This window comes from Brienomyrus brachyistius, chromosome 17, assembly GCF_023856365.1.
Source record: "Brienomyrus brachyistius isolate T26 chromosome 17, BBRACH_0.4, whole genome shotgun sequence".
NCBI classification, from domain to species: domain Eukaryota; kingdom Metazoa; phylum Chordata; class Actinopteri; order Osteoglossiformes; family Mormyridae; genus Brienomyrus; species Brienomyrus brachyistius.
This window is the reverse complement of record NC_064549.1, coordinates 711,195-849,240: the sequence shown is the minus strand read 5'-3', so window position 1 is coordinate 849,240 and position 138,046 is coordinate 711,195. Positions and strand designations below refer to the sequence as shown.

At 49.6% G+C, this 138,046-nt stretch overlaps 12 protein-coding genes and 1 non-coding gene across 21 annotated transcripts in view; 10 read left to right on the top strand and 3 right to left on the bottom strand.

The window, feature by feature from the left end:
* The window catches only part of p2ry13 (purinergic receptor P2Y13), an 8,880-nt gene extending 7,399 nt beyond the window's left edge, over positions 1-1,481 (top strand). Inside the window, exon 2 of the mRNA XM_048980396.1 lies at positions 1-1,481. This exon is cut by the window's left edge and continues 315 nt beyond it. Coding sequence (XP_048836353.1) covers positions 1-696 — 696 coding nt within the window. The 3' untranslated portion in view covers positions 697-1,481.
* A 1,392-nt stretch (positions 1,482-2,873) lies between these two features.
* Positions 2,874-6,763, top strand: LOC125711485 (G-protein coupled receptor 87-like). 2 transcript variants are annotated; one of them, XM_048980394.1, is made up of 2 exons: positions 2,874-3,002; positions 4,949-6,763. In XM_048980394.1, exon 2 carries the CDS (start codon positions 4,951-4,953, stop codon positions 5,968-5,970), a length of 1,020 nt encoding a protein of 339 aa, XP_048836351.1. In that variant the 5' UTR covers positions 2,874-3,002; positions 4,949-4,950; the 3' UTR covers positions 5,971-6,763. The 2 variants fall into 2 exon arrangements, with proteins under 2 accessions (XP_048836351.1, XP_048836352.1); XM_048980395.1 differs by lacking the exon at positions 2,874-3,002 and adding an exon at positions 3,009-3,528.
* A 988-nt stretch (positions 6,764-7,751) lies between these two features.
* Positions 7,752-12,683, bottom strand: neu4 (sialidase 4). The gene is made up of 4 exons (XM_048980387.1): positions 11,873-12,683; positions 11,218-11,438; positions 10,478-10,733; positions 7,752-9,774 (listed from the first exon to the last, which is right to left on the bottom strand). The coding sequence occupies exons 2-4, from the start codon at positions 11,416-11,418 to the stop codon at positions 8,975-8,977; spliced, it is 1,257 nt and encodes a 418-aa protein (XP_048836344.1). The 5' UTR covers positions 11,419-11,438; positions 11,873-12,683; the 3' UTR covers positions 7,752-8,974.
* A 78-nt stretch (positions 12,684-12,761) lies between these two features.
* wdr53 (WD repeat domain 53) lies at positions 12,762-15,986 on the top strand. Of its 2 annotated transcripts, XM_048980392.1 has the most exons (4): positions 12,762-12,873; positions 13,759-14,245; positions 15,110-15,301; positions 15,414-15,986. In XM_048980392.1, the coding sequence occupies exons 2-4, from the start codon at positions 13,760-13,762 to the stop codon at positions 15,633-15,635; spliced, it is 900 nt and encodes a 299-aa protein (XP_048836349.1). In that variant the 5' UTR covers positions 12,762-12,873; position 13,759; the 3' UTR covers positions 15,636-15,986. The 2 variants fall into 2 exon arrangements, with proteins under 2 accessions (XP_048836349.1, XP_048836348.1); XM_048980391.1 differs by having other exon boundaries at positions 15,110-15,986.
* A 3,803-nt stretch (positions 15,987-19,789) lies between these two features.
* Positions 19,790-27,469, top strand: LOC125711477 (serotransferrin-1-like). Of its 2 annotated transcripts, none has more exons than XM_048980385.1 (17): positions 19,790-19,941; positions 20,160-20,335; positions 20,445-20,547; positions 20,673-20,864; positions 21,134-21,263; positions 22,202-22,257; positions 22,343-22,506; positions 22,599-22,749; positions 23,348-23,505; positions 24,625-24,721; positions 24,840-24,860; positions 24,951-25,115; positions 25,422-25,557; positions 26,156-26,223; positions 26,349-26,536; positions 26,634-26,823; positions 27,302-27,469. In XM_048980385.1, exons 1-17 carry the CDS (start codon positions 19,902-19,904, stop codon positions 27,343-27,345), a joined length of 2,079 nt encoding a protein of 692 aa, XP_048836342.1. In that variant the 5' UTR covers positions 19,790-19,901; the 3' UTR covers positions 27,346-27,469. The 2 variants fall into 2 exon arrangements, with proteins under 2 accessions (XP_048836342.1, XP_048836341.1); XM_048980384.1 differs by having other exon boundaries at positions 22,596-22,749.
* A 6-nt stretch (positions 27,470-27,475) lies between these two features.
* srprb (SRP receptor subunit beta) lies at positions 27,476-30,159 on the bottom strand. Its single transcript, XM_048980401.1, has 7 exons — positions 29,936-30,159; positions 29,662-29,756; positions 29,375-29,452; positions 29,099-29,181; positions 28,874-29,010; positions 28,723-28,777; positions 27,476-28,631 (listed from the first exon to the last, which is right to left on the bottom strand). Exons 1-7 carry the CDS (start codon positions 30,063-30,065, stop codon positions 28,415-28,417), a joined length of 795 nt encoding a protein of 264 aa, XP_048836358.1. The 5' UTR covers positions 30,066-30,159; the 3' UTR covers positions 27,476-28,414.
* A 566-nt stretch (positions 30,160-30,725) lies between these two features.
* On the top strand, positions 30,726-39,661 carry LOC125711476 (26S proteasome non-ATPase regulatory subunit 2-like). The gene is made up of 21 exons (XM_048980383.1): positions 30,726-30,897; positions 31,344-31,400; positions 31,550-31,714; positions 33,806-33,927; positions 34,295-34,519; positions 34,610-34,768; positions 35,048-35,192; positions 35,292-35,352; positions 35,435-35,581; positions 35,673-35,779; positions 35,861-35,988; positions 36,068-36,155; positions 36,263-36,425; positions 36,634-36,735; positions 36,841-36,986; positions 37,230-37,313; positions 37,399-37,567; positions 38,077-38,171; positions 38,362-38,488; positions 38,578-38,696; positions 38,925-39,661. The coding sequence occupies exons 1-21, from the start codon at positions 30,796-30,798 to the stop codon at positions 39,105-39,107; spliced, it is 2,694 nt and encodes an 897-aa protein (XP_048836340.1). The 5' UTR covers positions 30,726-30,795; the 3' UTR covers positions 39,108-39,661.
* Positions 39,662-45,096: 5,435 nt separating this feature from the next.
* Positions 45,097-58,662, top strand: LOC125711474 (eukaryotic translation initiation factor 4 gamma 1-like). The gene is given in 33 exon segments (XM_048980377.1): positions 45,097-45,212; positions 45,294-45,374; positions 46,045-46,065; positions 46,206-46,227; positions 46,230-46,390; positions 46,704-46,754; positions 46,756-46,804; positions 48,217-48,293; positions 48,295-48,366; positions 49,366-49,455; positions 49,540-49,621; positions 49,712-50,443; positions 50,558-50,643; positions 50,766-50,952; positions 51,044-51,177; positions 51,261-51,377; positions 51,491-51,880; positions 52,070-52,216; positions 52,319-52,555; positions 52,636-52,740; positions 53,616-53,924; positions 54,039-54,153; positions 54,242-54,350; positions 54,441-54,685; positions 54,822-54,943; positions 55,030-55,202; positions 56,196-56,321; positions 56,413-56,494; positions 56,582-56,680; positions 56,791-56,925; positions 57,004-57,085; positions 57,169-57,309; positions 57,393-58,662. Coding segments are annotated over 33 exon segments (4,836 nt in total). The 5' UTR covers positions 45,097-45,137; the 3' UTR covers positions 57,575-58,662.
* On the top strand, positions 51,909-51,985 carry LOC125712447 (small nucleolar RNA SNORD66). Its single transcript, XR_007383314.1, has one exon. It is a non-coding gene; the product is annotated as a small nucleolar RNA SNORD66 (small nucleolar RNA).
* A 120-nt stretch (positions 58,663-58,782) lies between the features above and the next one.
* On the top strand, positions 58,783-66,616 carry alp3 (alkaline phosphatase 3). The gene is made up of 11 exons (XM_048980386.1): positions 58,783-60,086; positions 60,401-60,517; positions 60,613-60,728; positions 61,461-61,635; positions 62,173-62,345; positions 62,443-62,583; positions 62,770-62,839; positions 62,945-63,079; positions 63,513-63,704; positions 64,113-64,229; positions 64,316-66,616. Exons 1-11 carry the CDS (start codon positions 59,978-59,980, stop codon positions 64,588-64,590), a joined length of 1,620 nt encoding a protein of 539 aa, XP_048836343.1. The 5' UTR covers positions 58,783-59,977; the 3' UTR covers positions 64,591-66,616.
* Positions 66,617-68,029: 1,413 nt separating this feature from the next.
* Positions 68,030-81,324, top strand: LOC125711487 (protein FAM131A-like). Of its 3 annotated transcripts, XM_048980398.1 has the most exons (6): positions 69,169-71,574; positions 73,400-73,637; positions 75,247-75,340; positions 75,445-75,627; positions 77,114-77,245; positions 78,633-81,324. In XM_048980398.1, exons 3-6 carry the CDS (start codon positions 75,271-75,273, stop codon positions 79,088-79,090), a joined length of 843 nt encoding a protein of 280 aa, XP_048836355.1. In that variant the 5' UTR covers positions 69,169-71,574; positions 73,400-73,637; positions 75,247-75,270; the 3' UTR covers positions 79,091-81,324. The 3 variants fall into 3 exon arrangements, with proteins under 3 accessions (XP_048836357.1, XP_048836355.1, XP_048836354.1); XM_048980400.1 differs by lacking the exons at positions 69,169-71,574; positions 73,400-73,637 and adding an exon at positions 68,030-68,228; XM_048980397.1 differs by having other exon boundaries at positions 69,169-73,637.
* Positions 81,320-85,174, top strand: LOC125711993 (heat shock protein beta-7-like). The gene is made up of 3 exons (XM_048981566.1): positions 81,320-83,731; positions 84,779-84,876; positions 84,980-85,174. The coding sequence occupies exons 1-3, from the start codon at positions 83,551-83,553 to the stop codon at positions 85,172-85,174; spliced, it is 474 nt and encodes a 157-aa protein (XP_048837523.1). The 5' UTR covers positions 81,320-83,550.
* Positions 85,175-87,104: 1,930 nt separating this feature from the next.
* On the bottom strand, positions 87,105-134,284 carry clcn2c (chloride channel 2c). 4 transcript variants are annotated; one of them, XM_048980381.1, is made up of 25 exons: positions 134,092-134,284; positions 116,282-116,435; positions 113,462-113,506; positions 109,002-109,133; positions 107,413-107,541; positions 107,110-107,243; positions 106,144-106,221; positions 103,724-103,802; positions 103,504-103,629; positions 102,479-102,563; positions 101,193-101,294; positions 100,976-101,060; positions 99,942-100,097; positions 99,117-99,186; positions 98,919-99,029; positions 98,622-98,835; positions 96,100-96,233; positions 95,448-95,620; positions 94,990-95,104; positions 94,837-94,907; positions 94,496-94,558; positions 92,801-92,839; positions 92,168-92,272; positions 91,900-91,986; positions 87,105-90,974 (listed from the first exon to the last, which is right to left on the bottom strand). In XM_048980381.1, exons 2-25 carry the CDS (start codon positions 116,433-116,435, stop codon positions 90,780-90,782), a joined length of 2,682 nt encoding a protein of 893 aa, XP_048836338.1. In that variant the 5' UTR covers positions 134,092-134,284; the 3' UTR covers positions 87,105-90,779. The 4 variants fall into 4 exon arrangements, with proteins under 4 accessions (XP_048836338.1, XP_048836336.1, XP_048836339.1 ...); XM_048980379.1 differs by lacking the exon at positions 134,092-134,284 and adding an exon at positions 125,338-125,612; XM_048980382.1 differs by lacking the exons at positions 94,496-94,558; positions 134,092-134,284 and adding an exon at positions 125,338-125,612.
* Between the last annotated feature and the right edge of the window lie 3,762 nt (positions 134,285-138,046).

The following is a 138,046-nucleotide window of genomic DNA, read 5'->3' as shown; positions in this document are numbered from 1 at the left end:
ATGTACATCAGCATCCTGCTCCTGGGCCTCATCAGCCTGGACCGCTACCTGAAAATTGTGCGACCCTTCGGCAAGTGCGTCATGCAAAGGGCGATCTTTGGCAAAGTTCTGAGCGTGGCCATATGGGTGCTTATACTTTCGCTGGCTCTGCCAAACACCTTGCTGAGTGACCGACCCCCAAAAACGTCCCCAAACCTCAAATGCAGCTCTCTCAAAGGCCAGGCCGGACTTAATTGGCATGAAGGCTACAATTACTTTTGCCAGGCACTGTTCTGGGGCACGCTGGCACTCATGGTACTATGCTACACATTCATCAGCCGGCAGGTATACAAATCGTACGTGAGCTCCCGCAGCCAGTCCGACTCCGCCGTGAAGCGCACCAAGGCGCGGGTCTTTGTGGTAGTAGGCGTGTTCTTCGTGTGCTTTGCGCCCTTCCACTTCACCCGCGTGCCTTACACCCTTGGCCAAACCCGTGCCGCCCACACCTGTGCCGTGCAGCAACACCTGTACGTTACCAAGGAGACCACTCTCTGGCTCTCGGCCACCAACATCTGCCTGGACCCACTCATCTACATCTTTCTGTGTGGAAAGTTCCGCAGAAAGCTGGCTGTTGCCATGAGAGGAAAGTCCACCCTTATGGGTGTGACTGACTCTGCGAGCGAGAGCGTCCCACGTCAGGAGATGTCAGTCATGTAGACAAAAAGTAAAACTTAGTGGACAGCCGGTACCGACATAATACGTCTATATTATGTAACATATGATTATCACCGGGGCGGCATGGTGGTGCAGTGGTTAGCACTGTTGCCTCACACCTCTGGGACCCAGGTTCGAGTCTCCGCCTGGGTCACATGTGTGTGGAGTTTGCATGTTCTCCCCATGTCGTCGTGGGGTTTCCGCCGGGTACTCCGGTTTCCCCCCACAGTCCAAAAACATGCTGAGGCTAATTGGAGTTGCTAAATTGCCCATAGGTGTGCATGTGTGAGTGAATGGTGTGTGAATGTGCCCTGCGATGAGCTGGCCCCCCATCCTGGGTTGTTCCCTGCCTCGTGCCCATTGCTTCCGGGACAGGCTCCGCACCCCCCGCGACCCAGTAGGATAAGCGGCTTGGAAAATGGATGGATGGATGATTATCACCTTCATTGCAGCTACCAACGTCACCATGACCAGCAGAAATATCACATCATCTTCTCTGTTGTCATCACCTTCATTCATCATCACCGTCATGACTGATGACATCCCTTGATACAGGGAAGGACACTCCTTCCCAAACAGATGGAAACTGAGTTGTCGGTATCGTGAGCCTGCGGGTGTCCAAGCTGACTCATTAAATATTCAGATACTGCTCTTACCGAAAATTAAATTGGACATTATCACGTTGGATGAGTTATTTTCTAAACTTGGTTACATTTTTAGTATATTTGTAGCATCCTTTTTATGTGGCATACTATGCAATACAGTTTTATTAAAAGATATGCTTAGGATGACTGTTGTCTTCTTCTTTGCAATGGCAATAATGAGGCATTCAATGTTAATGCTTTGTGCATTGTGTCATCTTGGTAGCAGAATGAAACACTCAAAGGATTATGGGTCTGTGTGAGCCATCTGACAGACAAAAGACATATAATGCTGTATGGAGCCTAAGGCTGTGAATTTAGATCAGATTTCCATGGCCATGACAAACATGCATGTAAACACCAGCTCAATTGCTGGAGAACTAAAGAGCACATTTACAAAACTCTCCCAATTCAACAGGATACATTTTTGGTTCCAGATACTGAAACGTATGGTGAGGAAGCCTGAGTTTAAGTCATTGGCAGATAGGGTGACCGGATGACCCATGTCAGCCCATGTGCTGCTTCAGGTTCTACAAAACTCAAAGGTTCTTGTGCTAATTTGGTTCTTCTTGTGCGTTGACTGGTTTGATTCCTACATTGGAAGATTCATCCAGCAGTTTCAGATTAACATTAGCAACAAACGCATGATTACAGGAGACTGACCAATCAGTACACGGCAAGAACTCAGTACTAAAGTAAAATTTAGATCCTTATAATTGAAATGGCAGTTTACAATCCCTGCCCTAGCTCATAGTGTTATTAGCATGTATCTACATTTGAATAGCAACCCTGCAGACTGCATGTAAGAATTGAACCACTCTGGGCTGCATGGTAGCACAGAGTCATTGTGGATTGCATGTTAGCACAGAGCTAGAGCAGAATAAGGATTGGCATGACATTTCAAGTCTGCACCCACGTACACTCACTTAAATGGACATTTTTACAGTTTTATTACCTTGTGAATAGTCTGTACGCTTTGCAAACTAACTGACAGTAACAAAACGTGTCACGGTAGATGCATGAGATTTGGCAATCCTGCACAGTACATTACCTAGAGACCATTCTCTGTTGTACGATGAAGTGATAGAGCCACAAACAAGATAAAAGTGTGGCGACATTGAAGGAATGTGTATGGAGGGATGTTGATCAAGCGAAAGGATCCTAAAGTAATGAGAGAAAACATGGACAAAAGGAAGTGAATTCAGACCGTCAGTTGCTGCCTCTTCTGTTTTTATTAGAAGCAGAGTAATTTCCACTTGGCATTAAGCAGAAGTGTTGCTTTCTGACTGTCTACTTTCTTGACTGACACGCCAGGAGAGGCGAGGTTCCCCAAGCTTTCGACGAATCAGAAACAGACCCGCTTGGCTTTGGCCCGCAGCACCTAACCGCTAATGTGCGTTTGCCTGCCCACACACGTCTGACAGGTCACTACAGCTAATTAGTTCCCACCCTCTTTCCCAGAAATTAACTTAGAAAATGGGCGTGCTGCTGGAATTCTCAGTTAAAAAAAAAAAACACCCTCAAAGCCTTATTTGGGTCCAGGAAACTACAGGACAGCCCCAAAAGGGACGGCACTGTTGTCTGGAAGCGGATACGGACCCGGAGGACTGTAACAGAGCAACGCGGCCGAGGGGATGATTGCAGCTGGAGAGTAGCGGCAGGGATTAGGTGAGAGACTCATACCTTCATACACATGTTGTAAAAGATGACTATAATTTGCTACACTAACAAAAACAGTGATAAGACCATACATTGTGAATTCGTAGTGAGAGTGTTGTGCTGTGTTAACAGTGGTGAGAAGTGATAATTTGGAATTCTGACAGCTAGCTGACGGAGTCTGTCACGAAAGGTGTGAGTTGGGAATCAGCTGTTGACAATCAGCACCAGGAGGCTGGTACTTTGGGAGCCAAACACTGGACTTCAGGAAGTGTGTCTGTGAAAGCGCTGAATTGGTGTCACGTTTGAAAGTTTTACCAGGAGCAATACTGTCAACAGGGCTGTAGGGCTGTAAGGTAGGGCTGCAGGGCTGTAAGGTAGGGCTGCAGGGCTGTAAGGTAGGCCTGTTTCCTCATTACCCTCATGTCTATCATATAGCTGGCAAATGTGTAAAAAACTCTTTTTTGAACTGGAACAGGCAGCATAACAGGACCTTGAAGCATTCATCGCACATACAAAAAATTCCAGCCAATTAAACGTGAGTCACACCTGCAGCCTGAGGCTTGTTAAGGACTGCTCTTTTCTCCCGTAAGAGAATTGCTACAAGACTTAAGTGGCTTTCAACATTCTCAAAGTATAATGGAGACGAGAACCAGAGTTTATTTTCAAGTCGACTTGTTTTCTGCAGACAGAAAAGTGCGAGGTGTTTAATATTCACTTATTCCTTTATTGCACATCCACTCCCTCGGTTAAACATTGGCTTCTGATAAGAGCTGACAGGCCAAATGCACGGGACGTGTATGAGCAGCAGGAAGTAGCCATTCCTGCAAGGTGCTTCGGAAAAAGCGAGATCAGACACTTCCCATTACATTCCGAGCAGAGAAAGCACTCTCAGCTCAGCACGTCTGAACGTCTGCGCTCTGCTGGTTTATTTTGCACAGTGAAGGACCATCGACACCATGATGAATTCTTGTGGTGATTTTGCTCAAAATGCTGTTTTTACCACAGACAGAGTATTTAGAAATGTAGCTTACATAGTTTTGCCACGGACACAGACGAATCTCAGCAAGGACACGTTTATCTGTGTAAAGACAGGCTGACGATTCCCAGTGAAGGACAAATGCAGATAACAATTAAGAAAAAGCCCAGACTGTGGATAAAATGAGCGTCATCAGACACACTTCCCGTGGAGGATTGTCTGAGTGCCCAGGTCAACTCCATCCATGTGTGAAAATGGATGACACGGCCACCTTGACAAACATTTCAAGTGATTTTCTTATTCTAAGGCACTGTTTCCCAACTTGGTCCTTGGGCCCCCTCAGACGGTTCACATTTTTGCTCCTTCCCAGCTCCCGGTAGCAAAAAAACACGAACTGTCTGCACGTCCCCAGTGACCCGATTGGGAAACACTGACGAAGGCTGCTGCAGCTTGTTGGCATTTCATTTACAAGACTTGTCGTTGATCCACAATATAATCTGAGATTAATGGTTTTGTCATTGCAATCCAGCACCCGCTGTCACAATGGGACTGCTGAGTGAGTCACTGTGTGTGGGTAAAGAACCGTTTTTCCCCAAAAAAGGCCCGTAAGCCAATTTGGCAAATTCCACCCTTGACTGGAATTTGTTGCAAAAACAAAAAGTGATTTTTATAAACAAAGATTATCTGCACATCTGCTGAGGTCCAAACAAGTCCTTTTTTGGACACAGGGGACAGTATTTTCGGGTGTATTAAAATGCGCCGGGCAGGTAGTGCCCTACCTACAGCGTGGGGAGCGATGCGTACCGCACCACAAACATCTGTGCAGCTCCAGAAGGCTCCAGGTCACAACAGCAGTGACTTTCATTGTTTGCCTTTGGACTTTGTCCTTTTTTCTCGTCAGTATTATAACAGCTGTTAGATCTGCACTGCATTTCAAAGAGGGAGTGCCTGACTGCTCTTTGTGCTGCTTGTGCTGTAGACATGTCCTCCAACGCATCAGCGTCCGGCTGTGCGAAGAACGGCACGACCCCCGGGAGCCCTGACATCCTCTTCCCTGTCCTCTATCTGCTGATATTCATGGGGGGTCTACTGCTGAACTGCCTGGCTCTCTGGATCTTCTGCCAGATGGCTAACCGCAGCAGCTTCACGCTGTACCTGAAGAACATCGTGGTGGCCGACCTGCTGATGACGTTCACCTTCCCGCTGCACATCCTCAGCGAGGCGCATATCGGCCCCTGGTGGTTTCCAGCGCTGAATTGCCGCTACTCGGCCGTGCTGTTCTACACATGCATGTATGCCAGCATCCTCTTCCTGGGCCTGGTCAGCCTGGACCGCTACCTGAAGATCGTGCTGCCGTTCGGCAGCTCCTGTCTCTACAGCTACGGCTTCACACAGCTGCTGACGGCGGGCGTGTGGCTCTTTTTGACTGCCGTGTCGCTGCCCAACTCCATCCTCACCAACGTGCCACCCAGCCCAAGTACTGCCCTCTGCTGCATGGAACTGAAGAGCGAGCTGGGCCTGCACTGGCACGCCGCCGTGTCCTACATCAACATCGCCATCTTCACTGCCGTGCTGGTCATGCTGATGACCAGCTACTTGTCCATCTACAGGCACATCCACCGCTCCAACGCTCAGTTCGACAGCTCGGTCAGCAGCCGAGACTTCCGGCCCGGCCAAAACATCACCATGGTCCTGGTGGTGTTCTTTGTGTGCTTTGTGCCCTATCATCTGTGGCGGATCCCCTTCACGCTGAGCCAGGTGAAGCCGGCCTTCAGCCAAGAGGTGGAGCTGGTGCTGAAATATGGGAAGAAGACCACACTCTTCCTGTCCGCATGCAACGTCTGCCTGGACCCTATCATCTACTTCCTCATGTGCAGGTCCTTTACGCGCAAGCTGCGCAGGAAGTTGCGTATCGACCGCGAGGATAATTTCGACAGATCCAGCTCCATCAGCAGGACGCAGGTGCGGCGCTTCCGGGAGTACTCCCCAGCGGTCCAATGAGCAGGGAGCAGGGAGGATGAGAGGGGAGTGGCTCAGTGACTCAGAGACTCCTTGATTTGTGAAAGGAGGCAAGAAGGGGTGGGACATGCATCACTGTCAGCCAGTGACAACACTCCAGACAGACAGAGTGCCTTTAGAGCCCGTCGGAAGCTGGGACTGCAGTGGAACGTGGGACAGCCTGACCTCTGACTTGCCATGAAGATGCATTTTCAGGAAGCACACCTGCATGCATCTGTCTGCTTGAGACTGCTGATTGTTCCATTTCTGCTCCATATAGTAACGGAATAATTATAAAAAATAAACTAGGTATTGCACTTAATATTAGGTACTGCATATGTTTGAAAGCCATACCACTACATGCGATGGAACAACTACAGAAAATGACTTAATAATATCTCTCCAACATCATCACCAAAAATGACAACTGTGTGTATATGTGCTTTATTCGGTACCTTGTGAATTTATTATGTACCTTGTGAATTTATTATGTACCTTGTGAATTTACCTTGTTAAACCCTCTTGACACAGGATTGCGCTGGACTTTCCTCGTGTACTGTGCTTCTTAGTTCATCCTACAGCTTCTCTGTGATCCTGCACTGGATAAACAGGTCACTGGATAAACATACTTACATAATGACTTTAAATCCTGGATGGAGCTAAACAGCAGACAGACAAAACCAAGCACCACATCTGTAGCCATACGCAGCTAAATTTAAGCACTGTAAATGTGAACATATTTCATTTTAGTTTTTTGTTATCCTCTGAAATAAATTAAGAATTTGTTACAGCTGAAGTTAACACTTGATGATACTGTACAACTGTTGCCAAACTTGAATTAATTAAATTATGGACATCACTAGACAATTACAGCATTCTTAGAAAATGAACGGTACTGAATTAAGTTATTGAAGCACTCGGTGAATCTCGTATTAACACAGGTGGTGGAGACGCCTTTCCGAGTTGTTAGTAACGGTACGGGCTTCTTATTTGCTAGGCAGTGCAGTCAGCTCTCCATATCCTCTGGGGCTTGCTTACAGGACCCCCACCCGCGCAGATATCCAGATCTGTGGGTGCTGATGTTCCTTATATTAAATCATGTCATATTTGCATGTAACCCACATCCATCCTCCTGCATTCTCAAAATCATCTCTAGATTACTTATAATACGCAATGTAAATGCTATGTAAATATTTGTTATACTGAATGACAAGAAAACACAGTCTGTACATGTTCAATACAGGTCTAACTACATAGTACAGGTCAGTAACAAGATAACATTGTCTTTCTGTCAACACATACATGGCTTTCATTGAATGACATGATAGAGAAATGCATCAAACAAAACAGAACAGAACAGAACAAGTACAAATAGAAAATGTAATTATAAATTTGAGAAAATTTAATTTCATTTAGCCTCTTTCTCTCTCCGGGAGGGAGGATACAGCTGTCATGCCCACATATCACATCATTTGAGTAGATTCAGCGTTTGTACTCAGCTTGCGGTAATTTTGAGTTTTGCTTTTTGGAGCTGTCTGGTTTTCTTGTATTTTTTTTTTTTAGTATTTTCAGTCTGTGATTGGTTGAATCTGCAGATGCAGAACCTATAGATATGGACGGCCAACTGTACACGTTGGTGTTGGGATCATCTGACTAAGCTAGGACCGAATGCTGTTCTTCATCCAGACAAGCAGATGGCAGCAGAGAATGCTGACCCAGAACTGCTGAAACCTGAATTTAAAACTGCGGGTGAAAACGGATGGAAGACAACGAATGTGGCAATGGTGCGTGTGAGCAGCACAAAATAAGACCCTAAGCTGAAAAAGAGATTTAAAGCTGATTAGCCACCTTACGCAGTGGAAAAAAGGCTATATGTTTCTCTGGGTATTTACAAGAACAAATTTCTAAATACATCAAAATCCCACCTAATATTTTATGTCAAAATAAATATTAGCTTGCATAGTGTATGTCTCCCATACATTGAGTGCACACTGACAGATGCTCTTTGCGATACAAAGCGTGAACCTGTAACTTAGAGATCAATTCATTGTTGACACACCACAACAATGAAATGTATCCTCTGCATTTAACCCATATGTGACATAGCAGGGGGCAGCTAATTCAACACCTGGGGAGCAGTGCTTGGGGGCGGTACCTTGCTCAGGGTACCTTAGTGCTGGTCAGGGATTCAAACCTGCAATCTTTCCATTACAAGTGCACGTCCCTAACCATTAAGCCACCACTACCCACAGTGAGGTACGGCTGCTCCTTGCAATCTAATGAAGATCTGCTGTTATATCCTGCTTATCCCAAGTCCAGCCTTGTCACCCATGCTTAGAAGAGCTGGATGGTGACAGGCTACGCCCTGAGGGCCCAAATCCAGGTAGAGTCATGGCAGGCAGAGAAGATGCTCTCCTCTGGCCTGGCTTTGGTTCTGTCCCGGTGTGAGTGCATGGACCTCATCCTCGCCTTCATATAAGGAAGCAGCATTCTCATGGCGAGAAACATTCTGAGAAAACATGCAGGGCCAGCTCAACCCTTTTTGGGGGCCTAACATATGCTGTGGCAATATTTGATTAACCTAGTTGCAGGCCATCACCTTTCTTCCCATTCTGATCAAATGGGGGCACCCCCTGGTGGCCGCTGGACCCTTGGCAGCCACTTCATTCGCTTATGTTTTCGGCTAGTTCAGTAAACACGTGATTTAGAGGAAGAAAGCAGACACAAGGAGAGCTTAGGGAAAACAAACTCCAGACAGGAGTGGGAATCCGTTCCCCAACTCTACTGCTACTCATCTTCCACGATTGCCTTAATCATGAGTGTGTACAGAAATATATATAAGGAAAAAAATATAGCTACAAAAATATATAAGGACGGTCTGTGGATGCAAACAGAAATAATGGCTATATAAGAACACCATTTTAACATTTTTTATTTGCTTGTAAAATGGTTAAATGTTCCTAGAGGAATGGAGATGTTTTTCGCACTGCCATTCCATAGATGACCACTAGGAGATGCTGCAGAGTCCACACAGCCTGCTCTTACGGCTCCGTGCTGGCTTGTGCTCAGGAATGTTCTCGAAGAGTTCGTGCAGGGTAAAGATGCAGAACGATATCTGATCGTAAGGCGTCAGTGAGCCGCTCTCAAAGAGACAGGCGAACGCACCAGCGAATGGAGATGCTGGTGCGGCTGGTTCCAGATAGGCCAGGTCTGAGTAGGCACTGGGGCCCTGGTATATAACCCAGGGCTGAGACCAGCTGTCAGGGTCACGAGGGAAGGGGCTCAGGTGCACACCCAAGTCCCTTCGCCCACTGGGCCAGGTGGGGTGAGAATATACCACCCAGGTGGGGGTCAAGAAGCTCTGACCATAGCTAGAGGCTTCCTTGGACTTCCTAGGCTGGCCAATAGGTGCTGGGAAGCCCACCACACTACCATGGCAACCGTGTGGAGGTTCTATGAGCTTCTGCACCAGTTGGCTGTCCCGGAAGACAATGCCACCATCCAGGCTGAGGGCTTGAACCCGGAACCCCAACGGACTCCGTGCATTGCAATAGAGCACATTTCCTCCATCCTGCTGGTCCACGGACACCACCTGGCACTCTACACTCTCCAGGGACGACACAGCCTCCCCGCGACACCAGCTATGACCGTGCGTGTCGCTGTGGAGACAGAAGGAGTGGGGTGTGGCCTGACACGCCTGTCCGAAGTGCCAGCGACGGCTGATATGGTAGGCGTATGCGGGCACCAGCAGGCGGCCAGATCTCAGCTGGATCCCATGTCCTGGACCAAGAGCAAAGGTGGCCCAATCTGCCAGAAATGAGAAGACACAGAGAAAGCAGGTGAATGACACCTGCATCGATAGCGCAGAGGACAACAGCAAGCCGATAAGTCGTCAAGAAAACAACACAACCTCTCAAAGTTACAGTCAAGAGAAACCTAATATGATCGTAGTATGGTCTCAGAGATGCTGATACAAAAATACAGACACACATTGTCAAACGTATGTACACAACAGGGCTGGATGGGAAGAAAAATCACATTGTTATGTCAGAAAACAAAAAAGAAAATGTACCCAAAATGAACTGCAGCTAAACGGAACTGAGCTGCCAACAGACATAGACACCAAAAACCATCCATCTCTATGGAATCCAAAACATTTCCATACAGCAGAGGAAGAATGTCTTCCAGTTTTTGTTTGCTTTTGTTCATCTTTGTTAAATTTCCCACAAACACGCCACACTGTCTATGAGTGAGTCCAAAAGGGCGAGAATGATTAGTATTGGCTCAGAAAGTGCGTGCAGAGCTCATGCAAAGGGAACAGCGGTAATCTTTAGAATGTTATCTTAAAAGGGACCCGGGATTAAAATTGGTATGTCTTAGCGTAACTTACTAACAGTCTCGGTCCAGCTATCGCAGGTCTTGCGATCTGAAAAATGCACGAGTAACATGTAATATCGAACCTGCATCACACATGGTGCAGGCCTGGCACACACGTACACGTATGTCGTACCCTTAATGGCGTCTCCAATCACAGCCAAGGTCACATCCATAACGGAGCTCCATGTTTTCCCTCGGTCCTGGCTGGATACACAGCACAGGCGTGTCACGTTCTTCCCCGTGATCAGCTGGAAAGACTCAGACGTATCACCCAGCACAGCGATGAAGAATAGGAAGACGGTGCCGGTGAATCTATCGTAGATGGGACATGGGTTCATTGACCGGTAGCCCTCTAGCTGGGCTGAATCCAGAACCATCATGTCTTCCCACTGGGAAGAAGGAAGAAAATAAAAATGACATCAATACTTATCAAGAGAAAGATTGACTACAACAATTGTGCCCTTGAGAAGTAAAGTTGACTATCCCACTTGTCAGTCAGAAATGAGTTTAGTGTCCAATATTAATTATTGAGGGTCTATCTGTTGTTATCTAAGTCATACCTCTGTGCTACCTATGATATATACCAATTGTAGGTTATAGGCACACTGATTTTTTGAAAAAAGTTCAACTTTGGAGCTCATTTTCTCAAAACTTTGTTTTTGTGGGACAGCCCACTTTACCTCTCAAGGGCACAATTCAAGAGTGAATTTCCAAAACACGCTTCCAACACTCGTTTTCTCAAGAAATTTTCTGTGGACGTAAGTGAGTTTTAGAAATGAAAGAAAGTTCTCCTTTGGATTACATGAGGATTGAGTTTTGGTTCCCTGCACTGGTGTTATACTGAGTGACTGTCAATCAGACAGCGAGTTTCACCTCCACGCTGCTTGGATAGAAGGTTCCCCGGCGTAAGACCAGAAGCTTCGCCTGGGTGTCTTCAGGGGTCACTCGCTGCTCACAGAAGGCAAGGAGGCAGGGGGGGCTGGGTAGGTACAGCAGGGCTGGCACCCTGTAGGTCACCCCGTTCGGTTCCTTCTGGAACAGCACAGTGCGTGCTGGAAAATTCGGGGATCCCATCACCCTCTTCACGAGTCAGTCTATGGAACACGGAAGAGAGAGAGAAGGCAAACAGAGCAATTCATTTATGGCTCATGCAATGTCCGGGCAATATGTATTATGAAACTCTCAGACATTATCCACATTCAGACAAATTAGTTTCAAATTTTATTATCGCACGTGTTTGGAAGAAATTTTTATGCCATAGATGCAGGGTAGGGGACAGAGGCATAGGGGACAACAGGACAAACAACTGCAATTTGTGACAAGGTAGTGCAAGACGAATGATGTAATAGGGATAAAAATTTACAAATTGCTACAGAGGTAGTTCTGTAATACCTCTGTAGTACCTGTAATCTGATAATATGCGTTGGTGGATTATTCACCACAGTGTTGAGTACAAACAGGCTGATGGACAGTTATCATGAAAGCTTTGGAGCACTACATTCACAGAACTAACTCAGGTGTTACTTACAGATGTTGATTGTTTGGGGATTTCCCGAGGCTGCCGTGTGTGTGTTCGTATCCGTGCGCGTGTGTGTAGCCTGCGTGGGCAGCTCCACAGTTTGCAGAGACTTGATTGGCTTTGCCATCCCACTTGGTGGGAGGGGGTGGGATGTGCATTGACCCAGAATTCGCTACACTCATCAGAAGCACAGTGACCGACGGATCAACTGCCATTGTGTGTCCAATAATTAGGGGGAAGCAGGGGGTGGAGAGGGAGACAGGAGAGAAAGGGTAGTATAGAGAATAGGGCAGAGCTGTGTTCTGCTTGAGCTACATCAGCACACTCTAAAAACTGGAAAGCTGCTCTGTAACACAAACTATTGTTGTATTTAAAACCATCTTGTTCGATGTACTGGTCCCAGATCATACATGATACGAGATCCAGTATGTGTTAGTCTTTTACTTTAAATTCAGGAAAGGCACCAGAGGAAGACTATCTACTCCTCAAAAGGTTGACTAACAATTCAAGTAGAAATTCTCATGTTTAAAATAAGCAATATGATGCATCACATTACAGTACGAAATATTACAGTAAGTGGGTTTGCACTATGTGTCGCATTTTTCGCTGAGTGTCTATCTACACTTGTCCTTTGCTGCTACGCAAAACCAAATTCACCCTTCGGGATTAAATTAATAAAGCCAATAAGTCAATTTACCTATGTGATTATTGACTATTGGTCTATTATCAATCCTGTACCTTTATGACTCTGCAAGCCCTCGAGATCTGTGCTTTGAAAGGTTTTAAAACGTAAGTAAAGTTTCCTGTCCATGAAACAAGCTTAATAGTACTGAATATACGGAAAATGAGCGTTCCGGAGCAGCTGCAAGGCCATTCACACGAACAATTCGACTCGAAGTGCAGTCGCGTGATTTAAACGTCATAATAACGCGACGCCGCCGCGATGTTGTGACTTCATCACAACAGCGCGCTGCTGGCTTGTGACGGTTACGGTTCCCACGTGTTATACGGTAAGTTAACGTCTATTTGATATTTTATATTATATTAAATTATGCATATCATGTTGTATAAATCCAAGGTGTGCCTGTATGTATGTTTGTGTGTTTTACCAGACAGTTAATCGCGGCACTCTAGAGATAAACTTACGCAGCTATGGTAAATAAAATGCTGTAAGGAAATAATTCAAGACTCCTTATCTTGATCAAAACTGCAAGTTTTAGCTCGTTTAGCTAAGTAGGTTACGTTTGAATAACTGTCGTAAACTGATTCTTGATGTTTTGTTGGATGGCTGCCATAAAAATACCTTCTTGGCCTGAAGCGTGATATGTAGAGCAAGTTTGTGTATTAGGCTACTTTAATGATTCTGTGTTTGCCATATATAATGTTGTACTGGAAAAGCAGTTAGATGATGGATGAATAGATAACTTGTACTAATTCGTATTGTGTTTCGGTAAAATTCATTGTTACATAAAGTGTTTGTGTGCTAACTTAACTGGCCAATAACAATAACTCGGTAATTGCACGTTTTGAAACGCATTTCCAAATACTTGGAAGATATCCGATTTTAGATTTGCTGACCTGAAAATTTATGCAATTACTGAATACAAGGGATGACACCTCTAAACAAGATAATACAGTGCAGTTAGTATCAGGGTTGCCAACTTTGGTGAACTGGCTGGAATGAAACTTTAATAGTTAATTTTAGGTTTATAATGGAATAATATAGATTTGCCAAAAGATTTCTTGCATGAGTCAGAAAGCGTGAGTGTCACTCCAGGTGCATAAGAGTTGGCAACCTTGTACTGTAATGTTTGAAAGCCCGGTAATCCGAGTTTCAATATCGTAACCCAAATCCTGCGTTTCTTTTGGGTCGGGGTGGCACTGGTGATGATCAGCATGGCGAGACAGTGGGCTGGGGGTCACTCTGGAACTGTGCTCTGCGCGGGTGCCGCGGGGAGACCCGATGGACTCCTGGCTTCTGGAGGTGAAGGCGGCGAGGTGACGATCTGGTCGCAGGACGGAGGACGGCTGAGCACAGTCCGCTTGCAGGGACAGGACGACGTGACCTGCCTGGTGTTCTCGTCCACGTCGCCCGGCGCCCTATACGCATCCCATGGTGGTACTGTCAGCACGCTGGACCCACGGGACCTCAAAGCTCCAGTGTCCGAGCTGCGTGTGGGGGAGGACGAGATCAACGCCCTGTCGCTGAACGACTCCGGCGCTCTGCTGGCGGTGGCCGACGACTCCGGCTCAGTGTGCGTGGTGGATCTGGCGGGGCACCGGATCAGTCGGACGCTGCGTCGGCACACCAACATCTGCTCATCGCTGGCCTTCAGGCCCAACCGGCCCGATAGCCTGGTGTCTGCGGGCCTCGACATGCAGGTGAGACATGGAAGCATGCGGCATCACAGAGGGATTAGTTACCAGTTAATCCCATAGAAAATCAACATCCTACATTATGTCATTATGCTCAGTGTCATTGCCGTGGGTATATCATGTGGGGGGGTGGCTGGCCACAAACGGTCACTACAATAAAGACTAAATTTACACTTGAGCAGCAGTAGAGTTGCCTAGAGCACTGGGGCTGGAAGGAGCTGGTGATTAAATGTCCTTGAGGGTAGTTCTTTGTGCAGAAGGTACATAACGTCTGTTAATGGCTTTTGCTAGTAAACTGTTTGGAGAGGTGCCTTTTTCACCAGCTGGCATTCAGGCGTCTGGGAGCTTGTCACAGGTAGACCCTCATAGCTGGTACCAGTGGCAAGATTTTACGACATAATGGAAGAGTAATGTGGTTGACAGCTCAGTGGGGAGGCCATTCTCCCTAGCTGATCGCTAATAGTTTTGATTTTTGAAGGGTTTGCTAACTGCCTTTGGTCGGTCTCTGCAGAATCATGAAAGAGGAACTGGACATTTTGCCACAGGAACACAATCTGGGTCATGCAGTCGGAACATAGAGATCCAGTTGGCAGATTCTGTGCATGGTGCCCTGAGCTTTTCTGAGGAATGTGATTAGGTAACAGTAATCTGTGAGACTGCAGGGTGAGGCGTCTGCTCCATGCAGGACTGAATCGTGATATTCTGCAGTTTCATGCTGGTGTCTGGGCTCTAGACGCTTCATATGTTGCTTTTGAAAACTGAATCATTCTTTGTGTTTCAGCTTATGATGGTACAAGACATCAGGTGAATTTGTGTTTGCGACTGGATTGGTGGGAGCTGTGATTGACAGAGCTGTTGGTCCAATCGCAGGTGATGCTGTGGAACGTGAACAAGGCCCGCCCCCTTTGGACAGTTAACCTGCAGGACACAGAGGAGGACAGGGCGCTTTCACACACGTCCGGCCAGCTTCTGAACCCACCACTGGCGCACTGTATCTCTGTGGCAAGCTGTGGAAACGTGGTGGCCTGCGCTGCGGAAGATGGGCGCGTGCACCTTCTCCGGGTGGGTGCTGGGTCGCGACCCGCATCGATGGGAGCCCTGCACGCACATAGCCTGGCTGTATCTCAGGCTCACTTCCTGAACTTCCTCTCCCATCCCTACTGGCTGGCCACAGGTGGCAATGATGCACGGGTGTCACTTTGGGACCTCAGTGAGGCTGTGGGGGGCGCCGCTAGCACACAGGCCCCCCGCAGGAAGCGAAGGGGACGACAGGGAGCTGGAGCCAAGGCTCAGACACAGGTGGACAGACCTGATGAGAAGGCAAGTGGCAGCACTGAGAAGGCCCCGGCGTCTAGCCCAGGGCCCAGACTCAGCTTTGACCACGGGGATAAGGTGAACTGGCTGTGCCCTGCTACGCTTAAGGGGGAAGCCTGCCTCCTGGTGGCCGATCAGAGCAGCACTATTACTGTGTACTCACTGTCTGGGCTATGAGCTGACCAGGCCATTGGGGTCACCCTCTGACTCCATAGCTTTATTTCTGTATGGCCTGGACTCCTTGCTCTGCGTGTGTGTGTGTGTGTGTGTGTGTGTGTGTGTGTGTGTGTGTGTGTGTGTGTGTGTGTGTGTGTGTGTGTGTGTGTGTGTGTGTGTGGATCTTTGCCTCTGGAGAGCCAGAAAGAGACTCTTTGTGTACAGTCTCTGTTGTAAGCAGTGGAATAAAGATGAAATTGAGTCTTGTTTGTCTTAACGGACCATCTGTGTGTGAGTTAATTAGGGGGGAGGGGGGCTTCTCATCTGATTACCAGTTTAATTTCCTGGAGGGGATCTTAAGCTGAGCTCTGATGTTGGACTTCTGTGGTCCTGGGCGCCTCGAAGTCAGACATACCAGTAAGGACAGAGGGGGCGCTATATCAGCGGAGCCTTCCAGACTGACCCAGGTAGGTTAACCTGATGTTTTTCCTTCCAGAAGCCTGGAATTCAGCTAGTGCAGGTCAGCTAAGCAAACTGGTGAAGACCGTGGTGGAGCTTTGAGTCGGGTAGCCGGGGGGGGTCAGAGGTCAATTTGGGGAACGTTTAAAGTACCTAAAAGCTATAGCTCTACATTGCTTATAATTCAGGCAGTGGTGGAATTATCTAATACACATATATCAAATTCATGCGGTTAAGGAAACAAGCTACAAGTACAAACGTCTGCAGAGCACATGTTTACTTCAGCAGTGCAGTGACTTCATTCTTTATCAGTATATAAAGAGTTTTTCTTAAATCAAAGTTTGGTTTAACCAAAATGCAAAAAAATGACTGGGGGCCACAGCCTCCCCCTTGTCACCCCCAGATCCACGTGTGGGTGTAGGTCTACGTAATAATAAGTTGTTGATAAGATGTCGCACAAGCAATGCCCTTTCCTCTAGGATCCGCATGACATGGAAGCGCAGAGATTATTCACAGAGATTTACATCAGAGGTTACCGCCTGTGAGGTTCCCTGGGGTCTGTCCTGTCCTGCGCGGTCAGTCATTCAACTGCACAACGTTCTTAAGCTTCAGATTTCAGATAGCCCCCATCAGGATACCTTTGCATTTAATGCTTTGACGAGTTTTACTGCCACTTGGAGCTTTTTTTTAGTGGTGTTTAGTGGCTATGATCCTGTGGGTTAAAGAATCACAGATTAATCTATATTCACATAAAAAGAGGAAAACAATGTAAGGGTTATTGCAATGAGCGGTTTAAGCATGATGATGTCATACCTCAGGATTCCCACATGTCACTGGCTGCTGCTGCACATTCCTATCACCACTCTTTCCGACAACCAGGACTATTATGGAAATAAACCAATGTGCAGGTAAAGACAGAACATGGCCTTCCAGTTAAAAATCTACATTTCACAATATAATACTGTAACTGAGGTAATGTGTGATGTTATCCATCTTAACATAAATGCTGAATCCAAAAGGGCTTGGCCAAGACTCACGGCTTTACTAGACGTCTGCATTGAGCAACAGATCGGAACTGATTATGTCTCCTTTGAAAGGATTTTCTTTCCAGCTGTAGTTAAACTTCATGCGATTCATAGGGCAGTGTGATAGTTTCCTTGTTGTAGATGGAAGGTACCTCTGCTGGCCCCCTCTGCGGACGCCCTGATGAAGCCTGCGCTGCAGTCAGAGAGCAGAGGCAGCACTAGCCATTGATGATGGATTCTTAAGCTCAAATTAGCAGCGACTGGCCAATCACTTAACCTCCATTGCCGAAATCCTGATTGGCTGATTTTTGAATCATTTTGGCCAGTCAGCTCAGAATTGAAGGATGAGCTTAGGGTTTGTTAATCCTGCCTTCTGGAATACCTCACAATTCCCTTCTTAAGACTGTAGGCGAGAATCTGTATTACTACTTTAACCCCAGGTTTTCCTCACTTGCTTTGGACAAAAGCTGCTGCTAAATAAACAAATGAAAGCCTGGAGATTGAATACCAGTTTTTTGCTCGAGTCTCTACAAGCCCTCTTTCACTGGGAAAATAACCCCTTAGTTTAATAAACTCTCTAATTTCCCCAAAATACGCGACTGCACTTTCCAGACAATAAGTGGTTTTTGTTAATTATGTAACTTGCACAGAATATGCTAGGTGCTCTGCAGGATCTGTTCCATTTGTTTAGCGGATGCTTTTAACCATGTACATTTTTTTGAGAAGCCAGGGTCAGAGAGTCCCTGGAACAATTGGGGGCTAAGAGCCCAATGGTGAAATCACTCTAGCAAACCAGGGATTTGAACCAGCAACCTCCCGGTGAAAGGCACACCTCTCCTCCTTAGGTCCAATACAGTATAGCTCTCACACAGAGATGCCCACTGTGCTCTGGCCTGTCGTGGCCATCCACGAATAACCCTTCCTCTATCTCTGCCTTGCACGTGCAGATGTGCGTGTGAGCAGCACGCAGAACAGGCACCTCTTTGTTCAGGTGTACATGTGGGCGGAGCTGACTCACCAGACTACCAGTAAGGTGTTGGTCCCAAAATCTCGGGGGTTTGTTCTTTGAAGTGAAACAAAAGTGTTCGCTCAGAGCCTTTTCCTGGTCCCCTCCCATGGGGGACAGTTTTTGGAGTGTATAGGGTTACAGTGTCCTGGGAAAATGACATGAGTATTGAGGGGAAGATTCCCTTTCAGGTAGGATGGGGGCACTGCTGGTTTTGTCCTTTTTATAGGGGTGTGGGTTTCCTTTCACAGTACAAAGACATGTACCTCGTGTGTGAATGTGCCCTGCGATGGACAGGCATCACACCCAAGATCTACCCCTGCCTTGCGCTCTATACTATCTGGCATAGGCTCCAGACTCCCCAGTGGCCCTGACCAGAATAGATGGTTGGAGGTTGGATGGATGAACAGGTTACATCCTGCACAACCTAGCAGATGTTAAACTTTCCTTCCAGTTCTTGGGCCGAACAGTATCTGGTGCTTAAGCCCGGAGATTGTCTTTTAAAGTAACATGGGATCAATGATTGTGAAACTTGTTTGTTCTGACTATAAAAAAAACACAGTTTCGCTTAAAACATTATGAACCTAAGTAACCCCTGTAAATCCCCAGCTATACCCATGCACTACACACTCCCACGCAGGAAGAGGGTGGAGATGTGCACCATCTTTCTTTCTGTGACGCACCTTCAAGGGCACCTGGGACCCACCCACTGTGTTATGAGTCACGTCGATTTGTAGATTCAGCTGGTCCCAGTGGCTTCTTGACGGTCCTGCTCAGTTGTTCCTTCATAATAACTTGGTGCAGGGACAGAAATTCTACCTTGTGCCCCTGTCTAGGTGCTGTGGTCTTGGCGTACTGCATCTGGGTTGTCCTTCACCATTAAGGAGGGCCTTATTGTAGGAAGCTAGGAGGGGGCAAAAACATGGACTGTTTTGGGGGGGTCCACAAGGACCCCGAGGTTGAGAAGCACTGCTCTAGAGAAATGAGGGCCTGCAGAGTACAGCGTTTCCAGGCTCTGGTTTGCAAATTTGAACTCCTTTGTTACTGGCCTTAATATTTTAGGTCTTTATGTTTACAGAGCAAACCTCATGCCTGCTGGGAAGACATCAGTGGATCCTGAATAGTAGTAGGTCTCCTCTGCTCATCATCTGAATGGGTCCGTTACCCTTTTTTGACCCCAGTTAAGAAAGTGTGAGAAAGTGGTTCAAAGCTATTGAAACTGGCTGTAGTCTCAGGTGACTCCCATCACAAGGAGATCACAATTTGCTAGTAGGACAAGCTCACCTTTGTTTTGTGTCATGCCATCCTGCCAGCCACCCGCCCCGGCACTGCGTGTGAAACCACATCCGTCCCGCATTGTCGTCTCAGCGCGGTGACGCACTGTGGCAACCACCTCCCCAACACGGGGTGCAAGAAACACTACCTGTTTCCGTAACCGGAGTCCAGCTCCGCATTGTATTTCTGAGGCTGAAGTTGTCACAGATCCTGTCCAGTGATGGGTGTGGACACTGGCCAACCTGTGGCATCGGCAGCACATAAAAGATTCGGCTGGGCTGAAGTCCACAGGCAAAAAAAAAGATTATTTATAATTATGGCCGTCCATCCGTCCCCCTCCACACCCCAACCCCCACCATGACGTCAAGAAACCTGCTATAAACTCAACAGTCTGCTGGCTCTGAGCGACTCATTGAAGACATCCACCATGAACCCACTCCACTGCACTTTGCTCCTTGGGATCCTCGGTAAGTAGGACCAGCAGATCCGAGACCAGAACATCTGACCCTGAACACTCAAGAACTTGACGTGTTTGCCAAGTTAGTTATCATTTGTTCATTGATTATTATTAATCTTAGCGTATGGAGGCATGCTGTGCCACTACACTCAAGTGTTTGGAAAGACCATTCAGAGTTTGATATGTGATCATAGGCAGGTAGGTTAATGGACCTTTTTCTTGTCTTAGTTCAGACTATTGTACCTCATGAGAGCGGCGTCTCAAACGGGTACAAAATGGATAAAATCAGATGGTGTGTGACATCTACGCAAGAGCATAAAAAGTGCGAGAACCTGAAATCCATGGTGTCCAAGTTCCTCTGCGTGCTAAGGAACGACACAGCGGCCTGCATCAATGCCATCAAGGTGAAGGTCACCTCCCCCACTACATGTTCTGTTGCTGTCTCCTAAGAGCAGGCGCACAGTACTCTTCCTTCTTTGAAGACCCTGCTTCGATGTCCACTGTCCTCCACAGGTTGGTCAAGCAGACGCCATCACCCTGGATGGAGGAGATATATATAAAGCTGGCCAACCTCCGAGGGGCCTGAAGCCCATCATTGCAGAGGATTATGGGAAAGGTATGGACAGAAAACATGAAATACTGCCATGCGGCGCAGAGCGATTGAACTGATGATGCCGGAGAGAGCACATGCGAGAGATGTGATATCAGTGACTGACATGGCCATTCTCATCCCTGCCGTAGACTCGGACACCTGCTACTACGCAGTTGCCATAGCGAAGAATGGAACCGGTTTTGGATTCACTGAGCTGAAAGGCTTGAATTCCTGCCACACAGGCCTCGCAAATTCTGCAGGGTGGAATATCCCAATTGGAACTTTGGTGGAGATGGGGCAGATCCAGTGGAATGCCTCAGAGAACAGGACAATTGAACAAGGTAATGTACTGTAATGGGGGGGAGGGACGGACGGACAGACAGACAGACAGGCAATCCCACTAATCTTGAAGGAAACTGAAGGTTTACAGTATCACAACACGCATTTATATCAGCAAAAATGCATTTAGACAATAAATAACAATAAATGGACCAGTTCGGAGTAGATAGTGGGAATCGAACACCTAATTTTTGTGTTTGTTTGTGGTAAGGCTCCTGTTTAAGACCATTTATGGCAGAAATGTGCACATGTCCGTCTTTGTGCTCCACAGCTGTGTCTGAGTTCTTCAATGCCAGCTGTGTCCCCGGGGCTGTGGGGTACCCCAGCCTGTGCAAACAGTGCATCGGTAGCTGTTCATACTCCCACACCGAAGGTTACTACGACTACGGCGGTGCCTTCAGGTGCATATTCCCCCACAATGCATACTCCCCCAGCACTGCATATTCCCCTGCAGTGCATATTCCCCCGCAGTGCATACTCCCCCAGCAGTGCATATTCCGCCGCAGTACATACTGCCGCAGCAGTGCATATTCCCCCACAGTGTATACTCCCACAGCAGTGCATACTCCTCCAGCAATGCATACTCCCTCAGCAGTGCATACTCCCCCCAGCAATGCATACTCCCTCAGAAGTGCATATTCCCTCAGCAGTGCATACTCCCTCAGCAGTGCATACTCCCCCAGCACTGCATATTCCCCCGCAGTGCATACTCCCCCAGCAGTGCATATTCCCCCGCAGTACATACTCCACCAGCAGTGCATACTCCCCCAGCAGTGCATACTCCCTCAGCAGTGCATACTCCCCCCAGCAGTGCATACTCCCCCCAGCAATGCATACTCCCTCAGCAGTGCATACTCCCTCAGCAGTGCATACTCCCCCAGCAGTGCATATTCCCCCGCAGTACATACTCCATCAGCAGTGCATATTCCCCCGCAGTACATACTGCCCCAGCAGTGCATATTCCCCCACAGTGCATACTCCCACAGCAGTGCATACTCCCACAGCAGTGCATACTCCCCCAACAATGCATACTGCCTCAGCAGTGCATACTCCTCCAGCAATGCATACTCCCTCAGCAGTGCATACTCCCCCAGCAATGCATACTCCCTCAGCAGTGCATACTCCCTCAGCAGTGCATACTCCCCCAGCAGTGCATACTCCCTCAGCAGTGCATACTCCCTCAGCAGTGCATTTTCCCCCACAGTCGCCGCTCCAACTGAGAGTCTGCTAAGATTAAGCCTCTTGGTCTGCCTTTGCCTTAAGAATAAGTCAGTATCTTCAGGAACAGTATGTCCAGTCACTTAACTGAAGTCTTTTGTCCTGTTCCTCCTGTGTCTAGGTGCCTCAAAGAAAATGCAGGGCAGGTGGCCTTTGTGAAGCATACCACCGTGCCAGGTATGTTTCTCAGGATGCAGCCAGAACAAGCAGTAAACCCAGTGCTGGACTTGGGGTGACTTTGCATCCTCTGGTTTCCTGACAGCGGCGGAGAAATTCGGCTACGAGCTTCTTTGTAAGCATGGCGGTAGGCGGCCCATCAGCTTCTACAAGACCTGCCACCTGGCCAGAATCCCGGCCCACGCTGTCGTCAGCCGCGATGACACATACCTTGCCAAACTCATCTGGAATGCCCTCCAGGAGGCTATGGTACACTGTCCCACATACCACACTCTACACCACAGAAAAGAACTATATGGCTTCATCTCTATCTAACTAAAGTTCTACGCTTTTTCAAGAAGAACTTCTACCTTTTCACATCAGCCCAATACAATGGGACGGACCTGATGTTTAAGGACGACACTGTTCAGTTGGTTCAGACTCCTGCCAGCTCTGATGCTTTCACCTATCTGGGGGCTAATTATATGGCCGTCATCCGGACCCTCAATGGAGGTTAGTAGCTAAATTAGCACACACATGCATCCTTTGTATTTACTGAGCACACAAACACATATTTTACCATTTGTTTATTTTGAAATAGCCATATATGCATTTATTTCATCTCAGCTTGATACCTCTAATTGCCCTGTACTGGGGGGGTCAGCTAAGCGACCACATCACACCAGTACCTATTGCCCTCCATTGGCATAATATGCAGTTTAGGATGAACTACAAGGTTGTCCTGTTTACATGAAAAGCTACAAGACGACTTGATCACTCCTTAGAAGACCTGATTACTCCTTATACCCCAGCTTGGTCTCTGCCGGAAAGACCAGCCTAAAACAGAGAGGTGACCCAGCCTCGCCTGTCCTGGCCCCTAAATCGGAATGGTTTACCCCTAAATGCTAGAATGGCACCTTCACTGCTTGTTTTTAAATCTCGTCTAAAACATACTTTTATTCCTTAGCTTTTAATTCACTTTGCAAGTTATTTGCTTATCAATAGTCACTGTTTTTCAGGGCAGCATGGCGAATCGGTACCTGCCACCTCACTCCTCCAGGGTCAGGGGATCCAATCACACGTCTTCTCATTTGCATTACTCCTCCCACAGAGACAAAACAGCACGGCGCGTTAAGGTGGTGTGCAGTTGGGAATGCTGAGGCGGTGAAGTGCAGTCAGTGGATGAACCAGAGTATGAACATACTGAATGAAGAAGGGATCAGATGCGTCAAAGCCAGCACTACAAATGACTGCATAAGGAAGATTCTGGTATGTATGACTCTGGGGCCAATAGTAGTAGTACTTCATTGATCCCCATGGAAATTCCTAAAGGAGCACACTCAAAAAATACCATCACTGTACATAAACAAAAGACACAGTGCTATAATAGTAGATTGCAATGTGCAAAATAAAGTGTGCAAATATAGATATACAATACTGTCCTAGAGGGCTGGCGACTGAGTGGCAGAGAGGGAATCGGGGGGGGGCACTTATCGCAGGTTTTTATGGCCGCTGGGAAAAATGACCATAGATGTGTGAGTCTGTCGCTGAATGTGGTTTTCTGCTTGACTAGGGTGTGATGCAGGGGGTGTGAGGCATTGTCCAGTATGGAGCAGATCATCTTGAGTGATCTCTTTTGGACAATTGTTTCATAGGAATCCAGGTGGACTCCCAGAACAGAGGCAGCCTTCTCAATGAGTTTATTGAGTTCGTTTGAGTCCTTTCTTGTAGCGTTGCTGCCCCAGCACATCACAGCGTAGAAGACTGACTGGTAGAACTGCTGTAACAGAGACCCGCAGACTCCAAAGGACCAGAGTCTACTCAGGAAGTAGAGGCGGCCCAGTTCCTCTTTGAGCAGGGCCTCTGTGTTCACAGTCCACCCCAGCCTGCTATCCAGGGACACTCCTAGGTACCTGCATGCCCACCACTTCCACCTCCCCTCCATCAATAGTGACCGAGCACAAGGGTCATTTTGACCTCCTGAAATCAACCACCATCTCTTTGGTCTTCCCAATGTTGAGCTGCAGCTGGTTTTTATTGCACCACTCAGCAAAGTCCATCACCAGCTTCCTGTATCCCCCCTCCTGACCTTCCCTAATACAACCAACTATGACCATGACATCAGAAAAATTCTGCATGTGGCAGGTCGTAGTGTTGTACTTAAAGTCAGCCGTTTAGAGGGTGAACAGGAAGGGAGACGAGATCGTCCCCCTGGGTGCCCATCTGCTGCTCACAGCCCTGTCAGAGACACAGCCATGCCCGTCAAGTAATCCACAATCCAGGAGACAATGGGGACAGTAGGGACAGGTGAAGGGTGGAATGTGTGAAAGCTCATGGTCTGGGATTATAAGGGCATCTTGACATTGATACTTCCTGCTCTCCAACCAGCAAAACGAGGCTGACGCCATCACCTTAGATGGAGGAGATGTGTACACAGCGGGGAAGTGTGGCCTCACGGCAGCCATGGTGGAGGGCTATGACACAGGTACCACTCTCATCCCACAGCATGACACTGGTGTTAGTGGCATTGCAGATGCTAATCATGTGACCAGTTCCCCAGCAGTCACACAGTCACACCCTTCCCTCTCTCTTGCTCTTCACAGATAGCTGTACCTCAGCAGGAGGTAAGTGCAGGGCGGTTGAGTGTGTCTATGTGGATTTGGGCCATGTGAGCAGTGTGTCCTGAGTCCTCCCCCCCACACACACACACACAGCGGAAGCTTCCTCCTATTATGTGGTGGCTGTGGTCCGGAAGGGGTCCGGCATCACCTGGGGGACACTGAAGGGCAAGAAGTCGTGCCACACGGCCATGGGGCGCACAGCTGGCTGGAACGTGCCCATGGGGCTGATTTACAGGCAGACGGGGGACTGCAACTTCAGTGAGTCCATAGTCCTAACCCTCTAGACCGCCTCTTCAAAGCCATGCTCTGATGACATGTTTTATCAGTGACGGCAGGTAGATTTGTGCTCGTGGGAGTTTTACTTACACAAAAATGTTACCAGGTCAGAAGGAAAAATGATTGGTTCAGAGAAATAACCAATTAGATTGTAGAGGAGGCGGGACCAAGACATCTGATTGAACAGTTTTTGCGTAAGTAAAATTCCTATGAGCTAGATTTGTGGGCTCGGCTCGCCCCCCCCTTACTGTACCTCTCTGCTCCCTTCCTCCGCCATTGATGGAACAGAACGATTCTTCAACAAAAGCTGTGTGCCGGGAGCCAAGCTGGGCTCCTCCTTCTGTGCCCTGTGTGTGGGGGGGGCAAACCACGCCTGCAAGCCCAATTCAGAAGAGCCATACTTCGGATATGCTGGGGCCTTCAGGTGGGCGTGACCAAGGGCGGAGTCAAGTGAAGGAAGAACTAGTGCTAAAGAATTTCAGTGGAATTCCAGTGAAAGTACCCAGCATTGGAGTGGGAGAGGGATTATCAGAGGATGAGGAAGCTTCACCAAACCCCTTTGCTGTAGCTACAATAGGACCTGTCTATGAAAGATATCGAAACTGCCTTTAAGATTTACATTTTTATTTGTTTAACAAATGCTTTTATCCAAAGCTGTGTATATTTGTGAGGGAAAGCAATCTCAGCTAGTCTTCATGCTGTTGAAGGCCTTACTCAGCGACCCAATGGTGACATGACTCTACGTACCACAGGAATTGAACCTGTCGCCTTCCGGTCACGGGTACAGTACCCTAACCCATTGAGCCACAGAGTTTACTGAACATGAAATTCTCATCAGGTAGTAAATTTTTCAACAGCTCAGTTTTTCAAAAGAACAAGCTACAAATCGCTGCTCTTTTACAGACCCTGAAAGGGACGGTCGACCCAAACAGGGACTCATTCCCTGGACACTCAGATTAAAAGTCTGATGTGATAAATCGCCCTTGACTGCCGAGTTAACTCTCCATCTTACCTGCCTACAGGTGTCTTGCAAACGGATCTGGTGATGTTGCCTTTGTCAGACACACAACAGTGAATGAGAATACTGATGGTGAGTTGTCTGCACTGCAATGTTGGTAGGAGAGAACTAGTGCAAAGTGATTTTTGGGGTACTGTACTAAGACTATGCTAACACTAAGAAAGCAGCTCATTCATTAGTGTTTTGCTGTCAATCAGGTAAAGGTCCTGAATGGGCAACAAAACTAAAATCGACAGACTTTGAGCTGCTCTGTCCAAACGGCTCCAGCCTCACTGCCCCCGTCACCGATTACCTCACCTGCCACCTGGCCAAAGTGGCTGCCCATGCTGTAGTGACTCGTCCTGAGAGCAGAGCTCATGCAATCAAGATCCTGAATAAGCTGCAGGTGAGGGTCAAATCTATAACATGACACATGTAGAGATCGTTTGGTGGAGACTTTGTCACCCTCCATTTGTATTCCCCCCACCTCCCTCGCATCACAGGCCAGGTTCGGACCAGCGGGTGGGGACACCTTCAAGATGTTCTCATCCACAGGGGGCGTGGATCTCCTCTTCAAAGATTCCACTGAGTGCCTAGTGGAGGTGCCTCCCAACCAAAGCATTTTGGAGTTCTTGGGAGCAAAATATGTTGACATGGTGACATCACTCAGGAAGTGCGAGGAGAGCCGCTCCGGTGAGACAGCACCCGACACCCAAAGTATGAAGCTGTGTTACCCGGGGCCAAGCCGCAAGACAGTGGCGGAGAGTTATAAAAACGCATCATCCTCACAAACTCACTATTATCATACCAGTTTTCTCTCATTTTTAAATTAGCTCAAAGACGGATTCAAATTATACACTTTCATTGTCTACACTGTTGATTTTGCCTCAGGGGTAGTTCATCAGTTTTATTATATTACACAAACAAAATAAACAGAATATAATCAAATCCAGGGCAAAACCAACAACAAACCAGGACAAAAAAAATAGATGCAACCATGATATAATTTTAATATCCCTACATATACCAACATCTGTTTGAGGTGATGCCAATTGCACTACACAAAAACTCTATTTCATTGTACCTTTTTTTTGATTTATTATAAACGCCAAGTTTATGAGACTTAAGTCCCAAGATGAAACATCTTTACTGATCCTCTCTTCCTCCCCAGATCTGGAACGAGCCTGTAGTTTCCACAGCTGTCAGAATGCATAGAGTGCAGCCGGGCAGCCTCTGCTTATCGGCTGGCTCTGAGGACAGCAGCTGGACCATAACATCTGCCTTTATTTCCTGCTAGCAACTATATTTATCTTTAGAAATAAATGCATTCTTTCTGGTAGAGCAGTTGTTTCGTTTTGGTTTTTATTACATCGTAACATACAGACTGCATTTGACACGCACGGGCTGTGACTGGTGACCATGTGGCACAGACACACAAACTCCTGGAAACACAGCCTCTTGCTTGACTACCTGCTGTGGGCACAGAACAGACAGTCAGTAGTTCTGTAAAGCGAAGACAGGGAGAGGAACCCGGCCATTTCAGCCACAACACAGACCCTAAGACATTCTCCTCTCCCTGTACCACCCCAGCCAAAATAGCAGAGAGGGCATTGAACCTGACTCTCCCGCGCTCTACATTTTGATAAGTGTTTCCATCATGAGATAAAATTTATTTCCAAAACACAACGTAACATTTAAGGTGTGTAAAGTAGCTAAGAATAAACAGAAAATACTCCTCTTAAGTTAGAGAAGAGGGGGGGAAACTACGTTTGTAGAGAGTAAGGAGCATAAACATAAATGTCCAGATTTTCCCGTTTATTTCTCACAGATGAAAGCAAGTAGAAGTATAGATTCATCAAAGGTGTTGAAGAGGAATCACTTGGAATTCATCTGTAGGGCTGATGCTGGCTGATGAAACAGCAGCTTGCTTCAATTTCTTCAACATGGTACCAATGTAAACTGAAAACAGCTCAGGAAAGCTGCCGGGACACGACTTAAAAGGTAAAAGGCAGCAGGTGGCATTTTCACGCATTCAAATATTTATGTTTTCAGTCTAGGTTCCCATTTTACCCAGACTCTCTAACCCTTCCTGCATGAGACAGTGACCAAAATAAATAAGAATACTACATTCAAGCTGCTTTGCGTAAAATGATCTTACATAGTCTAAACGGAGAGGGAAATGTCATAAAAAAGTAACTTAGCACACAGACCGTGTCTTTATGATGCAGTCACAGCCCCCCCCTGCCCTCCACTCACTCACTCACACTCTCTCTCTCCACCTGCATCACGCCACCCTAGTCAGGCACATCTCCAGGGCCTCGATATCAGCCTCAGTCTCCTCTGCCTCGCTGCCCAGGGCACTGCACTCCACAAACTCCACATGCATGGGCAGCTGGGAGAACTCAAAGTCCTTGGCCTTCTTGCCCAGAGGCACGCTGGTGCCCCCAGAGGACTCATCCTGGGAGCTCAGGGCCGCTGATCGCGTCACTCGCAGGGTGTTCCTGAGGCAGACAGCGGGCACAAACACCACGACACAATGGAGACCTGCTTCAAACGTACGCATCAGACAGGCATGATTACCGAGGTACTCACAGCTCCTTCTCCAGCTGCTGGCGAATCAGCTTTGATGACTTAGCCATTGTAATGTCTAAAGTGGGCAGAGGAAGTGTAGTTATCTTCATCATCATCATCATCATCATCCGTCTGAGCCAGTCCTGGGCCAAGCACATCCACGAGGACCTACCTTGCTTATTGCAAGCTACCAGGAGTGTAGGCGCGTTCTTCACCACCACGGAATCTGTCAGCAGGGAGTACAGGAGCTCTGCTACGTCACGCACCTCCTTCTGGAAGATGGCGCTGTCCACCACGAACACGATGGCCCTTTGAACAGGACGTCCTCGTTCAGACACTCACTTCTCGTAGAAGCCTGGGGCCACCATTTACCAGAGGGGCAAGCTGACAGCCTTACCTGGCCATGGATTTGAACTTCTCTATGAACTGCGGGCGCAGGCTCTCATGCCCAGGTAGATCAATCAAAGTCCAGCTTCTCGCCTGATTTCAAAGGCAAAGCAGGCTCTCCATCGAACAGACTGACTGGCCACCCAAACATATTCCCAGCTACTGAGGATTAATGCAACCAAACGATCCATCTTTTTAATTTCATTAGGGTGCCCTTTGTGAGAACACAGTATATCATATCATAATATTTGACATAGTAATATTACAGGCTGTCTAGACACCTTACCCTGTCGTTTTTTGCTTTGTAAATAGCACTGCTGTCTGTGATGGATGTTTGAGTTCTTTTAAACTTTCCAGACAGCAGCTGTAATACAAAAAAAAAATCATGCAACAATTAATCCATGACGAGCTCGACTCAATAATGATTCTTCTGAAAATGCAACCGATTCCACAAAATGGGATGGTTATATGTTTGCTCTTTAAACATCTAGCCCGCCTTAATACGACCACTGTTTTGCACACTGCAGTAAAATTCAATATAAGATGGAAAATTTCTCGGGAATAAACAGGTACCCGGCTGAACAGAAGTGTCTTCCCGGAGTCGCATAGTCCGATCAGCAGAATCGCATTTCTGGTGGATTTTCTACTCCAGAAGACCTGAAAAAACACTGACATCCGCAGCAGCGTTAGCCCTGGTAACCATATGGGACTCCTGTTCGCTGCCTGCTATTAAGCCTCAGGTCAGGCAAAAAGGATGAATAGCAGTATTATAACTTAAGTTTCCTCACAATACAGTCTGCACGTAACTGAGCTATAGAGATGCACCGAGGCTTTTGCCTAAACTCACCTATCGTGAAAAGAAGAACGATCACCGCGACAACTAATCCGAGAAGGACCGCTGGGTCCTGAGCAGGCAGCTCCTTCAAAAAGGAGTCTAAATAAGAAAATTCTGACCGAACAGCAGCTTTCTCCTCCATATTGACAGCAGCTTCCGCTCAAAACGGCGGAGCGCATTCACACCAAAAACGGGTGAAAGGGACACGTGTGCCTCCCAGTGGACATGCGCAGTTACTCCTCAAAACAGACACGCACGTTTCCGCTCCAAATGTACATGCGCAAATTGATTTTTAGCACGTGGTCGCAGTGGGGAAGGGCGATGATAGTGAAATCTGGCAGCCCAAGTGTCAAGGCAGTGTGGTTGTATATGCTTTGACCCACAATGTTCAATGCTGGTGTGAAAATGCCTTTCAGTAAATTTTACTGGATTTACTGAATATTTACGAGATTTGGGAATTTGTCAGTCTAGTCTTTGTTTCAAGTACACAAAGCGAAATACCATCTCATTTTTATGGACACTTTATTTGTGGATCAAATGTATGATATAGTACAGTGCATAAGCACATAAAGTTAGACCAGTGTAGTACATCGAAATATGTCATTTCTAATAAATATACAGATGTCTGCTATAAATTGATACATAGCTGTTACACAGCAAAACTCTCTTACATCTGTTCTGGAAGTACCCTTTTCTTATTGTCAGAACAATCACATGAGTCAAAAACTGAAAAAAATACTCTGAATACGTGTACAATATCGGGCGTTTTCGTTTTTGCAGCCTCTAAAAGTCTTTTGGCCTCGGCGAGTCACCGTAGACAGAGTTGGCGCCGATAATCTGCGTCACTGAGATTCTGCTGGACAGCCGCAAACATGGAAGAAGCGAAAAAAGACAAAGATAAACAACCCGAAAAAATGGAGGAAACTGGACAGCTCGTCGGGAAAGATAAGGAAAAGAAAGAGGAGCAGGAGTTGGTAAGCAAAGGCGATTTGTCCGTACATGTTCAGAAAATCAATGAAAGTCTTGCGCGTTACCCTGAGTCACTGTCATCTGCGAAGTCGGATTAACAGGCCAAGCCGTCCATTTCTGATCACTAAAACTGTTATTTGTGATTCTCGAGCTGTTAAAAATTCTGCTGTGCCCACAATGTAAACCTAAATAAAATTTATGGGAATACGTGGTTTTATGGCTGCTGATAAGGTTAGCGAAACCTTGGTGCTCAGTACAGTAGAATGGAAGATGGTGATTGACCGTGTAGACTCTGGGTGACACCAATGAAGTGTCATTAGTATGTAGCAACTTAGAGGAAAACTGCCGTTTGTACTGTAAATATAACTCCCAAAACGAGAATTCCTACGAATTTCTTTCGGAAAAGAAATTCATTTAGTAACATCTACCAATAACGCTTTTCCCCTATCAGTCTGAAGAAGACAAACAGCTTCACGAGGAGTTGGAGCTGATGGTGGAGAGACTTAGTGTAAGTACCTATGTGGAAATTTAGCGGTTGGGGGGAAAAAAAGTGAAAATCCTGCTTGAGACATCTCGACAAATCTGTCAAATGGGACTGGTGCTGTTTGATCACTCATGACCCTGCCTTCTGTAACCCTTTACTGTTTTTGGGTTTAGGAGGAGGACACCTCCCTGCACCAGTCAGCCCTGGAGGAGCTGCGCAGACACATCCGCTCCTCCACTACCTCCATGACATCAGTCCCCAAGCCACTGAAGTTCCTGCGACCACACTACGGCAAGTTGAAGGACATCTACCAGGGCATGCCAGATGGGGACAACAAGGTCAGGAGTCACCAGAAGTCCTTACTGTCATGGTACCAGTCAGCATGAGTTTTTGCTGTGAAGGTCAGGAGTCATCGCGAGTCCTTACCGTCGCAGTCAGGAGTCAGTGCAAGTCCTTACTGCAGCCATCAAGAGTACCCGCGAGTCCTTACTGTAGTGGTCAGGAGTCACCGTGAGTCCGTACTTTCGTGGTCAGGAGTCACCGTGAGTCCTTACTTTCGTGGTCAGGAGTCACCGTGAGTCCTTACTTTCGTGGTCAGGAGTCACCGTGAGTCCTTACTTTCGTGGTCAGGAGTCACCGCGAGTCCGTATTTTCGTGGTCAGGAGTCACCGCGAGTCCTTACTTTTGTGGTCAGGAGTCACCGCGAGTCCTTACTTTTGTGGTCAGGAGTCACCGCGAGTCCTTACTTTTGTGGTCAGGAGTCACCGCGAGTCCGTACTTTCGTGGTCAGGAGTCACCGCGAGTCCGTACTTTCGTGGTCAGGAGTCACCGCGAGTCCGTACTTTCGTGGTCAGGAGTCACCGCGAGTCCGTACTTTCGTGGTCAGGAGTCACCGCGAGTCCTTACTTTCGTGGTCAGGAGTCACCGTGAGTCCGTACTGTCACGGTCAGGAATCAGACAGGGTCCGTACTGTCACAGTCAGGAGCAGTGTTAATTTTGTTGGCGAAAAATTTTCTTCATAGTTAGGATCAATGGCCTTTATTTTCAGACTAAAACGATACAATAACTAAATAAAAGTGATTTCGTGAGGCCTAAGACTATGACGAAGTACAATGACAATTTCGTCAACTAATAAAAATGAGACGAAAATGTTTGCCAGAGATGAGATACAATCAGACCTAATGTAATAAAGGGGTATTCAATGTGAAAATTGTGCATGTTCAAAGTGCTTAAGTTAAGCTGTGATAACCTAATACAGTCGTGTTTATGTCGTATATTTTAGTGTTCATGGATTTAAGTATTGGTTTCGATAATCCCACACTGGTAATAATTAAAGTTTCGTTTTAATATAAATACATACAAACTTATCACTTCGATCGCTATTAGAGTAGGATATGGGCGGTCTTATTATTTCGAAAAGATATAAAATGTGACATTTTTCTCATATTAGCTTTATATTTGTCGGAGTAACAACGTTTCAGGCGAAAACAGCACATTTTACTTTTCATTTCAAATAAAACAAGGGGTTGCCAACTTCAGCCAGCTGGCTGGAGTGAGATTTTCAATTCAAGATGTCTGCACATGTATGTAACAGTTCTTACCTTGTAAATAGTCTGCTTTTGTATTTAACTGTGTAAATACACTTATGATGTAGCTAATTTTAAGTTTACAATGGAACAATATAGATTTGCCGTAAGATTTCCTGCGTGAGTCTGAAAGCGTGAGTGTCATGCCAGATGCTTGAGATTTGGCAACCCTGAAAACGCACATTTTTCATTTGATCAGAGTTGATTTATATAACAACATTACTTTATACCGTTGTCAAAAAGCGGAGACTTCAACGAACATGAAATTACCAATAAACTACGTCTAGAAATAATTTTTTTTTATTTTAATATTCAGTGAGAGCAGGCCTGGTGGCATTATAGCTGATGCTCTTTTTCCTTGAGGGGATTTTATTTTTGCATTAATAGCACTACTGATTTTACAGCACCCAGTTTCCGGATAAATAAACACATGTTTGTGTTTCAAATAAGAGTGAAATCTGTGTCTGTGTGTCCTGCACAGTCAGACCTTAACACCATTCCTTAGCATGGGTTACATTTCATCTTGGTGAACATGATGACTTTCGGAAATCAAAGGGAAACGTTAAACATTACACTTTGCACTTTTCATTTTAGTCGACTAAATCAACCATAGTTTTAGTCGACTGTAATCATATAGTTAGTCGAGTAAAACTAAAATAATTTAGATTACTAAATTATGACTGAAACTAAATTACATTGTAGTCAAAAGACTATGACTAAAACTAAATGGAAAATTCGCTGCCAGAATGAACACTGGTCAGGAGTCACCCGAACCCTTACTGGTGTGGTCATGAGGTCGCTCAAGTCCTTACTGCTGTTGTCACTTTCCCCATTTTGTGCCAGCGGTTCTGCGCAGACGTAGTGTCTGTTCTCGCCATGACGATGAGCGGCGACCGTGAGTGTCTGAGATATCGCCTGCTGGGCTCACAGGAAAAGCTGGACTCCTGGGGACATGAATATGTGAGGTAGGCAGGTGGAGACCCTACTGACATGGGCCTGGACCCCCATACTTAACAGGGTCCCTGCCGGAGCTTTCGGCCATATTAAGTCTGATCACTAATTAAGTTTCAAAGCTGAATATAGAATCGGGCATTAATGATAACAAATAAATTAAATCTGTTCATTATGTCATTAAAACTGCCCTACTGATAACTGGCTAAGTGCCTCAATATTGGAAAAAAATATATATCTAGTTTTGCCAGTAACGGGGCACGGCTTTTACAAATGAATCTGGAATAAAGTTGAAGGTTGCAGTTTAGTTAACAGCTCTGTTAATTAGCATTGCAGGTGGCCTTTGTTGGCCCTTTAACATCTGGCTGTGTTGCGTTTCAGACATTTAGCAGGAGAAGTAGCCAAGGAGTGGCAGGAAGTGGAGGAGAGCGACACAGCCCAGCAGGAGGTGCTGATGAAGCTGGTTAAGGAGATTGTGCCCTATAACATGGCCCACAATGCCGAGCACGAGGCTTGTGACCTCCTGATGGAGATCGAGCGGCTAGACATGCTGGAGCAGTACATTGACGAAAACGCATACGCCAAGGTCTGCCTCTACCTGACCAGGTGAGAGTCTCCGGCTGCAGTCTAGAAAAGCCCAGCACGTCCCTGTACTATGGGTGTCTCTGTGACGCCATCTTTGGTCTATCTCCACAGCTGCGTGAGCTACGTCCCTGAGCCAGAGAACTCGGCTCTGCTCAAGTGTGCCCTCAACATCTTCCGCAAATTTGGCCGCTACCCAGAGGCTCTGCGCCTGGCCCTGATGCTCAATGACGTCGAGCTGGTGGAGGATATCTTTGTTTCTTGCAAGGACATGTGAGGAACTCTGCTGCACCCTCTTCACCAGGGGTGGGCAGTCTTATCCCGAAAGGGCTGACGTGCATGCCGTAACTCCATAATTAGATTACTCAATAGAGGACTGATTGGCTGAAGAGTCCTCACACCTGGGTTTGAACAGCTGACCTAAAGGTCATCCCAAAAATTTGCATATGCACCAGCCAATTGCGGATGAGATCGGCCACCCCTGCTCTTACACACATACGCCATTGATTGCTGCACTGCCCGCAGGGGGTAACCATACTCCTGCTCCCGTAGTGTCGTCCAGAAGGAGATGTCTTTCATGCTGGGCAGACATGGTATGTTCCTGGAGCTGAACGAAGACGTGGAGGACTACGAGGATCTGACTGAGATAATGTCCAACGTCCAGCTGAACAGCAATTTCCTAGCTTTAGCCAGAGAGGTGTGCTGGGATTCAGTAGAATCCATATCATCACAGATTCGTAGTGACTTGTTCCGCATTTTCCAGACATTTTCATCTTTTTCTTTCCTGTCATTGTAGTTGGATATCATGGAACCCAAAGTTCCTGATGATATCTACAAAACGCATTTGGAGAACAATAGTAAGTGTTCCTAAAGAGCCTTCCGTCTCCAACTTGTAAGACTCTGCTTTTGCCAGTGCCCTGAGCCACTCTCTCTTGTCAGGGTTTGGGAGCAGCGGCTCCCAGGTGGACTCTGCCCGGATGAATCTGGCCTCCTCCTTCGTCAACGGCTTTGTGAACGCAGCCTTCGGGCAGGACAAGCTTCTCACGGATGACGGGAACAAGTGGCTCTACAAGAACAAAGACCATGGTGCGCTGCCTGTGTATTTGTATGTTGGATCTTTGCCCGAGAGCTACCTGACTCTCCTGGGTTCTGAAGCCCTTACATGTCGTGTGTTCAGGTATGCTGAGTGCCGCTGCCTCCCTGGGTATGATTCTCCTGTGGGATGTGGACGGTGGTCTGACGCAGATCGATAAGTACCTATACTCGTCGGAGGACTACATTAAGGTACGGCTACGTAGCATGAAAGTGCTGCGGTCTGCTCCTGCATCTGTCTGCATCTTAAAGTCTACCTTGTGTTTCCTGCAGTCGGGCGCCCTGTTGGCCTGTGGCATCGTGAACTCGGGCGTCAGGAATGAGTGCGACCCTGCCCTTGCCCTCCTGTCCGACTACGTCCTGCACAACAGCAATGTCATGCGGATCGGGGCCATCTTCGGGTAAGGTGGTCGGGCGAGGGGGGTGCCGGGCAGCCTCGACGGGTTTGAGCTCCATGTGAGATGCGTTCTTCACCCGCAGGCTCGGCCTGGCCTATGCTGGCTCCAACCGCGAGGATGTGCTGTCCCTGCTGGTGCCTGTTATGGGGGACTCGAAGTCCAGTATGGAGGTGGGTGCTGTCAGCTGGCAAGGAAAGGGGTGCTGATTCGGCTGGAATCGCTGTTATGTGTGTAGAACGATGGAATCGTAGTTCAGTTCGCTTCTGTTTGTTGGCAGGTGGTGGGCGTGACGGCACTGGCGTGTGGCATGATCGCTGTGGGGTCTTGCAATGGAGACGTGACGTCTACCATTGTGCAGACTATCATGGAGAAGTCAGAGCAGGAGCTGAAGGACACCTATGCCCGATGGCTGCCCCTAGGGCTCGGACTCAACCATCTGGGTAAGGGCATGTGGTGAAGTGTAGCCCTGTGGACTGGACTGTACCACCTGGGCCAGGGTGAAACTGTGTCATGAACTTCCTTATATTGCTTGGAGAATTTCCATTTCCTGTTTCAGTGTGAACATTTATCAGGTCAGGTTAAAGAATCCTTCTTCCTGTGGCAGTTGTAACTCAGTGTGGTATCACTTCTCATTGCCTCCACATCCAGGTAAAGGTGAGGCCATAGAAACCACCCTAGCTGCCCTGCAGGTGGTCCCGGAGCCCTTCCGCAGCTTCGCTAACACACTGGTGGACATCTGCGCATATGCCGGTGAGTGTTACCGTGGTAACGTGTGTCACCAAGTCCCCGTAACCGGCTGATGAATGGCGCTCTTATTTCCGCCGATGTCCCTTTGTCTCCGCGCTGCACATCCAGGCTCAGGCAATGTGCTGAAGGTACAGCAGCTTCTCCATATCTGCAGCGAGCACTATGACACCAAAGACAAAGAGGAGGACAAGGACAAGAAGGACAAGAAAGACAAGGAGAAGAAGGAGAGCACAGCGGACATGGGCTCCCACCAGGTAAGACATTCCATGGGAAGTTAAGCTGGGGAATTTTGGAATTATTGAACTTGGTGAAGCTGCAATACTATGTGAATAATACAACATAGAATAGGTGTTTTAATGCAGATTTTTGGAGTGTGTTTAAGCACACTCACGAGTACCCGGTCACACATTGATATCACCATTAGTTGGAATGTTCCCAGAATTTTGCACGCCTAATTGCCACCATAAATAACCCTGGCGATGTGGTCTTCCGGGCAGGGTGTCGCTGTGCTGGGCATCGCTCTCATCGCCATGGGGGAGGAGATCGGCTCAGAAATGGCCCTACGCACATTTGGACACCTGGTCAGCACTCTTATCCGTAACACGTGTTCCATGTTTCTAAGGGTGATGTGTTTGTGGCTTACTCTGCCGCCTGGCTTTTTCCCAGCTGCGCTACGGAGAGCCCGCCCTCCGCCGGGCCGTCCCATTGGCTCTCGCCCTCATCTCGGTCTCAAACCCACGCCTCAACATCCTGGACACGCTCAGCAAGTTTTCTCACGACGCCGACCCTGAGGTCTCCTACAACTCCATCTTCGCGATGGGGGTAGTGGGCAGCGGTCAGTGTCCTCGACAAAGTGTGAAATGGTGTTAGATTGTGGTTCATGTGCTGCACGTTCACTAATGTAGTTTGAGTCATCCATCCATCCATCCATTTTCCAAACCGCTTATCCTACTGGGTCGCGGGGGGTCCGGAGCCTATCCCGGAGGCAATGGGCACGAGGCAGGGAACAACCCAGGATGGGGGGCCAGCCACACTCACACACCATTCACGCACACATGCACACCTACGGGCAGTTTAGCAACTCCAATCAGCCTCAGCATGTCTTTGGACTGTGGGGGGAAACCGGAGTACCTGGAGGAAACCCCACGACAACATGGGGAGAACATGCAAACTCCACACACATGTGACCCAGGCGGAGACTCAAACCTGGGTAACAGAGGTGTGAGGCAGCAGTGCTAACCACTGCACCACCATGCCACCAAGTCCATCAAAGTCTCAAACTAAATTCTCCTGTTGTAGTCTGATGCCTGATATTCTCGTTTGTATTGGCATGTTCTCTGGCAGGCACTAACAATGCCCGCCTTGCGGCCATGCTCAGACAGTTGGCACAGTACCACGCCAAGGATCCTAACAACCTCTTCATGGTCCGGCTGGCACAGGTAGGAGTCTCTGGCCTCCTTCATGATGGGACTCACTAGTGATGCACAAAGCATGTCTCAAAGTAAACCAGGAGCGCCATCTAGTGGAATCTAAAAATACAGCAAATGGTTCATGAGAGCTTCATTTGGCCATCACTAGGGCTCACTTCTGGATGTCTGAACTGAAATTGTTTGTACATGTTACCGGCAGGGTCTGACTCACCTGGGGAAGGGAACCCTCACCTTGTGCCCCTACCACAGCGATCGGCAGCTTATGAGCCAGGTGGCAGTGGCGGGCCTGCTCACCGTCCTCGTCTCCTTCTTGGACGTCAAAAACAGTTGGTGTCTCTCCATAAGCCATCTGCAGTTATCTATGATGTCTGTGGATTCATTCATGTAATCCCCACTCTACCTGTCTGCATTGCAGTAATTCTGGGGAAATCCCACTACGTGCTGTATAGCCTGGTGGCAGCCATGCAGCCACGCATGCTGGTCACCTTCGATGAGGAGCTGCGACCGCTTCCGGTGTCAGTCAGGGTGGGACAGGTGAGGACACTCTGATGAGGCTATCAGGGTTAAGTCATACTGCTGAGCATGGGGCTACCTGAAGTTATCCATCCACCCATCTTGCAAACGCTTATCCCGGTAAAGAGAGTATGTGTGAGGGGGGGGATTAGGCACCAGGCTGGGATATGTGTGGCGGCCATCTGCTGTACTGTTGTACGCTGAGCTGTGAATTTGTGCCTGGGTTTAATAAGCTGTATGTGTCCCTAGGCGGTGGACGTGGTGGGCCAGGCCGGGAAGCCCAAGGCCATCACAGGCTTCCAGACCCACACCACGCCAGTCCTGCTGGCCCACGGTGAGAGAGCTGAGCTGGCCACCGAGGAGTATCTGCCTGTCACGCCCATTCTGGAGGGCTTTGTCATCCTACGCAAAAATCCCAACTATGACGCGTAGGGTGTCTTTCTACCTCTGATCCCCATGACTGCGGCTTTTTAAAGTCATTCCCATGGAGTTTATCCCTCTCAGTTTATAGTCCCTGATCCAGATGAACATATAGAGAAGGTTTTTGGAGACAAAGTTTTACTCATCAGCTGGGAGATTCATTTAGGGAGAGCTAAGCCAAACCCCATCTCAGCCACACCATGAATCACCATTCAGGAGGGGATACCATCATGCTGCAACAAGAAGGGGGCTGTTGTGACGGGGAGGGCTGCTGGAGTCCAGTACTAATCCTGCATTGAATGATCAGATATTAAACAGCACGCTGTCAAACATGGTGAACCTACGCTGCTCCAGATTCTCTACATGAAGATGTCACAACATCAACATCAGATTTATAAATACCCCCAACTGCATAAGCAGACAGGTTTGGCAATAAACAAAGACGTGTAGAGAATCATTGCTTTGTTAATGGAAAGTATCCTTTTTTCTGTTTAAAACAACTGTCTACAGTACTTTTTTTTTAAGATTTGGTATAATATAGCATAAATAAAATTACCTTATTCGTGTCTATTGCTTTTGTCTCTTTTGCTATGCGAAGGATTCGGAATCTTGCTTTACTGTGGACTGTTAAATCCCATCAGTCATTTATTTTTTTGGGTGGGATTAACTGGGGGGCCGGGAATGTAAAACTATCAAAGTCAATGGAAATTCTGCCTTCGTCACTGATTCGCTAGTGCAAAGTGACTCCACAGAAACATCGTGATTAGGTATACAGGTTAAACAGTAAGTCTACGTGTTAAAGTGAAATATAAACCAATATTTAATATATATTATGAATATTTATATATATTATATTTATATTTAATATATAATTACTTTGCTAATTAATGTATTGACACTCATGTACTTGGCATGTAACCAAACCCACACCATATCTTGTCACTGTCGCTTTGACCCCTTTTATGTCACTGTTGTCGTCACTAACTCTGCCCAAGTACCACGACACTCAATCCGAGGCAAGTCTGACTCAGCTAACTGCCTACATGGAAAGGACAAAAAATGCGCTACAGTTTGCCTACCTATTATGTTCTTTTACTTGATAGATTTGTCTGCGTTACACTTGCCAACACCCAAATTCATCGCCCTGTATTTGAAAGAAATTCATTAGCAAGAACTTTTTGGAATATTAGTCTGCTCCACTGTCACGTGACGGGGGTATGAGGAGTTCCCATTGTGATTAAACCGGAAGTGCCAATCAGCTTCCGGGAGGACTCCGTCCGGCTCCGCGGACTCAAGGAGAGAAAGGTAACGCCGTGGCTCCGCTCTGTACTTTTTGTTAATTCAGAACCGCCAGGGGAACCAAGAGTCAATCCGCTACCATCCACACCTTAAACATGGACCTGGCACCTAGCGGTTCGGTCCGCGGGTACCCGTTATGTCAGTAGGTCTGTCCCAAGGCAGTATTACTTTGTGATTTTTTTCCTCTTTTTTTATTTTTATGTATTTCTAGGGATTTAAAACACTTCTGGCGAAGTTGCCCAAAAAGGAATAGGATACACCTTTCCCTTTGGAACTTGACGACATTTTTAGTTTTCAAAAGAAAATTGTATGAAAGAATCGGACGGAAAAAACAGATCTCACTAGAAAAGGCACAGAATCAGACCCTCAGTCCGGCCAGGTTGTCTCCCTTGTCTCCAATCTGTCTCTGGTAAGCAAAGCGGGCCGGTCCGAATAGCGGGTCCGCTGCGTGTGGGAAACCTTTAAAATCTGGCCTTATTTTTCAGAAATTATACACGGACTCAAGTCCGCTATTACTGTTCTCCCGTCATATTTTTCTGATGGCAGATGAAGTTTTTATTTGGTCACTGTCGTGGGCGAGCTAGTGTGTCCCGTTTTGCTGAACCCACCTTTAAACTCCTAATCGTTCCCGATACCGACGTACCTTTGATTTGTATAAACATTTCCGGACATGTTTTCTTTCCCTTGTGAATGGTGGGGTAACTGAAACGGCAGTCCAGTACGAGTGTCATGCCGGTAGGAACAACCACGATGCCGCTTATCGCCGGCCGTCTCCACTGGGTGTAGGCCCCTGTGCCACGGATGGCTTGTGGAAAAAAACGTGTAATTTTAAAATTCGACCCAGACAAACACCCGTGAAATGTGCGCTTTCTGGGACAGACCGGTCCATGGGGACGGCATCTTTTAGCCATGTCTCCCGATAATGACATTCGGTTTGATCGAATCCCCTAATCCTGTCGGAGGCGGTGGGTTCACTGGGCCTGGCACGGAGGCCTTCTTTAGGGTGCAGACTTTGTACTCATCGGTTTAAACACTTTATTTTCTATGGCGGCGCTTGTCCGCTGTGTTTTTAGTTGTTTAAAATGTGATTGATAAGCAGACATCTGTGCGCCCATGGGCCAGTGAATTCCGTGCTAGTTATGTGTTAAAACTACAATTTAATACGGATGTCTTCAATTTCGATGAATGGGACTCTGATCAGCACGTTCTATTGCCTTTTCTCTGAATATGAGTGGGTTCGGGGCCGAGCCGGGCAGGGGGTCCGTTTTACCGGCAGCTGACACGTGTGCAGGCCGGTGTGCAGGTCGTCCTGCGGGTTATTTCGAGCAGTTTTGTCTTCCGGTACGCCGCGGCGTGCAGGTGTAGTCCTGCCCAGTTGAGTGTGTTTTCACGCAGCCTGCGTGTTCTCACGCTGTTGGTACCGCCCGGGTCCGACTCGACACTGCTTGAATGACAGTTGGGCGAAATGTCCAAGTTCGAAATTCTAGTCCGTTTTCCAGGCATCTGAATTTCGCCGGCGTTGGAATGACGGTGGGTACCGATAACTGCTTTATCGTATTCCCCTGCTACTGCGTATCTGGGTGGGTTGCCGGCCCACCGCCCACCCTGTTTCTGGAACTTAGCTTTGAAGCCCATATCCGGCAGTTTTTTTTTAGCTACGTGTCTATTTAGTAAAGTACTGGTTTTAGACAAAACGGGTTCAAAGTACTTATATTATCTGGTAGTTCAGCACTACCGTTTATTAACGATAGATATCGGATGTATATGTCTGCTGTATAAAAGGCTGTAATTTACTCGATGTATCGTGGATATCCATTGAACACGGCCATTTCTGTGGAAACTTTGCTGTTTCGGGTGGCCGGAATGACACGTCGAGCGAGAGGCGCTGAGGCCCACCGCCCTCGCCTGATTTCCCTAGCAGTATGAAATAGAACTCCTTCATTCTCCCCCGTCAATGAACAAACGTATGCAGACGGATATGGATTTATTCCGACAACTCTTTACCGAAGTCTGGCCTGAAAAATTAGTGAGTAACCGCAGCATGCAGAGATGGCGTACGCGGCCCGGAACCTGCGCACGTTCCCGGTTTTACGTTTCTGGCCATGTTGGTCGGACGGAACACCGTCTCGGTGAATTAGCACCGATGCCATTTAGCGTCGCCGCGAAGCGAGAATGGTGGCGTGGCGAGCGCGTGAGTCTGTTCTTTTTAGGGGTTTTACTATGATTGGCCTGCGGCGCGCGGCGGCCCGCGAGCCGGGGCTGGAGCCGGTTAGCTTGTGCGCGAGCAGAGCAGGAAGCACGTGGTGCGTCCTGAGCCAGTGGGGAGGGCAACATGGCGCCGCCGAGGCGTTGCGGGAGATAAGGCTCGCCGAGCTTGTATCAGCGCGTGTTTTCGTGGGCTTGACTTGTCTCTCCGCGTTCGGTCACGATATAGGACATTTTAGCATGATTCGCCAAAGTTATAGAAGAAATGGCCACCTGTTAGGAAATGGGTTGCAGGACCTTTAAAGACACGTTGAAGCCGACTCAAAATGGATCCCGCTCAACTGCTGGGGAGTCCTCGCGATTTTGTGGACTTTCTCCATAATCGTTTTTCCGCACAAAATGTGACACATTTCCATTTTTGTTTTTTATGCAAATTTATGCAAAACTATTTTATATATATAATTTGTTCGATTTGAATTAGGAATGTGATCCCTTGTCACACTAAATCATTTATACCCAGGCAGCTGACTCTAGCTTAAATGGTTATTATAGCCATGTGCTTCCTATAGGTATCTTACAATTAGAAGTCCCATGTCTTCATTAGTGAAACATGTAATAGCTTAAAGTGTTTCTGGTGGAACTTTTTGAGACTATTTCTAAAGGGGGTTGATGTTACTCGATTACCGTTAAATTGTTTCATGAATGATTAAAGTAATCGCACATCTGGATTACCCTTTACAGGTGTGATTTGAGTTTTTGGTTGTGGGGTAGTGTCAGAGAAAGGTTGCACTGCATTCGCCTTGTAAGGTGCTCTGCCCATGTGAATTACTGTGTGTGTTTACAGGAGAGTGTTTTTCCTCTGACTCACAGTTTTGGGGCAGTGTGACAGCCCCGTCCTGGGCACACTGCCATTTGTACAGCTCTGTTTGCATTAACACAAGCACACACTGAGCCAGCAATGAGAGAACACTATAACCCAGTCACATGTGTAGACCGCTGGCAGAGGTGATGATTTCGTGGGCGGTACTTTTATATAGTCTACAAACACTTATTTTCTCTGTCCTTACATGAGTGTTGGGGTTGTGGTTGCTGGGAGTGATCTATTCTATTCTCATGTTTCCTTTTTGAGGGGGGGGGGACAGCTTTGAGGATAGTGGGCAGTCTGCTTGTCTTGCTGCCGCTTTGCACCATGTTTGAGCAGTGTGCCCCAGATCTAGGGTTTAGGGCTCCTGCCATCCATCCTAGGTATGTGAGTGGCAGACGATGTGCTGTTGAGATTGAGCTGGTGTTTAGATCTGCCTTACTGTGGCCACAGGGAAAATCTGTGTGTGATTCAGTCTCAGTGCTTCTGTTTGCAGTGCTGGTGTGTTGAAAGCAGGTTTTCTGGGGTAAATCTGCTGCCACATGCAAGCGTTTCGAAGTACAGTGTCTGAATCTTCATAGGACAGACTATGCAGGGAGGGAGAGTACTGATCTTTACATGGAGAAGCTAAAACAGCACCAGTCTGCACCCCTGCTGCATGGGTGTCGTTTGTTGCGGTCTGAGCATGCTCTGTACTGCTGTCCCGCTCTCACCCAATACTGCGATAGTGCTGTGAGCAATAGAACGCCTGGCTCATGATTTAAATGCAGCCAGCATTGTACTGGTGGCCCTTGTGTATAGAGTTTTGAAATAACTATACAAACTGAAACTTTAAGGGATTTTTGAACTGAAACAAAGATGAGAGTGAGATCATTGAGTGTTTCAGCAAAGGCATTTATTCCTCGGTAATGGCCTCTGCAGTCCTCCCAGCATGCACCCTGATGGAGGTGTTTTGTGGACCCTTTCGTCATTGGCTGAATGGCCACTGGTACTGCTCCATTTAGCAGTGTGCTGCTGTGAAACAGACCTTTATGCTGCAGTGGTTTATAATGGTGAGATGGCCAATACCTGTCCTGTACTAATGAGGTACAGCAGCTGTATTCTGTGTTCTTGTGATGGAAATACAAGCATTTTGCTTCTGGAACTTGGGTAGTAGTCCATGAAGTGCTTGACTCCTAGTAAGTCTTTACTGATTTAAACATCTATTATCTTAGGAGTCCTAATGTGATTACAGCCTGGATCCTCTATGTGTGTTACAATGCACTGCAGGTCCACGCAAATCAAGGCTCCCTCATTCGTCAAATATCTGTTTGATTTCTAGCAAAACTAAATCAGGGTGTTTCAATCCGCTTAGCGTAGCACAAGTCGGCGACGTGTTGGTAGAGTCATTTTCTCTGATTTGATTTCCATTGGGGGGGGGGGGGGGGGGGGGTTCCTGGTTTAGGAGAGATTGAAGACTTCGATTAAATGCTCAGGGTATATTGTAAAGATCTGCATGGCTTTTCTGTCCCTGCTGGGCCTGCCTTAGCCCACCCTCTCCCGTACTTGTCTGCCAGTGCTTGTCTCAGCCCCACACCTGCAGTTGTGTGCTTGGCTGTCCAGTCTGTGCCTGTCTGAATTGCCTTCTCTTCTCAGCTTTACACAGCTGCCAAGGTCTCCATGCGGAACCAGATGAAATGAATAAAGCCCCGCAGCCTATAGCAGGACCTTCCTCCACCCCTCATCCCGCCCCCTCCCCTGGACTCTCACAGGTACGCGTCACTTAGCTCCGCCTATTAAACAGTGTCATTAGTAGAGTGACACTCACGTTTTGCACCTTATTCTGTTTCCAGGCCACCTACCCTCCAGGACAGCCCCCTGTCGTGTTCACTACCCCACCCCCACAAATGAACCCCACAGCCCAATCCCGCCAGGTACGTCGCCCAGAGCCCTTTGTGTGCTTCTCGTTTAGGAGGAAGAACGCAGACTTTTACGATTCCTAAAACCCAGAAGGGCTTTCTGATTCTGCTGTCCATTGTAAACAAAAGAATAGACCCCATGTCGCTGTGAGCGCAAATGTCCGACGTCGCTTCACCGCTTCTTGCATGTAGCTGAGCCTTTGATTGGCTGAAAAGCTTGGACAGTCGTGTGATGCGGTGCAGTGCTTTAATGGCGCCTGCTGCCACGGTACCCGGCTGCTGTGCCGTGCGATTTCTTGAATCCTCCCAGTTCCTATGATCCTAAACAGTCCTCTGGCTCTCTTCTCTGCCCTGTGGGGCTTTGGTCTCTGACCTGCTGTAGTGCTGTGCTCCTTACATCGACAGCTACTGACGGGTTGTAGCTGCGGGAGGGTGAGACACGGGTCATATGATTAGAGTGGCAGGCTCGCAGTGTTTCGATCCAGGCCTGGCCCTCGGATCTCTAAAGGAGCCCTGAATCTCCAGATCTCTTCGGAGCCCTGTGTGTTTGTGCAGGAGGTGATGGCGGCCCTTTGTGTTTGAGTGCTTGTGAGCTTGTGCTGCTCCTTCTGGCTGGCTGGCTTCAGCTTCTGGGTAATGGGTTTTCCTACCTTCTCTCCTGTCTCTGTCCTGTCTGCTGCTGAAGGGAGGATTCAGGTCTCTGCAGGTAATGCCTCCCCCCCCCCCCTTCCTCCTCCTTGTGCTGTGAACCCCCCCCCCCCCCCCCCCATTAATGCTCTTTTCCTTAGTGACTGCTCGTTGTCCTTCCCCTCCTAAAAGCGTGCTGACCCCAGCGTTTCTCTACAGCCGTACTATCAGAACCGGGCCAGCATTCCAGCAGTGCCCAGCGGGTGGCACCCAGCGGCGGCGCCCGGCCCGTGGGGCCCACACACGTCTACCCACCAAACTCGCAGATGATGATGATCCCTCAACAGACGCTGCCATTTACCAACTCGCAGGGCCCGGCCACATATTTTATCCCCCCCGGCCAGGTGAGTTGCCATGACAGCAAGTGTCACCAAGCCCTTGCAGGGCATCGGTTCCCACCCCTGGGATGCTGTCGCCCTCCCTTTGGTGCAGCGATCTGCTGAGTCTGGCCTTGCCCCTGGGCCATGCTGGCCTCTTGACCCTTCCTGAACTTTCTGCGTTGTGCGCCGTCCAATAGCATGTCCTGTGTCATAGCAGCCCTCCTGACCTGTGGATTCTCACCATGGGGAACTGGGAGTAACAGGCACAGCTAGGCAGCTGTTAAAACAATGGGTCCCAGCTCTCTAAATCACTCCCCCCCCCCCCCCTCTCTTTCAGTATCGCTCGACCTATGTGGCCACCACACAGCAGTACCCAGTCCCCACGGGAAACAGCTAGCTTCTACCATGGATCCAGCCCGGCAGATTATGGTACATATGGTAAGAGGCTCTATTTGGGCCTCGTCTGCCGAACGGGACCGTGGGTGCTGGGGGTTCATGTGTCAGAAGATGGACTTCATCTGTGCTCCCCTCTCCCTGGTTGTGGACTGCCACTCTCAGGGCCTCGCAGCCAGACGACTGTGAAACTGTGCTGTAAATACTACTGGTCAGATGCTCTGGGCAGTGGACTCGGTTTCAAACTCACGCAAGTTAATAACCACCAGCCAGGACTGTGTGACCTGTTCTAAGTGTAAATGATCCCACAAAATCCCTTCCCCTCCAATGATCGTCCAGTGCGGTCATCTTTATTATTTTAGTAGCTATGTCTTTATCTTTGGGGCGTCTAACTTTTGAATACTGATAGCCTCAATTTCCAAGGCTGACACACCGGGCTGATATTTTTTTAACCGATATTGGCCAATACCAGTTTAATAAATGTGTCATGTGCCTCTACTTAGCACATGTGTTTGTGGTGTTGAGAAATGAAGCCGCCCACCCATTTCAGCTGGAATGTGCGCCACTAAGGCGGTGGTTTACAAGGCCGGTCGTAGTCAGCTGACCAGTCATGTGACCATGACTCAGCAAACCAGGCACAAGGACATGGGTCCAGCCGTATCTCTTCTGAGCCTGAGCCATGCAGATTGTGTCCGTTCTGATTAGTGTGGCCGCGGTCAGTGGGAATGTGAAAAGTGGCGAGTGGGGTGTTTCCGGAAAGCTCCAGCAGACAGCCTATTTTATTTCCGACTTCTTCTTCGTAGGGGGTGGCGACTGACGGCTTGCGACGCATGCGCACACGCAGTCGGAGTTTATTTTTAACTTTGGCTGCGTGACTTTGCTTCCCCCCCCCCCACCACAAATCCTCTCTGCAGTCAGATTTGAGATTGCTAGGACCTCTGGCTTCAAGAAGTATCTATAACACCCCCACCCCACGCAGGCCGGTTTGAAACCGCAGGGTGTCTCGGGGTTAGCCAATGGGGAGCTTCTCCTGCAGGGTGTCCCGGGGTTAGCCAATGGGGAGCTTCTCCTGCAGGGTGTCCCGGGGTTAGCCAATGGGGAGCTTCTCCTGCAGGGTGTCTCGGAGGTTCGTGTCCCACCGGGCAGTGTCTTGGGGACCCTCGTCTCAGCTGACTCTGTGATCCTTCAATCACTTGGCTTATGACTAAATATAGTCTGCTCTTCTGGTCAACAGCACAGACAGTAATACATGGAGTGTGCCAAGGAGACCGTATGACTGGGGGGGGGGGGGGGGGGGGGTTGGGGGTATCCCAGGTAGGCTCCAGAGGAACAGTGTTGGGGACTGTGTTTAGGTGATTCCCCCTGCTTAGGACCCGGCCTGGTCCTGAGCGTGTGCCGGCACAATGGAGGTTTGTGTCCCTGGAACAGCACCTCCTACTGACACACACCTTTCCCAGCAGGAGCCTTCTACACGACCCAGCCGCAGTACCCGCCGTCTGTACAGCCCACACAGGTCATCATGAACGCGCCACCGCCCACAGCAGCAACAGCCGCAGCAGCAACAGCAGCCCCAGCCCCCAGTCCCCACAAAGCGGGAACGCAAGCAGGTAGGGTTTGCCGAGCGCACTTCGGGATCAGCGTCTGGCTGCTTTAACAGGCTGCAGCTGTGCTCCAGCCCCGTCCCGTCCGTCTCAGGTGGTCCAGTTACACTCCCAAGTAACTCGGTAGCCTTTCCGTGTGCCGCCTGGCTCGAGGAATGTTCTGGGACATGAGTCTGGTGGGGGGGATCCCTGAGATTTCAGGAGGTTAGCAGAACGTTTGAAACAGTCTTCTGAGCCTTTAGTCGTCCCCTTTTTTGCGTCCTGTTCTGGGGGATGGGTTTGGGGGGTGGAGGGGAGTTGGAGATTTGGTCCGCCGCTCTACTCCACGTGGCCCCCCCCCCCCCCCCCCCCCCCCCCCCCCCCCAGCTTTTCCGGCTGCTCTGCCAGCAGGACACTGAGAGGGCGGCGGCAGGCTGTTTCGCTCAGTGTCAGGCTGCCTGTGTTTGGAGAGCCGCCCCCCCCCTTCTCCGCCCCCCTGGCCCCATTCGCTGGGCCCGGAGTCCCGTGGGTGGGGGAGGTGGGGGGGGGGCTGCATTCCAGCTGCGCCGCTTCACCAGGCCGGCCATTCTCTCTCTCGCTCTACGTGCTGGGAGAGGCCCAGGCAGGCTGCGTAACCACAGCCGGAGTTGCGAAAGAAGCAGGCCTGTTTGCCAGGGCCCTCGGCTCGAGCTCTGCACTCCAGCCCGGGGATGCGGGCGGCCTTGCTGTGGGAATTAGCCTGGGGCATATGGCCGCATTGGGCCCCTTGCTGACCGAGTTACGGTAGGTGGGCTGGGGGAGGTTGCTTGCATGAGAAGTTTGCTCTGCTCGGGCCTCTGCCTGCTGCCTCTTCAGGCTGGTCCTGTTCTGACAATGTGCTGCGTGGCCTGCTGGCTGGAACGGGAGCTGCCGGGGTGTTTGCTTGGGCCCCCTTCCGGGGTCGGCCGCAGACACAGCCGGGGCAGGGTGGTACTGTAACACCGCTGTCGCTGGCATTCCTCTGATTCCGTTGTTTTGCATTAATAGATCAGAATAAGAGACCCCAAGGACGGCCGTGACATCACAGAGGAGATTATGTCTGGGGGCCGGAGCACTTCCACCCCCACCCCACCTCAGGTGAGTCAGTTCACTCTTTTTTTTTTCTTCAGTTGCATAGTGGGACTGTGATCCTGGAGGACTGATCACTTGTTTATGCCTTAGTCTGCTGCTCTAGGCCCAGAAGGTGGTGTGGTCCAGGCGAACGGGGAGAATGTGACACCAGCTTCCATTACAACCAAACCTGGTGAGTGGACTCCACACCATCCTTCCCCCTCACCCCTGGAACAGGTCCGCCACCTTCCTCCGGGCTCAATCCTCTTTTTTATTTTTTCAGATGATCGTGGAAAGCCCACCGTGGCTTCAGCCCCTCCATCAAAGTCCCCCGAGCCAGGAAAGTCTGACCCTGTGGAGCCCCCCTGTGCCGAGGATAAACCTGACATGGACAGTAAGGAGGCCCTCCTCCCCCCAGAGGTGCCACTGCCCCCGGGGGAACCTCCCGCCAACACTAAGATGACCTCTGTAGCCCCAGTGGGTGATGGCCCCGATGCCCCCGCCAGCGCCCCCCTACAGCCCGAACCGTCCGAGGTGGAAGAGGAGGTCCTAGCCACAGTTGTGGAGCCGAATCTGCAAGCGTGTGATAAGGAGGAAGAGGAGAAGGAAGAGAAGGAAGAGGAAAAGGAGGAGGAGGAGGAGAAGGACAGAGTGGAGGTGGAGCCGCTCGCCGTCCCTCTGACCCTGCCTAGTGCCATACCATCTGCCACTAATGGCTTAAAGCCTACGGAGCCCGAGGAGAGCCCGGCCCCCGACCCCGAGGTCCCTCCCGAGTCCCCCATCGCCCAGCCTGAGGAGCTGCAGCTGGCCAATGGGTTGGCCACCCCCGGGGCAGCTGAGGTGGAGAGCACGTCCCAGGCGGCCCCCGAGAGCCACGTGAGCCCCATCGCGGAGCCCGACGTGGCCCCACAGGACGAGGACCTCGCTGTTGCAGCGACCACACCCACTCCTGCTGAGGAGGGGGAGGACACGCCCCCCCCGCAGAGTGCCCCTGCTGGGGAGACCTCTATGCAAGGTGCGTGTGAGCGTGCCCATGTGCTGCCCCGACCTTCAGCCAACGCAGCCTCCCTGGTATCTGTTTGCTTGCCAGCTAAGCACCTTGATGACCTTCTGCTTATGCTTCCACTAGCTGCTGTCTCCATGCCAAAGAAAAAAAGGAAGATGAAGGTCCTCAACAAGAAGGAGACAGGAGACCTTCTAGATGCCTTTAAGGAAGTATGTCTTTATACTGGGGAGGGCTTGGTGAAATGAAGCCTTGTATTGGGACAGTGGAATATAGACGTTCTGGCACAGGTAATGCACATTGCCCCCCCCCCCCCCCGTCCTCCCTCCATCAGGAGCAGGTGGTAGACAGCCACCCTGAATCCGAGCTGTCTCACGCCACCCCCACCCACACCGACGCAGAGGAGCCACAGCCTGCTCCGCCCGCTGCCGAGGAGGTCGATGAGACCTGGGAGGAGAAGGAGGACAAGCTGGATGCTGAGAATATCGAACCCGAGACCCAGAAATATGACTACAAACAAGGTGATTTTTCTCCCCCTGCCTTGCCGTCACTTGAGGCCTCTGCCTCAGTCTGTTGCTTAAGTGCTTCTGGTTGACTCTCCATCTCTTCCAGAACAATGGAAACCTCTGAACCCCGAAGACAAAAAGAAATACGACCGTGAGTTTCTGTTGGGCTTTCAGTTCATCAGTGCTAGCATGCACAAGCCCGAGGGGTTGCCCCACATCAGTGACGTCGTCCTAGACAAGGTAGGTCTTGAATGTCCTACAGACCAGACATCCTGCTTATCGGGCAGTAAGCCCGGTTCTGACCGCTAGCGATTTGTCTTCAGGCCAACAAGACGCCTCTTCGGCCGCTGGACCCCAGTCGCCTGACGGGCATGAACTGTGGTCCGGATTTCACCCCCCATTTTGCTAACCTGGGTAGGCCGATGGGAAGCAGAGGGCCGGTGAGTTATCGCACTAGTCGCTAACACTTCAAGCCTGTGGACCTTGATTCTGATGTAGGATCCGGAATGTTCCCTACATCACTGAACCTCCCTCCCCGCTCATCGCCCTACAGCCATCCGGAATGGGCGGCCCCCGCCGTTCCCAGCAGGGCCAGAGGAAGGAGCCACGCAAGATCATCGCCAGCGTGTCGCTGAACGATGACGTGCAGCTCAACAAGGCAGAGAAGGCCTGGAAGCCCAGCACGCGGAAGCAGTCCGTCAGCGTGCCGCGGGACGAGGACGACCCCGACATTGGCCGCACGCTGGATCTTTTCCGCCGCGTCCGCAGCATTCTCAACAAGCTCACGCCGCAGATGTTCCAGCAGCTCATGAAGCAGGTGCAGGACCTCACCATTGACACTGAGGAGCGGCTCAAGGGCGTCATCGACCTCATTTTCGAGAAGGCCATCTCAGAGCCCAACTTCTCCGTCGCCTATGCCAACATGTGCCGCTGTCTAATGGGGGTGAGTTTTCTGCTTGTGTGTTCTCGTGCTCCGGTGATGACCTCCATTTTGTGCCACGTGTCTGGGCCACTGATAAACCTGTGATGGGAATGAGGATCTGAGGAGCATAGTCAACTCGTGTCTCTAGATAATGTGCTGGGCTCTGGTTGTAGACAGACCATTTTATCTAATGTTCCCTCAACCTGCCAGCTCAAAGTCCCCACTGCCGACAAACCGGGAACCACTGTGAACTTCCGTAAGCTGCTGCTTAATCGCTGCCAGAAGGAGTTTGAGAAGGACAAGGATGACGACGAGATCTTTGATAAGAAGCAGAAGGAGCTGGACGCTGCGTCTGGGGTCGGTCGATTGCATTAGCCGATGCTCTGTTTCCGATCAGATATGAGAACTTGGAGGTTCTGTGCGTGTATGTTGTCGCGTTGACATTGCTGTCCTTGCCAGGAGGAGGAAAAGCAGCGTCTCAAGGAGGAACTGGAGGAGGCCAAGGACAAGGCACGGAGGAGGTCACTTGGCAACATCAAGTTTATCGGAGAGCTCTTCAAGCTGAAGATGCTGACGGAGCCCATCATGCACGACTGCATCGTCAAGCTCCTGAAGAACCACGACGAGGAGTCGCTGGAGTGTCTCTGCCGGCTGCTGTCCACCATCGGCAAGGACCTGGACTTCGAGAAGGCCAAGGTAGGTGTCGTGTCCTGGAAGTGTGCACGAGCACAGCCTGTAGGCATCGCAAGCTGAACCCCAGTTCATGTTGTCTATAGCCCCGCATGGACCAGTACTTCAACCAGATGGAGAAGATCATCAAGGAGAGGAAGACTTCTTCACGTATCCGTTTCATGCTGCAGGACGTGCTGGATCTCAGACAGGTAACCACTGCTGACCATGACATGCCTGTCCTTATCGCCATCTTTGACCTCCCACATTTTTGACCCCTACCCCCTTTATTGAATATTTTCAATTGGATAAGTTATTATCCAAGTCATACCTCTGTGCTACCTATGATATATATCAATTGTAGGGTATAGGCACACTGATTTTTTTTTTTGGGGAAAAAATTCCACTTTGGAGCTCATTTTCTCAAAACTTTGTTTTTGTGGGACAGCCCACTTTACCTCTCAAGGGCACAACTTATCCTGTTGCTCGGTGCCAGTCAACCCATCAGGTGAAACAGGTGGCCACCTAGATGCCATTTTATTATGGTGGTGGGGGGGGGGGACTTACTCGGCAATCTCTATCCTGGGGGGCTCCAGAGGAGAAGCTTGCCTGGAGTTCGGCTTCGTCTTCGTCTGCCACTCTTGCGGCTCCGCCCAGTGCTGAAGTGGACGACCTTTTTTGAAATTGCTTGCTACAATATCTTGGTGTTTGTGGGGGAAAATGGCAGGACCCTCCAAAAGGGGTCGTGAGCCAACTTTCTCTTTGCATGGTCCTTGGCCAGTATCGTCCCCTGAAGCGTGACCCTGTGTGTTGACTGTCGCAGCCACACACACACCCACACTTGTCTCCAGCCCTGGCTTGTGTGGGTTTGAAGTATCCTAAGAAAGACCACCTCAGCAATTAGTGCAGGGTAGTTCCAGACGTGGTGCCTCAAGCTGAGACAAGGTCACCCTTACCTCCGTCTCCCATCCTGCCAGTCCTTGTGAGGAAGGTTGAGTGTTGTGCTTGCATGTCCTGAGGATTCCACTTTACTCATGGCTTTTAATCTCTTTTCCCGAAATGATTAATCGACACAAACCTCTTTCAGAACAACTGGGTCCCGCGGAGAGGAGACCAGGGTCCCAAGACCATCGAGCAGATCCACAAGGAGGCCGAGCTGGAGGAGCACCGGGAACAGATAAAGGTGCAGCAGCAGCTCCTGTCGAAGAAGGATAGCCGGAGTGGCGGCGGAGGTGGAGGTGGTGGTGGCGGCGGGGGCGGCGGAGGCAGCAGTGGGCGGGGTGGCCTCCATCCCCCAGGGGGGCGCAACAGCCAGCCTCAGGACGAGGGCTGGAACACCGTCCCCATCTCCAAGAACCGGCCCATTGACACAAGTCGTCTCAGCAAAATCACTAAGGTTGGTGCTCGTAGCAGGACCTGTCGGTTTGCCTCTACTGCGTCGGTGCTGAGACGTCTGCACTAATCTGCACTTTATTTTTTCCCTTCACCACATTTTCATGGTTCTCTTCAGCCCGGAGCCATGGACTTTAACAACCAGCTTCTCGCCCCTGGGGGCAAAGGCACCTGGGGCAGTTGGGGCAAGGGCAGCAGCGGGGGATCAGGGTCAAAGCCCAGCAGTGAATCCGGTAGGTTGTTGAAACGCCTTGTGACTGCATGGCAAGATTAGTTCATAACTCTATTCTAATATGACACTGTGACCCCCCCCCCCCAAAGCCTCAGAATCAGGACGTCCCGCCACCAGCACCCTTAACCGCTTCTCGGCGCTTCAGTCTGCCTCTGGCCCAGCTCCTGCTGCGGAGGCTGAACGTAAAGTCACCCACAGGTCCGTACCCCTCCCCCATGCAGAAAGCAGAATGGCTTCAGGCACCCCATGAATGTAACAGCCCCCTCCTCACCACCACTGCCTCCACAGGTCCAGCTCCAGTCGGGACCGTGGTGACCGGTTTGACCGCTCCGACCGCCTGGACCATGGTGCCGACCGCTTCGACCGCGGGTCCGACAGAGGTGACCGCAACAGGCCACCGGTCACCAAGAGGAGCTTCAGCAGGGAGGCTGAGGAGCGCAGCCGTGAGCGGGAGAACCGTGGAGGCCCCGACCCGGTGCGGCGCGTGTCCAGCATGACCGAGGACCGCGACCGTGCCCGTAGCAAAGAGACTGGTATGGAGCTACACGGTTCTGAAAGGCCATCGTCACTCGGGTGCTGGTGTCACTCGTTAGCCTGAGCCGTGTCCTTCTCTGCATGCTTGCTGAGTGACATCAGATTGTATTTTAATTACATTATATTTCTGTTCAGTGAAGCGAGAGGCAGCCCCCACACCTCCCCCTGCTCCCATCAAGCCTTCCATGACTGAGGAGGAGCTGGAGAAGAAGTCTTTGGCCATCATTGAGGAGTATCTGCACATCAACGACATGAAGGTCAGCTTGTGCGAACAGCATGGGAACACCTTCGGCACAGCGGTCGACGTCAAGTGGCTAACTGCCGTTTCTCCTCCCGGCTACAGGAGGCGCTGCAGTGCGTACAGGAAATGAACTCTGTAGCACTGCTCTTCGTGTTTGTGCGGGTCGGCATCGAGTCGACGCTGGAGCGCAGCACCATCGCACGCGAGCACATAGGCCAGCTGCTGCATCAGCTGGTGAAGGCTGGAACGCTGCCCGCAGAGCAGTACTACCGCGGGTGAGGGTCCCACTGGGGTCGCATGACGCTGTAGGGTCCCACTGGGGTCGCATGACGCTGTAGGGTCCCACTGGGGTCGCATGACGCTGTAGGGTCCCACTGGGGTCGCATGACGCTGTAGGGTCCCACTGGGGTCGCATGACGCTGTAGGGTGCGACAGTTTCCAGTGGACTGAAAGCCACCAGCATTTAGCCAGTCGTGCTGCTTCTGTCCCCTCATCTTAAGGCTGCTTTTTACTTCTAGTGCCAACGTGCCAGGCAACTGCATACTTTTGACGTCAGACCTGGGGTAGCTTGGTAGAGCAGAGCTGCTGTTAAGTGGCGTTTACGAAGTGTGGTATGGATGTTACCAGAATACATGAGAATCAGCCGTGCGCTATATGTAAGGCAAGGTTATGATAAATGGAAACGTTTTCATAAACAAATTTGCCGCAGAATTCGCCAGCAGCCCTACATCGTGACACTGACGCAGAGAACTACCTGGCTGTAGCAAGTAATCATATTAAGACGGTATTTCCAAACTTTTTCACTCGACCATTCTTCGAATCCGCCACACATTTTATCATTCTAATCATAGAGGGTAGTAAAGATATTTTAAATGTAATTTTCTTCCTGCTACATTTCCCCTGGCCAATGAACAATCGAGGTTCATTTGCATGGCTGAGCAGAGCCTCTGCAAATCTCTACTGCCTGTTAAGGAGTGAATGTTTTTTTTTTTTTTTTTTTTTTTTTTTTTTTTCTTCCCTTTGGTTGGTTGTGTGGTTTATACAGGCTTTTCACATTCCTTTTGACATTCCAGTGTCTGAATATTCCTAAGAAAGAAGTCTATTGCTCGTTTGAAAGGGTGCACTTGCATTTTTATATGATATGATGTATCAGATATAAAATGGTCTTGAAATGACGATGCAGTTCACCGCAATCATTTCAGGGACAATTTCTCGCGCGACAACAGTAGTTTTGATGGGCCTAGTTTGACAGCCTGGCTGCCTTGCAGCTGCCGGGAGATTCTGGAGGTGGCGGAGGACATGGCCATCGACATCCCTCACATCTGGCTCTACCTGGCTGAGATCATCTGCCCCATGCTGTGTGAGGGTGGGATTCCCATGGCGCTGCTCTTCAGGCGAGTCCCAGCCATGCCGGCCCTTTCCTGTGGATCAGACCTGCCTCCCCGCTGCGTGTGTGACACTCCTTCTCGCGGTGTTTCCCCACAGGGAGCTGTCCAGGCCGCTGATCCCTCTGAGCAAGGCGGGCATACTGCTTGTGGAGATACTAACCCTATTATGTAAAGGAATGGTGAGTGACTGCCAGTGTGGCGTGAAGCTGCATGAACGACACACACAGACACTCAGACTCCCCCCCCTGTCCCCCCCTGTCCCTCAGAGCCATAAGAAAGCTGGGGCTTTGTGGAGAGATGCAGGCCTTAGCTGGAAGGACTTCCTGCCTGAAGATGAGGATGTAGACAAGTTTGTGACTGAAAAGGTAAGGTTGTGTGGGGCCGTTTTTTTTTTTTTTTTATGTGTTCAGGTAATCTTGGGGCTGTGTTCAGTAGAGGTGGCCGCTGACTCTGGGCTCTCCCCCCCTATGTGTAGAAAGTGGAATTCACTCTGGGCGAAGAGTCTGAGCGAACCAGCAAGAAGGAGACCTCGTCTGAGGAGCTAAGCAAGCAGCTGGACAAGCTGTTGGAGGAGAAAGCCAGCAATCAGAGGATCTTTGACTGGGTGGAGGTGTGTGTCCGGGGGTGGCGGGGGTCCATTTTCCTATCCCTGTTGGACGGTGCCATCTAACCGAAACGTCTTCTGCAGGCCAACCTGGATGAACAGCAGATCAGCTCTAACATGTTCGTCCGGGCGTTGATGACCTCCATATGCCAATCTGCTATTACCTGTGAGTAGATACACCACCTGGAGTTCCTCTACTCAAGTGAGGGGCGGGGGAGCAGTGTTTTCACACAGATACTTACTCCACAGCTGAGAATCCCTACAAGGTAGACGGAGAACAGATTACCCAGAGGGCCAAGGTACTGCAGAAGTACCTGACTGACGAGCAGAAGGAGCTGCAGGCACTCTACGCCTTACAGGCTCTCATGGTGAAGATGGAGCAACCAGCCAGTAAGTGGGGTGGGGTGGGCTGGCATTGAAAGAGTGATATACGAGGAGACGTGGAAGATGACGCCTACCTCCTGTGCTCACAGATCTGCTGCGTATGTTCTTCGACACGCTGTACGACGAGGATGTCATCAAGGAGGATGCCTTCTACCGGTGGGAGTCCAGTAAGGACCCTGCGGAGCAGCTAGGCAAGGGCGTAGCCCTCAAATCCGTCACCGCCTTCTTCACCTGGCTGCGGGAGGCGGAGGACGAGTCAGACAACAGCTAGACGGCGCCACACCTCCAGAGCACGGGGCGGGTGAGCGGCGGCGGATGAGCGTGCGTGTGGCTGGTGGCAGGTGGACTCACACGATCAGAAACTCTGCTCGCGATCGAATCGAAGCAATCCAGCGGGAGATTCTGCCCGTCCTACACGCCTCCGTTCATTCCCCTTCCCCCTTTCTGCCGAATGTCTTTAACAAAATTAAATAAAATGAGAATAATTCATGAAAAATGAAACTTATAAACTGTGGGAGTGCAGTTCCTTCAGTGTTTTGAGGTTTTACCTTGTTTTAAAGCGTCGCTGTACACTATCGATGACGAAGTCCACATCGACTAAGGCTGCTCTGTCTCTGAATATCATTGTCCTCATGGAACTTGATGCTCCGTCATGTTTCCTGTGTATGATGTACACGGCCCTGTAGGTTAGTGTTCCCATTTTAAGTTGTAGGATTTTGGGAGTTTTTTTTTTTTTTTATGTAAAGGAATTTTGAGGTGAAAATGCTGGAGTTTTGGAGATTTCAGAAAGGAGGCTTATGATTTTGTTTGCTGTCAGTCGCGGGGGCCATGGGCGTGGCAGACTGGGAGGGATGGACATTTGGCCTTTTCTGTGGGGGGGGGGTGTAGGCCTCTATGCTCCCCCTACAAGCCATGCTCTGCCTGTGTCTTCTGACTGCTCCTTCACTTACCCTTGGGGCCTGCGCAGCCCCACCAAGCCTGTAGTGGATTTTAAAAGCAAATCATTAAAACTTGAACGTATATAAAGAAATCAACTTATGCGAAAGGCAAAAAAAAAACACACACATCCTAAAGCCTTTTCTGCTTCCATAAGTGGACATATTTCAGGAGAGTTCTGTAAATACTTGTTTTTTTTAATGAAATGCTAATGTAATGCCATGTAATTTTTTTTTTCCTTTATGAAAGTGGCAGTTTTCCTGTGTATATTTTCCCTTGGCTAGCAGAAGGTGCTTGTGATCACCTGAATTCGTTGATTTACGGTTGAAATTTGTAAATACTTTTTGCTTTAAGTATTTAATTAAAAGATTAATGCCTCTTTTCACATCAAACTGGAAAAATAAAGAACGTTGCAAATATGAACATCTGTGTGTGACGGTGTGCCATTGGCTGAGGTCGGCGTGAGTCTCGGCTTTGCTTGAGCGAGCAGAAGCCCCCCCCTCGGATGCACGGCTTGGCCCGCAGCCGGTTGATGGTGTTCGGTGCAGCTGAATTTCAGCTGGGATTGTCCATTGTGGACTGAATCTTGGAGTGTAAATGCGTGTATGTAAATTATGCGGATTAACCAATGGCTAAGTATTTCGTCGTTATCCTGAGATCTCGCACTTGGAAGGGGGTTAAAAAGTTACAGCTTACTTTATTCAGCTTGTGTCCAGACGGGGGCACTGTTGTATAATTTTAAATACTTTTATACTGCTTTTGTGTTCCCCTTTCTTGCCAGTTTGATTTTATTCAAGCCAGTCTTGTAGTTTCAGCTGTGTGGGTGGCACTGATGGCAGCAAACGAGGCGAGTCTAACTGTTGTGTAATTTATTTTTAAGCTGAGCTTGCTTCTGAAGTGAGTCGTCCTCTGTAGGTGGAACCATTATCCCCTGATCTTGTACAATGGACATTTAGTAGTCCCGACCAGAGCTCTATCACTCTCATAACATCTGTCCTTGATCGAAGTCTGTGCCCTTAATAAGGGGTTAATGATTCATACCCTGGATGGAAACTTGCACGCTGTCCTGCTGAGCGTGACTATTTAGGCCCCCCGTAAAATCAGGTCATTATTGTACAGCAACTGTGCCCGGTTCTGCTAATTACAGGCTAAAGTCTGACACTCCAAATGGGTTTACTTGCAGTCCAAGCAATTTGATTATGAGCCAAGTAACTACTAAATCCAGCAAGCCCTGCGGTCCTGAAGGACCTGCTGCGGAATATACCCATGCGCCGCCACTAGAGGGTGCTTATTTTTCTCAGCTCTTGGAATGTGTGAATCAGACGCTTCGAAAAATAATTACTGTGGCCGCCAGCCTGATTTCCTGGGTGTTTGTCAAACATAATGTCTCCAGTAGAGGGAGCCATAATTATATGATATAATCATAAAATACCAAAGAGAGGTGGCTGTCCTTCCCGAACAACTTTCTCTACAAAGAGCAAGCTTTGTAAAAACAATTTCCCCACAGGGACAATAAAGTATCAATTATAATTATTATTTTTATATTTCCTTTTGCCTCCAACTTCTGATATTTGGAGTTTGCAATAATATATAGTATATCATTAGCTTGGCATTAGAAACAAATATCAGTAGGCGTTAAAGTTATGGCGCTCTTTATGATAACACAGCTATTAGTGATTGGCTCCTGACTAAAAGAGGTGGTTCAGTGAGAGATTATATTCACCCCTTTCTTGGAAGTATGATTACAGTGCTTCATTGCACCTTCCCAGGACTTACCATGGTGGCCTTACATTTGTTTGCCCTGCACCTCTTTCTGCTGGCTGCGTCTGGCCACTGCGCTGCTCCAGGTAAGCGATGCATCTGGCCCAGTCACAGAGCGCCGACTGTGTAACGGGCCCGCCCCACTATCTTTGCTTGGTAACTTCCCCTACTCCTGTAAATGGATGCTACAGGTATGTGTTGATGTTTTAACCCAGCCCTGTCCTTCAATGAGATCCACAATTATTGTTGTCATAGACGCTGCTGATTGACACTTTGTTGTGTGTATGAGTAGGTGTGATGACCGACCCTGGCAATATCTATCCAGTTGTTGTTATATATACAATAAAATCAGTGTGATGTGCAGCTGTGCATCTGCTTCTACTGTATCTATCTGTGTCAGCTGAAGAAGAGAACCCAGAATTCTGGAGGAAGCTGGCTAAGGATGCATTGCACTCGGCAGTCAACCAGAAACTTAACACAAACGTCGCCAAGAACATCGTTCTTTTCCTGGGCGACGGTGAGGATCCGCGTCTTCGCCGCGTTCGGTGCGCCCCTTCTCGCCCGCCCGCTGGAGCGCCTCCTGACGCCCGGCGTCTCCTCGTGTGTCTGCAGGAATGGGTGTGACCACCGTCACGGCTGCGCGCATCCTGAAGGGTCAGCTGCAGAACCGCACGGGAGAGGAGACCGTTCTGACCATGGACACTTTCCCTCACGTCGGCCTGGTCAAGGTACTGCCAGGCACCACGAAGGCGCACACACACGCACACAAGTGGGTTTGATCAAAGTGCACGTGTGATCAGAGCTTAATCAAGTTAGCGCCTGATTAGCTGATTAGTGAAACCTACATAACGGCAAACCACCTACACACACAGACATGCAGGTGAAATATTTAGCCCTGGTGTAGCTTCTAGACGTAGATTCGGTTATCGAGTGTGAGGTGGCTGGCTTGTGGTCCCTTGGCAGCATCCAAAGGGATCCGACAGCCCCAGAGTTTCCACACCATGCATGACTTGGGCAGACGGACAGTGAGACAGAGGCGCAGGAACTTCGACTCGTACCCCAAACCTCCAAGCCGGCCCTTCCTCTTTGCCTCCTCTCTTCCTGTCCTACACACTCATTCTCCCGGCTCTTTCCATTCGCACTCCCAGCGGCTGGTTATATTTGTATCTCTGGGTGGCAGTGAGTTCCAGTGAAATGTCTCAGCTGAATTCATTATGGTGACATCGCCGTGATTCAGACTGTGTTCTCGCGCCCCTTTACCCGACAGCAATTTCTTACTCCAAATGTTCATACATTATTAGTATTATTCCTTACTGCCATCATCGAATAAAAACACATAACACAGTGAAACCGCTGACCCTCAAGTCGTGCTTTTATCGGGTACATATTAGTGTTTATATTCGTGAGTTTGGTTTGTATGTTTGTCATACTCACCTGCATCATGACCTTGTCCTACACAGGTGTATAGTGTCGACTTCCAGATCCCAGACAGTGCAGCTACAGGTACTGCCTACCTGTGTGGGGTCAAGACCAACTTGAACACTGTGGGGCTGAGCGCGGCAGCCAGGAATGGGGTGTGTCGCTCTCAGAGGGGCCGTGAGGTCACCTCCATCCTCAAATGGGCCAAGGATGCCGGTAAGTATTGGAGGTAGCCGATAATCACCAAGGGTCTGCCCAAGGCATAAGCGAATTAAGCAGTTACGTAGGGCCCAGTGGCCACCAGGGGGCTCCCTGCATTGGATCAGGCTGTCAGCATGTCAGGTGACAAATACCAGCTAGGTTAATGGTATTCACCCCACCTAAACCTTGCTGCTGTTGACTGTCCCAGATGCCCAAACCTTTTGGAGCTTCCTGGCTAAATCATCGTGAAATTTCCCACACACTTTTACAGCTTCCTGTTATCTCCTAGAGTGTAAAACAGCTGGCTGTCTCGCTTGTTTACCTGGTCCCTGTTATCGGGAATCGTGTTCAAAGTTTATTTAAGGCACTAATTACGGACAGCAGATTGCGTGTGTTTGTGTGAAAACACGCCGTGTCATTACATTAGTGTTACATTAAGCCTGGAGCACTGACCTGTAACTTGGACACTGAGAACATCATCTAGGTTGCCACTTGAGGAATGATACCTAAGAAAGTGAGATCCGATTGGCTGTCGTCATCTCTGCTTACTAGGGAAGTCTGTGGGCATAGTTACGACGACCAGAGTGCAGCATGCATCGCCAGCAGCCGCCTATGCCCACAGCGCCAGCCGGAAGTGGTACTGCGACTCGGACATGCCCGCTTCGGCAAAGAAAGAGGGCTGCACTGATATCGCCTCCCAGCTACTCAATAACACGGACATCGATGTAAAAGTCTCAGCCTCACATCTCCCCTGTAGGGAGGGACTGGCGTCTCTCTGTCAGGGTCTGCCAGACCGCGCTGCCGCTCTTTTCTGTCCGTCAGGTGATCATCGGAGGAGGCAGGAAGTACATGACCCCCAAAGGAACCCCGGACCCCGAATACCCGGCGGATGCCAGTGCAGCAGGCATGCGGAAAGACGGCCGAAATCTCCTCTCCGAGTGGCAGCAGATGAAAGGGGGAAAGGTGAGGAGCGAGAGAAACACCGGCACACAGGGAACAGCCTTTCATTCCGATGGCAGAGTCGGCTATGGTCACGTGACGACTTGTACGGTCACATGACTTCCAATCGCATTCGAAAGGCTGCCGTTGCTTGTTCGTCACACCCAACAGCCGAGTGCTGAAGCCCTTCCTCTCGTTGGTGTGACGCAGGTGGCGCGCTACGTGTGGAACCGCACGGATTTTGACGCCGTTGACCCCAGTAATACAGACTACCTTCTGGGTCAGTGTTGTGGACATTTTACCCACTTCAGGTCACCTCTGTAAGATGCATGTTTCAACAATGTTACAAGGGAAAAGTCAGCCATCTCTCACTAAAACCCCATAGCTTTGTTCGAACCCGGGGACCTGCGTTTCGACGTGGAAAGGGACCCAGCAATGGATCCCTCCCTGCCTGAGACCACGGAGAAGGCCATTCGCATCCTGCAAAGAAACCCCAAAGGGTTTTTCCTCTTTGTGGAAGGTGAGCCCGGGGAGATGCCCACCCCTGATAGGCTGAAGTGGTCACATGATGATTCAGTGTCACTCTGATGGATGTTGGGCAACAACAGCAGTTAAGAGAAGACCGATAAATAGATACAGTGTGGCTGACATATTCAGGGAGCTAAATCACTGCCAATCTTTTCTGACGGGAGCCTCGACTTGGAGCTTACATTTCAGCTGTTTGCACTGGAACAGCATCGCAGTATTGAATTTCCCTAAAAAAAGATGTAAAGGTAAAGAATAGACTTCGGCGTGCTGTGGGAACGCTTTCCTGTAACTGAAAAGCGTATTCTTCTATAATCTCTGGTACGCTGTGTCAGGTGTCCATGTCCTCAGACGAAGCAGCAACAGGAAGTGCTGTCGACAGCCACTAAGAGCAAATCTGCCCTCTCTGTGCCCCTTTTCTGCCGTAGGCGGGCGAATCGACCAGGGTCACCATGCCAGCCGGGCATCCATGGCCCTACATGAGACGGTAGCTCTGGACACGGCCGTGGAGAAGGCGCTGCAGCTGACCAGCGAGAATGACACCCTGACCTTGGTCACCGCTGACCACTCGCACTCGGTCTCCTTTAACGGCTACCCATTCCGTGGGAACAGCATTCTGGGTAAATTCCCCCCCGAGTCCTGTTTTGTGTTTCGTGCTCCCCTCTTGTGCCGCTGCAGCCTCCTGGCAACCAGAACACCCCCGATCAGGACCGATGTGGCGCTGATATGCAGAATGGGTGCCATATCCTTTCTCCTGTAACTGTGCAAAATGCAGGCAGAGCGCGATGAGGTCCAAACACACCCTGTCAGATTAGCACTCCCTGATTTGATGTGGTGTGTCCTCACACTGTGCTATCTGCGAGTGTGAAAGTCTGTTGCGTGGGTGCGTACGCGCCTGCATGCCTGTTCAACTATAACACCCCTTTGTGGTTAAGTGTTAAGAAAAACTTATATATACACACATATCAGGTGGTGTGTGTGCTTTTGTGTATGTGTGCCTGATTCAGGGGTCCCTTCTTCTGCCACAGGGAAATCTCCACTATTTGGGCTGGATATGATGCCGTACACCACACTGATGTACGGAAACGGTCCAGGACATAAAATCATCAATAATAAGCGACCTGACATCCGCGGGGTGGACACAGGTCAGTTTAACATCCCACTGCTACTAAGACCCATCTCCCATGACAAATTATCCTCCAAGACCTACTTAAGTCCTCCTCTCCTTCAGCATCGAAGGACTACGTCCAGCAGGCGGTAGTACCCATGGATACGGAGACCCATGGAGGTGAGGATGTGGCTGTTCTGGCCCGAGGCCCCATGGCACATCTCTTTCACGGAGTGCAAGAGCAGAGCTACATCCCTCACGCGCTCGCCTACGCGGCCTGCATCGGCCCCGACCAGAGCCACTGCCCGGCACCCCCCACTCGAAGCTCCTCCCCCGTCCTGAGGGTCAGTGGGCCCACCATCCTCCTCAGTCTCCTGCTAGGTGCCCTGATCCACTGACAACTGGATCTCTTTTTAACACCCCCCCCCCTCCCAACTTCTCCCAAGCACCAAAATCTCTTTCTGTCCTTCATTCCTGTTTCAGTCCAACTTGGTATGAAGCCACAGGAATGCGGCTTTATGAATAGTTGGAAAATGACGATTTAATAAACTTTGGTGAAGCACTCTGCTTTTTTGGGCAGTGTTTAGCTCAGCAGGTTGGTTTGTGGGTTCGATTCCCATTGCTGGCTGAGAGCAGTGTGTGACTCTGTGGGATATGTTGTGGGTTCGAATCCCATGGCTGGCCGAGGGCAGTGTGTAGCTCTATGGGTTGGGTTGTGGGTGTGAAGCACACAGCTGGTAGAAGGTGGTGTCTAACTCAACAGTTTGGGCTGTGGGTTTGAATTCCATGGCTGGCAGTGTGTAGCTCAATGCAAGGTTGTGAGTTCAAACTCTCTGGCCGGAAGAGTAGTTGTCATTGTGTTCTTAAGGAAGCCCCTTAACCCTAACTTCCAGGAGCACAGGTGCTGGCAGACCCTATGCCCTGATCCCAAACTTCCTCTCATTTGTACATGCTGTTTCTCATGGAGAGTAAGGGGGTTTGTGGAAACTACCCAAAAATATTAAATATCAGCTACAGACGCACTGGATCACATCACAACCCCGCCCATCACAAAGAGTGTGTCTCAGTTTTCCATCTCTAACATTAATGGGGGGGTGAGTTGTGCGTCTTGTGCCACGCCATGCCTCAGAGACGCTTTCCTCTGCTGATGGCTTGAAGCGCATGTCTCCAGCAACACTGACACCGGTGACTCATGCACGGTCCTCTTATGCAGGAACCCGGAGCTGCCATTTATATGTAAAACAGGAAAATTGACTCTTTCTTTCTTTCTCGGACCTTGTTGTGTTTGATCTTCTCTTGAGGAGATCTGCCTGGCTAATTAAGAGTCAGAGGCATCCTGCATATGAGAGGTTGAGTATTGCAGCTGATAAATAATGCAAAATATTTAATGATCATTTTTGTACCATTATAAAAGATTATGGTAATTTGCAGCTCTTTTTCCCCTTGAGAACACAACCTTTGAGTCATATGTCTGAGGACAGATATAACATGGTTTTCCTGTATAGTGCATTCGTTCTCTTTCATTTGCAATCAGTTCAGCGAGAGCAGAACAAACCATTTGCCTCTGCAGTCTCCAGACTGCCTTGGGGTGAGGGGAAGTTATTTTTCTTATTCAGAAGAAATTTTGCAGCAGGCCCTTACCCAGAATGCATCTTGGCTTCCCACATGCAGCCACGTACTGAATTTTAGCCTACCTCAGCAGTTCTGAAGGGCGAGGTTTAGAATTTATTTATTCTAAATAAACCTTTGTGTCTATTTATTATTTTATGTACAACTTTTGACTTCCAGAATTAAGTTCAAATATTTTTAAGCAAACCTCACAATGAGTTCAGGAAACATTCATACGTGTATATCAAAAACAGCTTTTAAATGTTGAATTAACTTTTTAGGTTCGGATCATAAGTCTGTATGTAGCCGCTGGCTACTGGTCGATGGTAGGCCGTTATTCGTCTTTGCAGCCTCGGCCATGTTACATGTTACATCCATCTCGCTTTGAGACTCTCCCGGCTACAGACATGCAGAAGCCAAGGGCTCCTCTGCATTTTTTCATATCAGTCGATTTCTGGAGCTTTGGTCCACCTCGAGTGATTATCCGTACTGCACAGCTTCAAAACCTCACCCAACGATCGTGGCAACCAAGGACATTAACTGCTGATGGAAGAGATGACAGTAGATGGCACTGCAACACAATTCTATACTTTTGCAGCACGGCTGTCATTTATGCCAGAATTTGTCAACATAAATAAGATGGAAGAAATTCAAGAGCAGATAAGTCAGGAGTTAGTTCATAATATGTAGGATTCATACACACGTCCTTTGCAGTAGGCTCTGTATTCCTACTACTCCATCACGGCTAAAAACAAGACACATAGGAGAGTAACTGCTCCGAAGGCGATACATTCTCCATTAAAGTGTTCTTCAAAAGCTTTCTGCTATATTTCTTATTTTTCACCTTCTATCACACAACTAATGCAATGTCGACCATTATCTTTTCGCGACTGAGCGGTTATTTTTGTGAGACGCGCTCACAGGTTTGTTCAGAGAAAGGATCGCAAAGGCTTTGTTCTGCTGTGTTTAGGAAGATCATTTACCGGCCATCGCTGTATGACACAGCCGGGTTTTGTGCTTTGGCGCGTTCAGAATCATTTGTGTCCTGGCAGGATCTGGGTGAAGGATTTCGGCAAAATATAATTCTGAAATAACGCAGCGTTTAAAGAAAACAGCTGTTGCGGGCAGACGCAAGGAGAACTCTCCGTAGCAAAAAAAATATTTACATAGTAAAACAAAAAATGCACATAGCACATTTATTGTATGTCCAGCGCACTTCCATGTAGTTCATTCCGACACAAGTAATATTTTGCGTTCATTTTTATAAACGATTTAGACATATAATGACATTAAATGTATACATCCAATGAATGAAGAATGTCAATATATGACACAAAGTCCAGGTTTGTGTGTATGGTGTAATGTGAGTGCACGGTAAATGCTTCAATTGCACAAACCACCAATCAGTTGATTTATGTCACTTATGTGGAGTGACATCAGTCGCAGCTAATGTCCCGTCGCGCCTGCCCGCCCCCTCTTCATGTTCCTCTCCCTCCCCGCTTCCCTGTTGCAGGCTGGGCGATTCAGCGCCTCCATCCAATCGCAGGCGATTCCGCTCCGTGTCAGAAAAAAAAACAGACTGATTTATATGGCCTGTTTTCACGCCAGGTTGGGACCGGTGTTCACTGCGCGTCGTCTTCTCCGGGACGAGGGAGAGAAATTGCAGTGCAAAAGGGCCGGTGTGTGAGGATTTCACCTTCAGGAACCCTTAGCTGGAGAGGCCAATGCTGCTGCTGAACCCACCCTGGCAGTCGCTGTCCACCGGCCGTGGTGCTCAAACAGACGCATACATCCTTCCCCGGGTGACGTAGTCGAAAAAGTGAATGCTAGTGGGGGATTGGTTTCAAAAACAAGGGGTATAATATAGGCAGAGATAAGTGAGCGCGCTGTTAAATAAATAATAATATATATATTTAAAAAAATCACAAAACAAGACGGGATCCAAGTGACTGGATTTCTCAGCACTGTGTCCATTTCCTCACTGAAGTGGTCGAGACATCGACAAAGGAAGACGAAAAAGACTTCAGTCCATGAGGTATGCTTAGATAGGCTTGCGGAAAGGATGAGATCATGTTGAATTTACGAAATAAACAGATTTGTGATTACATAATATTGATAATGGGCTGTTGCGGATAGAAAAGCGCTCTTGGTAAGACGCCTTCTGTGATTTAACCCAGCGTAGGCGCAGCGCCCAGGCACAATTTACGGATCGCATCCGAGCAGGTAAGTGAGACGGCGACGGCGCTCCGCCCGGCTGTGCTGCGCCAAAGCAGCCTTTGCCAAGGAGGCATACGGTGTTGGGGTATCGGCGCGTCGGGGGCAAGGCCGGTGCGAAAGGCGAGTTTAACGGTAGCAGAGGGAGCCGTTTGGTGCCGGCCGACGTTGTGAACTAGCGCTTTGGCTGCAACAACGGGACCTGCCGTTAAAGGTAAGGCGGTTCTTCTGCAAAGTGCTGGAACACTAATTCGCTTGTTTACCACGAGCTGTGGTGAAATGCGTGCTTTGCCGTCCCAGCGGTTCAGCGGATCCGAAATGCGGGATGAAACGCGAAAGGACAGCGTGCGAACGGAGCCTGCGCGTATATGACCCGCAGCCCGCAGCGGCTGGCAGCTGCCAAGCGCGCTTCTCTGGTGACACCCCCATGCCCTGTAATATTGCTCTTCACAATTTCCCCATTAATCTTGCATTAGCTAGCATCAGATTTATCTCCCGGGCCAGGGCTGCACAACTCCTTATTCATCGGTGTGATAACCGATCAGATGCCAACTTCTGATGCCAACATCATCTCTCAGTCAAACGACCAGTCCGTTTTAGAGCCCCGACAAATAACCGGATTTATTTCCACTGCTTTAAAAGCCAGTCATTTGCTCGGCCTTTAAGGTACTTCAAAAGACTGATTATAAAGGGCATCACTCTATATTTCACTCCGCAACTCTCTTGTCTCTCTTGCTTTTGTCCAAAACGTAAGGGACAAGGGCGAAGATAGGCTGTAAATTGCCAGAGATGTACTCGTTCACTTTCGAGCGGACGCAGCGAGCCTGCATGCGGTAACGTTACAAGTATCCCCCTTTCGCTGCCCACTTCTCAGCTTATATGTGCAACGTTAGTAATTTGATCCTCCCCAAAGGCTCGAGAAGTGCTTTCCCATAAGAGGGTTCTTTTACTGGTGTGGGATTAAGATTACCCCGAGGGCACTGGCACACAGTCGGCAGTGCTCCGAGCACAGTGGCGACCGGCGCTGGATTTTGATGCTTAATGATTTAATGTTTAATGCCCTTTCTGTCCTCCTGGGAGGAAAGGCTTATCATGTGTATATTCGTCTTTTCAGCCTTAGAGCCCCTCCGTCGCCGCAGTCCCGGTGAGCTCACCTCCACCCAGTTCTCCCAGTTTGCGCACCGGTGCGGGAAGTCGCGCGCAGGAACGGCTCCGTCGCCGTTTCCATGACGACCGAGCGAGCAGTTCCAAGGGACCGGACGCGGCCGCTAGCCACCCGCGAGCGCTGCCCTTTGCCGCGTGGAGGCGTGTAAGCGGGAGCTGCCGCGTTGAAAAAGGTGACGCACGGAGATGGAGGTACGGTCACAGCACCAGTGCTGGACCGCTAACGGCGCATACCCCTGGAGAGGCAAGCAGATAAGCTGCTGCAGGAACAGCTGCTGTAATTGACCGCATTGTGTACGGTTATTGCTCTTATATATGTATATCTCATGCCTGTACGCACTTGTTGAATTCAATAGAAGACAATGAGAATAACCTTTTACATTTTTCCGATTTTGTTATCGTTACCTTGTCTATGAATTTGCATAGTGCTCTGTAGATTCAGTTATAGGAAATGGCCCTGTGGCCTCTGTCCATTTCATCTCAGCGCGTGAAATGTGTTCATGAAAAGTCATCAGTGGCATTTCCAGGGTTATGTGGATGCATGGAATAAATAACCATAAACACTGACCAACCTTTAGTACACTGTCTGTATTGGTAATTACTTGCTAACTTTCAGTGATGTAGTTTCAGCAACAGTTGGATTCCCATCGTCATGGAAACATGAACTGAAGTGTGTAGGCTGTTGCTTAGCTGGTTGTGTAAGTTCAGGCGTGATATCTAAAATATAAATCGGTGCTGTGTATGAACAATGACACATTAAACCTGGATCACTGGGTCACATGACAAAGTTCTTCTTTGGGTCATAACACAGAATTGACCACAAACCCTTTAAAATGCCTCATTTTATGGACAGAAAACACAAAATGCTACTAACCCACATGCTGGATATTAGGTAACCAAATCTGAGCAACTATTTCTGAGTTCTCTGCGCGTGGGAAACCTTCAATGAGGTTTCAAGGCGAAGCAGACTATAGGGTTATGTATTTAATCTGGCAAGATATTATGGGTTGTTTTCGGAGATGAATGGTGACAGTTTCTGCTGACCTGTAACTTTCCGGGATTACCTTGGAACCATTATCTTCACCTGAACATTTAAGTAAATGTTATGTATTTAACCTGAACACATGTGAAATGTTTTTGTTTGGCAGAATAACTGCAGTATAGCGTGGCAGAAGTTGTCAGGAGATATAAGAACAGCAGAGAGATGGAGCTGGGTGTCATGAAAAAAACCAACTGCAAGGTCTTTAGGGAGGGGAAGTGTTTATCAGAACGAAGTCTTAGGAATTCTGTACCCATGTCTTCTTAAATCTTCCTGTGTTGGGGCATCCCTTCTTGTAGCCCAAGGGAGGTTTCTTCTCCAGTGTTTGCTAGTTCCTCGTGTAGTTAAAATGAGACGGAGGACTCTGCTGAAGGCGCGGCAGAAACTGCATTGTGCTGGGCACAGATCTGCCATTTGGTCTGCATGTCTAAGGATTGTATTATTGGCGCGGTGCTTTATGACGGCATTGGTCATCTGCGTGAAGACTCCCTCTACTGAGAGGAGCCGCTGACACGAACCGTCACTCTGTCCGTGAGATTTCACATGCATACACAAAATGTGCCTCCATATCTTTCGGCTACAAAGGAATCCGTTCCTTCAAAGGTCTGTGCCAGCATATAGCGGAGAATGGGAGGTCAGTGCTGGGGTCGTGTGCCCCTGTGATTTCTGGACTTTTACTCTAAATTCCTGTCCAGCGATCTTTCCGTGTCCAGACAGATCCTTGGAGTGATAATGTTGCTTTGATCCTTTATTCTATCTAGTTTTGTGAACGTGCCTGCAGGCGCTGGACTATTTTGTCACACAAACACACTGCAATCTTGTCATTTTTACAAATTCCAAGCTGTATTTTATAAAAACATAGATAGGTATCCTTAACTCTAATTTCTCTCCGCGTTTCTCATACACCTAAAAGACGAATGCCGTGGAATACTTCAAACATTCAAAAAAAAATTTAATTGACCACGATCCTGAAAGTAAACAGATGAAGAATAAAAAATAAATTAACTGAGCTCCTGAAAACTGTGTCAGACGCCAATACATGTGTGACACATTAAACTAGATCTAAAATAACCATAAATGATTTTTATTAGCTTAACATCAGGGTGGAATAGTGGCTCTCGCGGACAGGGTTTGAGGTTTGAATTATGGAGTTTGAATGTTACCGCTGTATCTCGTCCCGCAGTCATATGGTTAGGCGAACCTGCATACCTAAATTGCCTGTGGTGAGTGTGTGTGCAGCCTACGATGGATCATTATCCCATCCAGGGTGTTGCCCAGCCTTGTCCCTTGTGCCTCGTACTGCCTGGGATAGGCTCCACACGGCCCTGCTTAGGATGCATCGATGGGAATACATTTTGTAAGTCTTACATTTATTTATGAAGTGAATTATTTTGAACGTACGGAAGTAGCGCTAATGCAGCAGTACAGGGTCCCGCCTGCGCTTGTGCGCAGTCCTGCTTACAGCAGAGGCTGTACGGCCTTGTGTTCTGAGAAACACGATACGTGCATGGCGGCAGAAACTGGAGAATCACCGACGGAAGCGAACTCACTATTTCAGGAAGCGAAGCAGAAAATGATTTTCTCAGTCTTTCCTGGTTTAATAATTACTTAATTAACCAAATCTATTTGCGTCGTTAATTTCGGTTTGGGTTCTCCATTCTATTTTATTAAATATTCACCAGTTAGTTTTCTAATTATTCGTAAGTCATTCAAGGTAATTAGCAATTAATTTTTAATACGGTTTCCAAGCGAAATAATCATGGCACAGGGAACAATATTTTTTTTTCTTCAACTAAATGCAATTTAATAACCTTATAACGGAGATTTGGATGGTTGATTTTTATGCAGGTATCGATTTTATTACTGTGACATATCGGTTGCCTACCGTCACGTAGGCTACCTGGCTTGCATGCAGTGTTCTGTACGCCGCAATGCTGTATAAGTTACGAACTACCATAACGCCGGCAGTCATGCTCTCCGTTACATTGTTGACTTAAAAGCACAGCGCCAAGTCCGTTTTTAAACGCAATTTCGTTTGCATTGAATGCATTTCTGGAATATAGTAATTTCCTAAACGAAAAAAGTAAAAATCCAGTTACGCTATAGGCTATTACCGACTACAGACAAATTAAAAATATCTTGTTCATGAAGCTGACGAGTTCAAGAGAATGACAGCTTCTTATACCGATTCTTAAAAAGTATAGATGTTTGTATCACCTTTAACCTGTTTTTACTTAATCTAGCAGGATCTACAAGGCTCGATCAAATTGCTTTAATAGGCATGTTTATTAGCATTATGTATGGTATTTGCCAGTGCTTGAAGTATGAAAAAAAACAGGTTTCGTTACTCACCTTGTTATTCACTATTAGTAGGTTATGAGAGGTCCCGGTACGCAAGAAACGTTCCCGGTACTTTGAAGAGAAAGACAAAGAGGTACCGGTACTTCCTACCGATGAGTACTGGCCCACTTCAAGCACTCGTATTTGCTCATATAATTACATTTGTGCATTTGTACCCTATTTTTTTTATCTTCAAAAACGGTGTAGCCTACATTTTATTTGCTTATTTTTTGTAGGAAAGAGTAGATATTTAACCGCAATGACGGGAAACAACCTGCTGGAATTGAGAGCGCACCAGGATCTTCGCGGCGTAGCATGCACGACTTGAAGACATTAAGCAGCCGTGCGCTTGTTTAATATCTGATGGGCCTCTTTTAATCATTGCAATTAAAGCAGGTGAATCTGTGAATTAATTGACTGATTTTTCAGGTGGTTATGCGTGTGGACGACTTTTCCACTATATTCTAGCCGTATTTGCTTGTATAAAGAAAGCACTCTGCACGGAGGAGCTGAGGAGGGGACGAGCAATACAGACTCGCAGTCAGCAGCCGCGAGCATCCTGCTCTGCATGTGACGTCACTTACAAATCATCGCGTATCCTGGGAGAAATCGTCCCATGGTGACCGGTTGCCATAGAAATGTACCTTTAGTGGAAAGTTGGGCAGCTAATATCCGCTTCACGATGCAAACGGGTACAGGGGAGGAGGATGAGTGTCGGTAAAACGGGGTTCTATGCAAAAGCTTCGCAAAGGGGCGTTGTCACCACCGAGAAAGACATTGTGGATTTATGTTTTTGTTGTCTATTCCCACCTGTTTTTTGCTGAAATCTCTCTTTACATTAGTGTTACTACTCGCACTGTGATATTCCGACGCTGATCACATATCGACCATCGGGGAGCGTCGTTTTCGTCACCCGGGAGCTGTCCGTGTCCTGAAGGTGGTAGGGGGTCTGGCGAGTCGGCCACCCCGCTGCTGCGATGCTCCGATGGGGGAATCGGTTCGTCACTTTGGAAATGCGTGAAGCATACGAGTGTGCGGTGCGCTGCTTTTAAACGTCTTTTAGTTAACAGGAATGAGCAGGTTAGTATGTTTTATTATAACAATGAGAATGTAAAACAGCTGTAATTATTAGGCTTTATTAGTTGTGCGCTTTTTTGATACCATTGTGCATTTAAAATACTGTAGTTCAGGATTTGTATGGTTATACATTTGTATGGGTATTGAGACACCAGTATGAGCATAAATTTGCTTATGTATGGTATGGACATGTATGTTTAGGGGAGTGGGGGGTTGGGTGGGGGGGGGGGGGTGAGTCTAGACAGAACACACTGGCTGTCCCTCCCCAGGACAGTTGGCTTCATTTGTGGGAGCCTCGTAAGCCTCACAGTGCACCAGTGTGGGAGGGACAGTAATGTCACTCCTGGCAGGCCTGTGATTGTCTGTGTTTATGGCACTTGGCAGTGAAGCAAACATCCAATCTGGTACTTCGGGATAATGAGCAAACCTGTGGCCGTCCTCATCAAGGAGATGCACTCGGGTTATTTAAGGAAATCACAAGAAAAGGATGAGAAATGCAATGAAAGTGCAGCTGCCAGCATCTGCCTGTGTGACTGTGAGAAGTGGGCCCGCTTCCCCCTCTCCTCTCCTCTCCTGTTCTTTCCTCTCATCTTGTCCTTTCTCCTCTCCTCCCTTCTCCCCTCTCATTTGTATGATCTCCTTTCCTCTCTTTCCCCCTCATTCTCTCTCCTCTCCTATTCTGTCCTCTTTTCCCCCTCATCTTGTCCCTTCTCTCCTCCTTTCTGTCCTCATCTCCCTTCTTCTTTCTGATCTCCTCTCCTTTACTCCCCTCTCTTCACCTTCCTCTTCTTTCTTCCTCCCCTTCATCTTGTTCCTTCTCCTCTCATCTCCTCCCCTCTCTCCTCTGCTCTCTACTCATCCCTCTCCTCCTCTCCTTTTCTTTCCTGCTCTCCTCTCATCTCTCTTCTCCTCTCCCCCTTCTCCCCAATTCTCTCCCTTCACCTCTTATCTGAACTCTTCCCCTCTCCTCCACGCTACTCTCCTTTCCCGCTGCCCGATCTTGCACTCTCTCCTCTCCTTTCTCTCTACTTCTCCCCTCTCTCCTCTCCTCCCTCCTCATTTCACCCCTTCTCCTCCTTGCTGCTTGAGCATCGGTATTGTGTGTGTATACATGTTTTACTTTGACTGGAAAGGTCTTTATGTACCAAATGAGCACTGCTATCAGTTATCTGTGCATGTCAGCTGTTCCTGTACTCATATCCCAACTGGCATCATAATCATTGACATGTTTGGATTCCACAGCACATCATTCTGATTGGCAGCCGTAGGGCAGCAGAGACACAAACACAAACCATACAGCTCGGAATTGGGCTCAGTCAGTTACATTATGGCTTCTGTCCACAGCCATTAGTGTTTATATTGTATTTACAGCAAGATGTTTGGTTGATGCTTCTTTCCGAATGATCTTGCCTAAATTTGACCTCTTCGGACTGGGATGCTTTTACCAGAGAACCAGCAGCACGTTTCCACTGGGGACAGTCGTCCTTCTCCAGCTCCATGACCTTATACCCATGCTGCCTATTGCCAATCTTTTGTTAGCTGTGTCACACCTTTGTCTTGTCTTGGAACGAACAGTCATAGTTACCTTCTTGTCACCGTCCATCTCTTGCAGGTAGATGCTGATGCTTGGGTCAACATGTTGCCAAAATCGAGGAGAGCGTTAACCATTCAGGAGATCGCGGCGTTGGCCAGGTCATCGTTACACGGTAAGTCCACGCTGAGACCCGTCTACGCACAGACACAGACGCACATTGTCGCTCATCACTTTCATCTTTCTGTGAGCTGCAAGCTGCATGTTTCTTCTCCGCAGGTATCTCACAGGTGGTGAAGGACCATGTGACCAAGCCGACCGCCATGGCTCAGGGCCGGGTGGCCCACCTGATCGAGTGGAAGGGCTGGTGCAAGCCCACCGACTCACCCGTGGCCCTCGAATCGGACTTCAACTCCTACTCCGACCTGACAGAGGGAGAGCAGGAAGCGAGATTTGCTGCAGGTTGGCTTCAGAATAGATAGACACACACTCGCCGACTGCATCTAGCAATACTGACTCGGGCTCCTTCCACAACAGTCATTTCGGGCTGACCTGACACTACCCCATGCCTGGGCCCCCGGGGAGGGTCCCAGTGACCCTATTCCACCTGGATAGCCCTGATTCTTTTCGGTACCTTTTCACATGATTGATGAATCATAGTTTGTCTCTCCAGATGAAAAATAGCTCTGTGCTCGTTGAAGGACACAAACCCTTTCCGCCATGCCAAGGTCACAGCCCTGAGAGGGGAGTCTTCACATGTGCAGCTGGAAATCGGTTCCAGACCCAGTTAGGGAAGTAAGATCCAACAGCATTTCCTTTCTGGAGTTGCTTTGCTTAACCCCTTGGCTGCCACCAGGGGTGTAGTTAGAGATTAATGGATGTGGGGTTTTACTTGGGGGGCCAGTGGCAAACATATAATGTACAAAGTTATTCAGAATACATTTATATGGGGGAGGCTAAGAAACATTTTAGGGGGGGGGGGCTAAGCCTCACGATGCCCCAGGCCACCATGCTCTCTGCCGGCGGCGTCTGTGCTCATCATCACGTGCTTTTAGTGCCTCTGTTTTTCTGTCCTTCTGCATATATTAACCAAGTGAGCCTCTGCCTCGCTCACCATGTTTGTTAAAACAAGCTACAGACTGATCTGAACAGGCTTTAATTTGGTGCATTTTTGTCAGCAGACTCCCAAGGTTAATGTGCACCAGCCTCGTCCCACTGCCATGGCGCTGTTGCCAGCATACATTCTCACCCTTCTCACTGTAATTGTGGGCCCATCCTGATAGGTTCGGTCTCCCTGTCTGTCCTGCTGTTTCACTTCTCCCTCCCACCTCAGTAACACAAACCGCATAAGCCCTCCTGTTTGAGTGAAGGTCCTTCTCCTCTGAAGAGCTTCGCAGTGCTTATAGAGCGTGTGCAGTACCCACTGAACCCTCTCCAGAGGGGACTGCAGCTTTCTAAAGTCAGGCATCTGGACGGACGTCCCTCCCGTTTGAGTGAAGGTCCTTCTCCTTTGAAGAGCTTCGCAGTGCTTATAGAGCGTGTGCAGTACCCACAGAACCCTCTCCAGAGGGGACTGCAGCTTTCTAGAGTCAGGCATCTGGACGGACGGCCCTCCTGTTTGAGTGAAGGTCCTTCTCCTCTGAAGAGCTTCGCAGTGCTTATAGAGCGTGTGCAGTACCCACAGAACCCTCTCCAGAGGGGACTGCAGCTTTCTAGAGTCAGGCATCTGGATGGACGGCCCTCCTGTCGGGTCCTATCAGAGCGGAGCCAGCAGGCACAGGAGGGAAGGGCGAGTGTGTGCGTGTGGTCTCAGCATCTGTAGGTCCTTTCAGAGGCCGTTGTGGGAAATGGAAGGAACAAGGAAATGGAGGAGGGGGCCCAGTCAGAGCCCGGAGTAAATTTTCCTCTCTGGGGAGTCCGCCTTACTCTCCTGCCTCCCTTTCTCCAGGCGTAGCCGAGCAGTTCGCCATTGCGGAGGCAAAGCTACGGGCATGGTCGTCTGTGGATGGAGAGGACTCCAATGACGAGTCTTATGATGAAGACTACCCCCCCAATGACACAGCCCATACAGCTCAAACAGGTGATCTCTCTCTCTCTCTCTCTCTCTCTCTCTCTCTCTCGCGCACAAGGTGGGGGGAGGAGAGCTGACAGCCAATCACATCCCGTGTGTCATAGCCACACTCCTTTAGCAGTGAGGGAGATGCGAACCCAATGACAATTCGACCAGTAAGGAAGAGGGAGGCTGCATTGTAACTCTGTCTGTGGGTGTCTCTGCTCCATTCGGTCTAATTCAGGGGCTGGAAACCTCACAGGGAAAAACTTAAAGCTGCTACTTTTAAATAGCCGTCAAAGCAGTTATATAAAGATAGAGAGAGAAAATAAACTGCATCTAAGAGCACAATTCAGTATTTTGTGCTGGTTTTGTAAATGCATTTTCCAGAACAGGAAGGCAGTTAAACTTATGAGAGGTGAATGTGAATATCTAGTTACATGGAGAAAGCAAAACATTTTTCAGAGACGGAAAGTAGGGCAGTGGGACAGTAAGTGTGTGTATATGTATCTGCCTGGGTGTGTGTGAGAGAGTGTGTATATATATCTGTGTGTGTGTGTGTGTGTGTGTGTGTGTGTGTGTCTATCCATCTGAGCCTCTGTGGGACTGTGTGTGTTTCTGAGTGTACTGGTCTGTCCAGGTGTCTTTCTGTCTGTCTGTTATATCTCTGTCAGTCAGTCACTCAGTCTCAGTGGACCTATATCACAAAGCAGGATTTCTTGCTTGACCGGGTAACTTCGCGGATTTCAGGTAGTCTGGGCTAAATGTAAGTGAAAGAAGATAATGTCTATTTAAACCTGGCTACCTTAAATCTGACATGTTACCCAGTTAAGCAAGAAATCCAGCTTTGTGAAACAGGTTCGATGTTTGTGTTCGTCTGTTTTATTTATCTGGTTCTATCTGTGTCGGTCTCATTACCTGCGTCTGTCTGTCTGCGTTTGTGTTCATCTGTTTTTTGTCTGTCTGCCTGGGTGTATCTGTCTGTCTCTTGGTTTATATATTTAACTTGTTTTTATCTGCCTCTGTCTGTTTCCCTGTCTGTCTGTTTACCCTGTTTTCATCTGAGTCTGTCTGCCTGTGTTTCTGTTTATTTGGTTTTATCTGTGACTCTCACTCTATGTTTTTATTCCTCTGTTTTTTTTCTGTCTGCTTGAGTGTCTGTATCTGTCTGTTGGTTTATGTGTTTGAGCTGTAATTATCTGTCTGTCTTTCTGCCTGAGTGTGTCTATCTGTTTGTGTTTATCTGTTTAATCTGTTTTTATCTGTCTCTGTCTGCTTGCCTGTCTGTGTCTGTCCATTTCTGTCTGTTTTATCTGTTTTTATCTCTCTGATTGTCTGTCTGCATATGTGTAGTTATAAAGGAAAGCGCAGCGATACCTTCTGTAACTCAGTCTCCTAACAATTTGCTCCCCCACAGACACCGTGTCGTACCCCCCGTACCTGCGAGACCTCCTGCACAGCCAGGGCCTTCAGCCGGGAGGTGAGAGTGGCTCCCCAGATGCCCTTTACTCCAGCCTGTGCAGCCTGGAAGACCTCCCACTGCTGAGGGGTCCCGGAGGACCCCAGACCACACCCGCCGACCTGGCCGCTAAGATCCTGGGGGTGCTGCAGGGCCTCCAAAGGGCTGACTGCGCCTTCCGCTCCCTGGGCCGCTCCACCCGCGACGACTCCTCCTGCGCCTCCTGCTCCGAATCCTTTCTCTCCCCTGAGGAAGAGGAGCTGGCCTGCGAGGACTATGATAGCGTCTGCCCGGGCTATGCAGGCCACAGGAGGGTCTCAGACGTGGCGTCGTCCGGGGTCGTGTCCTTGGACGAGGAAGATGAGTTGGAGGTGGAGGAAGATGAGGTCGAGAGGAAGAGTGATCCGGGAAACTAGAGACATCACTTTCCTGTCCTTGCGTTCGGTCCTGTCCCCCTCTGGTCTGTGCTGCTCTGCGAAATCTTCTTGGCATGTTTCTTAGACCTCCCCCCCTTCTTAAAAATGCCCCCCACAGGCCTTCATCCCCCTTGCCTGGTTTGATATTTATCGGTATATATTTTGTCTTGAGGCGTGTGAACAATCTTCCTACCGCTGTGGGACGTCTGCTGCCTTGAGCTGGAACCCTGAGCCAGCGGGTTTTGAAGCAAGGGCTTTGGGGGAGCAAGCGACAGAAAGGGGGGTGGGACGGAATCCGTTTTGCATGTGTGGTCATGTGGGCTGCCTGGGTGTTAGGCCCTGTTTATAATAATGCCTGTTGTGTACCCCGACCCATCCAAGTTACTCATCGTCAGCCAGACTTCGCGACCACCCAGCCCGAAACCCTCCTCAGCATGGCTACCTGTGAACCTGCAGATCAAAAAGAAAGTGCTGGAAAACTCTGAAGCTGGGAAGATGGTGTCTTTTAAAGCTGTTTCGTTGCTGCATTTGCTGTCTGGTTTCTATCATTGGACGGGGATCCCCGTCGCTGCGGCAGGCCGCTGCTGTCGGATCGATAGGGAATTTTCTCCCGGGTTGCCGCTAACAGAATATCGGGTATCCCTTCAGCGCTAGGAATGCAAAGTTTGATTTTTAAAAAGAGAACAAGAAAAAGACAAAAAAAGACAAACACTAGTTTTCAGTGACGCAGTAAAGAGGTAAATTCTGTCTCAGAGTTTCTCTATTTTTGTACGACGTCGTCTGGCTTTCGTTCCTTTGACTGTGTTTGTTTTTTGCACGACACGTCTGCCAATTTTTCCATGCGTGACATTGCTCTGCTGAAAAGGCAGCAATGAAGAGAAATGTGTGTTTTTTTTTAAGGGACGAGTGACACGGTTTGTCACTCTCTCCGTTGTATCTTGGGCTGAGAGCATGCGTGCGTTCTTTCAGGAGGCTTCTGTCTCTAGAACCTTCTTTACTGGTCATGTCTGCCTGCTTCTTCTCTATATTCATTCTGCTGTTGTCCTGCACACTCGTTTCTGTCCTCCTCCGTCAGTCAAGTGACCTCGGCATTCAAACTCTACCCTATTTTTAAGATGTCAGACATACGGCAGCCTGTTCTGTCAGTCCCAGTACAGATCATCCATCAGTTTCAAAATCAAACAGGCAGACTGGAGGCTAGATTTCAACCATTGTGTGTCCTTCTAAACCGTCTCTGAAACCCCAATGATTGCGATTTGAAAGACCAGCAAGCTTCTCACAAAGACTGTCAATCACAAACTCAGGAAGTCCCACCCACATAGAGTGGCTGTTCCAGTGCCATTTCCTCCATCCATCCACGTTTTCAAGCTTGGTTCCAGCGACGAAATGGAGGGAGCCTGTTTCTTGGACTCCACAGCCGAGTCGTCTCCCTTGGATTCAGATTGACCCTGAACGGAGCTGAAGAGAACTGTAGTTTCCATGACTATTCTGGGTGTAGAACCAGTCCTCCTCCTGGTGCTACATGAAACAGGGTAAATATGTGGGAGAAGAGTAAGGGGGGAGGGGAGGAGAGTGGAAATGGACTACTGCCCTTGCTGGAGTAGACACCGACCTTTCTGTCCTACGACTCAGTGAATGTTTCCTCATGAACCAGCACGCGTGTGTTTGCGTGAATGCATCAAAAGTGTTTTGATTTTTTTGCGGGTGTGATTATTAAAGAGATCAGAGGGACCATACAGTGCTATAGATACACACCCGATCGCATGTTCTGCACCTGGGGAGGCCGCACCGCTACAGTGTGGCTCGCAGTAAAGAGGAAAAAAAAATCTCTGCTGTTTCTTCTGAGTGTTTTGCTGTAACTCTGTGTCCTTGCTGTGTTTGTGAAGGACTACGTGCATGTTGGACTCGCTCCTTAATTTCCTTTGCTAGGGCTCTACAGTTCCCACACGTGGGCCGTCTCGAGTGATTTTCTGGGCATTAGCAGAGCAGTGTTTAACCTGCAACTCTCATTCTCCCGTCGAGCTTGGGGTTCAAGCGTCAGAGAAGATAATGAGGCGGATCTTGGTGAAGAAAGACTTCTTCAGATTTTGTAAAGAGTCATATTTTTGTAAGAAGGAAAATGAGGCTGTAAGATGTTTTTGAGAAGAGAGTCGGTCTAACTCAGGTTCATCTTGATCTCGGTGCCTTCATCCCTGAATTACCCGCCCCCCCCTTCCTGATTTCCCTCCCCCCCCCCCAAATGATGCCAGGTCAGTGATGAGAGATCAGATGTGCCGGAAGGTTCCGATTGTGCGAGGTGTTCCCGTGTCCCGCGTTCGTCCGCACCAGGGGATATGAGTACGAGCTGCACCAGGGCACCTTCCGGGAGCGGAGGACAGCTGCAGGAGAGGGCGGCTGGGTTTTACCTCTGCGAGCAAGCAATCAGAGAGACTTATGAGGCTGACCGTTAGACGGAAGGGCACGAATCAGTCACGGAGGGAGAGAGAGGGAGAGAGAGAGAGAGAGAGAGAGCTCATGCTCTGCCTTGTTTTTCACTTCTTCCGCTCGTCCCCTGTAGCCGGAAGACAAGTGCAAACCTGGCAAACACTCCAGGACTCCTTGAAAATCATCTGCTTGACAGAGTCATTTTTTTTTTCTTTGGTTTGTTTCGTTCTTCTTCCCGGCTGCTAACTGGCGCAGTGGGGCACGGCTGGCCCCAACAGGCTACGCGGGGGCGCCGTCCTGCGTTTCCGCAGCAATTTGTGACATTGGGCGCTTCTCTGAGAGATGGCATGCGTGTTTATGTGTTGGGGGTGGCTGCTTCTATAAAAAGCCATCACATATTTGTCGCACAGTGAACCTGAGGGCGGGGTGGGACCGGTCACCCCTCTAACCTCGTTTAGGCCTGTGTAAATTTGAGAGAATGTAGATAATGCTGTCCACTGATACGTTCCTGAGAGTGACCCCCACCTACTTCACAGGCATGTCCACCAGAGCCTGAAATTCCATGACAAACAGAAGAAATTTATTGACATTGTACACCTCCATGTGTCTGTTGCTCTGTGTGTCAGTCTGTATTGGCTGAGGCCTAGAATCTTTCTCTCCAACAGAGATGTGTGAACATCGCAATCCAGACTCGGCACAGCTTACGGCCGATTTCTGCTTTCGGGCGATGGTCTGAGGAGCATGCAGTAAGGCACCTCCTCTCCACACTCACAAGTGCCGCCCTAACTTTCATCCTCTGCCCTCTGTCTTAGCCCCACGTGTCTGACCCACCGTGACACAGAGAGGGAAGGTCATTCAGTATCACGTTCGCTGACCATCCAGTCTCAATGAAGTTCAGCTTTAGGTTCGGCTGATATACCAGGGTGCCAACCCGCTCTAGTTATGACTTGTTACAGTCCTGGTTATAAGAATAGGACTGGCTTAATCTCCTAACCATCCACACGGTCTGAATTAGCCCTGAAGAGCATGTCCTTTAGCTCAAAGCCGAGGACCGTTGTCCATTTCGACCTTCTGCCCGAGCTCTGAGACTGGCAGCAGGAGGCACCTTGACACTCACAGCGCCACATGGCACCCTTTCCAATCCTGGTCACTGTGAGTCTTGACCTTTGACCTCTTCTCTGCCTATTCCTACCATTCATTTCCTGGTGATTTAACTGGTTGATTGTCAATGACTGGTTGGTTCTCCTTTGATTGCCTCCCTGTTTTTGGCTTCTGTCTCTAACATTTGGAATTTACTGGTACTTAATTTGTAAATGAAGGGTCTATGTTGCATCACCTGCCTTGATTTGAAGTTATGAATAAAATCATTGATGTTATTTTCACCTCCTTGAAGCGTCTGTTTGATCATGCAGAGGAATGCCAGTTGCCCAATTGTGAGTTTAATGGTCACCCAGTGTACTTTAGCCAAATTGTTGACCTACCACAGAACTGATACCAGATAAATGTTTCCAGTTCAGTTGTTGGGTGTGACAGGAAGTAGCAACGAATGATGGAACCTGCAGTGAAACGTAACACAAGCCAAGAGAGACAAGGAGTCACGATAAATCTGAGTGAACCCTGTCCACATCACAAGGATCTTGCTCATTTAGTGTCATTATGAAGACTAAGGCAGTGTAGGCGGCCCACTAAACTACCACCCCCATCCATAAAGCCCCAACCCCCCTAAGGCTGACAGCTTACCTCAGACATCCCTGGACCCCAAATTCCTCCTAATCTCTGAGTGGGAGATCTGCTGCTTCCACTTGCTATCAGCTTTTCTGTTACTAAAGGGGTACTCGTGAGAATGGATGGCCTATTATGGAGACGGACCCACCGTGCCTGACTGATATCCCAGAATGCACTGAGTGTAGGTGGGCGTGGGTGAGATAGCAGCCGCTGACATGTCTCGCGGCTCTCACAGTGTCCGTGCGTGAGTGGGATACTGCGGGTCTGTGACTCCACGGTCCAACGGCAAAGCCTCGTCTCTCCGCAGCGGCATGGCAACCTTCAGCGGCTCCATATCCCGCTCCAGCCGCTACAGCAGCAGCTCTGTTCGGGCGGAGTCTGGCTCCGGGGCCGGTTTGGCGTTCCAGCCGTACCTAGATGCTGGACGCCATAGGCTGCTTGGGAACGAGGGGACTGAAGATCATCTGGACCTGTCAGCATTCAGCCGCTGTGGTGAGTGTTTTGGGGGGTGGGGCGCGGATCTGGCTTCTGTCACCACCAGAAGAGCAGTTTTGGCATTTTGCGTTTCAGCATTTAAGCTGTCAGACGGCAGTGTTTCTTAACTCAGTCCTTGAGGACTCCCAGACAGTCTGCATTTTTGCTCCCTCACATCTCCCAACAGGCCTATAGCAGGTATTCAGGGTTCTTGATTGGCTGGGAGCTGGGAGGAAGCAAAAACATGGACTGTCCGGGGGGGGGGGTCCCTGAGAACTGTGTTGAACAACATCGTAGTATAGCGCATATTATATTCATATAGTATATATTCACTAACTGCATAGGTCACTGTGGCAGCAATATCCTTTAACTGATATCTACTTTCAACATAATATTTTGTGTTCTTTATCAGCCATGATACAACAATACAAATATAGAGATAGACGAGCATTGTTTGTGGTCTTCCTCAATAGATATTTAATGAAGTTTGATTATAAACACATCTGTGGCCTTTCTGAAAGATGAAAAGGAACGTGGAAATATGTCTGAGATTACAGAAGAGGTTAAGTGTTACTCAGAATGGTGCCCACAGTCATTCACACAGCTCTGGCCCCCACACCCTGTCTCCCCCAAGGCAGGACTCTGCTTTGACACATGGGCGATGAAAACAGTCAGAAGTTCGGATGAAATGAAATTATCCTTAATTTTTGCATTTGACTTGGATTGTTTTAATTTGCCCATAAACACAGATACAAGTGAGAGTGAAGCTAGGAGTCAGAGTACAGGGTCAGACACTCATTGAGTAGCAATGGATCATTTTTCAGGGGGTTATGGGCAGTGGCTGTGGACGCCCTTGAAAGGTTGTTGGTTTGAATCCCTGCCCAGCGAAGTACCACTGAGGTACCTTATTGGCAAATTAGTGTTTTCTGAGTATGAGGGAACTCTTCATCATGCCTCCTAGGATGTACCTTGAAGATGTACGTTTAGGGTGCACCTTCACAGTGTGCCAAGCCCTCCATGCATGGGACATTGCTGAGCTGAGCTGTCCTGCCCCCCCTTCTGCAGGCTCGTCCTACAGCGTGTCAGCTGACGTCAGCCAGTTTGAGCCCGGGGACGTGGTGGTGTTGGCCTTCAATTGCTGTGTGGTCATCCATGCTGAAAAGGTAGGGGCAGCCTGTAACCCCCATTACCCCAGCCTTGGGCGTTTCCTCCCTCCTAATGTCCCTGTCCAACCTTGTCCCGGTCCGGGCTCTGCTCTGCCCCCAGGTGGCAGATGACGGTAGCGTCAGCGACACCTTCACTCACAGGAGCCAGCTTCCTGAGGACATGGACCCCCTGACGGTCAGCAGTACCTTAACAGCCCAGGGGATTCTGGTGGTGAGCGTGAGGAAGAGGAGCAGCCAGCAGGACCATGACCGTGACCCCCCCCCTCCAGCCTACTGCGCTTACGGCCATGTATAACACCCCCCCCACCCCCACACTCATTCCTACAGCTGTGTTTGAAAAACTTAATTAAAAGTGTTTATAAACGTTCCCAGCTCAATGCGTTCTTGCTTTCAAACCCACAAACTCATTTAATGGACATTAATCCCAAAGTCAAGTCAGTGCGTCTACAGATGGGCAAACTGCTGGAACACAAAGGCCGTCCGTGCACTTACAACTGCAGTTTTGTCATCCTTTGTCGTCTACGTCATCCTTAGATGCCTGCAATGCCAGAGATAATCATGCTCCGTTTTCACTAAACAATGTGCTTAATATTGCGACTTCAGGCTGGTAGGTGTGGCTGTGGTCCGCAAGTCGGAACCCACAGACACCTGATCTGGGTGGAAGGAGCGCAGCCCTCTGAGGTTCTGTGGGATCTCATGAGCCGGGCCGGGCTGCACTTTCAAGGTAGCTAACGACAGCATTTCCACCCCGAGGCCCGACCCCTGTCGGAAGCCAGCACAAGAAATGTAGGAGACTGGATTGGGGAGCTGCGGCGAGTCGGCCGGTCAGTCGAGACAGAAATAAAAACGCGCTTGTAATGAGGACATGCTTGTCCAGATCGATGCGCGCGCCGATCTGCTGAGACAGAATTGCTCCGACACTCCAGTTTGAAGGAAGCTAACGAAATCCCATGCTTGTCAAATCCCATTTCCTCTGCACAAGCCCCGTCACTGCAAAGCGGACGATGGCCTGCAGAAGCAGCTGCAAACGAACTTCCACGGAAAGACCTCCTGCTGTTTATCTAATTTAAGCCTTATTTATGTCACTGCTGTTCATTTTCCAGCTACAAGTTTGCCCCCTATGAACGTTGAATAAATAAAGACCCATATAAGCCCTAAAAACATTATTTAGCCCAGCATACAGTATATGTAAGGTGTATATATGCATTCGGCCGGCACTAAATTATGTAAACTAGCAGTACCTGGTGGCGGCGGAGAACGATTCTCCCCCTTGAGTCTGGTTTCTCCCAAGGTTTCTTCCTCCTTCTCTTGGGGAACCCTTGCCACTGTTACCTCAGGCTGTCTCTCTGGGGACCTTGAGGCCGGGACTTTGCAAAGTGTTCTGTGACAGTACGCTGTGCGAGAAGCGTTACATAAATAAATTGCACTGAAGTGTACGTTTGAGGTCACGTCCTGGCAAGTGAGTAATCACCGAAACATGAAACCTCCTCAACCTTGTAATGAGGACGGATGGATGCGACTAATTGAGCAAGGTGAGGCCAAGACAGACTGACTCGCACACGCAGGCTGCTGGATTATGATTGGACATCTGCCGCAAATCCGGGAAACTCAACACCTGCCTCTACTCAACACCAGGAACCAGCTACCAGCCCCTAATCTTTTCCAGGAGGTACCCGCATCTACTCAACACCAGGAACCAGCTACCAGGCCATAACCTGCCTCCGGAGGGACCTGCCTCTACTCAACACCAGGAACCAGCTACCAGGCCATAACCTGCCTCCGGAGGGACCTGCCTCTACTCAACACCAGGAACCAGCTACCAGGCCATAACCTGCCTCCGGAGGGACCAGCCTCTACTCAACACCAGGAACCAGCTACCAGCCCCTAATCTTTTCCAGGAGGTACCCGCATCTAATCAACACCAGGAACCAACTACCAGGCCATAACCTGCCTCCGGAGTTACCCACATCTACACAACCTCAGGAACCAGCTACCAGGCCATAACCTGCCTCCGGAGGGACCTGCCTCTACTCAACACCAGGAACCAGCTACCGGGCCATAACCTGCCTCCGGAGGTACCCGCATCTACTCAACACCAGGAACCAGCTACCAGATCTGAACCGGCTTCCCCTGTAGGCACCTGCATCTGCGATTTCCCTGAAACATTCCCTGATGAGGTGCAAACACGTGACTGCCAATGTAGACACAACATCACAACACAAAGGTTCAACGTTTGTTAAAGCTTTATTTTTTCCCCGATATACAAAAATAAAATTAGTCAACCTCTCGTCTGTTCGACGCTGGCATGTACAGTATTTACAAGTTCAGGGTTAGAGCCCGACAGACAACCAGGCAGACAATACTAACACAAACGGCTGGAAAACAACATCCGCAGTCATTTATTTTATATTTACACATACATTATATATTCCATTTCTTTACAAAAATAAGGTTATCTTGTGTTCATGTCAAGTAATCGATTAAAATCTGGTTATAAAGTGAGATGAACGATCATTATTGCACAAATTTATTACCTAATAACAAATCAAATAAGAATTCCATGTTACCCTTGCTGATTAATACATTTTAATAAATATGCACCTGCCTTTTTAAGTTTGTGAGGAAATGTATGAATAACGGAGAGAAAAAAACGGTTAGAACGCTGTGATTCGGAGGCAGATGGGTATCAGCGAGGAGATTAAAGGCTTGCATCTATTCCAAGCATGCCCAGGTAGACCCAGGCTACACCCCGGGGGCACTTGGTGAAATGGATCTTGCACAAATTCTGTAGATGTTTGAGATGTGGATTCATGCTGTGCTGTGAGGTGTTAGGAGTCAAGGCATCCGGTGACTCCTCAGCAGATCGGGATGTTTACCGACAAAAGCCACGCGTTGTGGAAATGTGAGGTCAGTGCTGATTGCCAAGTGACGTGGAACCCAACACCGGGAAGCGCGGTAAAAAGGAAGCGAAACCCCACAATATAATTCAGTTACAGTGATTACAGAACATGTACCATAACACAGACAATAAAACATTTTCATTCCATATTTTTGGTTGCAAACGAAGGAACTGGCAACTTTGAATATCACATGCTCTAGGGAAAAACGATTCTTGGTCATGTTTGTAGCTTGGAAGGTGGTTTCCGTGTGGGTGTAATCTTACACCCAAAGAATTTCTGGTGAACACATCCTTTACCGGGAATCCCGGTAATGTGACAGAGCAGGGATGTGCAGGGGGAAAGCATGGAGTTATGTCCATGCATAGCAAGATCACAGGCTGGCAGGTCCACAGATTTGTTCATCCGAGTTAGACAGACAGATGGTAAGGGCATGGTTAGGCACACTTAAGGAAAGTCAGTGTTGCAATCAGAATGGCTGGGTGTCATGGCAACACGGAGACTGTCCTCCTTAGTATGGCTGGGCGTCATGGCAACACAGAGGCTTGTCCTCCTTAGTATGGCTGGGCGTCATGGTAACACGAAGGCTGTCTTCCTTAGTATGGCTGGACGTTATGGCAACGCGACACTGTGGCACCTTACGCATGGCTGGGTGTCACGGCAACATGGAGTCCTCCTTTAGTATGGCTGGGCGTCATGACAACACAGCACCGCATCATCTCATGTAAGGACGGGTGTCACGGAAAAACAGAAGATGAAGTTACAAAGAGAAAGACCAAGTCTTCTTAGAGCACAGGTGAGGTGTACAAGCTTGTAAGCCTGTGTAAACATTCAAGTGTGTGTACAAGGTACATATACAAGCAGAGGTCAATGGAGTAGATGATTATGACGTTGGAAAGATTTTAGTAACCCCCTCCCCATAAAATCATACACAAAGTAATGATTAACTCACCATATGGGTCTAAAATACACAGCAATTGTAGTGAGAAGTCAAGAATTGTCAATATTGAAATGTTTCTTTTACAGATTGGGTACATGACCACTACACATAAATTTAATTGGTTCATAACCTACTGATCTGTAATAGAATAATTATCAGTTAGTACCAAAGTTCCTCATAGCTAAAGCGTTCAAACACCTGGGTTAATTAAATTAGACAAAATTTGCATCTTTCCAAGTGCTGCATTAAAAACTATTAAAAAACTGAGTTGTACCAAGAAATGGTCCGTGTTTCATGTCCTGTGCATGACCCGGTTACCCAGGGTCAAGGGTCGTACCTTTGACTGGCTGCTTATGTCTCAGTCATGGTATCAAGCAGCTGACTGAGTTTCTTCCTGATTTTTTAAAATATATTGACTGCGTTTCAGTCTCCCTCTCTATAGGCTGGCTGCGTTTCAGTCTCCCTCTCTATAGGCTGGCTGCGTTTCAGTCTCCCTCTCTATAGGCTGGCTGCGTTTCAGTCTCCCTCTCTATAGGCTGGCTGCGTTTCAGTCTCCCTCTCTATAGGCTGGCTGCGTTTCAGTCTCCCTCTCTATAGGCTGGCTGCGTTTCAGTCTCCCTCTCTATAGATGGGCAGCGTTTCAGTCCTGGTATCTATGGATATTTAAGCTGGCTGAGTTTCAGTCATGTTTTTTTTTTTAATCTATTGGCTGTATTAGCTATTGTTTGGTCTGTATAGGCTGGCTGTGTTTCAATCATTCTCTCTATTGGCTGGCCATGTTTCAATCCCTTCCTCTATTGGCTGGCTGTGTTTCAACAAATCCAGACCAGACAGACCCAAGGCTACACTAGCCAGGCACTGGTTGCCATAGAGTCCCTAGGTAACTCCCCTATAGTGTGCAGCATGAGAGAAATGTGTCGAGAACAGAGAGAGGTGTTAATTACAGCCCCCATCCAGACAAACACACAGACAGTGTAATGACCAGTGAGAGTGAATGTGTGCATGTGTGCGTTTAGCAGAGACATTGAGCGAGATTAAGAAGGACCCCTAACATGGTTGGTTCCTGCTCCCTCCATCTTCAGGTTATTAAAAGCTAAATATAGAGAAGCGTCTTATTAAAATGAGTGTCAGCAGCCTGAGCCCGGAAGAGAATCCACCTTTCAGGTGGTAAGAAGGCTCTGTCTGGACTACGGCAGCTTCCACAATAAGTTAAAAAGTGCCAGAGGCCGATTTTGTGTTCTTACACCAACTTAAGAAAATAACTAGAGATCAGTGGTAAAAAAAAAAAAACACTTCCTAGCACCAACCGTGCTGAACACAGACACCCTCTTGTGCTTCCTGTAGAAACGGGAAAGGCTGCATGCATAGGTATGTGTGTGTGTGTGTGTGTGAGAGACAGAAAGGGCTGTGCTATGTGTGCCTTCTACCACACCACAAGGTGGCACTACGCAGGGCTCCCCCTGCGAACACGAGCACAGGATGCAGGAACCGCAGTGGAAAATTGGGGTGTGAGATGAGCAAGGATGGATTCTGGGTGGGATACATGTGAAGAAGAGGAAGAGGAATGTTGGCTGGAAGTACCACTGAACCCCAGGATGTGGAAGACAAGGTTCAGAGAAGAGCCTCCTGTGAGAAGACCAGATGTTCATCATGCACTCTTCTCAACACGAAGAGTGAAGTTTAAAAAATAATTCATTTCTACTGTTAAGACGCAAATAAAACTCCAGACATCACGCAAATCGTGTCCTCCACTCTCACACCTACACAGAGGTAGACACTCTCTCTTTGTCACTCTCTCTCTCTCTCTCACACACACACACACACACACACACACACTCCAGAGCAGCGAGTCCGAGATATGGGCTTATTCTCTCGCCTGGTCCCTCCATTCCCACCCAGGACAGGAAAGTCCAGTCAGTGTGGAAGCAGAATGGGATTCTGATTTGGGGAAGCTCTGATTGGAGGAGCCGGCAGAGAGCTTACGGAGTTCAGAGAGATCATGGCACTGACATTCTCTGGGGGCTGACATGCTCCTCCCAGCCCTCCCACCACCGCAGCCCCCCTCACTGCGACTTGTCCTCCGAATCCGAGGGGTGGTGTTCCCGCGGGAGCGCCAGGCTCCGGTGCCGGTCCCACAGCTTGTGCAGTTCTGTGGCTTCGGTCTCGCTGCTGCTGGTACCGCTGTCCCGGAAACTGGCCAGTGGGGGGCGTACCTTCACCCCCTTCACAGTCACCGAGCCCTCGATGGCTTTCCGTAGCTGTGGACAGAGGTGAAGCAGGGGTGAAGCAGGGGGTGAGTCAGGTGGCGTGGAGGCCTGGCAGGCCGGCGGAGCAGCACGAACACTGGCTAGCGGGGGCCGTCTAATGCGGTTTATTAATCCAGTTGCTGACGGCGACAGATTCCCCTCAGATCTGAGGAACAGTCACTGTGGGATTCTAAGAGAAGCTACAAATCGCTGTTTTGCAGAAGACCAGTCACGTAATCCTCAAAGATAAAGGCTCTCACATCGTCCTTCAACCATGAGCTTGTCGAGCCGTCCCCTCTAACAGGATGGTGCCCAGTTCCACTCCAACCCAAAACGCTACATCTCCCCAAGACGGACCCGTGGCCCATTAATCCTGGCCTGCCCGCGCCCGCGCCGGTCTCGCCAGTCACCGCCAGCCGCTTCACCTTCTCTCCCCACACACTCTTCTCTTTCAGTTATAAATGTCACGGAAACAGACTGTGTTACACTTAGCAATAACTGCCATTTTTCATCCGATTAAAAGGCAAATTGCCTCATTCTTTCCTGCCCTTTTGTGTTTAATGAGAGTATAGGGCTGCCATTTAAAAGCCTTTTGTCTCGGCGTCTGAACAGAATTGTGTGCTTCTGTAACAATGTGTGTGTGCTGCATAGTTTTTGTGTGTGTGCATGTGTATGAATTTCCCTTTGGTTCCTAAAAGAAGGACGTAGACAAAATCGCACATCACCAGATGTCTTTGAATGTAATGTCATGGGTATAATGTCGTGGTGCAATGTCATAGTAATGATGTCATAGTAATGATGTCATAGTAATGATGTCATAGTAATGATGTCATAGTAATGATGTCATGTGTGTGATGTCATGGTAATGATGTCATGTGTGTGATGTCATGTGTGTGATGTCATGTGTGTGATGTCATGTGTGTGATGTCATATTCACCTCCTTCAACGAGACCACACCAATGAGCCGGCCGATACTGGTGACGTAAGCGTGGTCCAGACCCAGCAGTGAGAAGATAGTGTGGGTCTAGGATAAGAGCAGAGCAGTCAGAATTCCAGGCTAACCAACAGAAAAGATGGGTGAGGAGTAGAAAATGTTCAAGAGATGAGGGAAAAGGCTGTTGGAGGGTATACTTTGTGAGCACTTCGGTAACAGCCTGCTGAGGTAATGCCATTTACACCGCAGCCCTCGGAAGTAAGAGAGGTACCTTATGGAGTGATGTGCGCTCCACCAGCTGAAAAGGGGCGGGGTCAATCTTGCAGTTGTTGAAGTTAACCCGCTCATCCAACTGCTGCTCTTCCCATTCAGCGATCTGCAGGAACGGCAGTGGGATGCAATAGGTTCTCTTTGAGGGGGCTGGGAACAAGCTCTCTTCTTCAAGCTAAATGTTAAACGACAGCTTGCACATCACAGCTGTTTACATCCCTGCCTCATCTAGGGCATCCTATGCCAACAATCAAGACTGACAGGATTGAATCCTGCTCTTTCGCATTGCCCACAGCTCCCCCAGTGGACACCAGAAGTGATGCACACGTTCGACAGCTGTCAAACTCCATCAGCCGAGGATGTGTCATAAACTGTAACGAAATGTCCTGTAGACAAGAAAATCAATACGCCTCCACGTCAAAGTGCTGTTACACGTATATTTTGACCTTGGGGGGGGGGAAACACGCCCAGAGATGCCAATCCTTTGTTGTAATTCATTGCAGCTAAGAGCTGCACGTTAAGACTTTAAAACCAAATGGGCTGCAGGCAGCCAGACACAAGCCCTCACAGAGGCAAGCCCAAGACGGGGACAGGCTACTCTGAAAGCAGTAGAGAGCAGAAGATGATTTCTCACCTCTCGGAGGGTCATATCGTCCTCCAAATCCAGGTCATCCTGAAAGAGGATTGGCAAAATGAGAGCACGCACATTATTTTGGCAGATATGACAAAGCTGACTGGACTCCATGCAGAGGCCATTTTCACACACAAAAAACTGGCCCCACTCCCAGTTTGTCTGGCGGACTGGGCAGAATAACCAGGGGACACTGTGAGTGGTTACAAGAAGAAGTGAAGTCCAGCAAAGTGGACAGACAGAACCAATCGAACATTGATCCAAAGAGAGCCGGAGTGACACTCAGCGTTATTAACTGTCAGGATGCATCAGGGATGTTCTGACTCGTCTGGGCTGTAGCTGCGGCTCTTCCCACAGATGTGCAGCGTGACGGAGAAACTCACTGTAGGACAGGCTACGCCCCTCTAGCAGGGTCCGCTGAGGGCCCGAGCTCCAGCCTGCAGTGCTTTGTGGGTCACTGGGACACGGGTCCAAGCCGTACGCACAGCGTAGACACACACACAGACTAAAAAACCACAATGAGCGCGTGGTGAATAATAATGAATTTTCCCTCGGAAGAAAGGGGTCAAGATCTTCATTCACTTTTCGGCTGAGCGAAGTAGGTGGGGCTTGTAGATGGTGGCTGCCTGCTGCTGGCTGAAGACGAGGGCCAACGAGAGCTAAAGGGCCGACGAGAGCTAAAGGGCCGACGAGAGCTAAAGGGCCGACGAGAGCTAAAGGGCCGACGAGAGCTAAAGGGCCGACGAGAGCCAAAGGGCCAAAGTCCAGTCAGAGGCAGACGTTTAACTCGTCGAGAAGCAATATGCGTGCGTACATCACTTCCTGTCTGGAGTCCATTAAATTCTATTCAACTTCCTGTCTCGTCTCTCTTCTGGCTTTTGTCTCAGGCATTTCTAAAGATTTATTGTTTTCCTTTGGGGGGGGGGGGGGAATGTTGCAGGTTCAAAAGTCAGTAATGGAAAAAAAAAAATTGCCAGCTGTCCTCAGTGTAGACAGAAGAAAGTTGCCCCCCCCCCCCCCAGAAGGATATCACAGGACAAGCAGCTTCACATTTCAGCCCAGCAGAGATGCTGCTTATCCACACTGTTTCCTGTAATGGTTTTAAAACTTCATTCCCCAAAATGGTACGACTGATAGTGACACACGCCAGCACATAAACAGAGATGAGCCCAGGCTTCATGCGTGTTATATTTTGACAATATCGCTTGTCAATGAACCATTGTGAAAGAGATTGGGAGAGAGAGGGACCAACGACTGATGAACAGTGGCACAATGAAAGCGATGGCGAGGACATTGTACAACTTTCACGTCACTCTGGAAGCAAATGCTGAACGCTGAACTGAATGGACAGCCTATTCCAATGATAATCTGACTGGTGGACATCAGTATCAGTGGGCGGGACAAACAACTGATTGATGGATCATTTGACTGATGAATGAGTATCGCTGGGTGGGCTGATCGTCTGACTGGAGGATCGTTTGATGGATGGGTGTTGGTGGGCAGGCTGATCATCTGATTGGTGGATCATCTGATTTATGGACAGGTATAGATGGACGGGCCAATCACCTGACCGACGGATCGTTTGATTGATGGGTATTGATGGGCAGGCTGATCATCTCATTGGTGGATTTATGGACAGATATAGGTGGGCAGGTCGGACGTCTGATTGGTGTATGATCTGGTTCTGCATATTCTTACCACAACGGAGATCCTGACTTGCTTGGGCTTCCTGTTTTCAGAAGCCACTGCCCCATCATTGCTCTTCGCAGCAAAAAACAGACAAGCGCAGGAGATGCGGCATTAACACCACGTTCACACAACGCTCACACAGAGCTGGGGTAACCCATCTTCGCCCAGCATCAGATGTGGTGAGTGGAGAGCATGCTGGAGACCAGACAAAACAGGTCACACCTTTGGCACCGAGGAACCACCCTGCTGTCGCTATTGCCGACAGCTGCAAGGGCCTGCACAGCAGAGGTGAGAACCAGGAACGGGTGCATTTCCTGGGCACAGATGTAGGGGGCGGCCTTAAGCCTCACCTCGGCAGTGTTTGCGTCAGGGTGAGCACAGAACAGGCTCTTCAGGGCCATGCCGGTGTTTTCCTGGGGACCTGGAGGACAGAAGGATGTCTGGCTTGAGGACCGTAGACAGTGAGAGCGACATCATGTGGACCATGTGCTCGTGCGACCTACTAGCTGGAGTCTCCACGTTGTTCCTCTCCACCACGGATGACCTCTTCAGAGCCGGTTTCAGGGGCTTCTGGGATACGGTGTGCGAGGGGCTGAAGGATGACTCTTCCGTGGAGATCTGAACGCGCGTCATCACATGGACAGGAAAACATGTCTTCATGGCCACACGCAGCCCAATTTTAGACTATTTAAATATTAATCTACTTGGGGGACCATCAGAAGCACAATTAAAATAAAATTTAACTAAGGAGAAATGGGAGGGGGGAGGGAATTAGGACATGCAGACGGCTCCAGGCAGGACCACTATCAAAATCAATAAGAGCAGACTTAGCCGTCTGAAAACGGACATATTTATGGCACGATAGTGCAGAGCTCACCTCAAAATGGGCCAAAACAGACACGCATATAAATCCGACAGCGCCCCCCCCCCCCGCCTCGGGCTGGGCCAGGTCGGGCCTCACCTGGAAGCGGACCTCTTGGTTGACCTTCTGCACGGGCTCCTCGACCGCCTGGCTCTTCTTGGCGGACAGGGAACGCTGGCGCAGGAACTCCAGCCTGCGCGGACGGCCCAGCTGCTGGGAGAGGAGGGCCTGCAGCTGGGAACGCTCGATGGAGCCCAGCAGGATCATGGAATCTGGGGGAAGGGGGTTAGGGATGGAGACGGAGCTGGAGAAGACCACGGAAAGCGGAGAGCGGAGGGGCAGTGTGACTCAGGGTCAGGCAAACCTGAGGGCGGAGCATGTCAGAGAATGGGGGGGGGGGTTCCAGGATGGTTTAAAGACTCCCTTCACTTTCCCCACTTAATAATTCTTTATAAAAAAGTATATTCTCCCCCCCCCTTTTCTCCACATATGGAGATGTGAGTCGGATGACGTGGATTCTGATGGCTCTTTGGGCTTAAGCCAACCCTGAGAAGATGATGGGCTGCAACACAAGCAGGCAACTTATCTTGTTACAGCCATTAGTGGCAGCTCCGGTTGCTGAGCTGGACATTTCTTCACCAGCCTAGTTGACCACAACCGGTTGCTATAGTGAGGCATTTCTAGATCCCACCCTGATTGAAGGGGGGAGGAGGGGGGGGCAGCATCTCCCCCCCATCGTCCTCAAACTCACCTGCGGACTCCACCAACGCCAAGGTCTTCAGCTGCCCTGTCAGCAGGACCTCATGAAGGTCCCTGTAGCAGCAGTTAAGGGTGATATAGCGCACGTCACGCACCATGATGTCCTCTACGCGGATGTTGTACTTCCTGTGGGGGGGGGGCAGGAGAAGATTAGTGCCCCATATGATGACGACACACACAATCATCCAAAAAAACTTGGGGCTCAAGGACGAGTGACCAGAAAATCAGCTGCAGAGGAACAGATCGAGGACGACGTCTTTACCAGGACGCTGAAGCTGTACGCTGACTGGCCTTCTAAGCAGAGACAGCAGCTTCCATCTGAAGCCTGTCTCCCCCCCCCCGCCTACACACCACGCCCCCACGCCCCCGGCAGAACCGTTGCCCCCAGCACATGCCGCGTCTTCCCCACGTCTGCGCCGAAATGCTCCGCCTGACATTACATAAGCGTTCCTGCTCTGCGTGTCGCTCCGTTAAAAATACCACTCAGAACCAGATGGCTTTGTGAAGAGGGAAAAAAGAAAGATCGGATGAAGAGGGAGCCAGAGGAGTGAGTCAAATGCTCCATGCGAACGAGAGCAGCTATGGTGCACACGGTGCCGTTTGTACCCCGGATACATGGGCCCCGAGGCCTCCAGGGGCCACCGGCACAGCAGGCCGCTCAAGTGTGGCAGGAGGTGGACAGGGCAAAACATCCAACGATGCGGTAAAAGGCCCAAGAGAGAAGCAGGACACCATCGCAGACAGACAGACAGACAGGGAGGATGGGTGGACAGACAGACAGGGAGGATGGACGGACAGACAGACAGGGAGGATGGATGGACAGACAGACGCACAGGCAGACAGCGAAGCCGGGATGCAAAGAGGCAAATGGACAGACAGGAAGACACACAGGGAAGTACACAGAGAGGAAGACAGGCAGGGAGGAAGGAAGGACAGATAGACAGGCAGAGAGAGAGGCAGGCAGGCAGAGAGGAAGACATGGAGGCTGACAGAGAGGCAAGAAGACAGACAAGGCGGCAAAGGTGCAGACAGACAGGAAAGAAGAAGACAGACATCTCAGGAATGCAACCGAAAAGCGGAAAGGAAGACAAACAATGAGGCAGGCGCAGCGTCTAACTTTGTCATGCCACAGGAAAAAGAAAAAAAAAAGAAAAAAGATAACAGCTCTTAAATATCCAGGAACAAGCAGCACTAAAAGATTCATGTGATATTAAAAATAAATTAGAGGAGATGAGAAAATCTGAACAGGTCTAAAGAATCACACTGTAACAGGCAGAGCAGTAAAAGGCAGCTCCTCACCCCTTGGAATGATTTATTACTGCAAAGCAGAGCATTAAAGCGGGTCATTAATACACGCTGCAAGCTCGTGTTGCCCGAGCCCCCTTACTGCACACACCACCTGTGTACTGATGATCTGCAGAACCTCGCAACCATGTGCAGCAGTTCAGCAGTTTATACTCAATCCCCTGGGAGAGGGATGCCTGCAGAAAGCCGCAGGACATGCGGGGAAAGACTAGGCGAGACCAAGGGCCTATAGATCGCCACAGGGCACGCCAGGAAAGTCATGGTGCTTACAGAAAGCCGCAGGGCATTCTGGGAAAGACGGGGGCGCATAGAGGGAACCACAGAGCACACTGAGAAATTACCGGGCACCTAGAGAGCTGCAGGGCATTCTGGGGGAAACCAGGAGCCTATGGAGTGCCGCAGGGCATCATGGGAAAGACTGGGCACCTACGGAAAGCTATCGGGCACACGGGGAAGCTCAAGAACTCCCTTCTGATTCACACAACCATTAAGAAGGGAAGTGGGGTGAAGCCGGATTCCAGGGCCAGCTTCAGAGTTCAGAAAACCTAAGAAAAGATGGGCTAGGATGCAGAAAGCTGGCGGAGGATGAACGAGGAGGCAGGAAAGTAGGTGACCTGCAACAGGTGAGCGACAACAAAGGAGGAAATGAGACAAAGGAGACCGAGTCGCCGAGAAGCGCTTTAGGGCAAATCTGAGCACGTCACCCATCTGCTGTACGCACAGAGGGCCGGAGACGGGCAAATCGAGGCCACCGTCCTTGGAAAAGGGGGCTTGTGGGGGACTCGGAAGAGAGGACGCTATTTGGGAAAAGCGGAAAGGGAGAGGAGGATGAAGGCGTGAAGGATAACGAGCAAAACAGACCAAATGCCGTCCGTCTGCAGCAGGACAGGGACCCCGAAACCGCAGCCTACGCTAAGGACACAGTCCCGCAGACCCTCCATGGACCCACCCGTCTGTGTGACCCACTGCCCCAGGCATTTTCCAGGGTGGGGTGGCGATCAATGCGAGTCCAGTGTGTAATAAAGAGAGTGACACCCACCCTCCATATGCATCATTTCCTGCCCAAACTGAAAGCTGATTGGCCGCCCCAGTGCTCCCTCCCTTTTCAATGACTGATTAAAAACATATCATTGGCTAATAAGGTCGGCCCCTTTGTAGGAATCATGCACTATGGGTCGGGGAGGGAGAGATGGAGACTGAGGGACTGACTCGTGGTGTCCCCAGCCGAGCTCAGGCAGGTACGGCAGCTTCTTGATGCGGATGATGGAGTCATAGAGCGACGGCTGCAGACTCTGCGCCACGGCGTTGGCCAGGATCACGGCGATCATCACCGGCAGGATGTGGGAGATTTGGCCCGTGAGCTCGAACACGATGACCGCCGTGGACACGGTGTGTGTGACCGCACCGGACAGCGCCGCCGCACCTGTCGGCAGCGAGACACGGTTAGGGACAAGGACGTCCCCCAGAGGTCGGCAGACAGCAGCAGGGCGACGCCCCCAAACTCACCCACTACCGCGTAACCGCCGGGGACGATGGGGTAGATGGTTCCGTCAGTGTGGATCCCATCGGGGAACCAGGCAGCCATGCTCTCTCCGACCAGCCGGCCAAACGCCGCACCTACATGCACACACGCACGATAGTGAATTGGGGGGGGGGGTCACATGTTCAGGCCTCTAACTGACCAGTCAGTGAAGACGATCTTACCGATGACAAAGACCGGCATGAAGGCTCCACAGGGTACAGGGATAGTGGTAGCAAGAGCAGACATCCAGAACTGAAGAGAGAGAGAACAGCACTGGTCACTCTGCACACCTCCGGCGAACGGAGAGCAGATGCAGAAACACACTGCACCCCCCACCCCCCCACCCGGGGATTCAGATGTGAAGCCAGAAAGACCTTTTAATTACACCCCTCTCCCTAGTTAGCGGTAATTAACCACAGCGGCGGCTCCCGGCTAATTCTGAAAGGGGCAAAACTCCCTCTGGGTGGGGCATGCCTTACACCTTTAACCTTTCAGGGGTCAGTGAGCTCCTCAGCGTCTCCACAAAGAGGGACAGAGGGAGCACAGGGTCAGAGGCAGACGAGTGACATCATCCGCCATCCCGACAACCAGTGAGATTCACACAGAGAGAGAAGGGAACATCTTTAACGGGGCTCTGCAGCAGAGTGGAGCGATAAGGTTATGGGGGGGCGGGGGGGGAGACCCACGTCTGGATGGTGGGGCGAGGATAAAGGAGGGATGGGCTTCTGGGTGGAGGAGAGATGAGGTTAGAGGACAGGCCGGCGGTTGTGGACTTGGAGTTGAGTTACGATGACAACTGACAGGAGGACTGTGACCACATAGGAGACCGAGGGAGTAACAACACTGAGAAAGAACTTCTCTGAACATCTTGAAAAGGACCATGTGAGGGACTGTTATTGATTTTGCGGTAGAGCATGCGAGGCCGAAGGAACCGACTCGATGGTGAGGTAACACAAGGAGAACATCACAATCCAAAAACAGGAAGGTGCACGTGCGAGATGGCGTACCTTCATCACGATGAAGAGGACCAGGGTGACGAAGACATTGACCTGCGGGTGTTTCCATTCCTGCGAGTGGCCCATGTAGTCGAACTCCTCTGCGATGCCCTGCTTTGCCCACGTGCGGTTGTCAAGCAGGGTCACTAGAGACTCCTTCTGGGTCAGCTGCGGGTGAGAGGTGTACTGGGTGATCATCCACTGACAGGATGACGGGTCTCCTACCACTTCCGGGAAAACCAGGCCAGAAGCAAAGGACCTGCACCTCAACCATTCCCGTGGAAATTTCACGCCGAACGGCGCACCATACCGAGATGATAACAGTGCGCCTTTAACCCTCAGAGAGTCGCCGATTCCTGCCTGACCTGCACCCTGCAAACCTTCTGCTCACCACCATGCCTCACAGGTTTAAAGACAGGGGGCGCTGTGGAGCACCACTCCCGTCATCACCGGCATTCATACCACAGGTACTAGCTGAATGGGGTGGGGGCTCAAAAAGCTGCACCTGCAGCAGGCACAAAGAGGAGGAGGGACACAGACACACACACACACAGGCACAGACACAAACACACACACACAGGCACAGACACACACACACACACACACACACACACGGAGCGGAAACAAGGTACCGCCAAGCCGGCGTCTGTCCCTCAGAAAAAGCCAACAGCTCAGGCGATCCAACCCCCCCCCCCCCCAGACCCCCACCTCAATTCCTCCTGCAGGCGCTTTATGCCTCATCGCTGGTGGCCCCGCAGAGCTGTGCTAAATATGGATCGCGAGCCGGATGGAGGAAGGAGCCGGCGTGACAGACACCGTGTCCATGACAACCCCGAGAGCGGCCAGGTGACGGCCTTCGTCTGTGCCAGACAGTCCGCGCTCTCCTGCCATACTCAGGCCCCTCCCACAGCTTTAGGCCCTGCCCATATCTCATTCTGTGCCATCTGAATATAATAATCACTGTTAATCACCATTTGTACGTGACACACACACACACACACACACACACACACACACACACACACACACACACACACACAACCTACCTTCCCAGCCATAAACTGTCCAAACCCAGGAGGAAAGGTGAGAGTGGAGACGAGGAGAGTGACCAGGGCAGGGTACAGCAGTCGCCTAGGACAGGGACAGAGAGACTTCAATATCAATGACAGCGTGTAGCATAGCCACACCCACACCATATGCTGACCACGCCCACATCACATCCTGACCACACCCATCCCACTCTGAGGCCACACCCACACTCACTTTTTCATCAGGAACTTGTTGATGGCTTTCTGCTTGCGGATGAACTGGACTATGAGCCGGTTGAAGTAGACAAATAGGGCACCTCCAAAGCCACTGGCAATCCTGGGGGGTGTGGGGGGGGGGTGAACCCGTGAATATATTGCCACTGAGTGACATAACATCAACATGTGACAGACAGCAGCTGGTCCACAGCGACCAACGATCACTGGCTGAGGCTGCATTGCAGCTAACCTACTAATTAATTAATCCATTCAATCCGCAGCCCACACTGGAGGGGAATAATAGAGGCTATTTTGTTCACAGAGATCCAGTGTAAAGCATTTTAAATATCAGCACAATGAGTCTGTTCACACAGCTTAAAGAATCTTTACCTTGTAAATGTTACTAAGCCAGCGTAATACAGATGTCTCTCACCAGAGCCTAAGCAAACACTCATTAACTAAGGCACTGCAGAGGCACGGGGCACCTCCAGGTCCAAGCCAGGCCCATGTTCTCCAGCACGTGGACACCAGCACACCGCCATTCTACAAGTAGGACACCACATCTTCATCCATCTCCGGGATGATGTCATCAAGAGACCGTCTCTGCGACTGTGACCCCGATGTGCCGATGAACGTCAAACTCGGGAAACCCCCCCCCCTCCACCCCCACCCCCACCCTCCGCATCTATCAAACTCAGCGAGACTAAAAGGTCAAATGAAATACAGAGGGTTTTCTCTGAGCTGTCGGGATCGCCCACCTACTCACCCAGAGTGACCACCTAAGCCATGCTGGGGAGACATTAAGCCGGGACGAGATTTGCAAATTACCAATTTAAAAAAAAAAAAAGAAACTTGAATTTCACTTTAGCGCTGACTTCGTGCTGTGTGCTGATTGGTCAGGCTCCTATAATCATGCATGTGTCACTAATGTTAATGTGAAATAGCTGGATGAGTCTATCAATGAAAAAAAACAGTAAAAAGTACAAGAAGAACTGAACTAATTAGCTGAGCACAGGAGCCTTTCAGTTTTAAAGTAGCTTTTAAAACCTGAAGTAGCTCTTGGTGTCCATCCTGATTATTAATGGATTAAGTGGTCACTAAACTGGACCAGAGGCTGGTGCCGGGTACCATTAAACAGGACCCAGAGGCTGGTGCCGGTACCATCAAACAGGACCCAGAGGCTGGTGCCAGTACCATCAAACAGGACCCAGAGGCTGGTGCCGGTACCATCAAACAGGACCCAGAGGCTGGTGCCTGGTACCATCAAACAGGACCCAGAGGATGGTACCCATCACTCTGACCTACCCGATTACAGCAAAGGCAGGGAGCTCTTGTAGGTCAAACGGGAAGTCCAGCCGAAACCGGGTTTTGAAGAGAGCAGTTATGGTCTCTGTTGAGAGAGGCGGGGGGGGGGGGGGGGGGAGTGTTTACTATTGAGGGTATGCACATGACATCACCGCAGGCCGAAGTTATTGCGGTTCCACCCTCTGAGTGGCAGCATCGGCGTTCAGCTTGAGCGCTGCAAAAAGCATCAGGAATGTGACACAGTTGAAGTGTGACTGATTTTACACGGATTTACCAGGAAATCAAGAGAAACAACTGGAACCCTGACTCTGCACCGCGGATTTATGGTTGTCAATTTCTGACCAAATAAGAGTTGCAATAAAATAAAAATATTTGTACAAACCTGTCCACACACGACCAGTATACCCACTGGCATCGTCACTTTGATTCTGTCAACAAGTGGCAAGGCTTTTGCCCATCCTTTCAGGTACATATAATTCAATTCGATTTAAATTTTCAAATGTTTTATTACTTCTACACATTAACACACTGTGCAACATAAAGGAACAAAATGTGACTCCTCGGGTGCCGGTGCCCAGAACACAACACAGGAGATATAACAACCATATTAAAGGACCGGAATTTAATAGACAAAGAATAATAATGACATAAAAAAAATGCCGTAAATTTTAAATATAAACAAAGCAGCAGGAACGAGACTGCAGTCTGAGTTTAACGACATGCAAAATGAGGAGGATGTACACAGTACATACATAAATCTCAGCCATATATCGATGTCCATGGTTGACTGGTTTCTATGGTAATTTAAGCGAATAATCGCTGGTTTCGCCATTTCCCCGACTAAAATAAAGCATGATGCAGTGATGTTTTGCCGCTCAATCCATCTGAGTGGTTGTGTTCTGGCAGGGAAGTGAAGTACATGCCCTCTATATATGACCAACATCAAGCAACTGGTAGCATAGCAAAGTATAAGAACGCAAAGGTACGGTACATAGAAGAGGCCTCAGGTCACACACAGGTCTCACCCTCATCTCTGTTCCACACGGCGAGCACCCTGAAGATGAAGGCACTGAAGGTGGCAGCGAAGAAGCCTCTCCAGTAATTCCTCACGGCGAAGAAGGTGGACGTGACCTCGATGCTGAAGAGGACGCCTGGGGAAGGAGGGGCGCGGCTCAGGAAGGGGGGGGGGCATGGCAGCAGTAGAGGCGGCGGCCATCCTACCCGCCTGGCCAGCGGGGGACTCACCCCCAATGGGCGCGGCGAAACAGCACCCCACACCCACGGCGCAGGCGGCGGCCAGCATCTCGATGTTCCGAGACTCATTCTGAAACGACCAACGGTGACCAAAGAGCATCAGGACTCCGAATGAGCTGCCCCACTACTGACTGTGAAGCTCCACCAAGAATTTCACTCACTGTACCAGTGTACCAGCAATGCGATGTGACAATAAAAGTGACTGACTGATTGACTGACGTTCAAGAACTGTTCCAGAAGATCCCTCTACTACACCGATACCTCCCTATGACCCAGAATGTTCTTATGTTGCAATTTTGCTCCTTCTATAGTCTTACCAGCTTCTTCTTTGTTGGAAGCGGTGGTGTAGCTCCTGCTCCAATACTGCTTACACATCATGCACCTGGGCGCCAACTGGAAGCTCAGCCTAGCTACACTTATGCTAGTCGACTGTTAGTCGTATATTTGCAATGTGCCGTTTGTTTCATTTGTACGTCGCTTTGGGCAAAAGTGTCGGCTACATAAAAATAAAAATAAAAATGATCAACGAGTCTTGGTGCTGCGGCCGGCTGGGGCGGGGGGTAATGAAAACATGCACATACGGAGCCCTGCCATGGAATTCCCGATCTGGATTCGGGAACACTAGGATGTCATCTATAAATGGAATGTGAGCGGGATTCCCCAAACAGGAGGTACGGTGTGCGGAGGCAGGGATGGGGATGTGGGGCCTAGTCGAGCGCACAGGGTGGAATGTTCCGGACAGAGCCTCACACAGCAAAGCCCTCCACAGCATTACCTTATTTCCTATGACGTTCTGCTCCTTCGGTCAGCAAGCGAGGTTAGAGAGAGACAGAGGAAATAAAACAACCCGGATGGTAGTTCCCGTATGATGGACGAAGGAGAAATCAGCCTGTGCCCCCCCCCAATTGCAAAAATGTGCACTATTGGAGGACAGCCTTTCAGTCTGTCTTTATTCGTGACGAAATCCCAGCTCACTATACAGCACACTACAAAACACCCAGCATGCAAATCTTAATACCTTTGACTTATGCAAAGACTGAAGTTGATGCTTTCAATTTTTTTTGTAGTAATTTTATTACGATTATTTTAATATAATACAGCCTGTACCCTGCGATGGGCTGGGCCCCCATCCTGGGTTGTTCCCTGCCCCGTGCCCATTGCTTCCGGGATAGGCTCCGGACCCCCCGCGACCCAGTAGGATAAGAGGCTTGGAAGATGGATGGATGGATATTACAGCCTCACAAATCCATTTTCACTTTATCTAGTTTATTCCGTTTTCTTTAAGTACTCCCTGTATTTTGCTGTATCTTGGGGATGGTGTGCGGCTCCTCAGGTTAGGTCTCCCTGGCTGTGATCAGAAGGTCATTTGTTCAAGCCCCAACCTCAGCAGAATACAGTGAAAAAAAATATTTTTGGGTGCTTGAGCAAGGCCCTTAACCCCCCCCCCTCCAAAATGCTCCAGGAGCGCGGGACAAATGGCTGACCCCGAGCTGGGACCCCAAATGTCGCCGAACAACTGTGTGTGTGTGTGTGTGTGTGTGTGTGTGTGTGTGTGTGTGTGTGTGTGTGTTTGAGACAGAGAGAAAAGAACAAGATGGGATCTGCAAAAAGAAGCTTCCTGATATACTTGTGCAAACAGCAAATAAAGCATCAGTTAATTATAGCACTGTACATTACGCAAATGTCAGCTGTCAAAGGTTGCTAGGATACAGCCAAAACCTTCAATGTAGCATTTTAAGCCATGGTTGTGTCGCACAGAGTAATTCCATATATGGTGAACAACACAGGTTTGCCTGTGCAGGGAATGGGCCAGGCAGGCCGCTGGCTCAGGCGTGGGGCTGCTCTGTGGGGGCACGGGGACCACAGGAAGGCACAGCACAGCTCATGAATATTCCCCACACACAGGACACCCGCCAGCATGCGATATTAGCTTTGTGGCTAACCTACAGATCTATGCCTCTAGTCACGAGCTCCGACAATGATAGATGAGTACAAAACAAATCTTTAACGCGACCTGTACACCCCCCAAACCCCAACCAGCATTAATGTTGGGCTGAAATAACAGGAAGTGTATGAATAGCCAGCAGGCAGTGTGCTGTGTGGCGAGTTGGGGGGGGGGTGGGGGGCAGTACACCAGGGAGGGTCACTATCATGTTCTTTTAAGGTGCTTAGAGGCTGGAGTGATCATCTCAGGGATTTAACATCTGGGGGACGGGAATATGCAACACATGGATGATTAAGTGACGGCTCACAGCGGCAGACCCAGGATTAAGCAGAGACCCATTAAAACCTTCTTCATTTCTCTACAGCGCCTCCCAGAGGCTGCATTGTTAATCAGGTGAGTGTCAGCCTCCCTCTACAGGCCAACCAGGAGTACAGACGTGTCAGTCACCCGGACGGGCAGCGCCTACCTCATAGATCCCACCGAACAGCGACATGAACTTGCTCAGCAGGGCTGCACACAGACTGGCGATGTGGACAAACGGACCCTGGGGAGGGACAGATGGGGAGGGGGTGAGTTTAAACGGGGAGTTTCCTGATGGCCCGGGGTTAGAGCCCATGACCCATTAGAGGCACCCAGGACTGAGACATGACCAGTCACAGAACCGCAACCACTGACCAAGCAGCCAAACCTTCCTCACTCCCACAAACACGGCACCCAGACCCCGGCAGGCAGACGGCACTCCGCCTGAAACAGAACCGCTGAAAACCGGCGAAAGGTCATGACCTCCCGGCCACTTGGCACACTGCCCATGGCTTTGGGGGCCAAGGTTCTGCGGCGTACTCAGGTGTGAGAGCCGCAAAACTACCGGGAGTGACCTGCTTTTTGGCACTGGTGTCGATCCGGCAGGGGACCAGTCACGTCCATCTGGAAGCAGGAGGAAAGGCTAATGGAGGTGTGTGCGTGTGTGCGCGTGTGCGTGCGTGTGTGTGTGCGCGTGCGCGTGTGCGCGTGTGTGTGTGTGTGTGTGTGTGTGTGTGTGTGTGTGTGTGTGTGTGTGTGTGTGTGTGTGCTCCTCTCTGCTCCAGGTTCCTTTTGTTCCACAGGTATTTTTAGATGTTATGAACCTCTCACCTCCCACCAGCATGGCCATGACACACACACACACACACACACACACACACACACACACACACACACACACACACACACTTTGTATTAATATCTTTGTGGGGACTCTCCAATCATTTCTATGGGCAAAACCCTAATCCTAACTATGACAACCTTAACCCCTACCCAGCCCTAACCATAACCATAAGTAACCAAACAAAATACAAGGTCCCCACAATGTAATACATATGACCTCTCTCTCTCTGTCTCACACACACACACACACACTCCCCTTCCTGTGGGCCGAGCCTTCGGACTCTCTCACCTCTTTCCCTAGGGGCATCCCGCTGCCCAGCGCACATGTCAGGCCAATGACTTTGGCCACGAAGGTCTTGAAGGTGAGGTATTCTTTGAGGACCACACCCCGGAGGATGGTCTTCATCTCCGGGATCCCTGAACCTGAGGAGGCCCGGGAGCAGAGCAGCCATTACACCACATGGCCAGTTAGCCCGCTGGCCCATTACCCCATTAGCCAGTTAGCCCACTAGCCAGTTAGCCCATTACCCCGCTAGCCTGTTACCCCATTAGCCAGTTAGCCCGTTAGCCCGCTATCCCATGTGTGACTCACCGACAGCCTGTGGCGCGAGGATCTGTGTGAACCCAGCAGAGAACGTGATGAGGACCACAGGGTAGGTGACCCACGCCAGGTACTGCAGGAGCACGTTGCTATCCAGCCCTCCATACATCCACTTCTGTGCTGCATGGGCACAGAGACATCCCAGTTTACCAGTTAGCTCTGCACTAGCCAGTCAGATTCTCTGACCCCGTGGTTTTCAGGGACACTCTCAGAAACTCTCTCACTGGCCCTTGCCATCTTAACTCTGGCCTTTCTGCCCCCTCCCACCCCCGGCACAGAGTGACTCATCAGTCACCCCCCAGCTGGATGTGTGAAACAGCCACTTAGACGCCTGTTTTTAGGCTTTAAATCAGTGGCTGATGCTTCTCATGCATGTTCAGGTTCTTCAGAGCCTCGGATTTGGCTCCCAAAGCCGTAAAAACCCGCTAACCCCCCCCCCCCCCCCCATGGGGAGGCTAAACTCCAGAAGAGAGCAGCAAACAGGCCACAGCAGTAATTATGGGCGGGAAATTGCTTCCACAGGAAGACATTATCATAACAGAGAGGCCGATGCAGAGATGCAGACCGGTGCCTCAGGTCGGATCTCCTGAGAGAAGGAACCCTCCAGGACACCCCACCCCCAGGCAGCCCACAGTCTCTACCTCATCCCTGCTATCCCCACCCAGGACCTCCAATGACCGCTGCGTAGGGGGATGTGCAGGGGCGGGGCCACGGGGCACTGGACCTAGCTGACAGATGAGTGGTCCCCGGAGTGTCATCTCCCCCATCACTCACAAATTTAAAACTCACTTAATTCTGTAAAAATATTGCATATTTATTGGTTTTATAAAAATAATCATTACTTTATTAATTTGTGTAAAAAACAAAATCACTTTAGAAATAAAAAAAAAACATTAAATTTCAAGTAGTCATAAACTGAAAACTAAATCGTAGTTCTGAAAGAGCCGTTCCGAGTTAAAAAGTTCATTGACATGCAGTCTCATTCGGCGTTTTTAATTAGCAACACCTTCGCATTAACATGAAATACCAGACATTTGTGTTTAGTGTCCCTTTGCGAGTCACGGACTGCCAATTAATAGAAAAATGGCAAAACAGAACTGAATGAGTCTGTCAAAAAAATGACGACAATGAAAGGAAACCGTCTGCGCAGACGATACGCGCAGACGATACGCGCAGACGATACGCGCAGACGATACGCGCAGACGATACGCGCAGACGATACGCGCAGACGATACGCGCAGACGTCTTAAACGTCACTTCTTAGTGGACTTTTGTTATGAAACCAATAAATTTGTAGCATTTTTACAGAATTTAGCAAACGTCCCAAGATTTTCTGTGAGCACTGCATCATTGGCTAACAAGGATGGATAAGGTTGGCCCCTCTTATGCCCCCCACTTCCTAAACTGCCCCAGGGATCCCCCATACCTCTTTTCTAGAAAAGAAATCACTTCCAGTAAAAACGATGGTTCCACGGTTCATTAAACCTACAACCTCCAGCGTGTCACATCACGGCAGGCGCAGAGGTGAGACCGTGGTCCTCTTTCAGCCTCGGTCTGAAGTCTCCTAACCCCGGACTCACCTTGAAGGCACATGGCAATGGCGAAGTCCATGACCCAGCTGACCAGCGCCATCAGGAGGCCGAGCAGGATGAGGAAGATCCAGTCTTCGCCCACCCGTGAGATGAGGAACTTCTGACAGCGGACTGTGCAGACTGCGGGAGCCGACGACAACAGAGGGAGGCACCAATGACAGCGTTAGACAGGGAGCTGCCCTGAAAGTGAACCGCATTACCCATAATCCCACGGGCCGAGTCGCCAAGTCAGTGTGGGAGTGCATTACCTAAAATCCACTGGCTTGTCTGCTCCTTGAGGGTTTACATAACCCAGCAGTCACCTGATCCCAGCACTCGGAATCATCAGTGTAATAAAACAAGGGACATGTGAGGTAGCAAAACGGCCAGCAGTGAGTCAGAGGGACCGGCGGGCTTGTGGCACAAACTCCATCCCCATGGCAACGTCCACCAAAGCCCCTCCGGATTTCAGCCGGCACTGGCCTCTCATCACTTGGGGATTTAGCAGTAACAAAATAAATAACAGGAATTGTCTCAGTACGTCCATAAAGCTCTAATCGTGCAATCAAAGGATGTGGATTTCCACCAAAACCTATGTAGCTGAAGTCAGGAGCTGACAGACAGATGACACCACGCCGGGCATTAAGGAGCGGCCCTTAGCTGCCAGTGGGACCTCCATACCAAGCCCCCCCCCCCCCCCCGTATGGTAGACCGGTACCAATGTATGCTGTCACGGGCCAACACTATACATACTGAGATACTTCACTGACCCCCCCGTGGGGTCTTTGTGCTTATCCCATTTTCTGTCCATATGACACACATATACAGATGAGAGCAAGCTTGGGGGGGGGGGGGGGGGGTCACAGCACAGGGTGAGCCAGTGTGCAGAGCCCCGGCTGAGCCACATGCCACCCCCTGGGGTGCCAGACAGACGGCCTGCGGTGCAGCTGTGTGACAGAGGTACCTTCCGACAGGCATCTGCTCCACCCATCAGCCGCTTCATGCCGTCTACACCCGCCGCCCTGCAGGACTACACCTCGTTTGTTTGACTGACATGTGAACGGTGGCCATCTTCCCAGGAGAGAAGGTAACCTAGGCAAGCAGCAGGAGAACGAGGAGGTGCAGGAAGGAGGGAGAGATGCGGAAAGTTGTGGGATAGAGTGAGAGAGAGAGAGAGAGAGGAGAGAGAGAGAGAGGAGAGAGAGAGAGAGAGAGAGAGAGAGAGAGAGAGAGAGAGAGAGGAGGGAGGCATCCCCGCACTGCGCAGGACGGCGCATTCCGAGCCACTTGCACACACCAGTAGCAACGTCAGGGCCGGACGGCGAAAACTGCAGAGACCTCCCACCTCCCAGGTCCATGTGTCACACGCAAGCAGAAAAATATGTCAACCAAAAAACTGGGGGGGGGGGGCATGACCCTCTTTTGCAACAGATTCCCAGTAAGTGTGTGGTAAGCGTTCGGTGAACAGGGGATTACCCAAGGTCCTCTCACACACTTACACTGTACTAATTTCTATGGCATCAACAATTCTTGAAAACTCAAACATTCTATAAGCAGTCGGCAGGCTGTATAATGAGCCCTGAAATTAGCTGAGTGGGGGGTACAGCATGATCCCTGGGACGAGCTCTGCAGTGCCCCTATTCCATCCAACTGAGATGATCTTGATCCAAATTTAAACCACATTCTGCCTGGTCCACTCTCTCTCTCGTGCTCTCTCTCTCTCTCTCTCGTGCTCTCTCTCTCTCTCTCTCGTGCTCTCTCTCTCTCTCGCGCTCTCTCTCTCTCTCTCTCTCTCTCTCTGAAGTGCTGATGTTGTCTATCCCTAATAGAGGTTGCCTTGGATACAAAATGCATCTCATTGCAGGTTCTAACATGTGAGTGTAAGACCTGGATGCTGATCCAGTAATGGCTCCATTAAATATCTCATCTCACCCTAACCCCCCCCCCCATAGACCTAACCCTCCTCACTGCAGTATAAAGTCACAGTAGTACTCCAGCAGACACACACACACACACACACACACACACACACGACTTCGCATAGACCACGGACTGACATCACCCACCAAACACACTGTTAACACTGCAATGGGGCATCTGTTGCTTGGGCACAACGGCACACTGCTGGAATATAGGGGAGCTCTGCCCCCTGCTGGAGCGAGCAGCTCACTGCAGGATAACCTGTCACCGACCACGCATTGCAGTGTGCTGGCGGGAGAGTACAGAGAGGACCGCGTCGGTGACACTCATCCCAGCCTCATGGACGACAGAAAACTAAAGCAGCTGACAGAGGCCCCACACAAAGAAACCTGACAGGGGGAAATTCTGCCTACTGAGTGTCACTGTAACTGACATTTCCTCAGTAAGTGCTTTCCTGTACTGCAGAAATCACTGACTCACAAAGAGCTCTCCTTCCCTGCCTCTCTCGCTCACTCAGCCATCTCCCACATACCCCACAAACTCCCCAAACACCCAGCACACAAATCAAAACGTACCTCATTCACACGCTTATCACTCATCGGCAACTGTCTGCACAGTTACAGACACAGCACAGACCTCATTTCTACCCGGGGAGGTCTGTGCTGAGCGCTGGGCAGTAACAGCAGCTGGACAGCAACCCAGTGTGGTCAGTGAGAGGAGAGCGTGTGTCCACCCAGCGAGAGGCTACAGCCACACAAATGGGATCTCTGCATCTACCGAATCATCGATGGAAACATTTTGTTGCCATGGTAACAACCTTTGTGAACAAAAGCGGCAGCACCCCAGGCACTGTCTGGTACCTGTGACTCAGAGACCCCCCAGTGCCGACTCCGCTGAGCCAACAGGCTGCTCACATTATTCTCCATCATTAACACCGCACTGCCACAGACAGGCTAACCAGCCAAGCCAGCCGCTCTCCGCTGGTGAACCAGCCAAACCAGGCACTCTCCGCTGGCTAACCAGACAAACCAGCCGCTCTCCGCTGGCTAACCAGCCAAACCAGCCGCTCTCCGCTGGCTAACCAGCCAAACCAGCCGCTCTCCGCTGGCTAACCAGCCAAACCAGCCGCTCTCCGCTGGCTAACCAGCCAAACCAGCCGCTCTCCGCTGGCTAACCAGCCAAACCAGCCGCTCTCCGCTGGCTAACCAGCCAAACCAGCCGCTCTCCGCTGGCTAACCAGCCAAACCAGCCGCTCTCCACTGGCTAACCAGCCAAACCAGCCGCTCTCCGCTGACTAACCAGACAAACCAGGCACTCTCCACTGGCTAACCAGCCAAACCAGGCACTCTCCACTGACTAACCAGCCAAACCAGGCACTCTCCACTGACTAACCAGCCAAACCAGCCGCTCTCCGCTGACTAACCAGCCAAACCAGGCACTCTCCACTGGCTAACCAGCCAAACCAGCCGCTCTCCGCTGGCTAACCAGCCAAACCAGCCGCTCTCCGCTGGCTAACCAGCCAAACCAGCCGCTCTCCGCTGGCTAACCAGCCAAACCAGCCGCTCTCCGCTTCGCAGTCCAGCCTGACGTTACGAAAACTAATTCTAAGCACTTGTTCAGTAGTATGATTGTAATGAATAGCCTGCAGAGTAAGAGATCAGTGGACGGCACTGCCTGAGCACCATGCCAGCTGGATGGAAGGTGGGGTGTCACCAACCGGCGGGGGGGGGGTCTTCTTTCTGCGTGAAACGAGAGCAGCGAACAGCAGCCATGCCGCCACCCGCGAGGCGCTCAGACACGTCCTGTATGACTCCAGCTACGGGGCTCAGACCAAGAACAACGACATCATGTGCTGACCAGCCCCTCAGTCTGCTGTCCATACTTCCTAATCAAGGACCAAAGACCTTCATCTTCCTTCCACCTTTAACAAATCAACTATTTACCTCCCAGAACCCCACTCATTCCATGAAAACCCCACCCACTCTAGAAAAGTTCCACCCACTTCTTCAAAGGCACACTCATCCATTACCTCAATCCCTCTTTTCCATGTTTTGTTTTTTTATTAAACAGGATTAATGATGAGGCGTGTTAGAAGGTGAAGGTTCTGCTCTCGGCCTATAAGCCTGCTGGTCCTTCATTTGGCCGAAGATGGGGACCATCCACTGGAGGAACAAGGACGTGGGGTACGTCTACGGTATGTGCACAGATGGTGAGGCGTGTCTACTGTAAGCAAAGGTGTGAGAGCTAAGGAAAAGCAGAGGGAAAAGCGTTTTAAAAGTTTTACATCAAGGCGAGCAGCCTTTCCTTTAATCCTTAAAGAGCCGTGCCTAACCAGGACAGCCCATGTGAAGCTCCATTAGCCAATCAGAGCGCTGCACAGACAGAAAAGCCACTCGCCTAGCCAATGTGATGCTAGCATGGCGCACGTGGTTGGTCTTGCTGGTGGGGGGGGGTTAAACACAGCTGTTCCCCTTCTCAGTAGATGGAGATGTTAACGGTGGAGGAAGGGAAGAGTTTAGTGAGTTTAATTTATTCAGGAAAGGTTTTACCAGAGATAAAGTCCTGAGGCGGAGGCTCCAGGATGTAGGGAAATCCTGAGGAAAATAAACAAGGACAGTTAGCGCAAGTGAAATGCCTTTCAGTGGGGCCACGCCCCCATATGGAGGGGCGTGGCTGGTTTGCACAGGCCACACCTACCCACACCATTAAGTCACACCCCCACCGCTCATCATGTTCATAGAGAGGCTGGCTCTGCAACAGCACTTACAAAAGGTTGGCTATGCTAACCCTGGATGCGTGAAATGAGCCCACTTCACCTACAGACAAGGAGTCATCTGTGATGACATCACAGGCCTGCTGCCGTGTGATTGGCTACACCCTGTGTGTGTGGATGTGTGCGAGGATATGTATGATTGTGGGCAGAGAAGCCAAAACAGAGACTGAAAGGAAGATGGACTCCGGTGGCTGAGGTGACAGACCACAATGCGGAGGATAGTGTCACCCAGTGACAGTAGTCACCTGCTGGGAAGGGTGGGGTGTGAGGAGGAAGAGCCCTGACAAGGGTCAGGTGATAAGCAGAAGTTGGCGGATAGAGTGTGTGAGGAGGGATGTGCTGTCTTGCAGGTTTGCGGGGTCGGGGTTAGGTCACCCGTTTTCAGAATGAATGAGAAGGCATCCGAGCAGCCCCACACACGCAGCGACGTCTGACTGTAAGCTGACGCTGTGCCAGTGCGGCCATTTCCAAACCCATCCACCCACACGCACAGCGTCTATCCAGGAAGGGACACACGTCGCATTACTGGCCATCATTTCCACTCTGGCACCTGTCACACGTTTTCTTTAAAATGAACCCATGGGCTCCTGTCAGCATCAGCGCACGGCCGGCCGCCTCACCCAGGGCGACCGTATCGAGGCATCCGTTCGCCGGGACAGACCTATCGCCATGACAACTCCTCCAGCAATCCACAAGGCGCCCGGAGACGAACGTAGGGGCCAGAGCAAGCACCATGTCTGGACGCAGGCACCATGTTTCCATGGCGACGGCTGGTCCCACGTGACACATCCTCTGACATCACGCATGTCATGGTCTCCACCCCCCCCTCAAAACCGTGAGTTATTCAAACACCGCCCCAGCAAGGCAGAGACGTAGTCCGGCATACAGGAGCCAGAGACCGGGGAGGGATGCAAGACTCCGGGCAGTACGGTGCAACCTGGGTGCGGCATGCAATCCAAACAGGCGAGGGGACCCCCACCTGCACCCCACCCACTGCACTCAGAGAGAAGAGCCAAGACTGCGGAGTGCAGGCCGGTCCCCTTAGCCGTCCTCCCCTCTTTTCTCGAGGAACACTGCTCCCCCTGCTGGTCAGCTCACAATACTGCAGAGGAGAAAAGTGGTCAAGTATCCCGGGTGACTGAATCCCCCAGAACCACCGCAGGTCAGACGTCAACGAGTTCCCAGCATGTCGGACTCAATCAAATCATCCCCTCGGAGCGGCTTTGGTCTCGATGTACAATGGCACTTTTTTCGAGGCGACGGTATAAAAAGCAGAGTGACTCAGAGGCGCGGCAGCCAAGAGAAGCTTCAAATTTAGCATCGAGTCAACTCAATAAGGGACAGGCAGCGCGTCCAGCTCTGCCACCTCCTCTCAGACTCACGGGCAACACCACAGCAGCATTGCCTTCATCTCGTCCTGCCGTCAGCCCACTGAGCGCCGACGGTGGGCTCTGCATCTCCGCGGTCACATGGCCTCCCGCTGACTCCCGCTAGCCGAGGCCAGCTCATGTGAGGAGGAGGACACATCAGAACCGTGACAGGGGCGCGTAAGGAGCTACGCAGGAGAGGAGCAGAGGCGGGGGGAGAGACAGGCCCGCAGAGTGTGGACGAAAGAGGCGCAAGAAAAGAGACTGCCACTAGAGGGCACTCAATCCATACTGAAACAGCAGTCAAAACCAAGGACATGTAGTGAAGGCCTTTAAATGAGCCCTGCCATATGTGGGATGAACCATAATTGGGAAGAACTGCTTCAAGCACAGCCGGGAGTACTAACGGGCAGGTGAGCAGCAAGCCTGAGGGCGCACAGGCCAGACACCGGCTTTGCGGGATCCTCACGGATCAAACGGCCAAAGCAGTCAGCCGGAAAACACAAGCCACACGTTTACTGTTCCCTTACTTCAGTTTACTGTTCCCATGTATTAATGTCACGGGTACTAACCTTTCTGCAAAAATTCACGACTTTGAAAACAAACCACTGCACCCACTGTTAAATGTTCTCCCTTTCCTGGATTCGTGTTCTGAAAAAATTCAGAATGACTTTGAACTTCCTTCAGACCATCAAATATTAAAATAATCTTTTTTATGGTTCATTCCCTTGAACAGGTAAGTAGCAATTGCCACTTAGAAAAAAATGTTAAAAAGGTAAAAAAAAAAAAAAAAATTCACAGATACATCCTCAAGTTGCACATTTTGAATCACTCAATCACCAGTTAAATCAAAGGAAAACTGACAACTAATGGCAGTAATGTAGGAGCAGCAGCGCCCCCTACAGGATGGGAGGTAGAATATCATGCTCGTTCTCTACAACACTGATGGTCAATTCTGCAGGTTGGAGTCTAACTTAGCTGCCGGACCAGAAAGAGGCCTTAATACCCGGGGGGGGGGGGGCATAGGGGATAAGAGAGACAGATGGGGGCCACAGGGGCGAGGAGGGAGGGAGGGGGACTGGTCACTGGGACGGGGAGGGAGGAAGAATGAAGATGTAGGGAAAGAGGCCACGGTAACAAGCAGACGTGCCGGATTGCCAGGGTCCGGAGGGAGGCCCCACCCCCAGAGGAAAGCCCCACCCCCAGAGGAAAGCCCCACCCACACTCACTCCTGCACTTAGCACAGTGGCCCTTGTCGTACTCCAGCAGCTCGATGGAACGGCTCCTCTCGCTGACGGAACGCCGGAGGCCCCCTTCGTCCCGCAGGCGTGCTGCTTCCTCTTTGGCGTACACACCCAGCTCCTGCGTGTACCTGCCATACATCTGGGTGGGTGGGGGTGGGGGTGGGGGGAAATGAGGTCAAAGGTCAGAGGGGTGCCTGCACAGGACACGGACACCACGGCGGCCCTCCACATTTGTTTGACTTGGTGTTCCGCACCCGGAAAAGAGTGAAAATATTTACAGTTACAGTCCCGGGAGGGGTGCGGGGACGCTGCTAACTTTAACCAGCTCGTCCAATTAGAGCCTTCCAGCGTGGGAGAGACTGGGGCATGCTGGGAGTAGGGAACCTGTACTGCGTGGAAGACGAAAGCGCTCTCAGACAGAACACTCAGAGCATTTCACAGGGCTGGGAGACGGTTCCAACGCACATCTTCCCCAGAAAAGCAGCCACTAACTGGTTCGAACCACGTCACAAATGCCCAAATCATACGACAGTGTCACCAGGCTGTGATTCGTGGGGAAATCCTAAGACGTGCGCTGTGGGTGGCACGTCAAGGGGGAATCTGTACTTACGCACTGCTCCGAGGCCCACCATCCACACACCCAGTTCATCACAGCCACACACACACACACACACACACACACACACACACACACACACACACACACACACACAGGTGGGGCAGACCTGGGATTGATGTTAAGTGGGGGGGGCTGGATACATGGCACTCCCCCATGGAGCTGGAATTACATCACAGGCCGAGGTGACAAAGCAACTCGATCCCGCTTCCCCGCAGAATGAGCGTAAGCACAGCTGGGGCTCCGCACCTGACAGCCCGGGGGGACCCCGGGTGGGACGTTCCCACAGAAGCAAGGAGAGCCGGGAGCCGGGAGCCGGGAGCCGGGCCTTCAGGCCAGACATGTGACGGTTCCCACTGCCCCCTTGGTGAGGAACAGCGGCGGTGGGAGGTGTTTGCGCGTGTATTGTGTAAGAGCTGGATGTGTCTGCGTGTCAGTCTGAGCCCTTGCTCTGTGAGTGTGTGTGTGTGTGTGTGTGTGCGCATGCGCAGCCAGTGGAGTATGTGGGATGCAGGCAGGAATTCAGAGACACAAAGTGGGACTGTGTGTGAAGCAGGACCATGAACACACACACACACACACACACACACACACACACACACACACACACACACACACACACACACACACACACACACACACACACACACACACACGCTGCTGGATGTGTGTATCCCACCGCAGTCACCATTATCTCTCAGGCACTTCATACTGTATGTCATGGATTCCCACGAGAGGAGGAGGGGGGGGGGACCTGGACCCCTTGTGTCCCCTCTCAAACCCTCCCCTCTATATCTCTACTCTACCCCCTCTCCTTCCTCCTCTCCCCCCTTGTTCGCACCTTCTTCCACTCCTCTCACCTGGCCTCTCTCATAACCCTGATTGGTCTATATTTCACTTCACCCCGCCCCACCCTAACCCCACACCCTAGGCCCCGCCCACAAGCCCTGCTGCATAAGCCCCGCCCACTAACCAAGGCAGGCCTGGCATCACAGCCACACAGGCCCCAGAGAAGAGAGGTGCACATTTGCAGAGCTGCCCTGTGGCCATGGGGAAGGGCAGCAAGTAAGACTTAATTAAGAGCCGCCCACCCTCTCAGGTACACCTCATTACCCCAAGATTACATCACCATTGCTGTGGTTTACCGTCATGGACCAGTAGGCCGTGGAACTGCAGGCATGCAAGTGCAGGCTGGCCAGAGGGCCTGAGCCTGTCCAAGGATGGGGACACGGAAGAGGAGGAGGATGGAGAAGGGGGTAAAGAGGAAAGGAACACAGATGGAGTGAAAGGGACGAGGCATGGAGGACGTGTCTTCTGTAAGCTCGCTTCAGAGGACAGAAGCAGGTTGGGTCATCTCACAGACCCCAAGAGAGCAGAGCAGCCCAGCTGATCCCAAATCAGCCCGCGGCAGGGAGCCGCTTACATAATAATACTGTCCCAACACAATAGCGGTGGGGCAGGGAGAGGGCTAGTCAGGGGTGAGGGCACCAGGACACAGAGATGTGGGGGGGCTTCCCAGACAGCACCAATGCTCCATGGGAATTCCCAAAGCAGAGGTACCTTAGTGCTCCACACACACACACACACACACACAAAAACACTGATGGAAGCTGATCTGCTTCTCAGACTTACATCATTCTCATAATTAATGATTCTCCTTCCCGAGGCTGATGTAAGAGGTCAAGGTCCAGCAATGTATTATACAGAGATGATAAACAGGACATTAAGGGGGAGACACAAACACACACACACACACACACACACACACACACACACACACACACACACACACACACACACACACACACACAGACAGACAATGCCAGTAAGTGAATCTGAGCTCAGGCAGTCCCACACGATTCCTGCCCCCCGTCACCTACAGCCTCTTCCTGTGAAAGGGCCGTTATGTCACACTGTAAGGGGACGGGGGGCACACAAAGGCCTCTTGTGAGGGGGGGATGATTCACAGTGTCCTGGGAATGCAGAGCAAGGGCGCAGGCGGCAGCCATGAGGTCGCGGGATCACGTCCCAGGTAGAACGGCGGCAGTCCAGAGCAAGATCTCTGGACGTGGAGTGGGCAGGGCATAGACACAGGGCTAGATCCCGGAGCGTGCTGGGTGTGCGACCCGCTGGATGGGGGCGGAGCCTGGTGTGTGGCAGCTCAACTCTGTAAGAAACCACAAAAGCGGAACCGAATACTTCCTCACCGCGATGAGACCAGCGTTGCAGTCACCCTTTTCATGGGCAGTGGGTTGATCATGTGATTGGTGATCAGCGGGTCAGCTGACCCCCAGACTGGCATGCAGGTGCCATGTGACCACAGAAGCGACGTTTCTCCTTAGCACAGTCTTAGTCTTGAGTTCGATTCATAAGATTAGCAGCGGCAGCAAATCCTCCACTTGCTCAGTCAGACCATAGCTCACAAGACCCCTGGAGCTGGGGCTGTTTGCACAGGTTAACGTTTCAGCCGCCCCCCCAACGGGGGTCATGCCTTTCCGACCGCAGGGGTCTGCAGCTGACCGAGCCTTTCATCACGCAGCCAATGGAAATCAAGCCATCTTAGTTTGCACTCAGCTGATTACGCAAGTGGCTAAGCTGACGGCACAGGTGCACAGCCACTGAGGCCCTCAATGTCACAGGGTACGTCACATGGTACAAAGGAGCCAATCAGAAACAGCCGCAGGGCAAAGGAACCAGAGCGAGCAATACAGGTGCCAGCACCAAGGCAAAAGGCTGGCACAGGGTGGACCAAACCGGGCTCAGTCACCAAACAAGCTGACAACAGAACCACCCTGTGGGTCAAGGGTGACCAGCTGCATGCTCGGGTGGTCACATGACCGTGACCTTACACCCCTCAGTGTGGGAACAGCAGCAGGCAGGTTGCACAACTCAGAGGCCACAGAGTTCATCTTTGGAGACGCTCTGTCCAACACCCAAACATGGCTTTAAGCCTCAACGGAACCAGGGCCCTTGAGAGTGGAGCCAAGAGCCAGTACAAAGTAACCCTCATCTAGAGGTAATGAGATCTCACAGCCCTTCTTACCAATACCCCAGGCTGCGGTGCCCAGGAAGTCATGCAGACAACGCCTTGTGGTTTACTCAGCTTGTCCGCTGAGGAAAGCTTCCTCTACACCTCCTGTAAGCCAGTTATAGCCACAGCACTTCGCTGTGGGTAGCGGTCAAGTAGCCCTTCACAGAGTGTCTCAGCTGTGGTCCGGGAAGCCCACCTGACAAGTGACAGCCTATCAGGATGGACTTTGGTAGGCCACTGGGTGCTGTGCTTAAGGTTAGGGCTGGGGCTGTTGTCTATGAAAGAAAGTACGGAGAACTTTGTTCTTCAAATGTGCCAGATGTAGATCCTGAGCTTCATAAGACACACAGATTCCGAGAAAAACCTTATATAGAGCCATTAATGACCTACAATTCAAACAACCCAAGAAAGACCAAAGGTTCATTTTTACGCAAACTCCAGTCTATTTAATGACTATTAACTTCAGCCTCCACTGGGTGATGGATCTAACTCAGTCATTCAACAACCCCAAGTCTGGGGAAGCTAAAATTGTGATGTAGCCACCGACCGAGACAAGCTTCCAGCAAGCAGCTAATGAACCGAATCAGCCCCAATCTTCCTCGAATCCATACTTTTAGTCAGCATACTAATTCTACAGAGAAAACTGGAAGCAAACACCACATGTATTAACAAAGGACTTCTGAACTGGACTGAATTTGAAGGTTGGGGGGGGCGGGGGTGGGTTGAGCCAGCCAAGAGCAGCACAGAGCCCCCATTCTTCCGGTAAGTTTATGGTCTAATGCCTGCGTTCGCACAGAGTCGGTCACTGCCCCTGCCTGTGTGTTAGGTCCAAATTCATACAATTAAAAGGTTAACCCTAACCGGAGCGGGAGGGCAAAGAGGACTGGGGTGGAGGGCAAGTGTGGGGCAGGGGTCTTCATTTCCATGCTCAACCTTGGCACAGACGGAGATGCATCTCCAAGCCGGTGACTGGACACCGAACACCTTTGTCAGGTGAGACAGCGTTAAGCTGTTAACAGTAGCTTCTCCCACCTTTGGCTGCACCCCGAGTTTAGGGAGTCTACAGGGACCCACATCGATGTGAAAGGTTCCTGTGTAACAGCCCATTCTCTGTCATCATCATCATCATCATCATCATCATCAAAGACAGCAGAGACGGCTTGACGGAGTTTTCCCACGAGCTGCCACTGGCCGCAGTGCCAGGCCGGGAGTACAGTACAGGCCACTGGGATACGGACCACAATGGACTCACAGAGCAAACCAACACATTCACTGGTAACCAAGGGGGCTCGAAGCCCCACATGGGTCCCATTCAGGGGGGTCCTGGTTGTTCTGAGGGGGTTCTGGAGCAACCCACTGATTTATGGGCCAATTCTGGAAGGGGGCCAGCGCAGTGGTTTGGCAAGCACCCCCCAGCATCACACATCCTGAGGACATCGCATCACCCGGACGCTGAAATCAGCAGCCTCCCTTGTCGGAAGGTTTCTGCAGGGGTACATGACTGACGTTTCACGCAAGGCTAAAGAAATTGACATTTACTCCTTCCCTCCAAAAGCCACAGACAAACTCAGCCAGAATTATGATTAGCTTTCAAAGCTCCCGTTGTCAGGGAAACCACTACGGACACTCCAGGTGGGATACTATCAAAGGAATCTATCCTTCACCACCGCCACTGCTGCCTGGGAATCTCCAAAGAGGGAAAATAAGAGTGCGGGGGGGGGGGGGGGGGGGGGTGGCCTTGAGTGTGAAACAGTCACATGATCAGGTCCAGTACCAAGTACAGAGTGGGACGAAACAGGAAGATGGAACCGTGCTTCAGTAACTCAATTACCATTAATGAGTACTGACCGAGTTATCAGTCCAGCTGCAAGAAGGGAGCAGCCATCACATGCTATGGTCCGCACCCCCTGTGCAAACTGTATCTGCAGACACTGCCCATAGAGGGAAAAATTCAGGCCACTGTACGAACGTCCTCCGGCTGCCTCATATTGGTCTGAGTGTAGCTTCGAAGAACACAGAGAGGGGATTGTGACCCCTCAGAGAGAACAGTGTCCCTACCCCCCCCCGCCTCCCACCCCCACCTGCCCCCCCCCCCCATCAGCCCCCCCACCAGCCTTCTATATCTGACACCGATTCTCAAAGAGACACGGCACATCCCTCTGTGGACCGCAGCAGTATGGTCGGTGTGCTCCTCGGCCCAGTCCTCGGTCACTGCACAACTGCACTGCCATTCAACGTGGCTCCTAATTAACTCCCCAGACTACTTACTAAAGAGTCACAGCTCTGATCCGAATATCCCAACTGCAACTGAGAACCAGTGAGCACTGAAGCAATAAAGGGATGCTCACCAGCAGGGGGCAAGCTTACCCTCCACAGTACCTGCACTACTGGTCAATGCACCTAGCCTAGCCTAGCCTAGCCTATCCCAGGGCAAAGGTCCTCAGTCGCCCAGCCCCCACCATTCTGGACACCATGTGCCGTTACTCATTAGTCAGCACCTCACCTATTAAATCAGAAAGTCAAACTGATTGTGCAAGAACTTCGGCGAGGCTGTTAAGCAGCTGAGATATGCTTGAGATGCTTGAGAACATGCTAATGGACTCTCCTGCCTCCTCCTCTTTGCTTTATCCGCCATGAGCCAGTTCAGGCGTCCAGCGGCACTTATCAGATCTCTGACAGCTGCCAGCACAAAACAGCCGCTTTCGGACATGACCGGTATCCATATCAATTCTCAGGGACAACTGTGTGTTACTGATAAGTTTTAATTGACTAAGCACGTGAATTTCCTTACACAAGAGGAACGAACGCGCACACACACACACACACACACACACACACACACACACATATACATACATACATGCATGCATGCATACTATTCAAGGTGAATCAAAAGCTTTGGGATTCTCAGTTTCACATTTGGCGACATGAATGTCGTTGGTGTCCAACAGCCTTTGTCTCATCACAGGCTGCCATGAAACCACCACCCTGTTTAAGAGTGAAATGTGACAGCAGGAACTATCTACTGTAGTAACTTAATGATAAACTGAGAAGTTCAAAGAATCTGGATGTACTGCAGCACATCCTAACATCTCAAAAGGAGTCACTCATCCAGATATGATATTCCATCTCTGCTTTGATGGTCATCAAAGGGAAACCGGAGCTGACTGTAGTCGTCTCAATCCTTAAATTGTCACCATGAGACGCCCCCCCCAAGGGTATGCTCACACCCACATGTCCAGACACTTACAAAAACCTTGTGGGAGGGGCTTCTATGAAACCACGAGGTCTTCTTGTACCCACTTTCCAGAACAATGACAAAAGATCATGTGACCCTCCCACAGTCCCTTCGCAGAGATGTCAAAACAAGCACTTAACCGTAGTTGCAAAACAGCAAAACAGTAATGACGACATGTTAAACACCCTAAACACTTAGAAAAGTCGAAAACAAGACTCGCAGCAAGATCATCGTCGAAGCGGAAAGCCTTCGGCGGGTTTGACGCCACCCGGAAGCCTGTAGTAACATGACAGCCTGAGGACAGCGTGTTGAGTCAGAGGTGAACCTCAGAGGGTGTCAGGTGAGGGGACTATACACAGAGCTCCAGGCACCTTGCTAGCGGACCGGACCTGGCAGCGTCACAGTCCTGGCCTGAAAGGGCTCCTATACCAGGACGATTAGGAACCTAAAACCTTTAGCCTGAGGAAAAGGTGACTTAGGGTGTGTAGATCCAGTCTCTAATTTCTACAGGTGCTTCCAGTGTCCCCACAGATGACCTTAAAGGGCAAGTCTGCTGTCTCTCTGGGAACATGGGCCACGTGTTAATGCAGTTATGGGGCAAGAGTGCTAGCCTCTGCAACAGGAAGCACTCATAAGCCCAGGAAGGCAGGAAACCTGACATGTTACTGCTGAACTTGGAAGCGACTCCTTCTCTGTCCAATGAAGACCAAGTGGGCGGGTCATGGATGTGATATGGGTGTGACACAGGTGTGGGTTCAGTGTACCTAGATAACAGAGCTCCGTCTCCCAGTATGGTAAACAGAGTGAAGCGAGTGATTTTGCTACTTCTGACATGATATAAATCCCAAACAGTCTCTTCTAAGGCCTTTCCGGAACATTCTGCGTCCTTCAAGGGCTCGCTGTTGCTCAGCAGCAGAACCTGCATCCATGGCGATGGAAAAGGATGAAATTAAGGGAGAGTGAGAGCCGCACCGCCTCCAACCAAACTGTAACAGATTAACGATATGGCTCAAAGACTGGCAGAGGGGATCGCATGACTCCTGAGGTGTATGATTCAGCAAGGTGATGGCAAGGTCTAACCACCACAGCCAATAAGCAGATGTAAACAGAGCCCTGAGTAGCACAGAAGCCTGACCCAAGACGCAGAGAATGTCCCTCCACCAGCCTAGAACCCGGTGATACTGGTTACTTTGACTTGGTTCAGCTTACTCCATTGCGCAGCTGACGCTGTATAAGAAAGCCAGGATGTGCGAGAGCTGGAAGTTGGTATAAGACTACAAAGCATTCAAAGTTTGATTTGGACTCAAAAAGCCCTCTCGCAAACATCAAGAAGGTATTCTCACAATTATGGCTATTATTAGGCAGGATCTTTATGTTTTATAGGACAGCTTCTGGAAAGGGTGCAGACCTTCACTTATGCATAGTACTGTATTTCTGCCTTTGAAATTGTTTTGGGTAGCTATTATTTCTTAAAAGAGGTTTTTATTGTTTTTTAAAGGAGCAAACGTAACAAAGGGAGCTCAGTTTTATTATTATTGAAACCGCGTGTAGGGTTTTAACACTGTTATATTATTATATATAGCTTTTATTTTGTTTTTTATTATTTTAAGTCGAAAAAAGTCACCGCACGTAGAAAGTCATAATTTTTGTCTCTAAGAAGATCCGAATATAGAGGGGGAAACTTGTTGCGTCTCAGGAGTCAATATCTCCACATTCAGATCTGTGCAAAAATGAAGTTGCTATTCCGGAGAATAGCGGGAGAAAGCGGTAGGTAAAGAGCAACAGCGCCCTTCAGAAGGGAGAACCAGGGGCGGCTCTCCGATCCCACGTCCCCGCGGCTGGAGCGAGAGTCTCCGGCTCGGCTCGGTCCGGTTCGGGCGCGGCGAACCACGCCGCCTCGGGTGGTCCTGTTAGCAAAGCGCCATTGCATTTTCCTCTTTCTGCGTCCAAAGTTTTAAATGGAGAATGAAAGTGCCGCACGTCGGACCTCACGCCCCGTTCCGCGCAGAGCAGTGCAAAGAGTGATCGCCCGGGCATACGCCACCGATTCGGGTCCGAACGGAAGGGATCTAGGTGCCGACATACATTCCCACACATTTCGAGCACCAGGACTCCCAGTCCGGGTGCGCTGGGCGTCGGAGCCTCGGTGCACTTACCAAAGTCTGCTCGTATTGTAGAGCGCGCTGCTCCGCCCCGTCCCCAGCCATGGCTGCACTAAGCTCCCGCCCGGCACCGACGTGGTTCTGAACGCCTGGACAGTTCGGACCGGCGCTTCGAATGACAGCAGGACGCACACCTGACAAGCCAGCCCAGAACAGCTGGTACTTTGCGTTCAGGCTCCCGTGCGATACGGTTACCTGTCCTGGTCCTACATTTTATATCCTCACATTTTTTAATCGCTCCGTGCTGAGGCGGGACTTGGTGACTTGTGTGAGCGGCGCCCCCCCCCGCCCACCGGGGAAATGGTACATTCCGCGCTCAAACGCCTGTTGAGGAGCAGAGTTCAGTCGACTCAGCAGAGGGGTGGGGAAGTTTGCAAAAAAAAAAAATTATAACTTGTTAAGTGTATATTTAGCTGGTTGTATATTGTGTGGGCGTGCCTGCTAGCAGGGTTATGCAACAGTGCCTCGAACTTCGCAACTTTTTCTAAATGTTTTTACCGACATCAGTGAAAGTCAGTCACAGGCAGTAAACAGGTGAGCGGCAGCTGGCACCGGCAGGGTAGCGTGCCTGCCGGGGCGCGGCGCTGTTGATCTCCCGCTTACAATGTGGCACATCCGACGCGAATCAAACCCGATGCCACCTCCCCCAGCAAAGCTCCACATTCCCCAGTTTTATTGTTTGCGCTACAAGTCACAAGGTACCTGTCCACCCTGCATTACACAATATTTTATTGTCAATGTACTTCCTGTACTTGTCTAACACTTTATTGTTGTCAATTTGCCAGGTGGTATATCCTATACCTACCTCATCCTCATATGACACTACTTACGTATTATTAATTACTATGTATTTATTCTTATATTGCGTTGTCTTGTCCTGCATTCCACTGATGTTTCACTTATCCCCTCAAGGAAACCTGCAACCCCTGCAAGATAAACAAAAGTTGAAACTTGACACGTGTAACTTGAGTCAGTTCTCTTTTATTCTAGCAGAAATAACGAATATCTGCATATTGCGCCTAAAACCTCCGGAATGCTCGAGGCGGTGTTAATGAATTTCTTGATTGTGTTCGGAAATTTCGTTTCTCTGTAGATTTCGTGCGCCGCTCCTTTGGGGTTGATTTCTGATCCCTTATTAAAAGATCAACAGAAGGAAACAGATCATCACGGGCTGAAGTTTGATGCTGTGAACAGCTTAAGTGGGAACGACATGCTTTGCAGGCTTTTATGTTTCTGGATAAAACCGGTTAATCTTGACATGGATAAAGCTAAGGGGCTGTCGGAAAACTCCCCTCCTGAGTTTTGCTTTATAATTTGCTTAGCCGTGTTTTAATCATATTACAGTACCGTTCAGTGGGTTCAAATGACCATTGGTTTTGGCCCCGGTTATAAAATAGTGTGAGCTGGTACAATGGCTGAGCAGCTACCGCTGTGGCCTCTGTCTCCTGGGTTGTGTGGGTTATGAGTGTTTTGATGTCCAAACTGTCCCCTACCTCATGCCCCATGCTACCACTGACTCCAGGACCACTGTGTTGGGCCAATTATAGGACTTTATAAGGAAAGCGTCACAAGAGGGACTATAATTCATACGGAGGAGCCAACCATATATTTAACCAATGAAATGCTTTGACTCAGTGATTGATAGGGGAGGGGACACTTTGGGGGGGGGGGCAGTGCCCCTCTCATTATGACTCTGTACTGGATGATTCGTCATGGAGAATGTTTGGATAAAATACAGAGGACCCCGGGAGAAGAAATTGAGGCCAACAAAGCATATGAGAATAATTTCCAAAAAGTGACGGCCATGAACAATTAATAATCTTCGATATAAACATTCATAAAGAAGGTTATTTTTGAAATGATTATTGCTTTTTGAAGCTCCTGGAGGCCCAGAATCTTATTTGAGTATGACTGTTTTTTTTTTTTTTTCCTGCGATCTTGGTTTCTTGTTAGGTGAGGTGGAAGTACTGTGTCGATCACGAGGCTGGGAGATCACAGCCGGCAGCTTCGAGCCAGAAAGGGGGCCGTTTACTGTGTCCAGTGACCACATCTTACTGCTTGTAGCGAAGCAGAGTGTCTGTCACCGACTCCCTGAAGGACAAGGGAGACATTCATCTCGGGATCCCTGAAGGACAATGATGACATTGACCACCATGGTCCAACTTGTGAACATGCCTCCTGCAGCTCATTTCCACCCAGGAATTTTGGACTCCAATATCCCTGCCCAACTCCGTTGGGTGTGGATGATCTCTTGCCTGCATGTTTGACTGTTGAGTATTTTTGTTTCGATGGTCAGTGAGGCGTGATGTTGCACAAATAGGTTGTGGTTCAAATCATTACTGAAGGTACTAGAATTCGACAACAAACAGACCTTCAAAGATACCTCACACACACGGCCATCTCATTATCATTCTCCTACATAATTGGTTAATTTTCAAGTTCCCTTTGTCCCAGGCTGCCTTTGTATTGGTCTATCTGCCTAAACGTCCCAAACTCCCTACCTGAGCTTTGAACTGGACGTTTTCTCGGGTTCTTGTTCCGGTTCACTGACTGGCAAATCGGTCGTGTCCGTGAATTCCTGTGGCCCTTAGGGATCTTCCTCAGTGTTCAGTGACGCTTGACTGAGCACATCCTTTTTGGCCGTGGAAATCGGCGCTGTGAGGAATGTCAAGATTAACCAAACCACCGGCCTATTAACAAAATGCTGGTGACGAGTGCTTGGTAATTAAAATGCTAACGTGCGCAGCAGATTAAGTTCACATTACGCCATCTTCCTACGAATGTTGTGTAAAATCTGTTTTCCTAACACACTCTCTGCTGCCGCTGCTGCCGCTGCTGCAGGTGTTTTAGTGTGAAGTGGCAGAATTTAAAAACCAAACCTTTGCCCCCATAATAGGACAAGGTAGCTTGTTTTAAAACATGCACAGTTTCTATTGCTTGGTGCTTTTGGCCCGAATGTACACAATAACCAAACAGAGCTTTTGGGAAGGCAGGCTTTCAAAAGGGCAGCCCCAGGGTCCTCGGGAAGGTAAACACATGTAAACTAAAGGCAGTGTGATGCCTCAGAGGGAGATCTTTGTGGCTGTAGTGCAGAACGAGCGCACAGGTGGCCCTGCAATGAACTCCATGCTGGGCGGGGGGGGAGCCAGTGAGTAAAATGCCTGTCAGTGTGTGTCCCTTGGCTGTGTTTGAGTGCGCTCATGCCAGGCCTTGTCCAACCCGAGGCTCTGCATCGGCACTTCCTGTTTTTCACAGTGGTGTTGTGCTCGGTGTGCTAATTAGCGCCGGCTAACAGCAGCAGGAGCCTCGCTCTGAGTAAATCAGGCAGCTCTGTGCTCCGTGAAAGGGAGGGGGCCACTTCAGCTCTGAGGGGCACTCTTGGGACCCAGATTTTGGGGATGAGGCGGGGCACGGGGAGGGGGGTGGGTGACCAACGTGGGGCCCATGGAGCAAGCAGCCCATCACTAACAGGATGGATAAAGCAAGCATGCACACTCACACACACCCTTGTACAGTTACACACTACTCCAGTGTTTCCCGGGGGGGGAGACCCACAGTCGTCTATGCCAGTGTTCTTCACTGGATTTCAGATGAGGGCCACACTTTCCAGTGTGGCGGGTGAGTTAGGGGGCCACCATTTAATTCTTAAAAGCTGGCTAGCCACTTGATTGATAACTACATAGATGGACATTATTGGGGAAGTTGTATTGTGTCTAGATTAAAAAAAAAAATTTGAAAAATGTGAAAATAATAATAACTTTAAAATAGAGGATGGTCAGGATAATTTGCTTATTTTTTACTCAGTCATGGGCCGTGCAGTGAAGATCACTGGTCCATGTTTTTTTTCCCTTTGAGTTCTCTACCAAACAGGCCACATTTTCGGGAGCTGGGAGGGAGCAAAAACATGAACTGTCTGACAGGGAGCTGGGAGGGAGCAAAGACATGACCTGTCTGACAGGGAGTTGGGAGGGAGCAAAAACATGAACTGTCTGACAGGGAGTTGGGAGGGAGCAAAAACATGAACTGTCTGACAGGGAGCTGGGAGGGAGCAAAGACATGAACTGTCTGACAGGGAGTTGGGAGGGAGCAAAAACATGAACTGTCTGACAGGGAGCTGGGAGGGAGCAAAGACATGACCTGTCTGACAGGGAGTTGGGAGGGAGCAAAGACATGACCTGTCTGACAGGGAGTTGGGAGGGAGCAAAAACATGAACTGTCTGACAGGGAGCTGGGAGGGAGCAAAGACATGAACTGTCTGACAGGGAGTTGGGAGGGAGCAAAAACATGAACTGTCTGACAGGGAGCTGGGAGGGAGCAAAAACATGAACTGTCTGACAGGGAGTTGGGAGGGAGCAAAAACATGAACTGTCTGACAGGGAGCTGGGAGGGAGCAAAGACATGAACTGTCTGACAGGGAGTTGGGAGGGAGCAAAAACATGAACTGTCTGACAGGGAGCTGGGAGGGAGCAAAAACATGAACTGTCTGACAGGGAGTTGGGAGGGAGCAAAAACATGAACTGTCTGTGGATCCCCAAGGACCGAATTGGGAATCACTGTACTACTCTACCTGTCGCTGTGCAATTTCACAATAACTCTCATTTGAATGGTATGTATGTTTCATAATCCACCACCCCCCGCCAATACAACAGGAATTTTAAATTGTTCCCACGAAAACATCCTCATACCATTAAAAGAACAAGCAGACGTTCACATTCAGGTGGTCTTTAGATCCAGAATGTTTACATAGTTTAAATGATTTGCAAAACGAGATTTCGTGTGAAACGTGTCTTGCTTCCCTGCTGAAACAGGGTCTTGAAGGACTGCCGAGAGATAACCAAGCAGTCAGTCCACAGTCAGTGCTGACTCAGCCTGTCAAGGTGTGTTTGTCTAGCAAGGCAGTGTTGGGCAAATTTGTGCGGGGAAGAAGTATTCAGTAACTGAGGAAACATCTTAATAAAGCCTCTCTTCATTTGCCTGAGTTGGATTTATTTTGGGGGAAATAACAGTGTCATTCGCAGAGCTGTTTTGTCTATATTTCTGACTGTTGAAGATGTTATGTCAACATTAACTGCGGCAATGTAACTAAATTGATTGAGACAAAGAGCACATTTTCCCAGCACATTTAACAATACTTATCATTTTTAAGATATTGAACTGTCACCTGCTTCAGAAAACGGAAGACTGCTGAGAACAGATGATGGAATACTGTATTAGGCAAAAGTGACACAAGTACTATTCAGCAGAACTTAACATGCTGGAAGATGCTGAGTGCAACACTGCCCCCTATTGGCATTTATGCGCTACAGTCGGGGCACAAACGATTTCTGCTTAGACTGTAACTTTTGAATCTGGTCACTCTTGATTACCCAGCTCTAGAGGAAAGGAGACAGAAGGTAAACAAAGCAAAAGCACGCATGCATTAACATGCTCACACTGGCAAACATGACAGATTCCTATAAATAGAAACTAGTTTTTTACGATGATTTAACCTTGAAGGTATGGTGGGCTGGTGCCTTGGCGGGATACGGAGATGCTGATTGGCTGTAGTGATCTGACAGCTGATTGGACAGGCAGGATATTTCCAGCTGGACTGGCCCGTCTGCCTTTTCTAAGGTCATTTGGATCAAACCATTCCCTGCCAACATGCAACTGGAGGCAGGTACACCAATACTGGACACCTGTAGGTGGCTGAGTACCAGAATCCAAATGTTAAATGCATTTATGTCCTACTGGAATTTAACTGGCGGTGTCTGAAATAGTACAAAAGTGTGGATTGGCTCTCAATGTGACGAAGCAGCACTGTGACGTCACAAAGCTCCGTAATCTGTGCTGTAACACAAACACTGACGTTAGTTCCTCCCCCTTGTCATGTCGAATAATCATAAAGCAGGCATCGCAAAAAGAGCTGAGCTCGAAGGAGAGGGAGCACAGGCACGTCGTGCTTATAGCCAACAGGCGTGACTCCAAACATAACATCTCTGACCAAAGCTGCCTTTCGAAGGCAGCCTGCCGGGCTGATCGCTCCCGTGGGAGGGAAGAGCGCCGTGGGCGGGGAGTCGATGACAAAGCCGCTTGCACTGCACCTCTGGGCTCCACGGAGACGAAATGCTCTATATTCCTACAAACAAGCAGCTACTGGCACCAACCCCAAGACGCACACAGAAGCCATCAAGTTAAACCTCACTGCAGCTTCAGCTAATTATCACTGCATTCAAAGCACTGCATTACTTTAAACATTACTCTAAGTTTACATGTGCAGTCTTGGAGAAAACCAAGACGAATAATTCACAAAAAGTCCCCATTTTAAGGCTCGACCTTTAATTCTGAGACCTTTTATTTTCCGGATATGTAACAGGTAGCATGAAAGGTCATTTGCAATTTTTTTTTCAGTTAGAAGTGCTTTGTACCGCTGTAAATGCCAAAATACCATGAGTTATGTACCATGAGTGACGTACCTCAAAGAAGTTACTCAGTGACTCAGTGGTACTGCTTACCACAGAAACCGTTAGCCGATTGTCACTGTCTTGCCGGCAGAGTGGTCACTACGCCAAAGCCAAGAGAATTGGGCATTTAAAGCACGTACGCTGGCCATGTGCCGCGGTCCGAGGTCGTATTTCCGGGGGCCCGAGACGAGAGCAGACGGATCTTTTCAGAGGACGACGCACTAATGGAAGCGAGTGTTTACCGCGGGAATACCCGGAGCACCTGAACCTCAGAGGCGTCACCATGAACAGCTATTAGAATGTGCTGCTTCGAGTCAGAGGAAACTCTCGGATGCATTTTAATTGGCTTGGAGGAGAGGGCTCATCTCCTCGTTAGGAGCCCCCTCCCACTGACTCCGTCTCCCGGCTCTGCCAGTGTCCATGTTGTGCGCACAGCCTGTCACCCGGCCGCATGCGAAGCACCCGCATCACTTGCACGGCAATGACAGCGCCACGCTCACGCTTACTGGCACCGACCGTCCCAATCAGCCCTCGCCCCAACCGCGTGTCTCACTGCTGTGGAGAAGTTCTACCCTAATAACTACATGGGAACCCAAATGGGTGATGTAATGCTGCGCCGCTTCTCAGCGCGTTCTCTGGAACGTGGAGTGTTTGCAAACAGCAGCCAAGGCGCAAAGTCCAGATCGGGGGGTTAGGCAGAATCAGCGTGACAGAGCCAGAAGGAAGCGGCAGCATCTCTAGGACTGAATGTTAATCACATTTTCTTGCTTGGGACTAGATCTATAGCAGCAGTCTCCAACCTTTTTTACAATGTTAACTTTCAAATAATTTATCTGGGGAGCTACTGATGGTATATTTTCCTGGGGGTGGGGGGAGTGTGAATGAATGGCCTGATCATCAAGATTGACTAGGAATGTCTTTAAGATTGACCTGTTGATTACAATCGATGAGTTGGTGACCACTCATCTATAGCCTGTACATGTTGTTGTTGTTGTCATGTTATCCTAATGTATTTTGATGTGATCCATGACCTTTGGATGGATGGATGGATGGATGGATGGATGGATGGATGGATGGATGGAAGATGAGCTGATCTGCATTGACACTTTTTTTCAGGAACAGTTGCAGACCCTTTACGGTGAGGGGAAATGAGAGCCTTCAACAAACATCCTCACAGACAATTCAGGTTACAGAGCTTTTCCTGCAAAGCACACATCTTATCCTATCTTCTCTCTCTCTCTCTCTCTCTCTCACTCACACACACACACACACCTGACGCACCTGTCTGCTCGCCTTCACTGCTGCGTGCACCACATCTCACTGCCCACATCTCTGTCATTCTTTTGCCAATTCATTCCTTGGCCCAGTTTGTTTCTGTAGAGCCAGATCTTTCCAGAACCATCCCGCACAGCCAATAGCACTGACACACTGACCCAGTTAACTCCTCGTGGTCCAGAACATTCCAGAAGTCCGCCGTGTGGCCCAGGGACTCTGCACACCAACACTCCTCGCCGTTTCATTCCTTGTGCTCTCCATGTGGACAGATTTCACTTCCGACCTCCTGCCTATTTCATGGAAGAAGTTCTGCTCCTCCAGGTGTTCTGTGGATGTGTCACGGCTGAGAAGCAGCAGAGGTGTGTGGGAGCTCACCCCCCCCCCCCCCCCCCCCCCCGCCCAACAAGTCACAGCTACCATCCATCGCACCGCCTCCTATGCCCTGAGTGGATCAAACAAATCATGTCCAGTTAGGCAGCCACTTAGCCGCATGAGGGGAAATACCATGTGAATTAGCGCAGGGCTACGATCTGCCATTAAGCTATATATACATCACACAAATATACACACCACACACGCATCGCTGCATTCTGCAGGGACTACAGTCAACTGTGAACTGCTGTCCAGCAGATCCCTCTGAGACATGTATGTAGGTGACATACAAACATCACTCTACCACAGTTGACAGCGACTGGTGTATCAATGGCATCTCACTCTCCAGTGCCTTTTTGAACATTGACCTCTTCGGTTGTCTCAAGCAGCCCTCCCACTCCCTCTCTGAACACATTCCAGCCCTAAATAACCATTTCGTACCGCTTAGTCCAGTCTTGTCACGTATCACACAGCCCAGTTCCTATTTTGAAACTGTTGCTCTACTTAAAAGTATCTTACTGACGATTTGCAGCCCAGATCGCAAAGGCACTAACCCTGCATGCAGTGCTTGTATTCAAGCCAGCGAGATGAAGACGCGGCAGGTGGTGGAGATGGAGAGAGCCGAAACGGGGCTATAAGTATGCACACGCTTACTTACATTTTCTCCTCTGGCTATTGGCGTCTAATAGCCCGAATTGCGATGCCCGGTGGACGCGTCACTCCCGTCACCTTAAACGGTCCATCTCTGTCCCGCACGGGTGGATTATGATAGACGAAGACGAAAATCACGTCGACGCCACAGAGGAAAAAAAAGACGCAAATGACGTGTAGACACCGTAAGGCAAAGTTAGGTCAGATCTCCCCGGGATCCCCGTAAAACATAGCAGTGTATGAGACAGCGACCATCTTGATGTTGGTCTAAATTTCAATCAGTGGCTCCCTGTTGCTGCTGATGCCGCTTCCCCGGCTAACGGGCTGAGTTTTTTCACGGATCATGACATCCTGGAGGTGAAGTCGCAGGCGCGTCTTTGCGGGTGAAACGTGTGGAAAAAAAAGCGCAATGACCGGCGTCTCTTTGGAAAGTGAGAGACTGTCAGAGGCAGCCCGGGGCTACCCTGGAGTATCGATTCAGTGTTGCAATGCGGGCTCTGTCGCAGTCTGTCACTGTTTCAGTACCTCTCTGATTTTAGAAAATAAAATTATGTGTCCTTAGCACAATTTTGGAATGCATGTTGCACGCCTGTTAAGTTTGCGCTAAATATAGTCAACAGCTGCCTCCTACCTTGCTCGCCCAGGAGGAAAAATCAAAGTAGGAGATGTTGGGTGCCGGACGTTTTCCGTCGTCTTACGCCTCTTCATACAGATGCAATTTGCATAGTTAACTTTAATTTCTATGTATGTGTCTGGACAAAGCTTAAGGAATGAGACCAACAGAATATGGTTGCTCCGTGATGCTTGAGTGTGGGTTGCAGCCTCCGTCTCTGTGCACCGAGATGTCCGTAGCTCAGTAGCAGGATGTGTGCAGAGCTGGAATGTGAATGTGGCTGTTGTGTGAAACCCGGACAGATCTGGCATAAAGTTTAGGATGCCGGCTTGACGAGCCAGAACCGAACCGTAGGCTTCCTATGGTCGCCTCACTACTGAAAACAAGGTGACATGCGGTCAAATGAAGGGCATGTGGGCTTTCTATAACCTATCTTATTAATTAATGGCATTGCAATTGTGCTACTTTGTACGTACTTATTAAACTTTATTCACCTGTAAAGAACAAAGTCATTCAGAACTAAATGAAAACCCTGACTGAACTTTCGACAGATTCTTCGACTAAATTTATGGATGAGCGAAAGCCAGCATTACATGTCACACACTACGATAGACAAGAAGTCTCTCAAAAAACAAACGTTTCATTAAAATCCAGTTCCTTACCCACTACGCCATCTACTGGCAAAGCAAAACTACTGTATCGCCCCAATTGTCATTTTCTGTTTCAGTTTACCCATTTGAATGAGTAAATGCAGTGGAACCTGCAGGCAAAGATACGTTTGAAATGACTGAAACCCTAAACATGGATGTATAAGCTACCAGTCATATTACACAAACAGCGCGTGTACTTTTAGTGTTTGCGGTCTTTTCAAACCTTTGCCGACTGACCATTATCTGTAGGTTTGTCGTCTTGTAGTTAGAATGAATTTATGTGTTTGAGTAAATGATTGCATTCCGGGACCTTGAGGCGGATAAATGGATGGACACTTATCCGCCTCATGCTTTATATTTGCAACAGTTGAACTTCATTTATAATATGAAAGCAAAATGTAATCTCCCCGCATCTGAAGAGAAAAGAGTGCATAATTTGCATCGAAATAAATCCAGTTCCTCCTGATCTTCAAATCATATTCTGTGGAGCATTTTTATACTTTCACAAGTTTATATCCCGACCCAGTGTGAAACCCATTTTACCTGCTGTGAGAGACGTATCGACTCTGCTTGTAGTTCTGATAAATTCCAACGGGCGGAGACAAATCACCACTTTGCAAATATTCTTGGGCTTCACTGCTGAGTTGTGGAAAGGAAGAAACCCGACAAACAGTGACGGAGTGCAGTTTTCACACAATCTTCGCCACCCTCGCAAAAAAAAAAAAAAAAAAAAAAAATCTGCATTTTTCAGTGTTCAGTTTTAAAGGAGCTTTCTTAGGGCTGGTCCATAAGGGAACTATAGGTCCAGGTTAATGTGTGAGTGGAGTAGCACAGACTTTCAGAAGTACAGACCTTTTGTTTATTGAGGGATATCGATCAAAATACCTGCCATTTGTGACAATGGGAAACTGCGATGCAGCTGTTTGGCGCAGGCCTGTCTGTGACCAGCACAGGTCTCTGTGCAGTCTGTTCCTGTTCCTGCATCTGTTTGGGCAGCTGTGCTTGGTATCACACCATGACAGAAACCACAGCTCGTTTATTGTGTTGCCCCCCCCCCCCCCCCCCCCCAAGAAGAGACAAATAGCTTGGTGAAATGAAGATGGCAAACAAGATCTTTCAGTTTCTGCCATCTGTGTTTGCTGGAGGAATCAAGGTGAGGAGTTGAGGTCCCACCACACTGTGGCCCCTGTTGTTCCCGTATTGCCCTTTTATAAAATACAGCCAATAACAATTTCATTGGTGCACCTAGCTAGTAGTGGGTAGGACACACTTTTGACCCCAAGGGTAGAGTTGTGCATTTTCAGATGCTACACTGCACACCACTGTTGTACTGAGCTGTTGGTTTTGTACTTGTGTCCTTCCTGTTATCTTTAACGAGTCTGGCCGTTCTGCTTCTCTCTCATTAACGATGTGGCCCCCACCCGTACGACTTTCTCTGACGTCGTATTTTATTATTTTTTATCGCACCATCCTCTGTAAACTTTAGACACTGTAGTGTGTGAAAAATCCTACAATGCTGGAACCACCACGTCTGGCACCAACAATCGCACAACGTTCTGAATCACGTACTTTGCGTGTTGTAGACGTTTGAAAGCGTTATCGCACGGTAACTGAGCCTCTGGAGCCTGTCTGCGTGCTGTATGTTCAGTTGCAGACACATGATTGGCTGTTAGGATGGGGTAGGCTGTTTGTGTTAACAAGTATTGTACCTAATGAACTAGACACAAAGTATTCCTAATATATGATCACTGATACCATACCAACAAATCTCCGTCTACTAAGTTTCCAGCCACATACAACCATGAAGTCTAACAGTATGTATTTTTAATGACTTCCCTTTGTATTTTGTTGCTATTAAGTTAAGTGGCTTAGATCGTTGAATACAGTGTTTCAGGTGCACTGGGAGCTGGGAGGGAGCGAAAATGTTAACTGTCTGGGGGGCCCAGAGGACTGGGTCGAGAAACACTAGTTTAATTTTTTTGTTACATACTCTGTGGCAGCAGTGCAAGAACCTCCCAGCCTATAGAGGGCACTGTAGGTGAATGTGGACATGTATGTGCATGTGAATATCCCTGTAAACTTATTAAAATGCATCTGTGATAATGAGCCTTGTGTTTTACAGACGAGCTGGGGGACGATCAGATAGTATTAGCTAGCTAAGACAAACCCAGTGTTCCTTATAAAGGGCTAACCCACAAAGCAAGTTGAGATAGTCAGCCAGTTCACTTTAAAACCTGATTCCTGGTTCTTTAGCACGTTGTACGGATCCCTGTCGAGTCCAACTGCTGTTAATTTAAGCAGATAACAATTTGTTTTGAGGTTTCCCCTACTACAATCTGCCATGTTGCAGCATGTTTTGCCATTCAGTCCCCCTGAGGGGGTATGTTCCAGAGGAAAATCATGTCAGTGTACAGACAGACATAGGAGAGGAGGAGAGGAAATGAGCAGCGTCACACCCGTATGAAGACAAGCATTCATCCTGCCAAGCTCAGTAGGTATCTGCTCCACCTCCGCTGAATATCAAAACACGACTATAGAGGGATTTCTTGCTATGCTAGATTCACTGACCTGGAATTAAAGCACCTGGCTTCAGTGGCCTTCGTGTGAAGTATTCAGAGCTGCACGATATTGAATTTTTGCTGATATTCGATGGCCGATATTTTGAACCACATTTTGGCAAATGCCAAATCCAGTATATG

Excerpts from the sequence above, each read along its gene's own strand:
- LOC125711477 (XM_048980384.1), top strand. The coding sequence starts at position 19,902 with ATGAACCCACTCCACTGCACTTTGCTCCTTGGGATCCTCG. Across the intron at positions 20,865-21,133 it reads GAACAGGACAATTGAACAAG|CTGTGTCTGAGTTCTTCAAT; the intron begins GTAATGTACTGT and ends TGTGCTCCACAG. Across the intron at positions 23,506-24,624 it reads ACTGCATAAGGAAGATTCTG|CAAAACGAGGCTGACGCCAT; the intron begins GTATGTATGACT and ends CTCTCCAACCAG.
- srprb (XM_048980401.1), bottom strand. The coding sequence starts at position 30,065 with ATGGAGGAGAAAGCTGCTGTTCGGTCAGAATTTTCTTATTTAGACTCC. Across the intron at positions 29,453-29,661 it reads AGACACTTCTGTTCAGCCGG|CTGCTGTCTGGAAAGTTTAA; the intron begins GTACCTGTTTAT and ends TTTGTATTACAG. Across the intron at positions 28,632-28,722 it reads CAGCAGCTGGAGAAGGAGCT|GAACACCCTGCGAGTGACGC; the intron begins GTGAGTACCTCG and ends TGTCTGCCTCAG.
- LOC125711993 (XM_048981566.1), top strand. The coding sequence starts at position 83,551 with ATGGCAACCTTCAGCGGCTCCATATCCCGCTCCAGCCGCTACAGCAGC. Across the intron at positions 83,732-84,778 it reads GTCAGCATTCAGCCGCTGTG|GCTCGTCCTACAGCGTGTCA; the intron begins GTGAGTGTTTTG and ends CCCCTTCTGCAG. Across the intron at positions 84,877-84,979 it reads TGGTCATCCATGCTGAAAAG|GTGGCAGATGACGGTAGCGT; the intron begins GTAGGGGCAGCC and ends CTCTGCCCCCAG.
- neu4 (XM_048980387.1), bottom strand. The coding sequence starts at position 11,418 with ATGGGATCCCCGAATTTTCCAGCACGCACTGTGCTGTTCCAGAAGGAA. Across the intron at positions 10,734-11,217 it reads TCTATCCAAGCAGCGTGGAG|TGGGAAGACATGATGGTTCT; the intron begins GTGAAACTCGCT and ends CCTTCTTCCCAG. Across the intron at positions 9,775-10,477 it reads GATTGGAGACGCCATTAAGG|ATTGGGCCACCTTTGCTCTT; the intron begins GTACGACATACG and ends CATTTCTGGCAG.
- LOC125711487 (XM_048980400.1), top strand. The coding sequence starts at position 75,271 with ATGTTGCCAAAATCGAGGAGAGCGTTAACCATTCAGGAGATCGCGGCG. Across the intron at positions 75,341-75,444 it reads GGCCAGGTCATCGTTACACG|GTATCTCACAGGTGGTGAAG; the intron begins GTAAGTCCACGC and ends TCTTCTCCGCAG. Across the intron at positions 77,246-78,632 it reads AGCCCATACAGCTCAAACAG|ACACCGTGTCGTACCCCCCG; the intron begins GTGATCTCTCTC and ends GCTCCCCCACAG.
- clcn2c (XM_048980379.1), bottom strand. The coding sequence starts at position 125,388 with ATGGCTGGGGACGGGGCGGAGCAGCGCGCTCTACAATACGAGCAGACT. Across the intron at positions 102,564-103,503 it reads CGTGTGGAACAGAGATGAGG|AGACCATAACTGCTCTCTTC; the intron begins GTGAGACCTGTG and ends CTCTCTCAACAG. Across the intron at positions 99,030-99,116 it reads CATGCCGGTCTTTGTCATCG|GTGCGGCGTTTGGCCGGCTG; the intron begins GTAAGATCGTCT and ends GTGTGCATGTAG.
- wdr53 (XM_048980391.1), top strand. The coding sequence starts at position 13,760 with ATGGCGAGACAGTGGGCTGGGGGTCACTCTGGAACTGTGCTCTGCGCG. Across the intron at positions 14,246-15,109 it reads CTGCGGGCCTCGACATGCAG|GTGATGCTGTGGAACGTGAA; the intron begins GTGAGACATGGA and ends GTCCAATCGCAG.
- alp3 (XM_048980386.1), top strand. The coding sequence starts at position 59,978 with ATGATTACAGTGCTTCATTGCACCTTCCCAGGACTTACCATGGTGGCC. Across the intron at positions 61,636-62,172 it reads CAAATGGGCCAAGGATGCCG|GGAAGTCTGTGGGCATAGTT; the intron begins GTAAGTATTGGA and ends TCTGCTTACTAG. Across the intron at positions 63,705-64,112 it reads CCGTGGGAACAGCATTCTGG|GGAAATCTCCACTATTTGGG; the intron begins GTAAATTCCCCC and ends CTTCTGCCACAG.
- LOC125711476 (XM_048980383.1), top strand. The coding sequence starts at position 30,796 with ATGGAAGAAGCGAAAAAAGACAAAGATAAACAACCCGAAAAAATGGAG. Across the intron at positions 34,769-35,047 it reads TTTGTTTCTTGCAAGGACAT|TGTCGTCCAGAAGGAGATGT; the intron begins GTGAGGAACTCT and ends CTGCTCCCGTAG. Across the intron at positions 35,989-36,067 it reads CGGATCGGGGCCATCTTCGG|GCTCGGCCTGGCCTATGCTG; the intron begins GTAAGGTGGTCG and ends CTTCACCCGCAG.
- LOC125711485 (XM_048980394.1), top strand. The coding sequence starts at position 4,951 with ATGTCCTCCAACGCATCAGCGTCCGGCTGTGCGAAGAACGGCACGACC.